Consider the following 112,171-nt stretch of genomic DNA (forward strand, 5'->3'; position numbering starts at 1 on the left):
GAATGTAACTTTCAAAAATGGGCAAATCCTTAGAGACAGAAAGAAGATTAGTAGTTGCCACAGCCTGGGGAGAGAGGGAGGAAGGAGCCGCTGCTTCATGAGGGCAGGGTTTCTTTTTGGAGTGATGAAAATGTTCTGGAGCTAGAGAGTGGTGATGATTGCCTGACATTGCCAATGTACTAAATGCCACTGAATTTTCACTGTCACACGGTTAAATCAATAAAGTTTATGTTATATCTATTTTACTGCAATAAAAAAGTAATCTTATTACAAAATGGTAATTTAAAATTATTTATACCAGCATGAGGAGATAAACATCACTGGCAATCTGGCTACCCAGATGGAACCAATGCTGCCATTTTGGGGACTATCCTCCTAATTGTGCTTCTGTGTATCTAATTATGGTCTGTCTTAGTTAAGTAACACAAAATAGAAAGCAGGTGTCTTCTGGAGACCATGGGCAGAAATGCAGTGGGGCCTCAGAAAAGGGTAAAGGCCTCTGGGAGCTGAAGGGTCATCGAGAGGTCAGGCAGAATGGGCTCTGTGGGTCATAAGAGACACAGAGAAAGGCTGAGACACAGAGGGAGAAGCGGGCTCCCCATAGGGAGCCTGATGTGGGACTGGATCTCAGGACCCCAGGATCATAACCTGAGCCGAAGACAGACGCTCAACCACTGAGCCACCCAAGCGTCCCTTACATTATCTTGCTTCACTTCCCCATCCACATGGCAGATTGCTGCCCCACAGCCCCTCAACGTACCTGTTGACATGCCAGTTCCCCACAAACTGGCTGGTTTTCTCAGACCCAATTCCAAGTTCTGCTCAGCTTTAGCCAGGGGATTCAGGTCAGGCAATATAAACAGGAATTAATTCAGATCATTTGCTTTGAAAAATTTTGAGACAGAGGTATCATTAGCGTTAGGTGTTTTCCAAGGCATGAAAAAATCATAATGATAATAACAGTTATGATTATAATAACAGATAATAACAGGAACTTTAACAACATATTGTACATATACAGTTAATAATTTTCTACATTAGTAGGTATTTCACAACCAATTGCAAAAGTAGGTGTAATTTAATTAATTGGTTAACTAATTTAAAAGTCGATGTGAAAAAAAAAGTTGATGTGCACTATATCTTCAGTGAAGTCATCAATTTGGCACTTCACATGGAATGCTCTGGAATTATTTTTTTCTTAATTTATTCTCTGATTAAAGGCCAAGCAGTGCTTAGGATGCAGGTTCTTTAGAGAATTTCTTGATAATATGAGGATTTAAGTAAGTATTCTTTTTAAAAAAAAATTATGTATTTATTGGAGAGCAAGAGAACACAAGCTGGAGGAGAGGCAGAGGCAGAGGCAGTGGGAGAAGCAGGCTCCCCACTGAGCAGGGAGCCCAATGCCAGGACTCAGTCTGGGACCCTGAGATCACGAGCTGAGCCAAAGGCAGATGTTTCACTGACTGAGCCACCCAGGTGCCCCAAGTAAGTATTCTTTTTAACTGAAAAGGGCAATTTGGGGTTTTGTTAAAAATTAAAGTATAATTTACATTCTACAAAATCCTATTGTAAATGTACAATTCAGTTTAATGAGTTTACGAAGTTGTGCATATGTCACCACAATCTCATTTTACAGCTTTCCCTTCACCCACAGAAGACCCCTCTACCTAATCGCATTCAATCTCATTTCTACCTTTAGCCCAAGGCAACCACCAATTTCTTTTCAGTCTCCATGGATTTGTAAAAAGGATAATTTTATAAAATTTTTATAGACTTTGTGGAGCTCTCAATATCATCATATACAAATAATGTCCAATTTAATGAGATAATCTCTCATTTGATCTTCATCAAAATATGTAATTCACTACCCTGTTTTTTCTACTATACATTCAAAGTTATACATATGCATAGTTGAAGTATGTAAGTATATATTTATGGGGGGTGAGCTCATTTTTTAAGTCCTCCTGAATTGTCCCGCATCAGCTGCTGCTCCCTGCCCCCATCAGCTTTTTTTTTTCTGCCAGTCACCATCTGAATTCATGGGCTCTAGAATGGGATGCTGCTTTGTCCACACAGGCCGAGGAATCATGAGAGAGGAGACAGCCAGACTTTCCTTTCTGCTTCGTCCCGTATTTTTCATATGACTATGCCCCATGCCTCTGAGGATACGCTAAGCTCATCAAACATTTGGATTATCACACACGGGTGGAAAAATTTGAAAGTATTCCTGAAGTCCTGGATATAAGTGCTGAAGGAGTTAACCCTCCACAGGGACTCCTCATTCCTGTTTGAATCTCTTGCTTCTGTCGTTAGGCCTATGAAAGTATCTCCTTCTAAATCCTGTCATACATAGATGTCCCCAACCCCTGCCACTTTCCTGGAAACTCTAGTCCCAACACATAAGGATTAGTCTTACTGGAGATCCACATTTCTCTCAGGACTCTAAGTATTCAAGTACGAGTTACTTGATCCCTGGGTGGCTCAGTGGTTTAGTGCCTGCCTTCGGCCTAGGGTGTGATCCTGGAGTCCCGGGATCGAGTCCCACATCATGCTCCTGGGGATGAGTCATGCATTGGGCTCCTCACAGGGAGCCTGCTTCTCCCACTGCCTGTATCTCTGCCCCTCTCTCTCTCTCTCTGTCTCTCATGAATAAATAAATAAAATCTTAAAAAAAGAAAAAAGTATGAGTTACTTCATCCAGGTTGGAGTTATATACTCCAGAGAAGAGGGCCTAGGAACCAAAGTTGGTGGTGGCCTCTCAAGTGTCAGAACACGTCAGAACAGGTGGGCATAGGTGTGACGGAAGACTGGTGTTCCAATCTCAGGAAACGTGTCAGAGTAGCTGTGGGTAACTTAAAATTGAGTTCTCTTGATAGCTCTCCTCCACTGGAAGTTGAACATAACTTTTATTCTCTGGCCTATCCAGGCTAACTACAGAATAAAATACACAAATATATCATCATGTTTATCATACCATCCCCCAAGGACAAATTTTAATTCTCAGAAGTCATGCAGTAAAGTCATGAGGAGGGAGAGAAGTATTTTCCTGCTGACTCATAATTTGCAATCAATAAAATCTGTCTTGTACATTATTTACTGCACAAATATAATATAAGCAGTATTGGTTCTCTTCCCTCTCCCCCTTCTCCACTCTCTGCTTTCAAATTATGACCTCTCGGGTCTTCTAGGAAAACAAAGAAATCCTATTGTTAGCTCATAAACTGTATGTTTTCTTGGCTGTTCCCTTAACTGTCTTAGACTCAGCTGAAGCTGTGAAATCAGTACTTATAAGTTCTTGATTAAATTCTTGGCCAAGGTCATACTCTGTCTAGGGAGGAGGAGAGGTCATGATTTCATTCTTCTAGTTAAAAGCACATAAAATAGTATATGTTCTTAATTTACATGATTTCTACTTACCCTATTTACTAAGCAACTCATGGATACAGTGGCATTCTGTTAGTCCTGTCCAGTGATGGTTCTCAAATATGGGCAATACAGTTTTGATAAGATAAAGCTGAGTTTACTGCTTGGATTGGTAAGAAGCACACCTCCACAGAGCTTTGGCAATGTCTCAGAGGGTAAGGTCAGGTCAGAATTTATTGAGAATTTGAAGTTTGTCTTAAGGTGAGTCTATCAATGCAGAGATTTGACTAGAATTGGGTAAGGATTAGACAAAACAGGATTGGTGGAAACAATAAGGAATGGGTTTTGAGGCTAGAGCTTCAAAGAATTGCAGGGCACAAACTGCCTGTTGATGCCTTCCATTGGAGACTTTCTTTTGGGAAGTTCTGTGATGAACTCTCAAAGCTTGATGGAAAAAGAAACTCCTAGAAAAGTAATGAAGATAGAGGAATAAAAAAAACAGGTTAGAGAAGAAGGTATGTGAAGTAGTTTCAGTTCTCAGTGTCCATGGTAGGTGGAACGTAGTTGGTTTGGGTTATTAGCCCCCCTTTTCAATCTCTCCAAGTGAATTAAGCTGTTAGAAACAGATAAATTCCAAATGTATGTTGCTCAAATATGAAAAAATTTACTCTTCATTCAGGTTAAGTCCAAAATAAGTGTTCCTAATCAATGTATGGTTTTCCTCCTTGGGGAGAGGACTCCAGCTTTTTAGAAACTGAGCTCCTTTATCTCTTAAGGCAATGACCCTCACATTTGAGCAGTCACCAGAATCACCTGGAGTTTTTGCTAAACTATAGGTTGCTGGGTCTTATCCCTAAAGTTTCTTGTCACATGACCCCACCTAGACACATAGAGAACTAGGAAATCTTATCCCTTTGACTGAAAAATAATTTTTGTAGAAAATGAACCTTAGTGGATATATATCCACTTCTTTCTAGCCTAGCATGTAACCAACATAACTCCAAGAGCACCCATTTCCCACACATAGAGCACACTCAACTCCTCCAAAGACCTATCCAATTTACTATATTCTCTTTACAATCCTCTTTACTAAACCCAAAAGTGTCTCCCCATGGTTTACACCTTATAAACCAAAAAATTGTTTGTTCTACAATACATAATGGTTAAACAGGGATAGGATAAAATGCCCATTTAGACAAGAAAAATGGAGAAACACAGCAGTCATAGCAATTTGTCCATAGCAATGACAAAATCCTATAGGACAGGCATGGATAGGAGCGGGAGAGCAGTTCACTTAGCGGATCCAAGCATGCTGTCTAGAAAGAACTCCCTTTGGCCATAATCTGTGACACTTGTGGTCATGACTTCATTGTGACCCTTAGTAGGCTTCTGATCTATTTGCAATCAGGCAGTTCAATGTGCTTATAACTGCACTTTAGGCAGAATTCTGAAGCCTAAATCTACTTTTCTATTTCTTTGTCCCCTATTGCTCTTTTTAAAAAAAGAGAAATGCTTTTCTTTAAGATTTTCTTTCTTTCTCTTTCTTCTTTCTTTTCTTTTCTTTTCTTTCTTTTCTTTTCTTTCTTCTTCATGAGAGACACACAGAGAGAGAGGCAGAGACACAGGCAGAGGGAGAAGCAGGCTCCATGCAGGGAGCCCGATGTGGGACTCGATCCCGGGACTCCAGAATCACAGCCTGGGCTGAAGGCAGGCACCAAACTGCTGAGCCACCCAGGGATTCCCCACTATTGCTCTCTCAATGGGGACTACATTGAGGCCCTTTTGAAACAGTAGGTGAAAACGTCGCATTCTTGATGGCTTGTTGGTGTAGATATGTTTTGGTATCTAAGACCTCTTTCAGGCTGGTCTCTTACTGTTGGGGTCTGCAGTCATTTTCTGCAACCCTTAGAAGTCCCAAAACTTTGGATTCTCATTACCTTCCATTTTTCTGTTTGCAAGCTGGCCAGTTCTTCCCAGATGTCCATGATTTATGATAACTTGCTAAAAGCAAAGTAAATGTTAGCATACACTAACATGCCTACTCTTACTAACCATTTCCACTCAAGCTACTGACTTGTAGACTCTGGTCTTCTTTCCAATCCATCAGTTTTGCCAAATGTCTTGTGGCTGCATGAAACAATAAATCTGTGTGTATTCAGTTTTTGACTGCTTCCCCTGATCACTAACCAAGCTTCATATACTTTAGATTTTTGTCACATCAATATCCTATTTCTGATACTAATTTCTGTATTAGTTAAGGTAAATCTGGCTGCTCTAACAAATGAACCAAAAAATGTAAGCTCAGTCATGATAGATGCTTATTTCTCACTCATGTGAAGTTTCATGAGATTCTTAATTGCTAGCAATTTCCATCTTTGTAGTGATAGAGCCTGATTGGGGCTCTGCTATCTCCTAGGGCTTCAGTGTTCTTGGCTTGATTTTCTGCATCTAGCTTACAGTCAAGAGACTGTGGGCTAGGCATATTCTCTTCTTAACATTGCTGGTCTGGAAACAACACGCATCACTTCTGCTCACATTTTATTACTGAGAACAAGTCACATGGCCCTACCCAGATGTAAGGACTAACAAAACATTAGTCTCTACCTGAGTAATCCTTTTGTAGCAAAACTCCACACCGTGGAAGGGAAGCACAAATCTTTGGTGGCCATCAGGTCATATGCCACACCAGCAAACCCTATCATTTATGCCATCCAGGCAAAATCTAACTTGGATATAGGTAAGTATTCTACCAGTTAGAATTGCTTTGGGCTGTTAGTAATATATTTCAGAAATAAGAGTGACTTAAACAAGACCAGAGTTTATTTCCCACTCACATAAAACATGTAGAAATGTATCTACAGAGAGAAAAGAATGAAGCACATCTATAATGAGAGGAACTGAGGCCATGTGTTTTCAGAAGGTTCTGCTGGCCAATTCCAGGTTCTAACCCTGACTTTGGAGTCCATTAGACACCTTTCTTTTTTCTTTCCTTTTTTTTTTTTAAGATTTTATTTATTTATTAATGAGAGACACACAGAGAAAAGCAGAGACACAGGCAGAGGGAGAAGCAGGCTCCCTTTGGGGAGTCCAATGCAGGACTCAATCCCAGGACCCTGGGTATCATGACCTGAGCCGAAGGCAGAATCTCAACCACTGAGCCACCCAGGTGCCCCTAGACACACTTGTTTTCTTTTAATAATTTTCTTTGTTCTCTGACCTGGTCTGACAGGCTTACTATTACCTGCAACCCAAATCAGATCTCCTATTTGAAACCAAAAGTTATTTCTAAGAATATCAGCAATACTATCATTGCTTATTAGGAGGTATTTGGGCACTTGTGACAGTATATAGGGCAAATTGATGCTAAAAATTATTTCCTTACTCTCTTGACTTGCTGAAACTTTCATGGGCAAGGTTCTTAAAAATTTTGGGGGGGAATGGTCTTTTGTATGAAAAATGTACCTGGTTTGTGCTTAAAAATTGCTTTGAAATATTGTGGGAAATGATTTCCTCCTTAGATTTGTCTTTGTAAGATAACTTTTTGGAACTCAAATTTGAGTCTGTTGCCAAACAAAACATTGAGAAAATTATTTTGGAGAATTTTTATGGTAAAATATCTTCCTGTTACTCTCAAAACAAGTGATCAGATATTTTTATCCTATTTCATCTACCCCTATTTGCAAAGCTATTCTATTTGCACTTTTCTTTGTGAAGACATCATTTAAAAGGATTTATGTTATGCTCAGTCTCCCACACTAACTAGATTTTGTAGCAATCAAGCAGCTTCAAATACTCTTATTGATACGTTTTCAAAGTGAGAAAATCTTGCTTTGTCTTACTCAGGTTTTGATTTATCTTGAAACTTTAAAATACATTTTAAAAAGAGTCGGGTTTGAGCTATATATTGTTAAAAAGAGACAAAAAGCTTCAGACAGAGTCACTTATTCTAAGTCCCACACCATCAAACTGAGACTTAATGCCTAACTTAATTATAGTTTCAACCTCTCCTGGGAGTAGAATTTTAAACTAGTCAATCTGGAATTACCTGGTCAGCACTAGTAAGGTAATCTTTCTGACAGACCGCTGCTGTCTTCTAAAGAAAGATAAGCTTGTCACAAACAATCCATTCTTGTCTACTTTCTTGTCCTTCCCCCACTTCCCCCACCCTGCCTATAAGTCATTTTGTACAACTCCTTGGAGCTCCCTTATTATTTGCTAGATGGATACTGCCTGATTTATGAATCATTGAATAAAGCCAATAAGGTGTCTTTAAAATTTACTCAGATGAATTTCATTTGTTTGTTTAACAATATTGGTGGCAGTGGTGGGATCTGAGAGAAACTTCTGTTGGCTTTAGGGACAATGAGAAACACAGACACTGGTACACAACAAACTCTTTAAAAAGAAAAAGAAAGGAAGAGAATTCAAATAGATTTTATCTATCTATCTATCTATCTATCTATCTATCTATCTATCTATCTATCTTATTTATCTATTTATTTTAGAAAGAGAGTGTGTGAGAGCATGAGCGGGGTGGGGGGCGGGCAGAAGAAGGAGAGAGAGAATCTCCAGCAGACTCCGCACTAAGTGTATAGCCCAACTTGGGGCTCATCTCATGACCCATGAGATCATGACCTGAGCTGAAGCCAAGAGTCAGATACTTAACCTACTGTGCCAACTAGGCACCCCTGGTGTTCTCTTTCTTGTCATTTCTGAGGGTCGTGGGTAAGTTCCTCTCCATTCTGAACTTCACTTTCTTTCTGTCAAGATCACAATCTAATTGGCTTTCCTGTTCAGGGCTCAGCATGTCAGCCTGAGCTGGCAGATAGTTCCAACTGGAACCCAAGTCTCTAGCCTTTAGTTAAGTCTGCAGTTCCCCATTTAATTGAAACCTTCAGCTCTTGGTTCAGTCCCAATCCCACATTAGGATACTGTTGCTGGTTCAGTTTGTACTCCCCATTTGTTTGGGTTTGCTGGTTCAGTACTTTCTTCAGTTGACAATTGCTAATACACTCAAGGCCTCTGTCAGCCAGTCCATAGTAACATCTCTTTCGTTACTGTGGTATGTTGATGTGCACACGTTTATCTTGTTTTGTGTAAATAAAATTAGTGGGCATGAGTCAAGACCTAAAAGCTGTTTCAGTGCTAACCACTTAACTCAAAGACTTCTGGGTTAGGATAACTTGGTCACAGATTGAGTTAGACCGATACTAGGTCACCTGCCAATCTCAAGAAAATTTCCATGCAGTGAGGTACACTGTAAAATACCACACAATCCCCAACACAGTGGCATGCTCCTCTTAGGTATTAATTTGGCTCTGTGGGACGTAAGGCTTAACTAAAGAAATGTGATCCTTAGTTCCAAAGAGTTGAGCTTGTCACTTTCTAGCACAATTGTTTATATCTAAGAACTGTGATCCTGGAAGCTGTAGATGTCTACACAAATGGCAAGGTCTTACTAAAATTTGTGTCCTGAGAACTTGGCTTGGTAACTCTCAGGTTGGGGGCCCCAATATACGGCCGGACAGTACTATGGGTTAACGTCCATTTGTAGCTAGGGTCCTGCCAAACTGTCACCCCTCAATCTAAATTTACAGTGGCCAGTATGAGAAAATGATCTAGTTAGACAAGATCATTCATTTAAAAGTGAACTTCAAATCAAGTGAACTCAAGTCAAACAAATAGAATGGGACACTTAGTTTAACTGGCATTCAGAAGTCTCCAAAAGGCTTCCAACATTCCAAAATAGCTTTATTGATAGATTCATTACAAATGGTTAATGAAAAATTAAAGATATAAAAAATACTGACATTAACTCCTATGATTCCCCTCTTTCTTCCTTTTAAAAAGTACTTATTGTAGTAATTCTATCTGAGTTGTCTTTCTACTCTGAAGACATCACAAGATCATAAACAAAAGTTCACCAAGTTGATGGCCCTACAGATGCCTCCGTGTCTACCCTTGAAGGAGTACCCCCATAGAGCTCCTCCTAGGGTTGATGGTACTCTTGAGGGATTTTCTGATACAATGATAGGATATTCTTTTAAACAGCCAGGAAGAAACTAAAATTATTATTATTTTTTTAAAAGATTTTATTTATTTATTCATGAAAGAGAGAGAGAGAGAGAGAGAGAGAGAGAGAGGCAGAGACACAGGCAGAGGGAGAAGCAGGCTCCATTCCGTGCAGGGAGCCTGACGTGGGACTCGATCCCAGGTCTCCAGGGCCACACCCTGGGCTGAAGGCGGCACTAACCGCTGAGCCACCTAGGCTGCCTGAAGAAACTAAAATTAAAATTAAATGGAAAACTGCCAAGTTTTGATAGACACCAGAGTCTGCAGATGAGATCCTCAGAAAACTTGCAGAAGCCAATCAACAGTAAAAATTCTTACCAGAAGGAGAGGGGAAAAGATCGTGGCAGTGTAGGAGGACCCTAGGCTTGCTTTGTGTCACAAAAACAACTAGATAACTATCAAATCATCCTAAATACCTTCAGAAATTGACCTGAAGCCTGGAAAAACAAACTCCACACCTAAAGTTAGAGAAGAGAACATATCAAAGAAGGTAGGAAGTGCAGAGACATGGTTCAGGGGAGAAATGGATCATGGTACCGTGGAGGGGAGGGAGCCATAATCACCAAGAAGGATGAGAGAGAGGAGCGTAGAGGGGAACACACAAGGAGGATGTTTCCCCATAGTTACTGGCTTGGAAAGCAAGAGGGGCTGAATTTTGTAAGTCCTTGCAACCAGAGAGGCTTAAAGCCTGACCTGCTTACACTAAGCCCCACACCCTGCACTCTTGTGGAACTGCCCTTCTCAGTCAAGCTTACCTCAGTCCCAGATCCCGGGGTCCTATTCACTAGAAGACTGGCACAAAACCCCGCCCCTATCATGTCTCCTGACCAGAGTTTTGCATGGCCTTGGTTCTGGAGAAGGTGGTGACAATTCTCATTTCACAAGAAGACCAGAGCACAGCTAGTTAAAACTTGTCATATTCAGACCAGAGACTAAACAATGCCCACAGAAGGCACTACACATGTCTGGTCTGAAGGACAGAACAGCCAGAGCACAACAGCAGAGTGCCTGCAGCACACACTAGAGACACTCCCTGATATGCCAGGCCCAGACTACTTCTTCGTAAGGCCATTACTTTCAAGAGCAGGAGACACAACTGGCTTTTCTAATACACAGATACAAAGACTTGGACAAAATGAGAAGACAGAGGAATATATCCCAAATCAAAGAACAATATAAGGCCACAGCCAGAAATCTAAAAACAGTATAAATAACATGCCTGGTGGAGAATGTAAAGCAATGATCATAAGGATATTCACTGGACTTGAGAAAAAATAGAAGATAATCAGTGAGACCCCTATGACAGAGATAAAAGAGTTAAAAAAAGAAAAAGTCAGAGATGAAGAGTGCAATCAATGAGCTAAGAAACACTCTTGTTACAATAAACATCAAGCTGGAAGAAGAGGAATGAATTCATGACCTAGAAGACAAAGTAATGGAAAGCAATGAACAATGAAGCTGAACAAAATAGAGAAAGAATTATGCAAAACAAGAATAGACTTAGGGAACTCAGTGACTCCATCATAGTAACATTCCTACTATTATAGGGGTCCCAGAAGAAGAGAGAGGAAAAGGGGCAGAAAACTTATTTGAAGAAATAATAGCTGAAAAATTCCCTAATCTGGGGAAAGAAAAAAATATCCAGATCCAGAAGAAAAAGAGAACCCCCAACAAAATCAACAAAAAATAGATCCACACCAAGATACATTATAATTAAACAGGCAAACATATAGCAACAAAGAAAAACATCTTGAAAGTAGCAAGACTAAAGAAGACAGTTATAAGGGAAAACCCACAAGGCTATCGGCAGATTTTTCAGCATAAACTCTCCAAAGCAGAAGGGACTGGCATGATATATTCAAAGTACTGAGTGGGAAAAATCTGCAGCCAAAAATACTCTATCCACCAAGGCTAACATTCAGATTAGAAGGAGAAATAAAGAGTTTCACAAACACTAAAGGAGTACATCACCACAAAATCAGCCCTGTAAGAAATACTAAAGGGGACTTTGTAAGTGGAAAGAAAGACCAAAAATGACAGTATTAAGGTAGTAAACACAAAAGCAGGTAAAAATGAATATTTCTATTAAAAAATCAGTGAAGGATCTCATAAAATAAATGGATATAAAATATGACAACATATAACTAAAATATGGGGAAGATAGAAGTAATGAATGGGTTCAAACATAAAAGACCATCAAGTTAATACACAGATGTTATATACAAACCTAACCACAAATCCAAAACTACTAATAAATGTACAAAGAATAAAGAGAAATAAATCCAAATATATCACTAAAGAAACCAGCAAACCATAAAAGAGAGAAAGATAAGGGTCAGAAAATATCTCCAAAAAAACCCACAAGTAATAAAACGGCAATAAGTACATATATATCAATAATTACTTTGAATGTAAATGGACTGAGTGCTCCAATAAAAAGATATAGGGTATCAGAATGGATAAAAAACCAGGACCCATCTATAGATTGCCTATAAGAAACTGACTTTAGACCTAAAGACATTTGCAGATTGAGACTGAGGGGATGGAGAAACATTTATCATGCAAATGGTTTTCAAAGAAAAGCCACGGTAGCAATACTTATATCAGACAAACTGCAGACTTTAAAACAAAGACTGTAACAAGACACAGAGAAGGACACAATATAATAACAAAAGGGATAATCCAACAAAAAGATGTAATAATTGTAAATATTTATGCACCCAACATGGGAGCACTCAAATACATAAAACAGTTAATAATAAACATAAAGAAACTAATTGGTAATAATACAATAATAGCAGGGGACTTTAACACCCTACTTGCTTCAATGGACAGATCATTTAAACAGAAAATCAACAAAGAAACAATGGCTTTAAATGACACACTGGACTGGATGGACTTAAAAAATACATTCAGAACATCCAATCCAAAATTAGCAGAATGCACATTCTTTTCAAATGTACATGAAAATTCCTCCAGAAAAGATCACATATTAGGCCACAAAAGAAGCCTCAACAAATTCAAAAATATCAAATTCATACCATGCAATTTTCATGACCATAATGCTATGAAACTAGAAGTCAACCACAAGAAAATCTACAAAGACCAGAAATACATGGGGGGTAAATTACATGCTACTAAACAATGAAAGGGTCAACCTGTAAATAAAAGAAGAAATAAAAAACACTTGGAAACAAAAAAATGAAAACATAATGGTCCAAAATCTTGGGATGCAGCAAAGGGATGTCATGTAGCAATACAGGCATACCTCAAGAAGCAAAAAAAAAAGAAAAAAAAAATTCTCAAATAATCCTAGTCACAGCAATCAGACAGCAAAAAGAAAAAAAGTCATCCAAATTAGCAAGGAAGAAGTAAAACTTCCAGTATTTGCAGAAAACATGATACTGTATATAGAAGAGCTGAAAGACTGCTAAAAATTGCTGGAACTGATAAAGAAATTCAGTAAAGTTGCAGGATACAGGGGGCATCAGGGTAGCTCAGTGGTTGAGCATCTGCTTTTGGCTCAGGTTGTGATCCTGGGGTCCTAGATCTAGTCCCATCATTGGGCTCCCTACAGGGAGCCTGCTTCTCCCTCTGCCTATGTCTCTGCCTCTCTCTCTAATGAATAAATACATACAATCTTTAAAAAGTTGCAGGATACAAAATCAATGTACAGATATCTGTTGAATTCTATACACCAATAATGAAGGAGCAAAAAGAGAAATTAAAGAATCGATCCTATTTACAATTGCACCAAAAATAATAAGATTACCTAGGAATAAACCTAACCAAATAGAAGAAAGACCTCTTTCATTGAGGAAAGAAACTGAAGATGACACACATAAAAATGGAAAGACATTTCATGGTCATGGATTAGAGGAACAATTATTGTTCTACACAAAGCAATCTACAAATTCAATGCCAATGAAATCCCAATGAAAATACCAATAGCATTTTTCACAGAGCTAGAACAAATAATACTAAAATTTGTATAGAACCACAAAAGAGCCAAATAGCCAAAGCAATCTTGAAAAAGGAAAGCAATTCTAGACTTCAAGTTATATTACAAAGCTGTAGTAATTAAAACATCTTGGTACTGGCACAAAAATAGACACATATATCAATGGAACAGAATATAAAACCCAGAAATGAACTCAAAATTGTATGGTCAACTTATCTTTGACAAAGCAGGAATTAATATCCAATGGGAAAAAGACTGTTTCTTCAACAGATGGTGTGGGGAAAACTGGACAGCCACATGCAAAGGAATGGAACTGAACCATTCTCTTTCATCATACAAAAAATAAACTTAAAATGTATTTAAAACCTATATGTGAGACCTAAAATCACAAAAATCCTAGAAGAAAGAACAGGGAGTAATTCCTCTGATATTAGCCAGAGCAACTTCTTTCTAGATATGTCTCTTGAGGCAACGGAAACAAAAAAAATTAACCTATTGGGACTTCATCAAAATAAAAACTGCACAGAGAAGGAAACAACAAAAGGCAACCTACAGAATGGGAGAAGATATTTTGTAAACAACATATCTAATAAAGGGTTAGTATCCAAAATATGTAAAGAACTTATAGAACTCAACACCTGAAAAACAAATAATTCAATTAAAAAATGAGCAAAAGACATGAATAGACATTTTTCCAAAGGAGACATAGTGATGGAAAATAGACTAGATGCTCAACATCACTCATCATTAGGGAAACAAATCAAAATCACAATTAGATACCACCTTACACCTCTCAGAATAGCTAAAATAAAAAAAACACAAGAAAGAACAGGTGTTGTTGCAGATGAGGAGAAAAGGGAACTTTCTTGCACTGGTGGTAGGAACGCAAACTGGTGCAGCCACTCTGAAAAATAGTATGGAGTTTCCTCAAAAAATTAAAAATACAACTACTTTATGATGCAGCAATCGTACTATGAGGTATTTACAAAAATAACAATCCAAAGGGATACACACACCCTGATGTTTATAGCAGCATTGTTTACAATAGCCAAATTATGGAAACAGAGCAAGTGTCCATCAATTGATGAATAAATAAAGATGTGACATATATATTATATATAATATATATTAGATCTATAATGGAATTTTACTCAGCCATAAAAAAGAATTATCTCTTACCATTTGCAAGAGAATATGATGCTAAGCAAAATAAATCATTCAGGGAAAGACAAATGCTATATGATTTCACCCCCATGTGGAATTTAAGAAACAAAAAACAAGGGGGGGGGGGGGAGAAAGAGACACAAACCAAGAAACAGACTCTTAGCTATAGAGAACAAGGTGCTGGTTACCAGAGGGGAGGTGGGTGGGAGGACAGATAAAATAGGTGCTGGGGATTAAGGAGGGCACCTGCTGTGATAAATATCAGGTGATGTATGAAAGTGCTGACTCACTATATTGTATACCTGAAATTAATATTACACTGCATATTAACTATTTGAAATTTAAATAAAAACAAAAAATTCTTACCAGAGTTAGCTCTCCTGAATCTGCTGCAGTGCCCAGCAGAGGAAAATAAATTTTTACACCGTCCCTTCCTTTACTACTTGTCCCCACTGAAAACTGACAAGATAGTTGAAAGGATTATTTTTCCAAAGTTGATTTGTGGCCTGAAATTGCCAAATTGGAAGAGCCTGATAGGACCTTTTTTGGGCCTTCACTATGCTAAAACTACACAGTGGCAAATAACACTTTACTTCTGAAGCCTTTGTGAAAGGATTTATTAAAACATCCCAAGGACACACAGCTCTCGATCTAGAACACAAAATCCATGAATTCTCATTCCTATCTAAGATAAAAATCTTCTCCCTGTTATAAAGAAGTGAGGATAATGTGGTTGGATGGGTAGATCAACCCATGATATGATGTAAATCATAACCCAATTTTAAAAAATATTTTATTTATTCATGAGAGACACACAGAGAAAGAGAGGTAGAGACACAGGTAGAGGGAGAAGCAGGCTCCATGCAAGAAGCCAGATGTGGGACTCCATCCGGGGACTCCAGGATCATACCCTGGGCTGAAGGTGGCGCTAAACTGCTGAGCCACCTGGGCTGCCCATATAACCCAATTTCTTAAGGAATTAAAAGCTAACGTCTTGGTGGGGGTGAATGGGTGAAGGGCACTGAGGGGGGTACTTGACGGGATGAGCACTGGGTGTTATTCTGTATGTTGGTAAATTGAACACCAATAAAAAAGAAATTTATTATAAAAAAAAAGGAAAAAAAAAGCTAACGTCTTTATCTTTAAAAATCTTAGTAAAGGCTGAGCCACCCAGGCTGCCCATATAACCCAATTTCTTAAGGAATTAAAAGCTAACATCTTTATCTTTAAAAATCTTAGTAAAACTAGAAAAACAGCTTCAGAAATAGTTCTACTTTTACGTATCCTTTCTACCAATCCCCAAACCTCCACAAAACCAAACGAACTTCTGATTATTGTAAAATTTCTGGCTTTAGGAGACAAAAGTCCTTCTTAGAGGAACTTGCTTTCTTTCCTAGTAGCTTTGAGACATAAATGGTCTACTTGGCCTTCTCAGGAACCCTTCTAGGTCATTTCTTTGAAATACAAACTGTAAGGAAGTAATTCTTATCAGAAATAAAACAAAGGCAGGGGGAATGTTATTTGAAACTCAGGCAAATAAAAAAATCTTAGGAGTCCTCTCCACAAATATTAGTAAAAAGCTTTAGCCACCTAAGCAGTTAACCTTAACTTATTCCATCTACCAAAAATAATTTGGATCTAACTTCTTTTGTAACCAGTAGGTTTTGTATTATTGTAAGTGATTCATGGGTTAAAGTTTAGAATGGGAGCCACTTAGAAAAGTCTCAGTTTGTGTCTGTCTGTGATTATGGGTATCTGTATATACAGATATATTCATGTGTTGTATTTTTCTACCTCCAGATGATAGAGCCACAATTAATTTGCAAAGGAATTCTATTTAATTAGCTTAAAGAAAATTAAGGATTCTCTAAACTCTCAGAAATATAGAAACTAACTCAAATGTTTTTCAACTTTATGTGATCTAGGCTTAATTATTAGTAAATAAAAGTAGTTTAAGTTTGTTGATTTTTTAAAAATATTTTTGTCCATCTTAATGTATTTTTATTTAAGATTTTATATGCCTTATTCATGAGAGAAACAGAGGGGGGGGGGCAGAGGGAGAAGCAGACTCCATGCAGGAAGCCCGACATGGGACTCGAACCCAGGTTTCTAGGATCACGCCCTGGGCTGAAGGCGGTGCTAAACCGCTGAGCCACCTGGCTGCCCCAAGTTTGTTGATTTAATTAAAACAGGCATGTGTCTTTAGAGTAATTAGCATTAAATATAGTAATTTTATTCTGCCTCGATTTAGTAAAGGCCAATTAAGTTCATGTTATCTCTTTAAAAATTTGTCAGCAAGAAAAATACTTTGGGATGATGGATGACTTCTCTTAACTTTTCACAGGTGGTCTAAACATAACTGTTAAGAACAAAGGATTTAAATAGAGTAGTTAGCTAAGTGTTTCTAGGTGAACTCTTCAGCAATAATCATGTTTTAAGGTATTTAGTTTCCAAAATTGTGTTGGTTACTTAAAACCTTAAAGATATCCTGAAATAAAGTAAATGATGGATTAAATATCCAAATCATTTGCAAATAAAATAAAATATTAAAACATAAATCACTGAACATAGTTTTATCCATATTTTGGTTTCTTTTTAGAAAAGAACTAAACATATTTGGGTGTATTAGAAAACACGTTTTGTGCCACATTGGAAATATTACTGTGAGGAAGAATATCCTTCTAGAAATTATAAAATGTACTTATAAATTTGCCAACCCACAGAATGTTAAGGTAAAGACAGTACACAACTACTTACTTCTGTTTTTACTAGGAATTAAGGATTCTAAGGGTAGAAAACTCTTTTTTAAAAAGAATTTTTAAGTTCTTTTTAAAAACAATCTCTACCCCCAACATGGGACTTGAACTTACAACCTAAGATCAAGAGTTGCAAGTTTTACCACTGAGCCAGGCAGGTAACCCAACTACAAGTTGAGAACTCTAATCAGTATATGTAATTAAACTAGTTAGGGTAAAAGGAAACAAGTTTGTATAAAAGGTAGGTAAGGAAAGTAAAATGATTCATTATTCCATAATGAGAAAGAAGAAAAACATAGGACAAAATCTGAAGGGATTTTCTTTTAAAGATTTATTTATTCATGAGAGACACACAGAGAGAGTCAGAGACACACAGGCAGAGGAAGAAGCAGTCTCTCTACAGGGAGCCCAGGGTCCTGAGCTGAAGGAAGCCACTCAACCACTGAGTCACTCAGGTGCCCCAGAGACAGAGAATCTTAGGGAGGCTCCATGCCCAGTGTGGAGCCTGACATAGGACTTTACTCACAATGCCAAGATGGTGATCTGAGTTGAAATCAAGGCTTGGATGTTTGACCTACTGAGCCACCCAAGGGCCCCTGTACTTGCCACAGTTAGACATAAATATCATTGTAAATCATAGTACATTTGCACTCCCATGTTCTTATGGTTATCCTATATCAGACCTACCCCCAATTGTGAAAGGATCTATCAGCACCCATCTTGGCAAGGAATTTAGAACAACTTTTTATTTCAGGCCAAGATATTTACTTTTCAAATGCACTAAAAACCTAACTGACTCCCTGGTTTGAATGGGTAAATGCAACAATCCCCATGAACGATTCCATTAACAATCTCAACTTAGTGGGAGCAGTTTGTTCCCTGACAGGGTTTGTACTTGTCTGTGATGGTTATTTTCCTTGAGCCTGTGAATGCTTCCATGTGGGTGCACAACTGGGAATGTGCCGTGGGCAAGGTTGTCTAACTGTTCCTCTAAATGTTCACAAACAAATTGGGACATCTCATTGGTCAATTCCCGAATTTACATTGTCAAATTAGAAAAGACATACCAGGAGGTATTCACAATTCAGGATTTGCTTATTATGGCAAGATTTCACTTACTTTCCTGGCTAGGAGTGAGTTCAAAGGAGTCCATGTTCAGGGATCTCTCCTTAACTCTTAAAAATATTTCAGAATCCACTGTTAAAGGAATAGCTGCCCGATAAAATCCCTTATACTCTCTGGCCAAGGTTTTGTTTGTTTTTTCCCAAAGTTGTTGTTAACAATAACATAGCCTTTGATTATCTTTTAACTAAATGAAGTATTTGTGCTGTGGACAACATCACTTGTGGCACTTGAATGGACACTCCAGGGAAGTTGAGATTCAGCTACATAAGATCACTGAATAGGCCTCTTGGCTTAAGAAAGTGACTTCTTCAATGGGATCTTTCTTTGACTTTTTTTTTTTTTTTTTGAGAGAGAGAGAGAAAGAGCAAGAGTGAATGGGGGCGGGCAGAGTAGGGGAGGGAGAGAGAGGGAGGACTACATGCTGAGAGGAGAGCCCTACATGGGGCTCCATCTCAGGACCCTGAGATCAAGCCCTGAGCTAAAACCAAGAGTCAGATGCTTAACCGACTGAGCTCCCCAGGTGCTCCTCTGACTTATTTGATTTTGATTGATTTGGGCCTTGGAGACCATGGCTTTGAAGTACACTCCAGATAGTACACTCCGGAATTATCATTATTATCATTATTATCATAATAATCAGAATAGTCTCCCTGTGTGCTATATTTTGTCAAAAGCTTTATTCATTTTTTAATATATTATTTATTCATGAGAGACATAGAGAGATGTGCCCAAGATTGCGAATCTGAGAAACCACCAAGGAGCCGACAACGATGCAAACACACGAGAGCTCATTTACGAGCTCGAGCTTGGGTCCAAGTATACCCGACACAGGGGAACAGGGACTTGGACCCCAAAGTGGGTTACAGCTGGGTCTATACGCTGGTCTAGGGGATTTTCAGAAGGGGTGGAGGAATTTTTCAAGTTCTGTTTACATTCTGATATGGGGCTTTCAAGGGCATTGAGCTCTGTTCTCATTCTAATATGGGACTTTTCACCACTGCCGTGGGGTCTGTTGTCTTTCTGATATGGGATTACCTGCCGAGGACATTGAGGACATTCTGCAGTTTTTCCCATAAAGTTCAGCTCCTATTCACAGGGGCTTCAGATGGCTGTACTTGTGCTAATGCTAAACTCGAGGTGGAATGGCCTTGATTTTTCTCGGCCTCCACAAGAGAGAGGCAGAGACACAGGCAGAGGGGGAAGCAGGTTCCACACAGGGAGCCCGATGTGGGACTCAATCCCAGGACCCTGGGATCATGCCCTTAGCCAAAGGCAGATGCTCAACCGCTAAGCCATCCAGGGGTCTCTCTCTCTCAAAAGCTTTAAATACATGTTCACAGCGCAAATCACCAAGCAGATAATCTCTCTGAGACTGGATCTTCAGGAAATGAATGTAATAAAGAGAATGACCAATTTAATCAATGTGAACCTGAAGTGATGATGTGTGAATACCACAATGATTCAGCAAAAAGACATCATGCCCTGTGACTATCACAGAGCACTGGCAAACACTGCCAGAACCTCAGAGTTGTCTCTGGGAGCGGTACTAATATCTTACATTTTGATTACATCTTTCCATTAGGCTGAAAGCATGATTAAAAGGGGGCTATTGTTAAGACAAAACAGGCCCCAAATGGAGTCAATTGTGCTAAGCCCAATGTCACTAAACAGATTTAATATCTAACTTAATTAGTTTCAACCTTTCCTAGGAGGGAAATCTTAAACCTGTCCATCTACAATTACCTTATCTCTAGGGAGATAACCCTCCTGATACAGACCCCTGCAGTTCCCTCAGGAGGTAACCTTGTTGCAAACAATCCACTCTTGGCTAATTACTTCCCTTTCTACCTATAAAAGTCTTTCTTTTTGTATAGCTCTTCGGAATTCCTTTCTATCTACTAGATGGGATGGGGCCCGATTCATGAATCACTGAATAAAGCCCAACAAATCTTTACAATTTACTCAGATTAATTTTAAAAAACAATATCTCTATCAGAAGATGTCTATATTTTTAACAACTGGAAAGATTACTATAATAATAAAAAGTATCCTGAAATGGGCTTTAGTATTCTTCAGAGTTAATATACACTGTGGGATGTTGATGTCTGGGCAGGACAAAGACATCAAAAATATGATCTCGCACACTTCAGCTTCCTAGTTGCATGAACAGGGAGCCAAAGAAGCAGATCTTGCATGACCTCAGCTCTGTTCCTGGAATCACCCTCTGTTCACTTCACACATTCCTGGCATGTCTTTCATTCTCTTGTGCAGAGAACAAGTAGAGTTGCCAGGTTACTGTTGATGAAGAGTAGTTTTTAGAAACAGAAAGTCAGTGTCCTGGTTCTGAATAATTTATCTTGCTCTCTGGGGCATGTTAAACAGTAACTATTGGTTGGTGCTTAATCTATTGGATCTTACTCAACCTATGATTTGAGTGTCTATGATGGATATATCACTTTTTTTTTTATCTTTCAAGTATAAATTGGATGTGCTATATTTCCCTTCCAGAAGTATATCGTGCAGTCATTTGGCATTAAATTGTTTTAAAAAGTTTACTAAATTAACTGAAATGAAAAATGAACTTTCAGCTTTCCACATCAACTATTAAAGTTTAAAGTTGGATTTAACCCCTAAAGGTTTTAAATATGAGAAAGTTCTCAGAAATGTGGGGGCCCCATTTTTCAGTGCCTTTTGTTCAGCAGACTCCATGAGGTATAAACCAGTAATTTTCAGAGGCCAGAAGCCCTGGCTTCTATATATCAGTTATGAGTTATGTGACCTTGGACAAGTTTCCTCATCTGTAAAATGGGAATGGTAATATCTCAACATCACAGAATTGTTGAGAGTAGTAGAATGTAAGTACATCACCCAACCATATTAAATGTGTATCAGTAGACATATGCTATTATAGTAGGCCTCCAAAAAATGGTAACTATATACAACTTTATTTTTTGAAAAGATACTTTCACTTGGTTCAAAGTGCAAAAAATACAAAGAGTTATAAGTATCTCTTGAAATCTTTTCACTTATTTTTCATAGTCACATATTACACTTCCCTGGTAATAACTGATGTGTCAGTTTCTTGTGTATCTTGCAAGAGATATTGTGTATATCTAAAAGCAAGAATTTAGGAGTGCCTGAGTGGCTCAGTGGAGTAAGCTTCTGACTTTGGCTCACTTTACCATCTTGGGGTTCTGGGATCTAGCACCTACTCTGCAGGGAGCCTGCTTCTCCATCTCCCTCTGCCCCTGCCCCCACTCAAGCTCACGCTCTCTCTCAAAATCTTAAAAAAAAATAAAAGCAAGAATTTATACTTCTCCCTTTTGTGTGTGACTGAAATCCTACAATTCAAGGTTTTCTTCTTATTGCTTGAAATGTACCTTAGAAGTTACTTATATAGGTTAAATGTTTCCAAACAGTCGCGGCTACATTAATTTAGCCATAGCTGTGTATTTGTACGTCTCTCACACACACATACTACTCAGCCATCTATTATATAGGCATGTTCCGATTTAATTATCAATTTTAACCCAAACTACTGGATATTTATTCATTGATTGAACAAGTACTTACTGAAGGCTTACCATGAGTCAGGCTGGGCAGGGCAACGCATCAAAGAACAGTCAGTCACTTCTTTCATAGCTAGTGAATATGAGGCTGGACATTCCATCTCGCCCCATCCTTTGCAGCTTGGGGGTTTCTGAGCCCCCAGCGGCTCCCAGGGGGGTGTCAGACAAAGCTCGCCGTCCAGCATCCCTCCCGTGCGGGGTGGGATTCCTGAGCCAGAGCCGGCAGACAGAGGAGTCCGGAATGAACGCAAAACCCCACGCAGGAGCGGGGACGCAGGCCGGCCCCGCGACGGCGTGAAAGCAGCCCCGGAAAGGGGTGGGGGTCTCGAGGGTGGGAGCAGATCCTTGCCTGCCTTCTTGTCCCCTCCGCACTGTGAGCGGCACATGGGGGCTTCGGAGACGACTTCCTACCTGTGGATGGGAGACCCCATCTGTACAGGAGAAACCCAGCCGGGGAAGGCGATCCCACCTGACCCCACCTCAGCCCGGGGGCGGGGGCAGACTGAGTTGGGGGACACGGACAGGGTCAGCGGAGCCAAGAGCTGGGCAAAGGGAGTCGGCTAGGACACTAGGCACCTTTGGGTGTCTACCAGAGGCAAGCGGCGGCGGGGGCCCAAGCCCTTTAAAGTCCCTGCGCGGGGGAACGGCTGCCCAACAGCCGCGGGCGGGTGCCCCCGGCCTGGCCCCTCGCCGACGCCTCTCCAAGCAGAGCTGGCCGCCTCCCGCCCCGGCCCCGGCCCCGGCCCGCGCCCCCGACACGACACCCCGCGCAGACCAGACCGCGGGGCGGCGCTCCCGAAGGGTGTGTCTGCCCAAGGGCAGCTGTTGCGCGCTTCCCCGGAGTTTCGAACGCGGTTGGCCCGCGAGGCAGAAAAGAGAGCCGCGCGGTGACCAATCGCGCGGCAGGACGGGCCCGCGCGCAGGCTCGGCCCCGCCCCCCGGCCGCAGACACGTCCGGGCGCGGCCATTGGCTGGCGCGGCCTGTCGCTCGGCGCTGCGGCCAGCGGGCAGGGGCCTCGCGGTGACTGGTTCCGCCCAGGCGCGAAATGTAACGCGGGAAAAGCCGGAGCGGTGACCCAGGCGGCAGGTTGTTATTTTCGGGGGCTCGGCGCAGCACGTCCTGCTGTCCCGTCACCGAGGGCTGGCCGCCCGCCGCTCCCGCCGCTGCAGCCTGCGCCGGGAGCACGAAGGACGGAGGGCGGGCCTGACCGGGGCTGGGGTTTGGGGCTGGCCGCCGGCTGCCGGCCGAGCCAGAGGGTTCCGGGAAACGTCCGCCAGCCATGAGCCGGCGGCACTGAGCGCCGGCGCCTCGGGAGCAGCGCGGGCGAGCGGAGCGAGGGGCCAGAGCGGGGCGCAGGGAGTGCGGCTGCCGAGCTGCACCGGGGCCGGGCGATGATCCGGGGCGCGGAGGCGCCCATGGCGGACAAACCGCCGCAGCCGCCGCCCGTCATCTTCTGCCACGACTCCCCGAAGCGGGTGCTGGTGTCGGTCATCAGGACCACCCCGATCAAGCCCACGTGCGGCGGCGGGGGGGAGCCGGAACCGCCGCCGCCGCTCATCCCCACCAGCCCCGGCTTCAGCGACTTCATGGTGTACCCGTGGCGCTGGGGCGAGAACGCGCACAACGTGACGCTCAGCCCCGGGGCCGTGGGGGGCGCCGCCTCGGCCGCCTTGCCCGCCGCCGCCGAGCACCCGGGACTCCGAAGCCGGGGCGCGCCCCCGCCCGCCGCCTCGGGAGGTGAAGACGAGGAGGAGGCGAGCAGCCCGGACAGCGGCCACCTCAAGGTGAGCGAGGCGGGTGGGGGGCGCGGGGCAGCCGGGGCCCGTTAACGGCGCGGCCCGGGAGCCGGCAGCGCCCGCGGACGCGGCGGGTGGGGCGGGGCCGAGTTTAAAACGCGAGGTCTCTCTGGCCGCGGCGAGGGCGGGGGCGGCTGACAGGACGCTGACGTCACTGCCGCGCGCCAAAAACGGGTCCCCGCGGGGGAGAGGCGGGGCGGCGGTCACGTGACGCCAGCGGAGGGGAGGTGGCCGACCGAGGGGACCCGGCGGCAGATGCGGTGAGCCGCGGCGCAGCCTGAGGTCGCGGATGATGACGCTCGGCCGGCCGAAGAGAGGTTGAAGGGGCTGCGGGCGGTCCGCCGCTCCTCGGTCCTCGGTGCGGGAAGGGAGGGCTTTGCGCAGGTGCGGCTCCATCAGAGCGGACACCCCGGCCTTGCTGAGGGTGCCCTGCGGAGATGGCCGAGGAGCGAGAAGGGACTCGGGCACTCCTCTGCCGCTCGTGCAGCCAGAGTTCCGCTGGGCCTGTTGCTGAGAGCGCACGGTGCGGTGGGACGCTGTTGGTAACCTCGGAGCGCTCGCACGCGCGAACTGCTTAGAGCTGGGAAAGATGTGACCACCTGGTTCTGGTTCAAGTCTACGCTTGACAGCAGGCAGCTAAGCCTGAGAGGGATTGGCGAAGGGACGTCCCCAAGGTCACAGCTAGGTGATGGGAGAACGGGGACTACAGTCGAGGTGTTGTGGCTCCTGCTCCTGAAGCATGTGTTCATGGTGACATAGTTATCTCTGTAGACTTTGAGCTCCTCGAGGGCGGGAATCGTTTTCTCTGGAAGACTGTTCAACTATAATACCTCACACTCTAAATGCTGAATAAAAGTGCTTGGTAAAAATTTCTATCATGAATGAATTGTGCCGATATAAGGTTAATATTCAGGTTCTGTTTGCTAAATAGTAGGTTAGGTAAGCAGTTGACTGAAGATAAAGCAAGTCAGTTTACTGCAGTAGCAAAGATGTTGAAACTCCGTTTTTTGAGCCCTGAGGAAGTTGATATACTTTGTTGCTAGTGGCATTGTTATCAAAGAACTACAAAGTTATAAAACTGCTTTGACGCCCTTTTGACTCTTGAAGTGTCACTTGAGTAAAAATTTGAAACAATTTGAAAGAACAAGCAGTGGAAATATTAATAACAGTGCTGAGTGACTTTGTAGAGGAAACAATCCCTGTTGCTGTCTCTAGGTAGCCCTTAGGAACATGGCTGGATAGCCTAGAGATCTTTCCTATGTTAACATATTTAGCCTTTTAGAAAACTAGGATATATAGCTGAGAACCATAAAGGCATGCATGCACAAATAATTGTGGAAGATTTTGCATTGACTATTAATGATAACTCAACTTAATTTTGCATTATCCAGGATATTAGTGTTATAATAGATAAATGAAATTTATAGGTATATTCTTTGTGGCCCAAAATAGACTTAACTTCACATATGTTGCATAAAAGTTGCTCACACATTGCATGGGTTTGAATTTTAATTCGTTTGTCTACCTCTTTTCAGGGGTAAAATACACCTGAAATTATGAAGAACATGAAAGAGTGAAAATGCTGTTTTATATTTCACTTTTTTCCCTCTTCACAGTAATATTTAAAAATTACTAGATGAATTGATTTTAACTTGTCCTTTTCGTCAATGAAGCAATCCAACTGCAGCTCCAAAAATTCACTTAGCTTTCCTATCTTGAGTGGAAGGGTCTTGAATATACCTTTATTTAAGGATATTAACCAGTTTCATTTGTGATCAGTACACTCTAAAGATAGGAAGATCCAGCCCTCTTCCTTGTTTTGTTTCTCTGTACTTGTAGTTCTTTATCTCTACATGCATCGTGGGTGAATCATGCAGACTGAATCTGTTTACTTTATGGAAAGATGGGAGACCAGTAACATGTTTCCCCCATCCCCTTCTCTCAGTTACAGATTAGAGGCAGTAACAGCTGTGAGTTTAAGAACGTTTGTGTTCTTTATTGTCTATGTGTTGCCACTGCTTCCTGGGGAGGTGTTAACATCTGAGACCCTCCTACCAAGTGTAGGCTCTTGCTTGCTCTCTTGTTTCTGCCCTACGCTCCCTCCTCCCCTGCTTGTGGGGAGAACATCCATCATCTACTAATTTATTTTGGCCCCTCATTACAGGATTGCTTAGCACCGTCAGGGTATAATTATATATTAGCACTATCTTCTTAGTTTATAGAATTCCAGGAGGGGAAGGAAGGGAACAGGTCTAATTTCTCTCTGCCACAGGTCATTTCCAAGCCTCTGCATGTTGTGGCCTCTACTCAGACTGTGTTCATGAGGTTACTTCAATGTGGGATCTGTGGTTCCGCTTCTCTGTGCATAGCCTCAGATACTATTCACTTTTCAGGACTTGCCAGCTGCCTATCCCACGTAACCCTTTCTATCACCTGCACACTACACATAGTCTTACAAATAGATTAGTACATATAATTTTGATCACCATGTTAAACATGTAACATAGTAGCCACCATTTATTGCCTGGCATAGCAAAACTGCCAGGGTCTGTGCTGAGTGTTTTGAATTCTTTATCTTGTTAACTGGATGAACAAGGAGGAATTAAAGAGTCTCCAAGATTAGGTTTAGTTAACATCATATAGTAAGTGGTAGAACTGAGTGCAATCTTCCAGAGCCATTGTTCTTAATCCCTACATGATATTACTCCTGTATATAACATGTATAAATTGACTTTAGGGATTTCTTATTTTTTTAGTATTAAGCTGATGAAAGCAGACTATTTACACCTATATGTATCTCAACTGAAATGCTTTATGAGGGTACACACAGTAGAGCAGACAAATGCAAATTAAGACTCAGAGAGTTGCACAGATAGGTCAAGGTGGGGGATAGAATGAGGAAGCAGATATGAAAGCCAAAGGAAATTTGTATCTAAACCTGAATTTGAAAAGGGAAAGATGATTAATTACTTTTTTTTTTTTTTTTTCATGTCAAGGTGCATATGCCTTCCTCTGCGACCCATTTCCTTGTAGGTTGTATTTGTGGACTTTATTTGAATTTTAGTTTGTATGAAAATGTGTTGACTTTTAGGTTTTTTGGTTCTCACATGAATACCCAGTTTGACTACAACTTTCTCTAAAATCTAGGTAAATGTGTACATTGTTCTAAATGGCTTGAGAAATAACCAATGTTTTATAAAATAACCTTTTAAAGATAGTTATTGACATTGAAAACTCAAAACATCATGTTCTATTTCGGAAATCACTTGGAAAATCACTAATCTACCTTCCAGTGGTACTGAAATTCTGTATTAGAAATTAAATGTACCGAAGTGTGCAAATATTTTTGGCAATCAAATCATTTTACTTCTTTCTAGTAGCTTATGTCACAGGTGTTGCCACATAATAGAATGTGTTGCATTTCTTGTTAGCTCTTGTGAACCAGCAGGCAGTTCTGACAAGATCTGTCTGTTAGACTACTGGTATACTTGATTGCTAATGAGTTAGTTAACACTCTGTTATTGTCAGAATGTACCTACAAACATGGTTTTATAGCTAAGGCCAAAATGAAGAGAACCTTCTTTAAGTAACAGCTTCTTTTTGTATGTATCGTTAAAAGCTACTCTTTATTCATTTACTTAGGGCATCAGATGATTATTTACCTTCTTTGATTTTTCTCAGAAGAAATGAAACACTCAGTGAAGCCTTAACCTGTATATGGCTAGGATGTTGTGTCATACTATATTTTTTAGCTCTGTTTCTCATTTGGAAAATGCAAATATGTGATTTAAGCTGGGAAACAGCCAAATTGTTAACTTTTAAAATACTCAGTCCCTTGGGAATGCCTGGTTGGCTCAGCAGTTAAGCGTCTGCCTTCTGGGCAGCCCGGGTGGCTCAGCGGTTTAGCACGGCCTTCAGCCCAGGTTGTGATCCTGGAGACCTGGGATCGAGGCCCAAGTCAGGCTCCCTGCATGGAGCCTGCTTCTCCCTCTGCCTGTGTCTCTGCCTCTCTCTATCTCTCATAAATAAATAAATAAACAAACAGACAAATAAATAATGTATTTTTTTTTAATTTTTATTTATTTATGATAGTCACAGAGAGAGAGAGAGAGGCAGAGACACAGGCAGAGGGAGAAGCAGGCTCCATGCACCGGGAACCCGATGTGGGATTCGATCCCGAGTCTCCGGGATCGCGCCCTGGGCCAAAGGCAGGCGCCAAACCGCTGCGCCACCCAGGGATCCCAATAATGTATTTTTTTAAAAAAGCGTCTGCCTTCTGCTCTGGGTGTGACCCTGGAGTTCTGGGATCGAGTCCCACATTGGGCTCCTCACAGGGAGCCTGCTTCTCCCCCTGCCTGTGTCTCTGCCTCTCTCTCTCTCTCTCTCTCTCCCTCTCTCTCTCTCTGTGTCTCTCATGAATAAATAAATAAAATCTTAAAAAAAAACAAAGCAAAAAAACCCCTCAGTCCCCCATAAAACATACTTGAAAATACATATATATATATATATATATATATATATATATATATACATATATTCTTTTTTTTTTTTTTTTTTACTAGAAAGGGAAAATAGTAATGGATAACCTAAAAATTTGGATATTAACTCATCAGTTATTTCAAAGTATAATAGAGGCAACAGTATATTTTTATGTATTTAAAGATACTGGGAGGGGCGCCTGGGTGGCTCAGTTGGTTAAACATCAGACTTTTAGTATCAGCTCAGGTCATGATCTCAGGGTCTGTGCTCAGTGTGGAGTCTGCTTAGGATTCTTTCCCTCCTCCTCTCCTCGGGCTCCCTCCCTCTCTCAAATCTTTTTTAAAAATATTGGGAAAAGAGTGTTTTATGGCACAAGAGTTGTATCATTAAGGTTTTTTAAAAATTAAAGTATAATTAACATACCATGTTATTTGTTTCAGGTGTACAATATAATGATTCAACAATTCTATACTTTACTCAGTGCTCATCAAGATAAGTGTAATCTTAATCCTCTTTATCTATTTCACCCATCCTTCTACCTACCTCCCCCTGGCAACCACCAGTTCTTTAAGAATCTGTGGTTTTTTTGTTTTTGTTTTAAAGATTTTATGTATTTGAGAGAGTGAGAGAGCACGAGAGGGAGAGGAGAAGTAGGCTGCCAAGGTGGGGCTCTATCCCAGGACCCTGGAGTCGTGACCTGAGCCAAAGACAGATGCTTAACTCACTTGAGACACCCAGATGTCCCAAGGATCTGTTTTTTTTGTCTCCTTTTTTTCTTTGTTATGTTTCATAAATTTCATATATGAGTGAAATCATATGGTATTTGTCTTTCTCTGATTTATTTCCTTTAATGTTATACTGTCTAGATCCATGTTGCATATAGCAAGATTTCATTCTTTTTAATGGTTGAGTAGTGTGTGTGTGTGTGTAAGACTTTCTCCATTCATTGATGGAGAGATACTTAGGTTGCTTCCATATCTTGGCTATTATAAATAGTGCTGCAATACACACAGGATGCATATATGTTTTTGAATTAGCATTTTTGTTTTCTTTGGGTAAATATCTAGTAGTGGAAGTTTTGGATCAGATTAATTTTTAATTTTTTGAAGAACCTCTGTACTGTTTTCCTGGTACAGGACACTGCACCAGTTTGCGTTCTGACCAATAGTGTTCCTTTTTTTCCACATTCATGCCAACACTTGTTATATCTTGTCTTTTTGATTTTAGCCATTCTGACAAGGGTAATGTGATATCTCACTGTGGTTTTAATTTGTATTTTCCTGATGAATAATGATGTTGAGCATCTTTTTGTCTGTTGGCCAGCTGTATGTTTTTGGAAAAGTGTTTGATCAAGTCCTCTGCCCATTTTTAATCACATTATTTGTTTTTTGTTTTTTTTTGTGTTTTTTTTTTTTGAGTGTTGTGTAAGGTTTTTTATTTACTAACAAAGTGCCCAAGTCAGTTTAAGTGAAAGCATGCTGTAGAATACAAACTCAGAAATCCCAATCTCAGCCTAATCATGGTTCATGTTATATCCTATGAGGGTTGACTGCAGATATGTGCCTTGTCCTATTCATCCTGGGACCCAGAAGGAACATCCTCTACCTGGGACATTTGGGTCTAAAGGCAGAAGAACCATGGTGATGGCTTTTAAGGCTTTTGCATTGAAGTCCTACATATACTTTCCATTCACATTTTATTAGCCAAAGCAAGTCATGTGGTCACGTTGGCCTCATTGGTACCCACACACAGTGAGAGAGGGGCACTGAATATTTTTACAGTGTTATTATTGCCATAGTGCCTTTCCACCATCCTTTTTTTTTTTTTCTGATGGCAAAAAGTATAACAAAATTTATCATCTTGATAATATTTGGTTAACAATATGCACATTGTTGTGTAACAGATCTCAGGAACTTATTTTTGCAAAACCAAAACTCTGTACCCATTGAACTCTCCTTTTCTCTCTCCCTGCAGTCCCTAGCAACTGCAATTCTACTTTCTGTTTCTAAGAGTTTGACTACCTTATATAAGTGGAATCATGTAGAATTAAGAATACTTAGCATAGTGTTTTGAAGGTTCATGCACATTATAATATATGGCAGGATTAATTTTTTTAAGGCTGAATAATTTTCCTTTGTATTGTATATGCTATCTTTTCTTTCTTTCTTTCTTTCTTTCTTTCTTTCTTTCTTTCTTTCTTTCTTTCTTTCTTTCTTTCTTTCTTTCTTTCTTTTTTTTTTTGATTTTATTTATTTATTCATGAGAGAGAGAGGCAGAGACACAGGCAGAGGGAGAAGCAGACTCCATGCAGGGAGCCTGACGTGGGACTTGATCCTGGGTCTCCAGGATCACACCCTGGGCTGAAGGCAGCGCTAAACTGTTGAGCCACCCGGGCTGCCCCTATGCTATCATTTCTTCATTAATCTACCAGTTGACATTTCTTTATTCATCTGTTGACTGTTATGGAAATAGATTTTAATATCTAAATTTTTTGAACATGACTTACCCTATAAAATAACCCAATCCATGTTGAGATTGGGCCTCTTTCAAAGTGAGTTAATTGAATGGATTTTTTTCCTGGAGCTTATTGTTATCAATCAAGGCTTTGACCTGATGTTTGTAAGCATATGGAATGCTTTAGGTATTTATATTGCACACAGTAAAAGCAACTTCATTTTGGATGTAGTTGTACATAATACTTTTTATTGTTTTTTTATGTAACTTGTATGTGTAAAATTTAACCTAACCTGGGAAATGAGATTATTATTATTATCATTATTATTTGCAAGTGAATGTTTGTTTTCAATTAGTTCTAGAGGGATGTAGAAAAGTGAAGGGTGTTCCCATAAATTACATACCCACCTTTCCCATTGTTAACATCTTATATTAGCATGGTATATGTGTTGCAATTAATGAACCAAATTGATATATTGTTATAAACTGACATCCCTAGTACTTTCTTTTTTTTTTTTTTTATTTTTTTTTATTTTTTTTTATTTATGATAGTCACAGAGAGAGAGAGAGAGGCAGAGACATAGGCAGAGGGAGAAGCAGGCTCCATGCACCGGGAGCCCGACGTGGGATTCGATCCCGGGTCTCCAGGATCGCGCCCTGGGCCAAAGGCAGGCGCTAAACCGCTGCGCCACCCAGGGATCCCATCCCTAGTACTTTCAAATTTCCTTAGTTTTTTTTTTTTAAGTTGAGGTGAAATTAATGTAGCATAAAATTAACCATTTTAAAGTGTGTAATTCAGTGACATTTAGTAATTCACAATGTTGTTTAATGACCACCTACATATCAAGTTTCAAAATATTTTCACTACCCTAAGGGAAAACTCTGTACTCATTAAGTACTTCGCATTCCCCAGGACATGCAGTCTCTGGAAAGGAATCTCTTCCGTTTCTATGCACTTAACTATCCTGGATATTTCATTACATGGAATTGCACAATGTGTGGCCTTTTGTGTCTGGCATTTTTTTTTTTTTTTTAAGATTTTATTTATTTATTCATGAGAGACACAGAGAGAGAGTCCAAGACACAGGCAGAGGGAGAGGAGAAGCAGGCTTCTCACAGGGAGCCTGATGTGGGACTCAATCCCAGGACTGGGATCACGCCCTGAGCCGAAGGCAGACGCTCAACCACTGAGCCACCCAGGCGCCCCTGTGTCTGGCATCTTTCACTCAGCATACTGTTTTTGAGGTTCATCTGCCCTGTAGCATGTATCATTTCTATTGTTGAATAACATTCCATTGAAATGTATATGTATATGACATTGTACCACACTCTCAAATTGTTTTTTCCATAGTGGCTGAACCAATTTACATTCTCACCAACAACTTTTGAGGGCTCCAGTTTTTCTACCTCTTTGCCAAAAACTTTTATTTCCTATTTCTTTTTTTGAGTGTAATCTAGTTGGTGTGAAGTAGTATCTAATTGTGCTTTTTTTTAAAAAAAGATGTTATTTTCTTCCTCAAGCTTTATTGAGATATAACTGACCTCATTGATTTTGATTTGCATTTCCCTAAAGATGTGGGGCATCTTTTCAGGAGCTTGCTGCGCATTTGTGTAACTACTTTGGAGAAGTTTCTATTTATGATCTTTACACTTTTTTTTTTTTAAAGATTTATTTATTTTAGTGGGTGAAGGCAGAGGGGAGAATCTGAAACAGACTTTCTGCTGAGCACAGAGCCCGACATACAGGGCTCAATCCCACAACCCCAAGATCATGACCTGAGCTGAAATCAAGAGTTGGATGCAAGTTCTTTATATATCCTGATGCTAGACCCTTATCAAATATTTAATTTGCAAATGTTAATCTCCTGTTCTGTTATGTGTCTCTTCACTCTCTTGAGAATGTCCCTTGATAAGCAAATATTTTTTAACTTTAAGGCCAGCTTATTTATTCTTTTTGATGCATATATTTTTTATGCCATTTCTAAGAATCCATTTCTACATCCAAGCTCATGAACATTTATCCCTCTTTTTTTTTTTTTTTTTTTTAGAGATTTTATTTATTTATTCACGAGAGACACAGAGAGAAGAGAGAGAGGCAGAGACACAGGCAGAGGGAGAAGCAGGCTCCGTGTAGGGATTCAACTTCATTCTTTTGTATGTAGAAATGTAATTGTCTCAGAACTGTTGGTTGAAGAGAGTTCTTTACCCATTGAATGTTCTTGGCACCCTTGTTGAAAGTAAGTTTGCTGTAGATAAGGGTTTATTTCTTGACTCTCAATTCTGCTCATTGGTTTATGTGTCTTTCCTTATGCGACTACCATAAGTTGCTGCTTTGTAGTAAGTTTTGTAATAGGGATGTGTAAGTTTGCTGTAGATAAGGGTTTATTTCTTGACTCTCAATTCTGTTCATTGGTTTATGTGTCTTTCCTTATGCGACTACCATAAGTTGCTGCTTTGTAGTAAGTTTTGTAATAGGGATGTGTGTGTCCTCTGCTTTGTTCTTTCTAAATATTGTTTTGGTTATTTGGAGCCTCATCCAGTTTTACATGAGTTGGAGGATCACTTTTTCCATTTTGGCAAAATAAAAAAGGCCTTTGGAATTTTAATAAGGATTGCACTAACTTTGTACGTCACTTTGGGTAGCATTGTTATCATGTCCTTCGATCCAAGAACTGTATCCCCCAGGTTTTGATATGTTGTGTTTTTGTTTTCATTTGTGTCAAAGTATTTGTTGATTTCCCTTGTGATTTCTTCTTTGACCCACTGGCTGTTTAAGACTGTGTTTAGGGGATCCCTGGGTGGCGCAGTGGTTTAGTGCCTGCCTTTGGCCCAGGGCGCGATCCTGGAGACCCGGGATCGAGTCCCACGTCGGGCTCCTGGTGCATGGAGCCTGCTTCTCTCTCTGCCTGTGTCTTTGCCTCTCTCTCTCTCTCTCTCTCTCTCTCTCTCTCTCTGTGACTATCATAAGTAAATAAAACTGAAAAAAAAAAAAGACTGTGTTTAATTTTCACTGTTTGTGAATTTTCCAGTTTTCTTTTGGTTTTTGATTTATAGTTTCATTCCATGTCTGTCAAAGAAGATACGGTCTTTTAACATTTATCAATACTTAGGTTTGTATCCTAACAGTCTTTTCTGGGGAATATTCCACGTGCACTTGAGAAAAATGCATATTTTGCTGTTTTTATGTGGAGTGTTCTGCATATGTCTGTTAGGTCTAGTTAGTTTAGAGTGGTGTTAAAGTCTTCTATGTCTTTGTTGACCTGTCTAGTAGTCCTGTCTTATTTAAAGTGAAAGTCTCCAGCTATTTTGAACTCCTTCCCCTTTCGATTCTGTCAATTTTTGCTTCATACTTTTTGGGAGCTCTGTTGTTAGGTGAGTGAGTCTTTATACTTGTTATTCCTTTTTCCACCCCCTCTCCCTTTTTTTTAAAGTAAGCTCTGGGCCCAAGGTGGGGCTTGAACTCACCATCCAGAGATCAAGAGTTGCATGCTCTACTGGCTGAGCCATCCAAGAGCCCCTCCATACTTTCTCCTTTAACCTATTTGTGTTTTTGGATTTATAGAAGTCTGTTATAGGCAGCATATATAGTTGGATCACTTTTTAAACACCCATTCTGCTAATCTCTGCCTTTGAATTGGCAAATTTAAGCTATTTATGTTTAAAGTGATTACTGTTAAGGAAGAACCTTTATTATTTTCTATATGTCTTATACCTGTTTTGTTTTTCAGTTCCTCTCTTACTGACTTCTTTGTGTTTATTATTTTTTTGTAGTGTATTATTTTCATTCCTTGTTTCTTTTATTGACTTTTAGATTTTTTTTTTTTTTTTTTTTAGTGATCCCTGGGAATTTCAATTCATCTCTTAGACTTAATCTATTTTGAATTCGTACCACTGTAGCTACAATGGTATACAAAAACTCTGCTCCTTTCCAGCTCTGTTGCTCCCTCTTTGTTATAGTTACAAATTACATCTTCTTATATTATGTTCCCATTAACGTGGATTTATGGATTTTAAAATACATTTGACATTTGTCTTTAAAAGTTTAATTTGTTTACTTAAGCAATCTCTACTTCCATCATGGGGCTTGAACTCATGACCCTGAGATCATGAGTTGCACACCACTGTGACCGAGCCAGCCAAGTGTGCCTGGCATTTATTTGTCTTTCACATTATATAGGTAAAAAGAGGAGTTGTAAGCAAGAAATACACTTTTGGCATTTGTATTTACTTAGGTAGTTACCTTTACTAGTGTTCTTTGTTTCTTTGTATGGCTTTGAGTTTCTATCTAGTGCCCTTTTGTTTCTGCCTGGAAAACTCTCTGTATATTTATTGCATGGCAGGTCTACCAGCCACGGACTCTAAGGTTATGTTTATCTGGGAATGTCTTAATTTATTTTTTATTTTTGAAGGATAATTTTAGTGGATGAAAGAATATTGGCTGACTTTTTTTTTTTCCTTTCATCACTTTAAACATGTCATCCTGCTTTCCATAGTTTCTCCTGAGAAATCAGCTGTGTATCTTAGAGAAGATTCCTTATACCTGATGAATTGCTTCTCCTGTTTTCAAGGTTCTCTCCGCCTTTTGTCTTTTGACAGTTTGATCTAATGTGTCTCATTCTTGAAGTTCATTGAGTTTCTTGGATGTTTAGATTTATGTTTTATCAAATTTTGGAAGTTTTCATCCATTATTTTCAAATATTCTTTTTGCCCGTCTTTCTCTTGCCTTCTGGGTCTCCAATTATGTGTATATTGGTATGCTTGATGTTACAGTCTAAGTGTTTACGTACCCCAAAATTTGTGTGGTGAGTGAGATCCTGACTCCCAAGATGATGTTGTTAGGAATTAAAGCCTTCGAGAGGTGCTTATGCTGTTAGGGTGGTGTCCTCTTGAAGGGGACTGGTTGGTGCCTTTATGGTAAAGGCTCCAGAGAGCTCTGATGTGAAGACACAGCTAGAGGGTGCCAACTATGAGCCAGGAAGAGGGCCCTCACCTGACCACACTGGTGCTGTGATCACAGGCTTTCCAGCTTCCAGAACTGTGAGAAATACATTTCTGTTGTTTCTTATCTTGTTACAGTAGCCTAAATGTACTAAGACACTTGATATCCTACAGGTGTCTTGGGCTCTGTCCATTCTTTTCTCTTTTGGTTCCTCAGACTGGATAATTCCAGTTGACCTGCTCGAAATTTGCGGGTTCTTCCTGACAGTTCAAATCTACCATTTAAATTCTTCAGTGATTTTGTTTTTCATTTATTATACTTTTTGGCTTCAGAATTTCTATTTGGTTTCTCTTTATTTTATTTTTTTTAAGATTTATGTATCTATTTTAGAAAGACAGCAAGTGAGCAGGGGCAGGGCACAGGGGAAAAAAATCTCAAGCAGACTGCCTGCTCAGTGCAGAGCCCACCTTGGGGCTTGATCTCAAGACCTTGAGATCATGACCTGAGCCAAAATTGAGTTAAATGCTCAACTAAGTCACCCAGGTGCCCCTTTATAATTTGTTTCTTTATCGGTACTTTGTTTGTTGAAAGTGTTCTCCTGTTTTTCCTTTTGTTCTTTGTCCGTGGTTTCCATGAACTCTTTCAGCATATTTTAAGACCATTTATTTAAAGTCTTTGCCTAGTAAGACCAGTGTCTATTTCCTCATGGTTTGTTTTTATTAATTTCTCCTATATATGGACCATACTTTTGTTTCTTTACATGTTTAGTTACATATTATTAAAAATGGGCTGTTTTGAATATTATAATGTGATGAGTCTGGAAATCAGATTCTTCTCTTTCCTCAGTTTGTTTTTGTTGTGTGCTGCAGGTTGTAGTTACTTGTTTTGAGAATTTTCCAAACTATTTTTTTTAAGATTTTATTTATTTATTCATTAGAGACAGAGAGTGAGAGAGAGGCAGAGACATAGGCAGAGGTGAGAAGCAGGCTCCATTCAGGGAGCCCAATGTGGGACTCGACCCGGGGACTCCAGATCACACCCCAAGCCAAAGGCAGCCAGCCGCTCAACCGCCGAGCCACCCAGGCGTCCCTCTAAACTATTTTTGTAAACTCTATTCTTTGTTGTGTTCTCTAAATTTCTGTTTCGTTCAACATTGTTAGATATTTCCTTGAATGCCTGGAGCCAAAAATTGAATGAGAAAAAAACTCTTGACTTTGCAGAAATGGCTCTGTGTTATAGTTCTTCAATTCCTGAACTGATTACGAGTCTACATTTTTATCTTTAGGATACCAGAGCACTTTTCTTTTTTTTTCTTTTTTTCTTTTCTTTTTTTTTTGTTATACCAGAGCACTTTTCAATGCCCTAATTTCCCAGAGAAACTCTCTCTCTCTAGCTTTTCCTCTCAGGCTTTTGATGTATCCTTTCGTCTCAGTTGAAATCTTTTGCCCTAGGGTGCAAGTTATTATTAGCTTTACAAGGTTTTTGAGCAATGCCTTCTGTTTAGCTGCTTTTCTGCCCTGAGAGTTCTAAGGTAAAACAAAGACATATACCTTGTGTCAGTTCTTCAGGTAGCCCCCAGACAGGTTAAGACAGACAAACACCTTTCTTTTAGAATCAGGTCTGCTTTGCTTTCTCTGTAGCCAGGGACTAAGTTCCCACATTGAGAATGAAGAAGGTTCTTCAAGACCACTATGGGTATCAGGGAGCAGCAAGGGCAAGCAGTAAAAATGCTGCAAAGCTTTCCTGCTGTTTCCAGGTGCCTCTTCCTGATTCAATGTTCACAAGTTGCTGTAAATCTCTATTTTCTGGAGTTGTGATAAAAGGTGATTTTGACAGTTTGATTTTTTTTTTCAGTGATCTGTGGTGGGATTGCCCTTTGGAACGACCATTTTCGTTGATATCACTCAAGAATATGAAAAGTGATTTATTGTGAAAGTCTATTCTAATGAGTAGATACAAGAAATTATGTTAATGTTTATACAAATTGTTAATAGGATGGAATCCGACGTGGCAGACCCAGAGCAGATACTGTCCGGGATCTAATAAATGAAGGAGAGCATTCATCCAGCAGAATCCGTTGTAACATCTGTAATAGGGTATTTCCACGAGAGAAATCGCTCCAGGCTCACAAAAGGACTCATACAGGTAAGCTGAGTAGAATACAGCTGATTTGATGTTTGGGCCCATAAGTTAATGTTTTAGTTGCCGTATATTTCATCATTGTGAAGTTTCTCAAACAGGCATTGTATAGTCCATTTCTTTTTTGGTAGGAAGGAATGGTTTTCTCAACATTGGTACCATGTGACTTGTAAAGGTATTATGGTAATTAATTTAATTGTCCTAGGAATGTTAATGCTAAATGTAGTTCTGTCATTTTACCTACCCAAATTTTACTTGATAAGCCCATTAATTGTCTGTATAATTGTTAAGACTGGTTTGTAGGCCAAATTCTAAAACATTAAGTGTCAAGTGTTTAGTAGAATTTCTAGAATCCTCAGTGTGCCATCCATATGTTTACTTAGCCATTTAATCTAAGATGAAGTAGAATTTTTCAGAATTAAATGTATTGTAGATAGCTATCCCAGGACTATCAAATATCTCTATTTGTGTAGAGAAACTATATTTACATTTTAAATACCATATAGAGAGCAAAGAAATGACACAGAGATGGCCCTTGTTCTTTCCATAGAGAAATTTAGCTCCAGAAGAAGGAGCCTTTTGGTTCTAATAATGGTATTTAATAATTTACAGATGAGGAAACTGAGGCACCAAAAAAGCAATGACCACTGCCTTACAACCTCCCACACCCTTGAGTCTAAGGTGATGCTGGCCAATATAGTAGGACATATGGCTCGTGAGCACTTGAAATCTAGCTAGTCTATATTGAGATGGGCAGCATGTATAAAATATACTTAGTATGAAAAAGAGTAAATGGTGTTCTTGATAACCTTGATATTAATTACATATTGAAATTATATTTTAGATTTATTGGGGTAAATAAATTATCAAAATTAATTTCTTCGGTTTCTTTCTGCTTTTGTAATGCGGTTACTAGAAGTGGTTCCCATTATATTTCCATTGGGGAGTACTGGTCTAGAACTTGGGCTTTAAAGCCTTAGTTCCCTTTTTTTTCCCCACTGTGTTTATGGTCATCACATGTTTTTTGTTTTTGAAAAGATACATTTTAATAAGATGCTGGAATATACATTTCTTAGCTAACTCCCTGAAAAAGGGTAAAGTTTTAATATTGAATCATTATAAACTAAGGTGGCCAAGAGGTTTTGACTTAAGGTGTACCATTCAGTAAAACCATTACTAAATGAGAAATCTGATTTTGAGAATTTTCAGATTTTTAATAATCTAATTAGTCTGAAATACCCCCAAATAACTGGTTCACAGGCCATAAAGTATGTGTTGCCAGTGTGGATAAGATTCAGGACCATGTGGCATAATGAGACCCCCGAGTCTCAGGCCTGATCTACGCCAGCCTACCACATGTCACCCAATACTTCAGGCTTTGCTGTATGCCAGAGAACTGAGCCCAAGATCTCCATGGTATGATTAAGCTCTAGTATATATATACATTGTAAGAAACTTCTGTTACTATTTTCAATAACCTCCCATATCCTGTGTTTTATTAATTTGTGTTTAATTATCACATTTATTTAGTACATTTCTAAATAATAAGAAATTTAGGGAGGAATTGTTACCGTTCTTTGAGTCATGTGGGAAGGACCAGTGCATAATTACTGATCAAAGAATGATTTTTCAAAAAATGATAAAGTTTAATTATGGTTGGTTGAACAATATTTTCCAACACCTTCTCAAGCCTCTAGCACTGTGTTGTATGTATAAATTGCAGTGGAGTACAAAGTATTGTACATTTTTGTATCAGTAGAGTACCAGGATGCATAAATAGCAGTAGATACTGAATTAGTGAAGGGATATATAGTTCAATTATTTGGAGATAGCAGGGAGTTCCACTGAGGACCTACAGGGTCGGGAAGATTTTGCATTTTCAAGGAGTAGAACGAAATGAGGAACTGCCTCCCGGAATGAATCTCAGGAGTGTGAAGTAAGATCAACCCTGCTCTCTAATGCAGTAGCTATAGTGCAGTTGTTAGGGGATCACTGAAAGTCAGCAGATCATTTCACTCATTGTTTAAGGGATGTAGTAGGGTTTGAAGTGATGTAGGTGGTAGTTTGGATGACAAAAGCAAGAGTTCAGTGTCATTCACTCCAGAAGGGCTGTGCAGGGGTAGAGAATAGAGGTCAGTTAGGCTTCCTTCTGGGTGGGAGGGGCTGCCAGTCTGACCAGGGAAAGTTGCAGGAGTGGGAGACACTTTGAAGAATCCAAGAGCTATTGGATCTAAATACTATTTTAGATTATGGGGAGAAAAATGACCTGATAAGCTGAAGATAACTTCAAGGCTTGAACCTGGGAACCTAAAAGCTCAAGGCCTAAAGACCATATTACTGTGTTTCCAAGTAGATAGCTGCTTGGTAGGCATCAAAGTGCTGTTGTTAGCATTAACACTTGCAGCTTTATAGAAGCTGTGACATGTTTTATTGTTGAGTCATGACCTACATAGAGGTTGATTCTCTTTGTCCCTTTCTCTTTTCACCTTATTGTCTCAGAAATAATAAATAATATTTGTCTACTTAGGTGAGAGACCCTATCTGTGTGATTATCCAGACTGTGGAAAAGCCTTCGTTCAAAGTGGACAGCTCAAAACACATCAGCGTCTTCACACCGGAGAGAAACCTTTTGTTTGTTCAGAAAATGGTATGGTGTTAGGAGTTAAGTTTATGTAATGAGTTTTTAGGAGGAGAGATTTTGATGTAAATTTTATAAAACATCATAAGCCCTCTTTGTAAATTGTGATCCCTGCTCATTTTCTGGGAAATGATTGATTTTTAAATAAAATATTCTTTTTAGGTGAAAATCTTAAAGGGCAATTAAAAGTAGTGTATTCAGAGGGTGCCTGACTGGCTCAATCTGTAGAGCATGTGACTCTTGATCTTGGGGTTCTAGCCCCATGATGAGCAGAGATATTACTTTAAAAAAAATAGCAGTGTGTGCGGTTAGAGGTGGTAGAAAGATCTATAAAAGTAAATATAGCCTTTATAGTAGTCTTTTATTTTGGTTTTAAGCTTCTTAAGTATTAAAGGAAACACATCATTGAACACATCATTGTCTAAATTTTTCACAGAGAGGGAGATTTTACCATTTTACTACTGCCGTTAGTAATTTCTTATCACTTTTTTTTTTTTTTTTTAAAGATTTTGTTTATTCATGAGAGACACAGAGAAAGAGAGGCAGAGACACAGGCAGAGGGAGAAGCAGGCTCCATGCAGGGAGCCTGACGAGGGATTCGATCCCGGGGCCGCAGGATCACACCCTGGGCTGAAGGCAGCGTTAAGCTGCTGAGCCACCTGGGCTGCCCTCTTATCACTTTTCTTAAGTGATTTTCTAAATCTCTTAGCACAATTTCTTGATGTTTTCCTTATGCACATTTTTACATAGTTATAGCTGAAATTCAATAGAGTTTTGTATTGTTGCTCTGTAGTTTTTTTGACTGTTGTCACTTGTTACAAATGTCTACACTTTTCTCCAGAAACCAATATTGCCCTGTAAGCTAACTCAAGTTTAAATTAAAACAAAAAACAAAACACCCAAAACAAATGTTTACACACTTTAATTTGCTTAAGCATTGCCTCAGTGTTGGATATTGAATGTTTTTAAAATGTGCTTGTTGCCTACAAAGCTGAGGGGCATGGTGTCCCCCTTAAAGCTTTGTTCGTCTTATAGGATGTTTCCTTACCCCAGAATGAAATTCTTGGTCGGTGGTTTTGAGCACTTTTGCTATGAAATCCCTTTCTGGTGGGGTTGATGCATTTATGCTGCTGTGCACAAGCAGTGAAGGAATGGCTTCCTGTTCAGGTGGTTTTTTCCCTCCTCTATGCTACAGAATGTTAAATCCCAGGGTCTTAATGTACTTTCCTTGGGTACAGGTGAAACTGAACATTTTCCATGTCTGCTGGATATCCAGATTCTGATAATTGTTTCCCTCTTATGTTTTGAAGGCTGCCTAAGCAGATTCACCCATGCAAACCGCCACTGTCCGAAGCACCCTTATGCCAGGCTCAAACGGGAGGAGCCCACAGATGCTCTCAATAAGCACCAGGCTGTGGACAACCAGGCTGCCGCTGAGTGGTTGGCAAAGTAAGGTTTCCCGATGCTCCACTGCGGGATACCACCCAGCACATGGGTGGAAGTTGGGAGCTTTGACAGTTTTCTCATTTTAAATAAGTTGCTTTTATACACAGTTTATAAAATAACTTGAAATGGTTCTTTATTTCCTTAAACCACAGAATTGTTAGCAGCACAAGGATCTTGTGTGTGGTAGAAAACAAGTATGAGATATTAATTAGTCTGAGTGCCCAGCGCAGAGTTTATTTTAAAAGCAAGATTTTCCTCATTTTCAGGATGTTTTATATGTACTGTATTCCACAGTGCAGCCTCTCCTCATTTGCTTCATATTAGATATGTTCTGATTATTACTGGGATACAAGCTAGAGGTTCTTCTAAAGTAAAGCTCTGCGGAACACCCAGTTTAATTTTCCTTTTAACAGCAATAAGGGGCCATTTGAAAAAAGTTTCTCTTAGGGTATTCTGATTTAAGGAGTCATCTGTTGTGTACAAACCAACATCAGCTGTTTGGGACACTCCCTACTTTTTCAGATTTCTCTGCATTTAGAATGAAGTCCGGAATCCCTCTGCTGTAGCTTTGCCTCCCTCTAACAACACAACTGTCTCCAGCTACCTGGGCTTCTGATTTGTTAGCACCACTCACACTGTGGCTCCCACACCTCCCTGCCCCCTCTGCCCAGAATGCTGCTTTCCTCTTCATTTAGCCACCCTCTCTTTCTTCTTTTTACCGGTCGAACATCCCTTCAGGAAGTTCTTCCCTCATCTGTTCACTAACCCCCAGAACAAACAAGGTTATACTGACTTAAGAGATGCTTTTACAACACGCTGTTTTCTCTTTCAAAACCTTCATCACACACTTATTTGTTCGATGTCTATCCTCCCTGCTGAACTGGAAGCTCCACTTGGGCAGGTGTTGTATTTGTCTTGAGTACTGCATCACTTCCTCCCTCTTTCCTTCTGGCTGGCCTCTGCTACCCCATTAGCTCTAATTTTGCCCAAGTCCGAAACTTGTTGGTCATTTGCTTTCATCCTTTCTCCCATCTACTCAGTGTAAAGTCTAAACCCTTTATTTTGGCATTCAAAGTCCTTGATTCCTGGTCCTTGCTGACCTTACTAAAAGCTTCTTTGCCCTTCTCTATTACTAGTTGTCCTTCAAGCCATGCTGAACTATTTGCATTTCTTTTTTTATATCTTTGAGCATTGCCCAGATTTTTCCTGGAATGTCTAGATTTCCTGAAATCTAGTAGTTGTATTATTTTTGTGTGTATGATTATAAAAACAGCTTTATTAAAAAAAAAAAAAGGTTTACTGAGGTATAATTGACTCACAATAGATTGTACACATTTAGAGTGTACAATTTGGGGCACCCGCATGACTCAGTTGGTTAAGTGTCTGCCTTGGAGTCAGGTCATGATCCTGGGGTCCTAAGATCAAGCCCCATCTCGACTCCCCACTCAGCGGGGAGTCGCTCCTCCCTATCCCACTATCCCTCCTCCCTGTCTGTGGTCTCTCTCTCTCAGATAAATAAATATTTAAAAAAAAGAGTGTAGAATTTTATACATTTCAACATGTGTATATCTGTGAAACCATCATCACAATCAAGATGGTGAACATATCCATCACTTGAAAAAGTTTTCTCATGCCTTTTTGTAATTCATCTATCCTTCCCTTCCCTGCTTTTTGTATCATTGGGGGTTTTTTGTTTTGTTTTGTTTTGTTTTGTTTTTTTCAGTTTATTTTTTTACTGAAAGTATAGTTGGCACATAATTTTATGTTAGTTTCAGGTGTACAACATAGTGACTAAGTCTGTACATTATGTTTGCTCACCTCAAGTATAACTACTATCTGTCACCTTACAACCCTAGGTTTATTCCTTCTTACTGTTGAGTCATAATCCATTGTATGGATACACCTCAGGTTATTTATTCACCTGTGGCCGGGCCTTTGGGCTGTTTTTGCCTATTACAAATAAAGTTGTGAGTGTTATACAGGTCTTTGTATGGGGCATTTTTATGTGGAGTGGTACTGTTTTTAAACATGACTTTTTTTTTTTTTTTAAGATTTATTTATTTATTCGTGAGAGACAGAGAAAGAGAGTGAGAGTGAGAGAGGAAGAGACACAGGCAGAGGGAGAAGCAGGCTCCATGCAGGGAGCCCGATGTGGGACTCCATCCCAGGTCTCCAGGAGCACACCCTGGGCCGAAGGTGGTGCTAAACCCCTGAGCCACCCGGGCTGTCCTAAATATGCCTTTCTTCAGTTACATAAAGGTGGAATGTTTTCTCTAGGAAATTATCAGTTGGCTATGTAACAGAAATAATGGTAGTGCCTCTTAAATTTTTGAATAAGTTCTGTGTGTTACAGATACTAATCTGTCATTTTGTGTGAGGTTTCAAATTTCTCATAGTTAACGCTGTCAGAAGTCACCATCTCTCTGTAAATAGGATAAATAGGTTTCTAATGATTTATCTTACTTTTTAAGTTTATTTCTTTTTGAGGCATAATTGACATACAGCATTTGTTCTATGACTGTATTTTACTGTAGTCCCTTTAACATATAACCTTAAAGGCAGCTGTGGTTTATTGGTGAAGACCCATGACCAGAGAATTGAATAAAAGACTCAGAACTGCCAGTGTTTGATTTTTTGGAAATCTGAGCAAGTCCCTCAATTTCTTGATCTTGAACTTTTCCCTCTATAATGGAAAATATATGTAATATATATGAAATCACTTTATAGCTTTATAAGCTAAAACACAGAAAGTAATACTGTGGTCAAGAACCTGGTTTCAAAAGAAAAAAATTGAAAAGGTCATGTTTATATATAGCTAATGCGCATGCATTTCGTATAGGTATTGGGAAACCAGAGAGCAGCGTGCCCCCACCTTGAAAGGAAAACTCGTTCAGAAGGCTGATCAGGAGCAGCAGGACCCTCTGGAATTCCTTCAATCCGATGAGGAGGATGACGAGAAGCGCGGTGCCCAGCGCCGGCTGCAGGAGCAGCGGGAGCGGCTGCACGGAGCCCTTGCTCTCATAGAGCTCGCCAACCTGACCGGAGCGCCGCTCCGCCAGTAGCCTGAACTCTGACTCTTCCACTGTACAAAAGTACTGCCCAGCGTACTTACAAAGTAGATCCTTGGGCATAAGCTAAGCACCTTATTTGCTTATCATAGGCTGCTATTCTGTAGAAATTTATGAAGAATGTCATTGCCCCATAATATGGGGTGAGAGAGAATTGCACTTTTTTTATATGGTAATGGATTTGTTGTAAAGTTTAAAATATTTTGTAAATACGGGACTTCTAGTACAGGGTAGAAAAGGACATATTGTGGGAAGCTAGATTTTGCAAGTTTAATGCATTCATTGGAAGCAGTTCTCACAGGAAGCACTTTCTGAATAAGACACTTGTATGAAAAAAACAATGGTACATGTAGCCAAAGAACGTTGAAATAGATTATTTATAAGATCATTAACAATGTATATTAGTATGTTTAACAATACTGTAAACACTGAAGCAAGCCAGAAAGTATAAGATATGTGTATAAGATACGTATTTTTAAATTGCAAAATAGTGTGCCTAATGAGAAGTGGAAAACTGACTATTTTGGAAAATGTTCTAGGTTGTGGACTTTGGAAGAAAAGAGATACTTGAGGATCTTGGTAAGATGCACAGTAGTTGAGAATTTTCAGAATTGGAGTAATATCAGTCTTATTCTATTTTCCTGAGGCTTTACAACTCACTATGATGTTTAGGTTTGAAAAGCACTTGGCATCCCTATTATGTTAACTTGGGAACTTTTGCACATTGCATATTTCTCATTTGCTGAAATTGAGTGGTTAATCTTGCAAAGTCTAGGTAACTTGGTGATTGGGTTTTTTTTTGTTTTTTGTTTTGTTTTTTAATTATGGGCCCTGTAATGAGATTTGGCACTTGGATTTTTATTGATAAAAGGGACATCTACAGGGTTGTTTAGTAGTGAACTGTTTTAGATCTTTTGTTAGCAAACACTAAATTTTAATTGTACTGCTTGTTTAGAATTATTAGCAAATGGAAGCCTCCTATTTATATTTTCAGTGCATAAAGCCACCTTCTTGCTTTTACTTCAGAGTAACATGCCAGGCTATTTTGTGTTCACTAAATTTAGTTATCAGTTAAACACTGCAGAAAATATTAGCTACTCAGATAAGCAGTTTTCTGGAATAGGTTCGACTGCAAGTGTGTTAACTTGTGTGGTGGTTTTAAGCCATTTTTCCAAATGAAGTTTTTAAATACCACTTTATGTACTGAAGCATGAACAGAAAAAACCTGAGCAGTTCACCTCCTTTATGTAGGCATAAACCTCCATCATTTAAGCTTTTGTTTTAGGCAAAAACTAAACAACATGCATAGCATGATAATTTGATAGATTGCTTAATTGGAGTAAACCTCAGTAATGAGAAGGAAATATGGGCTCTTCAGCGCCTTTTTTTCCCCCTTTTTTGAAGTAGTAGCCTACAGATGTAGTTTAAACATTATCTAAAATGTAGGCTTCTTTATCCAAAAATCCCAGTGTGTTGCAGTACACACATAGTTTAAAATACGTAGCCATGGGGAAGGGGTGGTTTGTAAATGTCTTGGAAAGAAGCAAAAGTATGAAAGATGATAGTAACAAATAATGTGTATGAATGAGGACATACTTTAAAAATGTAATTCCTCTGTACAGTAAATCACAAATCTTGAGGGATTTTTTTTGTAATAAGAATTTATATTTGTAATGGTCTAAGAATTTTGTTTGTAATCTGGTATATAGAATTTTAACTTGGAGCACTTATAAGCACAGTAAGAGATACTGTAGCATCAGAATCTTTATGGGTTAGGCTTCAGCATTTTCTCTAGAAATTTTCCTCGAATATAACTTAAATGAAATATTAAAAAGCAATACTCATCAGTCTTGGGAAATTTAAAATTTGATGAACTTACCTAAAGGAAGGAAGGACAGTAAAATTGTATTAAAAAATACAAGTACTTGCCATTTCATGGTTAATAAAATTTAAGGCCTTCAAAAATAAGGGTTTTTATTTGTTTGTTTTTCTGGTCAGCTTTCGTCAACTCTAATAGTTATATTCACAAACATTTTTTATTTGTATAATTGGAAGTTTAAGAAATTATTACAACTAACTATAGAAATATTTAAAATGTTCTTTCTTGATATAAGCTATATACTTGGACAAAATACATTAGCATCTAAAATTTGAGGTGTGTTAAGACTGCTTTTTGTTTTAAAAATGTGGTTTACATTCAAATTTTTGAAGTGTTTTATGCTTCATATGGCTAAATTGTAGGTTGGCAGAGATGACAGCATAAGAATAAACATGCTGTAATTTTAAAAGATGCTTTGAATAAAATTTTATTTTAATTTACAGTTTAAAGTACATGTCCATTTTTGAACCCTTTATACTTTTCCTCTCAAAAATATAACTATAAAATAAAAAATTGAAAAGGTAAAAATGTTGCCTCCCCTCATTGTCATTTTGGAGCGTTTTATGTTTCATTTCCAGTCTCCTCAGGCATCTGTTTAGCATTAGTAGAAAGCATAGTGTGAATTGCTTTTTCTTACTTTAAAATTATGGCCTTTTAGATTGTACAGATTAATTTAACTTCCTCATCTCATTCATCATTACAGTGTTAAAAATACACTGGCTTAGATAAGTATTACGGTTTGTATTCCAGGCCATATGGTAATGGTGATCAGGAACTGGGATTTTATTTCACTTATAATCTGGATGTATTGCATGTGGTCCCCTCCCTGAGAAGCCACTTAGGGCCTGTTAATATTTTAGTCCAGCAAGTTGGTCTAATTTTTTTCATTAGTTACTAATCTTTAAAGTATACTTGCAATAGGCAAGGTTCAGTCTATCTAGGCTTTGAGCAAAAGAATTTCATAGGGAACTCTTCGGTATGAGTTGCGATTTAAACAGAGTTGGGATGAGATTTTGACAGCCAATAAGGTCTTGAGAGTATGCATGTAGAAGCAAATTAAGTGCAAATATGATTAAGGCTGTTATTAAAAGGGAGTTTACTGTTAACTTGTAAAAGTGGGCTCCATGGGATCCCTGGGTGGCGCAGTGGTTTAGCGCCTGCCTTTGGCCCAGGGCGCGATCCTGGAGATCCGGGATCAAATCCCACGTCGGGCTCCCTATATAGAGCCTGCTTCTCCCTCTGCCTATGTCTCTGCCTCTCTCTCTCTCTGTGTGTGACTATCATGAAAAAATAAATAAAAATTAAAAAAAAAAAAAAGTGGGCTCCATGCTGGGCAGAGCTTGAACTCAAGACTCTTTAGATCAAGACATGAGCTGAGATCACCAAGTGACACAGGCACCCCATTTTCAATTTTAAAATGGTCTTAATGTGTGTCTGCTTTTTTATTTTTATTATTTTTTAAAGATTTTTATTTATTCATTCATGAGACACACAGTCAGCCAGAGGGAGAAGCAGGCTCCGTGCAAGGAGTCGATCCCAGGACCCCAGGATCATGACCTGTGCCAAAGGCAGATGCTCAACTACTGAGCCACCCAGGTGCCCCTGCTTTTTTTAAATTTTATTTTGAGTAACATGGACTCTGGTTGTTCAAAGTTCTGGTTTAATTCTTACCAGTGCTGAAAATGTTCCTGGTTGTTCAGTGCCTACAACAGAAATACAATTGAATGGCATCAATACAGTTGGCCCAAACATTTTCATTTGAAATCTTGAGCTTTTTTTCTAAAAAGCTAAAATTTCAGATTCTTAAAGTTAATAGTTGAGAATGAAAATATGGGACACTTACTTGAAAAAATGCTCCATCAGATTGGTCAGAGTAGGCAGCTCTGGGAGACTCTCCTTGGATTTGGGTGAATACAAACACTGAAGCTAGCTGCTGTTGGCTGAGGAAAGAAAGGGGCCCTGATGTTGAGAAGCAGCCACCCAGCACCCAGAGGCAAGAAGACTTGAGACGCTGCACCACCTTCACCCTTTCTACTCCTGTGTATTTACCGGAGAGAAAGGAACATGTGTTCCTACAGGAACCTGGGCATTAAGGTTCATGGAAGCGCTCTGTGTCACAACCCCACGGGGGAACAGCCACTGTGACCCCATCAGCTGGGGAGTCAACTGTGTCTCAGCAGTTTAAAGAAACAACAAGGTGGGTGGTAAAGGCCTCGAAGGGACCGTACCTCTATGAAATTCCAGAAAAGGAAACTCCAGGCCGATAACCGAAGTCAGTCGGAGACGGGCGGGACTTGAGCTGGGCACGGAGGCGCTGACGGCGGCGAGGGAACCGGGGATGTGGGTAGTGCCGGGCGCACGCGTCTCGGAACCAGCGGTGCGCTCCTAAAACCACTGCATGGCCGTCCTCACACGTCAGACACTACTGGAGAAAGGCAAACCGGGCGCTCAGACTGAAGGGGGAGCAGGAAGCCAGGTTTCTGCGGCGGGTCCGGGAGCGGGGGCGCTGAGCCCCGGGGGCTCTGCGGGCGGCTCTGCGGGCGGGGGCCCTGCGGGTCGCGCCCTCGGGGCGGCCGCAGCCCTTCCTGTCTCGGACGCCCTCCCTCGGGCCGGCGGCGGGCGGGGACGGAACTGGGGCGGGGCGGGGCGGCGGGGGCGGCCTGGGCGCGGCGGCGGCGGCGGCGGCGGGCTGCGACCGCAGGACATGACGACCGGCCGCCGGGCTGAGGGCGCGGACCCGGGCCCGGGCCCCGACCCCGACCCCGACCCCGACCCCGACCCGGCCTCCGCGCGGCTGCCCTCCCGGGTGGCCAGGCTGCTGTCGGCGCTCTTCTACGGGGCCTGCTCCTTCCTCATCGTGCTGGTCAACAAGGCGCTGCTGACCGCCTACGGGTGAGCGGGGCGCAGGGGGCCGCGCGGGGTCCCGGGTGGGGGGGCGGGGGGCCCGGGACTGCGGAGCTGGCGTGCTGGCCGTGTGCTCCGTGCGCTGAGCACGTTTCCGCCGAGGCTGGAGCCCCGACCTGCCCCCGCTGCTGAAAACCGGACCACAACCTGACAGAGTCATTTTACGACCAGCAAATGTGGACACGCCTCTGCACCGCTTACCACCGCGTAGCTGGTAGCCCTGCACCCTGAGGCTTTCAGATGCACGGGGAGCTCAAACAAGTCATCTTGATGCGAACTCTAAAGGCGAATAGTTCTTTGCACAGACCTAGACTTTCAACAATCTGATGAGTCCTAAGCGGATAAATTTATGTGCATTGTTTGATCGTTTATTTTCAAATTACCAGTGTGTTCGTGGAAAACTGGGGAAAAAAACAATTAGAAGTGCACATGATGTACTTGTTTGGATTAGCGTACAGTAAGCCAGATTTGTGGTTCTTTGAGCTTATTTAGAAGGACTAGAAATTCCTGTTTAATTCTGCTATCCATGTAGCAGCACTGAAAGCATAGTGGATTTAGATCCGGCTGTACTACCTAATAGCTGTGCGTCTTGGGCTACACCTATAGTCAGCAGTTTCCTCAGATACAAAAGCTGGATAATTACAACCCTGTTCATTACCTCCCAGAGCTTTGCAGGAGCTGACATAAGTGAGGACTCTTTGTAAACTATACTAGTGCTACAAGAATGTGAAATCATAATTGTATAAAGAGCCTAAAGAGACCTCAGAGAATATCTTTAGCTTTCTTATTTTATACTTGAGAAAGTTGAGACCCACATGAGCGTGGCTGGTTACACCTCCAACAGGTGCTTACTGAGTGCCTACTATGAGCCAAGCCCATGACAGGCACCAGGGAAGCAGCTGTGATCAACACAGAGCCCCTGCTCTGGAGATTCCATACAGAAAAGAAGTGGGTTCATAAAGAAGCAGGGTGATTTCAGGTATGTTATGACAGTGACTGGGGTGGAGTGGTTGGCACAGGAGCATTCCAAACTGAAGGGAAGGTGACAAAATGGACAGGAGTTTGGTCTGCTGGAGGAACTGAATGAGCAAATGAAGAAGAAGGTAGGAGAGATGATGAGGAGGGAGGCAGGGAAGGCAGGATCAGGTCTTTCATTCATTCAATATTTTTTAAGCACCTGTTAAGTGCCGGGCATTGTTCTAGGCACTTGGGATATAGGAGTGAATAAAGCAGATCAAAATCCCAAATGTTATGGAGCAAGCATCCATCCTCCTAGAGCTTACATGGAACTTTCTAGTGAATCAGTAAATAAGCTGATAGGATTTATATTATGTCAGATGTAGTTGTGTGGTCAGGAGTAAAAAAAATAAGGCAGGAAGGGGAGTTTAGCAGAGTCTGCCATCTCAGTGTGATCAGGGAAGCCTCACTGAGGAGGTGGCATTTGAGCCAAGAGATGAGTGAGGTGAGGGAAACAGGAAAAAACATTGCAGACATGAAAGATAAGAGTGTTTGGGTGGGAATGTTATTAGGTGAGGTCCCAGGGTAATGGATTGCTAGATCCTACAGAGCCTATGAAGCCCCGTGGGAGCTTTGAGGGAGATGGGAGCCACTAGAAGGTGTTGAGCAGAGTAACATGAACTAAATCACTCTGGCTGCTGTGCTGAAGGCAGATGTTGGGGGCCAGGGTGGAAGCAGGGAAACCATGATAAATAGTTTTAATTTTAGTCTAAATGCATTTGGCAGTCCCTTGGAAGGTTTCAGTATGATGAGTGACATGACAACTTACGTGATTAAAAAGATTTCATTGGCTGGCAGGTGGTTGGAGTACTGATGGCATTGGAATCCGGGAGAGGAGGTAGGAAGTGATTGCTGTATTCTAGATAATTCTAAGAGATGGCCTGGACTGGGGTGAAGGGTAGCAGCACATAGGCAGGAAAAGAGAGAGTTAGGATATTTTTTGGCAATCCCATAGACCTACAAGATCTCTACCAGTGCGTCGCAAGCATGTTTGCTGGTGTCCAAGGAAAACACAAACACTGTCTGAAAGAAATTAGAATGAATGTATACCTAAGCCTGTATCATTTAACACTTACTATGCAAGCTAATGAAAGAAAAAGAAAATATAAAACATCTATGATAAAAAAAAAAAAAAACAAGAGAATGGTATCAAGAGGCTTGTTTGGAAGTGATTGGCAGTTATGTTGGATGAAGTTTGAAGGTCAGTCTCTCTTTTCTGCACTTGAGTGGGCTGTGTGCTCTCTGGCCATGTCAGTCACTGCCTCCCAAAACATGTGTCATCTTGTTGGAAGCAGGGACCAGTAAGCACTGGTTAAGTGCTTCGAAGATGAAGGGCAGCAACCAACTGGGAAGAATTATTATTATATGAAACATCTCATGTTCTAGTCTTTCCACCTTTAAAATTTTGAGTTCTGTGATTGAATGAAGAAATGGCATTTTTGTCTCTGCAAGACAAAACTCTTTTATCCTTAGAAGTAAACATTTCACATTTCTGTAATATAACAAGCAATTAGAGAACGCTGTTCAAATAACACTGTTCATTCTCTCCTATCAATGTGTGCCTTAGGAACACATTTTTGAGGGGAAGGTTGGGCTGATTTGGTTACAACAATAAACCATAGAAATCTGATCCAAGCATTAGCTGTTTGAAGATAGAATAGAAGGAAGAACATTTCAGTAATTACCTAATCCACAGGGTCATAGGAATGTACCTCAAGGGATGTTTTTTCTCTTCCATTTTGAACAGATTGTTTCTTTCTGGGGACAAGACTGATGGGTGGTCTTCATTATTTGTTACGCTAGACTTGTGTGGTTCATTTGGAATCAGGCTCATGAGGGTTGTGAGTGGCCTGGTTGCCACTGTGATATACTGTTCTCTGTGACACGCAAGAATTTACTGATGGTGCTTAATAAAAATATGGAGCTTAGTTGTATTCAGTTTAGCAAGTATTTGCTCTCTACTTCTTTCTGCATCCCAGGACTTTGGGGATCACTTACCACATGGTTGGAAACCATCCAACCCTGCCTGGGAGTGTGAATTACTCGGGGAGGTTTTATAAAAGCTGTTGAATCGTCTCCAATGGTGGAAGCTGGAAATCCATATTAAAGACAGAGACAGCTTGTAGTTTTCTCCTACTCTGATAGAAACCTGCCCCCTCCGGAAGGCACCCCTCCCAGCCCCTGGATGCGGCTAGGCCTTGTCACCCGGGGCTGCCCAGGATGGGGTTGGGTCCTCGTGCCTCCCCACGGCTCACACTCACCTCTTCTGTGGTGTCTCCTGAGCTCCCGACACTCAGGTGACGATGGGCCCTGGTCTTCCTCTCCACCTGGACTGGCGGTGACCTTGGAGACTTCGGATCCACCGAGGGACCCTAGCAGTCGCTGCGGCCTCGCTGCCCACAGCCACCCCGGGTCATTCGGCCTGAGCCGCCCCGGTCTGCGCAGCCAGCCTTGCGGGTCCCACCCAGGCCCACCGCGGGGCTCCGGGCCGCTGCGGCCTCCCCACCACTTGCTCCGTCCTCCAGCCTGCACAGCACAGGCTGGAGGGGACCACGGGCACCTGGGGCTGCCCGGCTTCAGCTTAAGATGACATCCTGGAGCTCTGCTGGCTTCCGTGCTCCCCACTGATTTCGGCCGGGCCGGAGGCTTGCTGTGTTCAGCTCCACAGTGACTCCTTGACGCTTTCTCCTCCCAGAACCTTCCCTCACCCCCAACCTCCACTCCCCTCCCAGGTACTGTTGGCAAAGTGGAAGCCAGTGGGTGAGGCTGCTGTGAACACATAGGGAGCTTCTGTCCCCGGGGAAGGCCGGCCCTCTCCTCCTGCAGGTCTGTCCCCCAGCTCCTTCTGTCTTCTCTTCTCTCCACTTTAGTAGCCTCTGGCCCTTGAAGACATATTCAGATTTCTCAAGCTGAAATAACCCCTGCTTGAACCCATATGGACCCTCATTTGTTTCTTTAGAGACTGACTTCAAAAGTTATCTTCATTTCTTCACGTTCACTCCTACAAGAATTCTTTAAAAAATTGGAGATTATGTAAATACAGAAATGTATAAGGAAGGCAAAAATAATTATTTATATTCCCACTACCTAGAATAGATGTCTTGAAATATCTACTTAAAAAAAATTGGGGATGCCTGGGTGGCTCAGTGGTCGAGTGCCTCCCTTCCACCCAGGGCTTGATCCTGGAATCCGGGGATTGAGTCCCACACTGGGCTCCCTGCATGGAGCCTGCTTCTCCCTCTGCCTTTGTCTCTGCCTCTCTGTCTCTGTGGCTCTCATGAATAAATGAATAAAATCTTTTAAAAAATTAAAAATAAAAATGAAAAAATAAAAATTGTTTTAAACTAAGCTCTCTTCCCAATGTGGGGCTTGAACTCATGACCCCAAGATCAAGATTCATATCATCTCCTGACAGAGCCAGCCAGGCGCCTCTCTATTTTTTTTTTTTTTTCAAGAAAAGTCATTCTGGCATGATCATTACAAAGAATTCAAACAAAATATTAAGGTAAAATTAAAAAAAAAATACTATGGTGATGCCTGGGTGGCTCAGTGGTTGAGCATCTGCCTTTGGCTCAGGTCGTTATCCCGGGGTCCTGGGGATCGAGTCCCGCCGGCATCAGGCTCCCTGCAGGCTCCCTGAATAAAATCTTTTAAAAATAAAATAAAATATTATGAAGATGTATAGATTACTTTTTAAAAAAGATTTATTTATTTATTTTAGAGAGACAGAATGAGCAGGGGGAGGGGCAGAGGGAGAGAATCTCAAGCATAACTCCCCCCTGTGGGTGGAGGCTGAAGTGGGGCTCGATGTCACAGACCTGAGATCATGACCTGAGATGAAATCAAGAGTCAGATGCTTAACCAACTGAGCTACCAGGTGTCCCTAAATTACTTTTTTAAAGAGAGTCCATATTATAGATACCAGTTATTTACTCTTTTATTTATAAATTGTTTTCTTTAATCCAGTAAGTATTTGGAAAGAGGGGACACTTTTAAAAATTAGTTTTAGAGAGAGCATTTAGTAATTTATCAGTTGCATATAAAACCTAGTGCTGATTACATCAGGTGCCCTCCTTAATGCCCATCACCCAGTTACCCCATCTCCCTCCCCTCCTCCAGCAATCGCAGTTTGTTTCCTAGAGTTCAGCATTTCTTATGGTTTGCCTCTCTCTCAATTTTCATCTTATTTTATTTTTTTTCCTTCCCCTATGTTCATCTGTTTTGTTTCTTAAATTCGACATATGAGTGGGATCATATGTGTATTTGTCTTTCTCTGACTGACTTATTTAGTTCCAGCCATTGTATTGCAAATGGCAAGGTTTCATCCTTTTTGGTGGCTAAGAAATATTCATATATGTATCTCCCACATCTTCTTTATCTATTCATCTGTCAGTGGACATCTGAGCTCTTTCCATATTTTGGCTATTGTGGACATTGGAAAGAGGGGCTTTGGGACACCTGCACCCCGATGTTTATAGCAGCAATGGCCACGATAGCCAAACTGTGGAAGGAGCCTCGGTGTCCAACGAAAGATGAATGGATAAAGAAGATGTGGTTTATGTATACAATGGAATATTACTCAGCTATTAGAAATGACAAATACCCACCATTTGCTTCAACGTGGATGGAACTGGAGGGTATTATGCTGAGTGAAGTAAGTCAGTCGGAGAAGGACAAACATTATATGTTCTCATTCATTTGGGGAATATAAATAATAGTGAAAGGGAATATAAGGGAAGGGAGAAGAAATGTGTGGGAAATATCAGAAAGGGAGACAGAACGTAAAGACTGCTAACTCTGGGAAATGAACTAGGGGTGGTGGAAGGGGAGAAGGATGGGGGGTGGGAGTGAATGGGTGACGGGCACTGGGGGTTATTCTGTATGTTAGTAAATTGAACACCAATAAAAAATAAATTAAAAAACAAAAAAAAATAAAGCTAAATATAGATCACCAAAAAAAAAAAAAAAAAAAAAAAGGAAAGAGGGGCTTTTATTTAATTATTTTTTAAGGATCATCTATATGCCCCTCCAGGACTTTTTATTATGAAAAGTTTCAAGCATACAGAAAAATGGAAAGCAGAGTACAATGAACAACCATATACATATCACTGAGATGAAATAATGAACATTTTGTTATATTTGCTTCCCCCTCCAACTGCTGAAAGTAAGTTACAAACATCATGATATTGCACTCTAAGATTCTTTAGCATGTCTCTCCTGAAATATAGATAGTCTCCTGCATCGTATCATTTTTGCTTTTAACAAACTTTAATGATTTCCTAAAATAATATAATACCAAATATGTAATCTTCCCATTTGTCCCAAGATATTTTTATGGTTGTTTTATTTATTTATTTTTAAAGATTTTATTTATTTATTCATGAGAGACAGAGAGAGAGAGAGAGAGAGAGAGAGAGGCAGGGACACAGGCAGAGGGAGAAGCAGGCTCCATGCAGGATGTCCCATGTGGGACTTGATCCCAGGACCCCAGGATCACTCCCTGAGGCGAAGGCAGATTCTTAACTGCTGAGCCACCCAGGCATCCCTTATGGTTGTTTTAAATATTTAAATCAAGATCCAGTCAGGCTTCATGAAATGCACAGAGTTATGTCTTTATACTTTATTTTAATCTAGAAAAGCGCCTCATCCCAGTTCTTTCCCATGATACTGACTTTTTGAAAAGCCTGGACCAGGTATTTTATAAAATGTCCCATATTATGGATTGTCTGAGTTATGTTTTTGAAGTCTTGCTTACCTTATTTCCCAACTGAAATTTAGATCTAAGAGCTTGATTACATCCAGATTAAACTTTTTTGGCAGGGTTGCTTTATAGCTGACCCTGTGAATTCATATTCTATCATATCTGGGGCTGTCCCACTATTTGTCATGCTGGCTACATTTGAAGGCTTATTTTAGGTGGGGATTGCAAGGTAAAACTGATTTTCAAATACAGATTTCTTTACTACAAATGTTTGTATTTCTTAAAAGACCCCTCTAAAATGAAGAGGTCATGAAAAACATTAAGAAGTTGATCTCTTGGGGCACCTGGGTGGCTCAGTGGGTTAAGTGTCGGTCCTGGAATGGAGCCCCACGTCAGGCTCCCCGCTCACCAGGGCTTCTGCTTGTCCCTTCCCCTCTGCCCCCCCCCCCCACCTTGGGCTCTCTCTCTCTTAAATAAATAAATAAATAAAATTTTTTTTTGAAGAAGAAATTGATCTTGTCATGTTTATTTTGTAAACACATTTCAATTATAAACACGTGTCAATGGAAGACCTCTCTGCTCTGAAGGATGAAGATGTTTGCGAGTTTCTTCCTAACCCTCCCTACCTCCATATCCTGTTTTATAATGTAATGTCCTATTGTGTAATTATAATCCTACAGCTGTTTGCATCTGTTCTGTATTTAAATGGATACAGTCATCAGCAACAGCCATTTTACCACAATGTCTCCATTCCCAAATTCATTATTTTGATTTGACTCCTGATTGGTGGAACCATTGTCTGTAGTTTTCTTATGGATTTCATGGCTGCTGCTTTACTTACAGCGAACATTACTTACATTGAACATTCTTTAACAATGTGGTTTTAGATCAGAAGATTCAGTCTGTTTTCCTTGTGTCAACAAATTTGCTTTTTATCTTTGAATCATTTTCTCTGTTTATTGAGTTCCTTCTCTCCCTGTATTGTATTTTCCTCTGACTCAATCTCTTTGTCTTCTGTAAGCCTTTTGTTGTTGTTGTTTTACTGTTTGTTTATGTTGCTGTCTCGTGGCCTCCTTTGATGTGGAAGGTTATATTCTCTGGGAAGCAGACTGTGAGATGCGGGGGAAGGGTATGGGGGAGAGCTCTTAGGATCACTCCTGTGGTGGAGTGAGGGCAGCAGGACTTGGCTGTTCTGCAAGCACAACAAAGCCTGATCCCAGGGGCTCTGGAGCTGGGATGGCTCAACAGACTTCTCCTGAACTGGGGTGGGGGCCCTGGCCTTTTACACCTTTGCTTAGAGCAGAGATTGGATGCAGGATGCTCACAGGGAGGATGTTTGTGATTGGCAAGGCAGCTTTCTTCAGTTGAGGATGTTCTTGGACAACTGGAGAAGGACTGCTCAGTCCAGAGGGCTGTCTGGGTGGCACAACTGGCACACATCCCTTGCAGTTAATTTAATTCTCCTGGTGGTGCTGTCCAGACATTCATTCTGTTTTCTTTGATAAGGTAAGTCAGTTCTTTATTCTCATCTTGCCCTATCTGAAAAGGTAATATACAGATTGAGGGCTGAGTGTGTGTGTGTGTGTGTGTGTGTGTGTGTGTGTGTGTGTGTGTGTGTGTTATTTCCCTCTATTGTAGTAGCCTGAGAGAATGACTGGCAGCCAGTGGAGGTTTGGACAGTGAACAGGGTGTGTGTGCTGCCTTGTTAAAAGTATCTAAACTACCTGATGCCATTTGTGGAAAGGTCATTTTTCCCTCACAGCTCTGCACTGTCATCTTTGTCATATCTGTGTGTATCTGTCCTCATCTCTGTCTCATCCATTATGTCGATGCAAAATGAACAATCTTCAGAATCTCTAAGAGTAAGAGAGTTTTATTCGAGCCCAAGTTAGGACAGCTGCCTGGGAAACATGCTCTTCACAGGGAAGAAAGAGCTCCAGAGAATGAACAGTTTTTATAGGGTTACATATTGTTTTTACATCTTGTAAAAGCTCAAAAGATTATATATTAACATATATGCAAGAACCGCAAGTTTTAACGTCAAGGAATGCAGGGAGTAGCATTGATTGCTATCTTAAGGACAACATGGTTTTCCTTTAGGCCACTCATTTGTAAAACAGGTGTACAATATATGCTTGATGGACCATAAATCGGGCTTTTGGTATAAACAAAGTTTATGTATAGCTATGCTGACTTGGGAATCTAAAATAGCTTCTCTAAAACATAAAAAAATAAAATAAAATAAATAAAATAGCTTCTCTTCTATCTCAGGCCTTGAAAGATTTTTTTCTCTCAGCAAATATAATAAATGCATTTATTGTGATCTTTAGTCTTTTATTAGATTTGTTCCAGAGTATACTATTACTTTTTAAAGTTTTTATTTATTTGAGAGAGAGAGAATGAGCCTGAGTAGGAGAAGGTGCAGAGGGAGAGAAAGAGGGACAGGGACAAGCAGACTCCCCACTGAGCAAGGATCCCGATGCCTGACTCGATCCCAGGGTCCTGGGGTCATGATCTGTGCGGAAGTCAGACACTTAACCAACTGAGTTAACTCAAGCGCCCCAACTAGGTATATGATTTTTTAAAAAATGTTTTTATTTATTTATTCATGAGAGACACAGAGAGAGAGAGGCAGAGACACAGGTAGAGGGAGAAGCAGGCCCCATACAGGGAGCCTGATGTGGGACTCAATCCTGGGACTCCAGGATCATACCCTGAGCCAAAGGCAGGCACTTAACTGCTGAGCCACCCAGGCATCCTGGTATATGATTTTTAAAAAATAGTATAGGCATACCTCTGAGGTCTTATGGACTTGGTTCTAAACCACCACAAAAAAGTAAGTATTGCAATAAAGTGAGTCAACTGAGTTTTTTGGTTTCCCAGTTCATATAAAAGTTAGGTTTACACTATACTATAGTCTATTAAGTGTGGAATTGCATTATGTCTTAAAAATAATGTATATATTAATTAAAAAATACTTTACTGCTGAAATAATGCTAATCATCATCTGAGTTTTCAGCGGGTCATACTCACTGGTCACAGATCATCACAAGTATAATAATAATAATGAAAAAGTCTGAAATATTAGGAGCATTATCAAAATGTGACACAGATATGAAGTGAGCAAATGCCATTGGAAAAATGGTGGCAATAGACTTGCTCAAGTAGGGTTACCACCAACCTTCACTTTGTATGGTGAAGTGTGGTATCTGCAAAGCATGATAAAGTGAAGCACAATGAAATGAGATATGTCTGTATAATGATGAATTATCATAGAGCCCTCACCCAGTTTCAACAACCTTACTGCATTTGTATTCCCCCCTCCATTCAGTCCTACCATTTCCCCCCAGATGATTTTGAAGCAGATTAAAAATATATCATCACATGCATTTCAGTATGTATTTCTTTTTTCAAAAGATTTTATTTATTTATTTATTTATTTATTTATTTATTTATTTATTTATTTTAGAGAGAGACAGCTTGTGTGAGCAAGGGGAGGGGAAGGGCGTGGGAGGGGAAAGAATCTCAAGCAGACTCCGCTCTGAGCATGGAGCCTGACATGGGGCTCGATCTCACCACCCTGAGATCATGATCTGAGTCGAAATCAAGAGTTGGATGCTTAATTGACTGAGCCATCCAGGTGTCCCTCAGTATGTATTTCTAAGAGATAAGAAGGGCTCTTTTGTTTTAAAAAAATACCACCCTAATATTTTTCATACCCAAAAAAGCAAAAATAATTCCTTAATATCATAAAATGAACAGTTAAGATTATTTGATGTGTTTTTAATGCTATTATAAAATGATCTTTTTAAAATTTTCACTTGTTTCTTATTGGCATATAGATATATAAATGATTTTTTCATATTTTCATCTTGTAGCCCATGACTTTGCTAAAGTTATTTATTAATTCTAATAATTTATCCCCAGATTATTTTGGCTTTCTACATACATAGTCATGTTGTCTGTTGACAACAGGCAAGGGACATGACAGGCAAGGGACAATAGAAAATCACCAAGTTTAGCAACAATCAGTTTTAAAAAAAAGAACAAATGAAAAGTCAATGAATTTTATGTTAAGTTTTAATTGTCTAAGAATGAAAAAAAAAGTAATATCTTTTTAAATAACTCCTGCCATTATGTATTAAAGACTGCAAATTTTTATCAGTTGCTAAAGTTATTTGTTATTCTGTGTTTTTTTGTAGATTCCCATCACCAATTTTTCTTGGAATTGGACAGGTAAGTGAAAAAGAAAGATTAACTGCTTAGTTGTCATTATACATGATGAAATTTTAAGTGCTTTTGTTTAAGACTGTGGTTTACAAATTTATTCAGCTGGCAGAGGGCCAGAGGATCAGGATACTTGTGGTTAAATAGCATGAAATAATGATATACATTTTATGTCTTTCTATAATTTAGGAACAGTTGTATTTGGAGGGAAAAAAATGAACTACTTGTTTCAACTTCCTTAATTGAATTTAATTGCTGTAAAGCAAGGAGCCAGGAGAAGGAGAAGCCAGCCACCTACAAGACCTGGTGGATGACAAATGAATGGGTTGGAGACTGGGGTGGGACGGGCCACTGTACCCAGAGAGAAAGGGCTGGGGAGATGCAATCCCATTCACTATGTCCTTATTATCAAAACTCTGGAGGTGTTTCAGGAGAAGCAAGGCTTTTGAATTTTTACATCAAATTTGTAAATGCTGGCCACACATTCCAATTTTTACAAAACTCTCTATGGGCCAAACGAAACATATTTGCATTCTGCTTCTTGCGGTTTGTGATTTTTTTGTTCTCGAGTATAAAGACAAGGTTGGATAAGCTTTCAGACTATCCCCATTTGGCTACTTCTGAAGTTTCCCATTAATATTAATTTGTGACTTGTTTACTCTCTTGATCATATGCTGGTGATTTCTAATAGGCAAGTGGTAACAGGCACCCAAGGTATTTTTTTTTTTTTTTTGGTTTGGATTTGCTTTAATTTATAGGGAGAAAAATGTAAAATTATTAAAATTGTATCTGTTAGCTAAATTTTTAATTGCGAATCTTGGAAAGGATGTCATTTATATGATTAAGCATTATTCTGGTTAAATGTTTTTGATAAGGTATTCTTTGTGACAATGTTTTAGGGAGAAAAAATATTAAGAAATGAAAATAGTTCCTTGAGGTCAAAAATATATTATCTTACTCTTTCAATGTGAAACATATAGAAAAAAGTACTTTAAAAGATCAGTGAATATGTAATAATGTACCCCTAGTAATCCCCAAGGCAAATAAATTCACTGGCTTGTACTCAAGGTAAAGCCTTTCTGATATGCAATTTGTGGGGAAGAGAGCAGTAGACCTAATTTAAAAAGCCTGAGTTATAGAATATTTTAAGTAAGTGTTAATATATTTCTGTAAGAATTATAAAGTAAGTCATAAATATAAACTGTAATTATAATTCAAGATGGGCTCATGTTATATTTATCATAAGTATTACATTTGTAAGCTCATTAGGCTCAAGGTTTAGGATGATGATCATGTTGAAGGAATTCTTAAATTCTTGATCATAAAATGGAGAAAATTGAGTAAGTTCTAAAATTTGCATAGGAAGATATTAAAATTTTTTCTTTCATAATAATAATCTGGAGTATTTCTAATATACTTGATGGACTCCAGATTAATAGGGTTTGAATGAGACATTTTCATAGTACTGGCTAGATTGAAGAGAACAATAAATCTCTTTTAAAATAGTTTTTTCTCCTAATTTGTCTTCTGTATTATAGGAATATTGGACTTAACAGAAAGTGTGTTTATGTGTGGAGATTTCCCCCTTTGCCCTACCCACAGATTCACTTTATGTGGGAAGGTGACCATATGCTTGGGACACAGGAATTATGGTCCAGCATCAAGGAGTGGCCTCATGACCGTGGTCACTCTGACCAGTTTTGGGGACACCATTTCTTTATTCCTCTCTGTCACTGTTCCTTGAGCCCCTTGATATCATATGTATGTGTGTAAGTCTATTTGATCTTGTACTTTTTGCCTATAGTTCTGATGGAATTCATACATTGGCAAGAAAAACAATTTTAATATTCTAAGAAATAGTTATTATTTGGAACCTAGAGTATGGATTTTTCTGAATAATATTTTCTTTTTGATGAATGTGTTTTCTTCTGATGATGTCTTTGTACCTAAAATAGTCCTTTCAGATATTTTACTGAAGTTTCTACCTTCTACCTTTTTTTTTTTAGATGGCAGCTACCATAATGATACTATATGTGTCCAAACTCAATAAAATAATTCACTTCCCTGATTTTGACAAGAAAATTCCAGTGAAGGTATGTGATGAAGAGTAAATACAGCTTTGTTGGAAGGTGTGAAAATACTATAGAGTTATAAATTGATCTGAGAATACACGTCATGTTCCACACACACTGTGCTTCCTGCTTACACTGAGTAGAAACTTAATAAAGATATTCTGTTATTCATTCAGTTGTCCATTAATGTAATGTAGTTATAGTAATAGTGTGTGCTTAGCAAATGACATTAAATAAATACTTTATATCTTCTGAAATGGAAATTGGTAAGCTTTTTTGGTTAAAAAAAAAAACACACCAGGTAATATATATTTAGGCTTGTAGGACAGACCATTTCTGTTGGAACTATTCACTGTATCCTGATACATAAATGAATTGCTGTGATTGTGTGCTAATAAAACTTTATTTACATGGACAAAAAAATGGGTGAGATTTGGCTGGTAAGCCCTACTTTTCTGATCTTGTTAGAAGTTTTCATTTGTAGCTTGGATTGATAAGAGCTGTGAGTGGAATGAAGAATACAATTTGATATACCTAGAAATATACGAATTTTTCTGTGGAGGAACTAGAAACATAAAACCTGCCTTTCCTTCCTGGGAATGTGGAATAGAACTACCTTTTTAAAATAGTTGGTGGTTCAATAAATAGTTGCTTTAAGCCAGACATTTATTCTTAGATCGATCCTATAAACAGGTGGTATTGATTGGATTATGACTACATTTTTAGATTTAGGGAATTAAATCAGACTGTCACTTCCTTGAGGATGAGGACCTTGCATGGCTTCTTCACTACTGTGTCTCTAAGATCTGAAAGATGCTGGCATCTAAATTATTTATCACTAAATTGTTCATCAGTCTGACTAAGCACATGCATGCAGCATCAGTAATCAGGGACATCTACATAAAGAGAAAAACAAAATATTGAAGTATAATGAAAGCTATTAATCCAGCCGTAATAGGAAAAATAAGAATATTGTTGGGCTTGCTTACACTTAGTTTATGATACACTATAGTTTTTAAACATTTTAAAATTGTGAAATCCGAATCTAAATGCAGGGAAAAAAGGCATCAACATGAATGTATATTGAATGAATAATAACCTGTGCAGTCCTTGCCTAGATCATGAGATGGGATCACAAAATCTTCCTTACTCATTATTCTCTTATAATATACTTTTCTTGCTTTCTTTGTAATTATTCTAATACGCATTCCTGAATTATGTTTTGCTATTTTTGCATGTTCTGGAAAGAGAATACTGTTCTGCACATACTTAGGGTTGGATCTCAGAGCACATATATCAGTCAGCTAGGGCTCCCATAACAAAAACAACAGACTTAGGGGCTTAAACAACAAGAATGAGTTTTCTCACAGTTCTGGAAGTAAAAAGTCCAAGATCAAGGTGTCGGCAGGGTTGGTTTGAGGTATAAATTCTTTCTTTGGTGTTTTGATAGCTGCCTTCTTGCTATGCCTGACATGACCTTTTATGTTTTGTGCGTGCACTCCTGGTGTCTCCTCCTCTTCTTCTTCTTCTTTTTTTTTAAAGATTTATTTATTCATAGAGAGAGAGAGGCAGAGACACAGGCAGAGGGAGGAGCAGACTCCATGCGGGGAGCCCGACATGGGACTTGATCCCAGGTCTCCAGGATCACACCCTGGGTTGCAGGCGGCGCTAAACCACTGCACCACTAGGGCTGCCCTGGTGTCTCCTCTTCTTAGGAGGACATCGGTCCTATTGAGTTGGGCCCCATCCTTATGACCTCATTTAACCGTAACTACCTCTTAAAAACCCTATCTCCAGATAATAGTCACATGGGCATTAGGGCTTCAAATATGAATTTTAAGGGGACACAACTCGGTCTAAAATGGCACTTGTGGCATGAGTTTCTCTGGGAGGTCTATTAAGAAGTGGAATGGGGGACCCCTGGGTGGATCAGTGGTTGAGCATCTGCCTTTGGCTCAGGGCGTGATCCCAGATTCCCAGGATCGAGTCACACATCCGGCTGCCTGCATAGAGCCTTCTTCTCCCTCTGCCTGTGTCTCTGTTTCTCTCTGTGTCTCATGAATAAGTAAATAAAATCTTAAAAAAAAAAAAAAAAAAAAGAAGTGGAATGGTTGCAGTAGTTGAGTAGATAACATCAATGTGTTCTCCAAAGTGGTGGTACTAGTTCACACTCCTGACAAAAGTGCGTTTAAGTCCCTGCTGCTCTGCCTTCTTGCCAATCCTTGATAGGTCAGTCATTTTATTTATTTTTTACTTTTTTGCTATTTTAATTACTATGTGTTGATATGTCAGTCATTTTAAATTGTGCTAATCTGGTGGGATATAATGCCCTCGGCTTTAATTTGCATTTTCTTGACTATTAATGAGGTTTTTTTAATGCCCATTTTGGATATCCTTTTTTGTGAAGTATTGGTTCAAGACTTGCCCATTTTTCTGTTGGGTTGATGTCTTTTTTTCACTGATCTGTTTAGGAGTTAAAAGAAAATTTATTAATGATAATCCTCTTGTTAATTACATACAGTATTGCAAATAGATTTTCTCCCTCTGGGGTGTATCTTTTTATTTTGTTTACATGTATTTATCATGTATTTCCTATCATAAGCAGTAATCCTAATTTAAAATTAGTTAAATTTTATCAGTCTTTTCCTTTATGATTAATCACTATTCTTAAGAAATCCTTCCTCAGTTTGAGGTTATGAATATATTTTTCTAGATAAAAGATATGTAGTTTTTTAGAATTAGGTTTTTAATCTGTTTGCAGTTAATTTGTGTGGATGGTGTGGGGTAATGGTTCAATTTCATTTTTTTTCCCAAATAATGGGCATTGGTATTCACATATTTTATTTCTGTGCTCTCCATGTCTTTTCATTTGTCTGTTTGGTTTTTTGCAACATTACCACACAGTCTTCATTCCTATAGCTTTGTGAAAAGTTTTGCTATCTACTAGAGCAAATCTTTCCTTTGTTCTTGATCCTTCAAATTTCTTTCTTTTTTTTTTTAAAGATTTTATTTATTTATTCATGAGAATACTCTGAGAGGAGAGAGAGAGAGGCAGAGACACAGACAGAGGGAGAAGCAGGCTCCATGCAGGGAGCCTGATGTGGGACTCGATCCCAGGTCTCCAGGATCAGGCCCTGGGCTGAAGGCGGCGCCAAACCGCTGAGCCACCCAGGCTGCCCAATCCTTCAAATTTCTATATGGATATTGGAAGCAGCTTGTCAAGTTTCAGAAAAATAACCTTTTGGGATTTTAATTGGGATTTCATTGATGTTATAAGTCAATTTGGGACAAATTGATATTTTAAAAATATGGAATATTTCAGTCTGTCAACATAGTATACGTATACCTTCTTTAATTGCCCTCAGTAAAACTTTATAATTTTCTCTGTAGAGGTCTAACATTTCTGTTAATTTATTCCAAGGTACTTCTTCCTTTTTTTCCTTTTTTGCTCTTACATATATCTTTAAAAAATATATTATTTGGAAAATTAGAGGGATATATTTTATAGTGTATTTATATATTATTTTATATCCACAAAATTATAGAACTAATTATTGAATTAATATATCATAATTTACTTCTGGTTTCCTTTAGATTTTTTCTTTTTTCTTTTTTAATTTTTATTTATTTATGATAGTCACACAGAGAGAGAGAGAGAGAGAGAGGCAGAGACATAGGCAGAGGGAGAAGCAGGCTCCATGCACCGGGAGCCCGACGTGGGATTTGATCCCGGGTCTCGAGGATCGCGCCCTGGGCCAAAGGCAGGCGCTAAACCACTGCGCCACCCAGGGATTCCCCTTTAGATTTTTTTCTACATTCACATTTCATCTGCAAAAAATGACAGTTTTGCTTCATTTTTTCCAACATTCTAACTTTTATTTCTTTTACATGCCTTAATGTATAGTGTAGGACCCTAGGTGCAATTTTGATTGAAATGGTTATACCGACATGTTTGATTTCAAAGAGAAAGTTTTTAACATTTCACATTAAGTGTGTTGTTTGCTGTAGGGTTTTTGTAGATACTTTATATGCCTGTTCCAGTTATCTTTTTTAGAAAGATTTTTTTATTTGGGAGGGTGGGGTGCCAAGGGAGAGGGAGAGAGAACCTCAAGCAGACTCCATGCCCAGCAGAGCCTGATGTGTATCTTGATCTCACAACTCTGAGGTCACGACCTGAGCCAAAACCAAGAGTTGGATACTTAACTGACTGTAACCATCCAGGTGCCCTGTTCCAATTATCTTATGCTGCATAACTTAGTGACTCAAAACAATAATCACTGTATTATTTCTCACATGTACTGTGGTTAAGGAATTAGGGACAGTTTTCAACTGGGTAGTTCTGGCTTAGGGCATCTGTATAGTTTCAGACAGACAATAGCAGAGTGGAAACAACAATGGGGGTTCTGGTTTGTGCAGCTGGAACCTGGTCCCAAATCTTTCTCTTCTTATTATCTCAGGCCTCTCTATATGTCACTCATGTAGGCTAGTTTGGGCTTCCTCACAAAATGGCAGGTTTCACGTGGTCAAAATTCTTACATAGTACTGAATTCTACAAGGGCGAGTGTTCCAGCAAGTAGGGAAAAACTACCTTGCTTTTTGTGATCTGGCCTCAAAGATCACATAGTATCATTTCATCTGTACATTATTAGTTGAAACAGTCCCATGCAATTTTAAATGGAAGGGACCTAGATCCTACCTCTGGATGGAAGGAAGTGTCAAAGTCATGTTTTAAGAGCATATGAAATGGGGAGTCCTGTTGCAGCCTTCATCTCTGATTATGGATTTGTCTATTTCTCTTGTTTTTTTATTTGTTTTGTTTTTTCTTTTTCTTGTTTTTAAAGACTTTATTTATTTGACAGAGAATGAGCACAAGCAGGGGGAGTGGCAGGCAGTGGGAGAGGGAGAAGCAGGCTCCCCACTGAGCAGGGAGCCAGATGCTGGGCTTGATCCCAGGACCCTGGGATTATGACCTGAAACTCATGAAGGCAGATGTTTAACAGACTGAGCCACCCAGGTGCTGCTCCGAGGATTTTTTTTTTTTATAAGTATAGTACGGTATTGTAGATGTGTCTTCTTTTTCTTATAATTTTCTTAACATTTTCTGTAGCTTACTTTATTGTAAGAGTATAGCATATAATACATATAACATAGAAAATACACGTTAATTGACTCTGTTATTGCTAAGGCTGCTGGTCAAATGTAGGCTGTTAATACTTAAGTTTTTGGGAAGTAATATTGTACATGGATTTTCAACTGTGCAGGGGGTTGTCATCCCTAAGCCCTGCATTGTTCAAGGGTCAACTGTATATGAGGTGTACCCTTTCTGTTTGAGTTCTTTTACATTTCCCTGGAAATTACAGCAAGCATACCTAACTTACCAAAATCTAAAGTTGATTAATAAATGTGTCTTCCTTGTCAACATTTACCTCTCCTCCCAATTTATTTTGCTCTTGTCAGCAGGTACTTTAATCCTCTAGCTTTATGTAAATCTCACAGTATGTTTTTCTTTTCTTTTTTCTTTAAACCATCAATATTTGTTTATATTTATCCATGTATATTTACCCATGTATTTATTGCTTTCTTTGCTTTTTTTTTCTTTTTTGCATCTCACACTTTCCACTTTCCTCCTGATTAAAGTATACCTCCTTTAGGATGTACTTTATTAATGGTCTGATTAAATTCCCTTAGTTTTTGTTTGTTTGTTTGAAAAAGACTACGGTTTTCTTTGCTTTTGAAAGATATTGTCATTGGGGGGTAGCATTCTAACTTGACTTTCGAGGAGGCAGTTTTGCGGTCTTCTGGCTTCCATTGTTTCTCTCTGGGTTTCTGTTTTCACTTTAGTTTTGGCCTAGGGACTCACTATTTTCCCACATACTTTTGGAAGTTTCCCTTCATACTTTTATGAAGGCTTTGAATTATTTTATGTAACATTGTTAATTGTTTTTAGTGGGGAGATTAATACAAATAATCTAGCCCATTGTTACTAAAAACTAGAAGTCAATATCGTTTTTATTTTGAATCATATAAGGAAAGGGGGCCAACTGATTCTTTTCAATGCCTAATAACTTCTAAAGTTATAATATTCCAGGATCAGTTGTAGGCTGCTAGCCAGATTGTTGTGAATGAAGGGGAAGGTCCTGGATCTGAGGTCCTCTATGTCTTCTTTCTTGAACAAATCTCCTAATAATAACATTTTATAAATTTGGGGGGGTAGATGACACTATTTCAAAATCCTTCAAAGAGTATCTTATCTGAGTTGCATGCTTAATGTCTTTTTAGTGGAAAAAGAAGTGCTAGGCTCACCTTAATAGCTATGGATTATTGTATCAGTCAAAAACTTTTCAGTTATTGTGTGACCTAATGAAAGGATATATATATATTTTTTTCGTTTTATGGAAGACTAGGTCTTACATGTCGTGTGTTTCTTCAGTATGTTTTGAACAATATTTCTCTTGATAATCAGAAGATAATTCAGGAGCTAAGAGCTCAGTTAAACCTAACTCAAATACTATTGTTAACATTGTTTAACCTTGGTAAATAGGTAATCATTATGCACCTTGAAAACAAATAAAGTAACTCCAAAGTAATGTGGCTGGTAGACACAACTTTTTGAAAGGGTCACCAAGCTTGTTAATTCCAGTGAGATCTGAACCTTTGTTGTTATCCAGAAAAGTGCATAATGCATAGGTAGCAAGTTTGTCCACCTTCTCAGGGGACCTTCTGAATCTTATGCATATACTATAAATACCCATTATTAGCTGAAACAGTCCCGTGCAATTTTGTTATCTGAAACCCAGGGGTTTCCACTTGAGAGAGATGCTTATTCAGAGCCTTCCTGTAGAGAAATAGTCTGCTAACGTTGTCAGGGTCAACATTTCTCTTTCAATGCAGCTCTACCCCACCCTGCCATGGTTATAGCTATCACTGCTCACCTAACTAATTTGGGCACATGGAGAAACTCATGATGTGTTTTAGGTTGTGAAAAATTCACAGCTGCTACAGGGAAATGGACTAGAATGATTTGCTTACTGACAGGGAGTGTCACCATTCATACATGTGAAGGAAAATCATTTTTGGAGTCCTAATCAAATATTCTCTCTTTTTTTTCATGGAAGCTGTTTCCTTTGCCTCTTCTCTACATTGGAAATCACATAAGTGGATTATCAAGCACAAGTAAATTAAGGTAGAGTGCAGGAGAATGGTTGATGGGAGGTTCTTGACTCATTTGTTTCCAATGGTACAAAGACCGAGTTTGACCTTGAAGGTACTGCATGGGCTACATACAGAAGACAATAATATTTAATAATTTAAGGAAATTAAATGGAGTTTTGAGTTTGATTTGCTAATATTTTTAGGAAAGTTAAAAAGTTGATTTTTTTTTTTTTTTATGATCAAGTCTGAACATAGAACATGAGATCTGTGGGCATCAAGACAGAGGTCTGATTTATCCAGGAGGATTTATTTATATTATATATCCAATATCCAATTCATTTCTCTGAATGGTTCTGTGCAACTGATTTCATCATGGTTTTGTAAAAGCAGGAACATTCTGTCAGATTTGGTATAGGTCAGGTTTGGTACAGAGGAAGAAAAGTGATAGATGTTATTTTTAAGTGCATTGTATACTTCTGAAATTTGCATTTGCATGTATTGCAGGGTCCTTTGATTAACTACTTTTGTTAAAAGTCACTGTAAAAAATGGAAATGAAAGTATAGAAAGACCAAGCCAACCATCAGAATACATGGTGCAAGATGTGTAGCCTAATTAACACAAATGAATAATGAGAAAATGAAGTTTGTGCAAAGAGTGACAGAGATGGAGGAAAACCCTGTGAGTTTGGTGAGAGTAAAAGGGGGCAGGTATGAGGTTGAGTAGAAGGAGAAGATCGTATAAAACTGAGAACTAAAATTAGACCTGTTGTCTTTCCTCTTATTTGGAAAGAACAGGTTGTGGTTGTAGAAAACAAAATGTGAAATATTGGTTTTAGTTATACATTTTAGTTGATTTTTGATAGTTTGCAGTTTATATTTAAGATCCTCTTATATAGTAAGAGGATCTATTTTGAGTTTCTTTATGAAAGATGTAGGCTCTATCTAGATTCTGTTTTTTGCATGTAGCTGTCCAATTGTTTGAGCATCATTTGTTGAAAAGATCATCCTTTCTCCATTGAATTATGTTTGCTCCTTTGTCAAAGATCAGTTGACTATATTTGTGTATATTTATTTCTGGGTTCTCTAATCTGTTTTGTTGCTCTATTTCATTTATTTGATGTTTCAATTCATCATATAAAGAATTCTTTTGATACTCACATTATCCCATCTCAGGCCAATGGAAGCCCCTTTGAGTTGTCTCTTATCTTCTAGAGCCCCAGTAGTTTCATTATTTCCTTGCTGTATACCACATGATGTCCCAGGCTTATTTTGGACTTTTCCTGCCATTTCTCCAAGGATCCCCTGGTTATTTTTAATGTTAGAGATTATGTGGAGGCCACAATCTGGGTACTGGATATTTTGTGAAGGACCAGCCAACACAATTTCTTGATGATTAACATGTGAGGTGAAACAAAGAAAGGAGACAAAGATGACTTCATGGTTTTGGAAGAATGGGATTGCCATTGATTGGATCTATGCCTGGGAGTAGGATTGTTGGTCATATGACAGTTCTCTATTTAAAATTTTGAAGAATTGTTGAACTGTTTCCCAAAGTGGCTACACTAATTTACACCAGCAATGTAAGAGGGCTACAACTTCTCTACATTCTTGCCAAATTTGTTGTTGTCTATCTTTTGGATTATGGCTGTTCTAGTAGTTGTGAAGTAGTACCTCATTATGATTTTGATTACATTTCTCCATTGTATTGTGGAGAAATTTGGCATGCTCTTGAAAAGAGCTCTTGAATTGATTATAATTGTATGGATTTATTTCTTGATTCTAAATCCTATTCCTTTGATTATATGTCCATAATCAATAACTAGATAATACTGCTCCTTCTAGACTCTGAAGGACTTGTTAAATTGATACGTTAGTGTTGAGAGCAAATATTATGGTCGTCTTACTGATCTTAGGGGGGAAACATTCAGCTTTTCATCATTAAATATACCTTTGCTTGCTTTTATTTTTTTTAATTTTTTTAAAAAGATTTTGTTTATTCATAGTGACAGAGAGAGAGAGAGAGAGAGAGGCAGAGACACAGGCAGAGGGAGAAGCAGGCATCATACAGAGAGCCCGACGTGGGACTTGATCCAGGGTCTCCAGGATCACACCCTGGGCTGCAGGCGGCGCTAAACCGCTGCACCACCAGGGCTGCTCCTTACTTGCTTTTAACAGACATCATCTAAAAATACTTTTTGGAATTAATTGACTTTTGGCTTGCTTTGAAAAAGGCACTTCTAACCATTCTCATAAGACATCTTTAAGTTGTGGATATAAAGTTCCTGAAAATTCATTCCTACCTGCTCTCTGGATGTGGTGTCATCGATGACATGAAACCCCTCCTCAAGTCTGGTTATGAGGAGCTGGCCACTACCCTCCTGGGTCTGGTTCTCACTTTCTTTCTTCAGGTCACCATCTACTCAGGGTCATACCTGGAAGCAGATGGAAGTGGGCTGTTCCAGCCCAGGCAGTTCGTTGACTGTGCATTGAACTATGTCTTGGAGTCTCTGGCTTTTGAGAGCCACTGAAAGGTTTTTAAGGATTTTTAAAAGACAGTGAATATAGCTTTATTACATAAAATTTTGGGGAAAAATAATCCATAATTTTATCCTTTAACATACTATTTTAAATGTTGATTTCAGTCTTTTCCCATATGTAAACTGTCTTGTTTCAGTTGTAGACTACATGGTTCTGTGTCCTCCTTGTTTTATTTAATATTCATTTTTTAAAGATTTTGTTTATTTATTCATGAGAAACAGAGAGAGAGAGAGGCAGAGACACAGGCAGAGGGAGAAGCAGGCTCCATGCAGGGAGCTCAACATGGGACTCAATCCAGATCCCGGGATCACACCCTGAGCCAAAGGCAGATGCTCAACCACTGAGCCACCCAGGTGTCCCAGTATAAAGTTTTATATTATATAGGTAACATACCATGTTCCCTCAAGTAGATGTGTCATATTTATTTTATCATTATTTTATGTGACTTTTAAGTTATTTTTGATGTTTTCCCCAAGACACAATTGCAGTGAACATATTTGTGCACATGATTTTTTTCTTTTGTATTATTACCTTTGGTTAAGTTTCCCAAAAGAAATAATTAGGTCCAAGTTTAGCACCACTGAATGACTGTTCATACATAGTTTCAACTTGATTTGACAAAGGGTGTGTTTGTTGGTTTACATTGCATACACTCTTTTAGAATGGGCTTTGTAATTTTAGCACAATCTTTGCAGTAGTTGAATAGCATGGTTTTTAAAAATTATTAATAAGTGAAAAAAATTGCTAATAAGTGAAAGTGGCCTGAAACTATTTTTTTTAAAGATTTTATTTATTTATTCATGAGAGACACAGAGAGAAAGAGAGGCAGAGACACAGGCAGAGGGAGAAGCAGGCTCCATGCAGGGAGCCTGACATGGGACTCTATCCTGAGTTTCCAGGATCATGCTCTGGGCTGAAGGCGGCACTAAATCGCTGAGCCACCCAGGCTGCCCGGCATGAAACTATTAAATCTCCATTTCTTTTTATTATTTAATGTGATTTGCTAATAGCATATGTGAGAATTAAGGTTAATTTCTTATATTTAATTTGGAAAGTTAGTGGGCTTAGTTAAAAATGTAAAATATGTTTAAAAAAATACTTGGTGTCTGATGTTATTATACATGAATCTTTTCCCAACAGCTTGCCGATGTTCACCGTGCTCAGGAAATTTACCATTCCACTCACTTTACTCCTGGAAACCATCATACTTGGGTGATTTTTGTTTTTCCTCTATTCCTCTAGTGTCTTTCCCTTCACCCCACATTATTTTTGCATAGCAAATTCTCAACATCTATTTTTCCAAATAGTTAACTTGAACTGCTAGTTGCAGTAACTTAGGGCCCCTTGGTTTACTCACTTAAAAGTATCTCCTGTTTCCATGATTTCTTAAGAACATAATGAGTGACTTTTTTTACTTTTTTTGCTTGTAACTTTATATTTAAATGTTTATAATAGAAAATTATTTTAAAAACGCAACAATGCACCAACAAATGTAAATATGTTTCCTAGATGGAATATACACTGATTTTGGAATACAGAGGAAAAATTGTCCATGTATACATACCAGATCGGAATGCAGGAAATCACAGAAATCCATTCTGCTGCAGTGATTATGATGTAACATAGGAATAAATTAATAAAATTTAATTTAATTTTTATAAAAATCTTTCATAAAGATACTCAAGCTGATTTCAAAAAGATGATTCTTAATTTTGCTGTGAAGATTATTTAGCGATGAAATTTGGATGATGGCTCAGTGTTCAAAGTCCTGCTTTTGAATTTTACCTTAATCTTTGGGTGCTTGATATAAGACTGAGTAGAACTGCTAGCAGGGCCTCTTCTCCATTTTGTCATACATCTGTCCAATGAGAACGGAAATACATTTATATTAGATGAGACAGCTGATTAAGAAATAGATTTGGTGTGATTTATTAACCCACTTATAGATACTTACAGTGCTTTCTTTATGTAAATTGATATCTGTTTGATGTTAGCTATAAAACTGTGAACAATGTCTATATTCAGTTGAAGAATTATAATCCATGTGTTTTTCCTCTCCTCCTCCTTTCTTTTTCTGTCCATCCATCCATCTATTTATTTATTACAGGAAACAGTATTCCTTGAACATCATTGCCAGTGTTTTTACCATCATACTTGGTGCTTTCATAGCAGCTGGGTAAGACTTTGGACTGTTTCTGGTCAATAAGCTCTTTGTGCCTCTGACAATAGGCCCCACCCCGCCCTCATTTTCCATTTTCCATCTGGCTGCAGTTCAATTGAGCAGCCAAGAGACAAGTCTGTTGATGTTAGTGGATTCCCCATGTGTTCCTGTGAAAGTCAGATGGGGTTCCAACTTGGCCAGAACATTTCTGAGAACGTATAATGGGAACGTTAGAAGCTATGAATATAGCTTTTCTTCATAAAAAGGAATAAGCTATATGCTTTTATTACTGAGTGATTGTCTTCAATACAAAAAATTTACTTGAAAAGTTCTTGGGCATTTGGTCAAGAACAACAGCTTTATAAAGCCCTTGTATGCTGATTTGTTTTATCACCTGGGATGTCTTAGCAGTCTGTTTCCAAGGGTGGGATACTCTCATTAAATGTATTTGTATATTTGGGACATGAGCCAGTGCATGACCAAATTGACCCTTGAGCAACACAGGGATGAAGGGCTCAACAACCCTCCCCCACAACTCTCCGCACCCACATAGTGGAAAATCCAAGTGTAACTTTCGACTCCTTAAAAATTTCACTACTAATAGCCTATTGTTGACAGGAAGCTTAACTGATAACATAAATAATTGATTAACATGTATTTTGTATGCTATGTGTACTATATAGTGTATTCCTAAAATAAAGCAAGCTAGGAAAAGTGTTAAGAAAAACCTAAGGAAGAGATAATACATTATGCTACTGTACTGAATTTATTGAAAAAAAATCTATGGATAAATGGACCAGCACAGTTCAAACCTGGGTTGTTTGGGGTCAACTATGGTATCTTATTCGGTAATATGCAAGAGCAGGAATGAGGACTCCCAGGTTTGCATTTGAAAGCAGACCCTCAGACTCCTGGCTTTTATATCCTAGTGGTTAATAAAGTATGTTTGGGTCCAAGACTTAGCCTGGCCCCTTGCCAGCTCAACCTCTCTGTGCCTCAGTTATACTCATCTGTAAAGTAAAGAATGCAATGGAAAAGAAAAACCTACCTGAATGAAGGGAAGAATGCCAAGATTGGATGAATTTCAGTTAACTAGTTTCCTTAACTGATTTAGAAATCAGAGTTCTGGGGGTGCCTGGGTGGGCTCAATTGGTTAAGCGTCCAGTTCTTCATTTCAGCTCAGGTCATGATCTCGGGGGTCCCTAGGTTGGGCCCTGCGTCTGGCTCCATGCTTAGTGCAGAGCCTGCTTCTCCCTGCCCCTCTCTCTGCTCCCTCTCTCTTTTAAATAAATAAAATCTTTTTTTTTTTTTTTTTTTAATAAGGGTTCTGGATCACCAGTTGCAAAATAAATAAGGATATGGGTATTATCCTAGTCTCCTGGCTTACTAGCTATATAATCAGGACAGGCTATTTAACCTCCTTGCACCCCAGTTAGTTCAACTAGAAAATGAAGATTAGAATAGACCCACCTAGTAGGGTCTTTGTGTGAATTAGACGAGATAACAATAAACTGAGGTTTACACGAGTGCGTGGCCAAATTCAACAGAAACATGTGGAGTGTTAAGTCGTGGGCTGCCTGGCGCCCTTCCAGGTGCTGGGGAACCCAGCAGGAAACAGAATGGACACGGAGCTTCCTTTTTACTTGGCGGAGACAATGATCAAAACAGAAGATATAGCAGGCCAGATGGTGACATACTAGCAATCTATTTTTTACTATAAATGTGTTTAGCCCTTTGTCTGGACCAAGGTTTGTTATTTCTGGTTTCGTGTGTGATGTCCTCGGCCACGGCCGACTTGAGCTCCTGCAAGCACTGGTGGAGCCCACAGGCCCAGCAACATTGATAGCCTGTGTCTTCATGAAGATTCTGTTTCAAAGAAGTCAGAGGAGCAAAGTGGCTGAAAGAGGGAGGCCCTGTGTGAAGAGTACACCCATCCCACAGGGCCTTGGGGTGTCCGCTGGGCAGCCTCTCTTTTCTAAGCTTCTTAGAGCTCAGTTTGGAAACTCCTGACAGAGCCAGTCATGCACTTTTACAAGGTAACGGGTCTGTGGAGCCCTGGTGAGGAGTGGCACTTCAGACGCTGTGTCTTTCCAGGCCTGGTGAATAGAAATTCAGCTCATCGTTACCACATGTGACATTCTCATGAGCCGAAGGGGTAAATAGGGTTTTGAGAGCATCTAACTTGCCCCCAAGAGCTGGCTTGGAAGAGCACTTCTGGACTCTTCCCTTCCTCAGCACCCAGAGAATGGGCACTGTGCGTGGGGGACAAGCAGCCTTCGTAGCTGCAGGCCTGCCATGACCCCACTGTGCTGTCCTCCTGTGGATCTCCTCATCCAAATGCAACTGTAGAACTGGTTCAGTCAGAGGGGCCGGGTTGCACTGCTGCAACCAACAGCTCCCATGTCCACACCCCAAATGTGTTCTGATCCTGCCGCCCACTCAGACCAGCCGAGCTGGGCTTAAGGCCACGGTGGGGCCATGGCGGCCACGTCGGGGCTCATCGTAGCTACTCAGGGGTGAGGCTGATGGAAGCCCTGCCTTAGAAGGGACGTCCTTACTTATCCAGGAGAGAAGAGGGCCTGTGGGCAAGCCTGCTTTGGCTTTTCAACCTTTTGCCTGGAAATGCCATGTGTTGTCTTCTCTTACATTTTATTTGCCAATGCAAGTCACGTGGCCAGAAAAAGTTGAGATACTATGTCTGTAAACAGCCCTAAATGGCAACTACAAGAGTTAAGTAACCGTGAATTGGCTTTCATTTATTGAAGCAAGTAAATTCTTTTCAAGCTTCTGTGCTTTTACCAGTGGCCTAAACAACTGGTGCTGGGGACAGTGGCCCCTGGAGCAGGAGGCCTGAACTCTGGGAATTGCCCTCAGGCTCTCTGAGGGAGTGAGTGACTCCCTTCCCCTCCCCTAGAACCCTGGCTTTTTTATCCATTCAGCTTTGCCATTTTATGGAACAGCAGACTCTTGTTAACATGGAGCCAAATGTGTGTAGACATGAGATTTGGGAGATTCTATTTCTTGTGATTGAGCCCAGAGATTTTGATTTATGATGATCTAAAGTGAATTTGCATTCTTACAAATATATCATACCAGCAGGAGCCTCAGGCAAATTGGCCTAATTTGCATTCAGATTTTGATTAATTTTTTGCCTCTTTATTTCCTTCTCCTCAGTTAGAAATAGCCTTTAAAAAATTCATTTGTTAAATATTGCAGGGGATCAGGATATGCCACTCCAAAATTTGCCGCTTTGGCATAAACATTATTTTGAACTGGTGGCATTAATTGAGAATCAACAGATGTAGGAAGAGTTCTATCTTCCCCTTTCCTGCCTAAAAGCAGACCATAAATATCCCTTTGTAGAGGTGGTCTCACCTGCACCCCCCACCCCCCCTTCTCCAGTAATAGGAAAGCAGTTCTTATCACTGGTGATAGAGAATCGGTAGCAAGATGAGTCTGCATAAATACAGCTCCTACAATAACCCTTATCTTCAAGTAGTTTCATCCATGAATTTCCTAGCCCTTTTCCCATAATTTATTTGTTCCTTGGAATCCAAACTTCTTCTTTTTTAAAATGGTATATAAGCCTTAGAGTCTAATTACTTATTTGAAATTTTTTGTGAACTCCCGTATATGTAAAATATTTACTTAAAGTCATATTCCTTTTCTCTTGTTAACCTGTCAGTCAAACTTGAAGGCTCCAGTCACTGAACCTAAGAGGGTAGAGGAAACCTTGATGCTGGGTATTTATGAATTATGACATGGGTCTGGTACTGTCTGTAAGATCAAGTGTAGTAGGTGAGTCATATCATGGCTCAGCCGCTCTCTCCTTCCTGTGCCATATCCCCCTGAACATTTTTATACTAGTATTATTTGTGTAAAGTGGAAATTGAAGAGAAGAGGTTTCAAAAGAATGGGGCGAAAGGAACCTTAGAGAAGTTGCAGAGAAGGAACGGATCTCTGCCTTGCCATTCTGCTGGACAGGGGTGGAGGGTGCTGGTGGATGATGGGACCGGCTGGGCACCAGATGGGGGGTGTCAGTTCCTCATTGGACCCTCTTTGCCCCAGTAACTGCTCAGCTGTCCCCAAAGGACTGTACCCTGGAGATGGCCCTGTTGATTACAATAAGCAAAGCCACTGGGTGGGTTGGACAAACCATTCCCCTTAAAAAAAGCAGGGCTCACCAATTATTATGCCGGCGGATCTTTAGCCAAAGAAAGGGCTTTGCAGTAAAGGAAGATGGCTAATGTCCCTCTGGTTTTAAGCCATTCATGATTAAATTGAAGCCACCTGATGGCCTGGTTTTGTTTTGTCTGAAGGCAAAGCAGAGGAATTAACCACAGAAGGGGAAAAATCTGCCAGAGGAAGAAAAGGTAGTTACCAGCATCACAAGTGGATTTGATTAGGGAAAGATAAAACAGGCAGGCAGGCTTTGAAGGCCAAGTTGTGTTGTGAGTTTCTGAATAATCGTCCTCCTTTTTGTGTTCTCCCTCCCAGTTCTGACCTTGCCTTTAACTTGGAAGGCTATATTTTTGTATTCCTGAATGATATCTTCACAGCAGCAAATGGAGTTTATACCAAACAGAAAATGGACCCAAAGGTACCAGATCTTCACTCCTAGGGTTTTTGGGCTTTTGTCATCTGGACCCTGAAATTGCATGTGAAAAAAAAAAAAAAAAAAAAAAGATTGTAAAGTTGTCATATAATTTAATTTACATGGTACGCTTTATAAATCACTAATTTCTTTTCAGTTATCTTTTTCAGTCTGTATGGAGTCTTGTGACCCCTGAACTTGCAAAGTTTTGGGGTGAAAATCAGGGAGGGAAAAGGTACCACTATTTTGGATGCAAAATCAGAATATAGAAAGAGATTATTTTGAAAGGCCAACTAGAAGAAGTTTTTTCGCCATCCTCCTCAGTGACCAGGGCAAAGTCAGGGGTATTCTAAAGCAACTGAGTTTGAGTCTGAAGGTGTGGGTTACAGAGAGGAGTTGTGCTGCTGACGGGTCACTGTGACTCGGACCGACTTCTCCAAGGGTCAGATTCCTCTGTGGAGTGGCCCAGGTTGCAGGGCCGACCCAGCAGGAAGTTCCCTTCCTGGCAGTGACTGAGCAGGCCCCCCATGGCGACCAGATGAGTGCGTCTCGATGGGGCTCCCCCCGAGTCCAAGTCCAGGCCCCTGCCCACCCTCCCCACTCCCCCAGCTGTTTCAGAAGCTTGGGAGGATGAGCCAGGCATATGTTGCTTTGTTCCAAGTTCTTTGTGTTGAGTGAGGGAGTTTGCTCTGATGGACAGATTTATTTCTATGAGCTGTTTTTTTTCTGTGCGGACTCCTTTGTTTTTTACTGGTGGCAGTTTTACAAAAACAGGTTTGTTGCCCTTTGAGGGTCACAATATGTCACCATTCATGAAAAATGGTGAAGTGCTGTAGTCACATTAATGCAAGATTAGAAAGCAAGAAACCTGATGTTTTAACCCTGCTGCTCCTTAACAGAAAGAGCAGATGTTTTTAAGGAGTTCTGTTTATATTAACATTTTAAATGTTCTTTATTTTGTTCCAGATTTCCTATTTTGAATACAATACTTTAAAAAAATACCCAATTAGAATGTTAGAGATGGGTGGGACCTCAGAGGTCCTCCATGTTCATTTGTTTTATTTCCCATTTTTGTGTAAAACAAATGTTTATTTTGCTATCATGATGTACTTGAAGGGAAGCCTTTTACATGAGGAATTTGATTAAAAAAAAGGAATTTGCTGAATATATTCCAATATAAAGTTGGTCAGAATAATTTTTTTCAGAATAATTTTTAACTCAATAAATACATAGTTGTATAATTGGCCCTTGGAAATCTGATGCTTTATATTTCAAAAATTCAATGTTTTCTTTGTTTTTATAGGAGTTAGGGAAATATGGAGTGCTTTTCTACAATGCCTGCTTCATGATTATACCAACTCTTATCATCAGTGTCTCTACTGGAGACCTTCGACAGGTGAGATGGTGACAGTCATGACATTCCTGCTGAGCAGTCTTTTAAAGCCTTAATAGGTAACTTCTGGTGGTAACTGCAGTAACCAGGAGTACCAGGAGGGCCCAGGAAAGTAAGGTCTGTGATATCCAGAGTAACACCTTTTGGCACAATCCTTTCTGTGCTGTTTATTTTTAGACATGTGGGAAGCAGCAAGAAGTAGTCAAAAGAACTCTGGACTTGAAGCTTTTTTTGAAAACAATCACAGCAAAAATCTGAGTTTGAGTTTTAATATCCCTATTTGCTGATGTTGGATCCTGGGAAAACTAACTTAGAAGGGGATTTTAACAGTTTTAAAATGGGTTTATCTGCTACCTTTATAATGGACATTTTGAATCCTATGCAAAGCAGAATCATTTAATGGATCTCACATACCCACCACCCAGTGTCAACACTTTTTGGCATTTTGCCATTCTTATTTCATCTATTCATTTTTCATTTATTCATCTGCTTTCATTTTTTTTCCTCCTGGAATATTTTAAAGCAAATTCCAGACATCATGGCATTTTGCACCAAAATATTCCAGGACATATATTTGAATTTTGAGAATGTGTTGTGCATTTGGCATTTGCCCTGCTCATGTGTCTGCTGCACACAGATGAGAGACAAGTAAAATGGGCAATTAGTAGAAATAGAGGCGGCCCAGTTGGAGGGAGTGAAGGCCAGTCTCTCAGTCTACAGGGTTAATATTCACGCCGTAGCACCCACAGTGATGGTCTTGAAGTGTGTCAGCCCCTGCCAAACTCTACTTTCTCATAAAGTTGCTAGCCACACCACTTCTAAGAATTTTGCCTGTATCTCAAGGGAGATGTTTAAGTTCATGTGAGAAAATTTGCTAGGCAAAAATGATGGTTCGGCCTGGCCTCTGCCCACAGAACTAGCCCTCAGACATTAACTCTCCTGTTGCTCCATCTGGTGTGCGGTTCAGAGGGGCCCTGTGCAAATAGCATGCCCCCTCCATGTGCCAGTGTTTATGAGTTTACTAATCATCATGCTTCTGTGGTGCACACAGGTTGAGTAGATCCCATTTGTTGGAATACTTTGAGAAGGCTGCAGGCTCCTGTGGGTTCCTTGGGTGGATGTCAGGGCTCTTGTTCTCTCTCAAAGCTATACTTTCTCATTTGTACAATTTCTTTCCAAAAGAGGGGACAGCAGAAGGCTTAGCAGCAGGGTTATGAATGGCATGGTGAGCAGAAACTGAATTTTAGGTTACCTTATGAATTAAATCCGCTAGATGTATCATCTTAATAATTTATAACATTGTTTCAGTAGGAATGTATGTTCCCACATCTAAACCATTGCTTTATCAACTTGTGGCATGTGCTCTCAGAAGTTTCACCTGCTTGTGGGATGCCCAGGTGGGGCACCTGTGTGGCTTGTGGGGCGCCTGGGTAGCTCAGTTGGTTGAGTGTCTGACTCTTGGTTTCAGCTCAGGTCATGATCTCAGGGTCATGGGAAGGCCCCCCCCCCCCCCCCATAGGCCCTGCGCTCAGCAGGGAGTCTGCTTCAGAGTTCTCCCCCTCTGCCCGTCCTCCCTCTTGTGCATGCGCACATACTCTCTCTCTCTAATAAATCTTAAAAAAAAAAGAAAAAAGTTTCACCTGCTTGTAATACTTAGGATTGCAGAATTATTATACTTTCTCAATTAATACTAAAGATAATATCTAATATTTACTGAGAACTTATTCTGTCATTGTTGAAAGCATTATACGTTAACTGTTTTACTGCTTTCCACAACAGTGCTCTGAGGAGAGGGTACTGCTAATTAGCTTTTAGACAAGGAATCTAGAGCACAGTGTTTAAATAGCTTCCAGGTACAGGTGGTACATCCAGGCAGCCTGGCTCTGGAGCACTTCCTCCACTGTAATCCTAGTTACTTTATTGTATCTGAAAAGTGTTTGTTTCTTTCCTTCATGCATGAAAAACCATAACCCATCACTTATGTCTTAGAAAGTACAAGTGGCCAAACATATACTTTAACTTATTAAATAGTGGTGTTCTAGGAGAATATTATGCTCCTATTCTGGATTTGTACTGAACTATCTCAGTATTTACCCTGTGTAGCCTCTTCTGTTTGACCAGGTTCCTAGGATTTCAAACAGAAGATCCTCTAGGTATCTTAGAGCCCCCCGGTTGTGGTTACTATTCACTGTAATTCCAGATGGATCAGAGCTAAATATATAGATTTATTTAAAAATCTGTAAGAAAATTATAATTTAGATAAAAATAGAATGTGTTTATAACTGGAAGAAAGGCCTTCTATAAAAATGACAAAATACAAAGTCATAAAATTAAAACTTTGACTCTTTTAGAGATAGGAGATGCCAAAAGATATGGGATACTTATTGTAATCATTTTTAAAACCCTGTAGAAAAAATAATGACACTTTTTACTAGTAAGATCGTTCTGCTGTGTTCCATTGAACCATGACAAGCTTCTTCCAATTGGTTACTTTTAATCATGTTTGAATCCATTTTAGTTGTGAACCAAATGATACAATAAAGAAGAGAACTTACGTAATTAGGTATGTTAGTCTCTAAAATTGCATTTTAGGGATCCCTGGGTGGCGCAGCGGTTTGGCGCCTGTCTTTGGCACAGGGCACGATCCTGGAGACCTGGGATCGAATCCCACATCGGGCTCCCGGTGCATGGAGCCTGCTTCTCCCTCTGCTTGTGTCTCTGCCTCTCTTTCTCTCTCTCTGTGTGACTATCATAAATAAATAATAAAATAAAATAAAATAAAATAAAATAAAATTGCATTTTATTTGCCCAGTTTGGTGTGATTGTACAAAAATGGATGAATTAGGGTGAAATGTTAACTTGTTAATAGAAGAAGTACTTTGATGAGTCATTTTTTCCTGTTGACTGGAGAGTATCAGAGGTTGTGGTAAGACTGGTGCATCTGACTCACTGCCCTAGAGTTCATACCTGGACCTTGGACTTATGTGGTCAACAAATCTGGTAACAGCACCTTGATTCTCTCTGATTAGCATAGTCAGCGATACCAGCAACTCTTGTCAACAGATTAGGCCCCTGGAAAATACTGATTGAGTGACCTTTCTTTAGTCAGTCGAATTGCTGCAGTCGGTTCAGAGTACATTGTTTATTACAGCTGATGAATAGGGATAAATAGGACTTATTTTTCTGATTAAAAAACCACATATATGCAAAACAGATTCACACTCTACCATAATTTTATAACAATAGCAAGTCATAAGGAAGCAGTACGTTATTGTTATTCATCTTTTTTTTGCTTTGTTTTTTTTTTTTTCAAAGATTTTATTTATTTACTTGAGAGAGAGCATGAGCAGAGGGCAGAGGGAGAGGGAGAAGCAGATTCCCCGCTGGGCAGGAAGCCTGACACTGGGCTCAATCCCAGGAATCCAAAATCATGACCTGAGCCAAAGGCAGATGCTTAACCAACTGAGCCACCCAGAGGCCGCTGTGTTTTAAAATAAATGTCATACTATATTATTTTTTACAATGCCACCTGTATAGCCTCATCATTATTAAAGGAACAAAATCAAATCAAAATCTGTTAAAATTTAGGTTGGCAAAGAATCCAAATATTTTTATGAAAAGTACTGTGTATCCCTTAGTGGTTTATATAGTATCAGGAATACATAGTTTTTTACTGTTTGCAGAAATACTTCCAGCTTGTTGAATCAGTGTTTTCCTACTCTTGGTTTGAAGTTTAGAGCATATGGTTTTCGCTTATTGCCAGTATTATTTTAATTTTAGATATAGAGTGTTTTCTATAGTTTTTGTTTGGTTTTGATCTTTGCCTTGGATTTTTTTTCTGCTCCTTTGATTGGCTTGTGCTTGCCAGTAAGACAGATTTATATTTATTATTACTTTTCTTTCACCAGTAAGCTTTAAAGAAAATAATTTGATGATGGAAACCTTCAAACCTATACAGAAGGAGAACAAGTAGTATAACAACTAGGTTCAACAATTATTAACATTTAATGTGTCTCTTTTTGTTGAGAGAGATGAGTGAAGTCTTACCAATGAAACAATGACAAGTATGGCAAGGATGTATTAATTAGAGGAAGAGAATTCCATTCTAATTGGCTTAAAATTTTTGAATTATAAACTTAACAAAGATTTAAATAGTAGTTTTCAATCTATAAAGTTACTAAGACATGGCTAACAAGTTTTATCTAGTAGAAAGTAAATAGAACTTATACTGAATTATGTTGTTCAGCACATACTTAATGTATAATCTTGAGTCACTTTATAATCATTTTTGGATGCAAAGGACAAATTATGAATAACATGCTCCTTTTTATTGTGACCTATCATTTAAAGAAGGTTAATTTCATTTTCTCAGCTAAGGACTAGTTCTTGGAGAGCTGAAACTGTCTCATAAGCTTCTTTGTCCCAGCTCTTCCACCCTGATTACTTGCTTGCTTTGTAAATAGCAAATAATAGTTTATTTGTTTATAATACTTACTAAACATTTAGAAATTCTTCTTTTTTAAAGACTTTATTTAATTAATTTATGTATTTATGTATTTATTTATTTATTTTAGAGAGCATGAGTAAACAGGGAGAAGCAGAAGGCAAGGGTGAGGGCGAGAATTTCAAGCCAACTCTCTGCTGCATATAGAGCCCAACATGGGGCTCAGTCCCTTGACTCTGAGATCATAACCTGAGCCAAAACCAAGGGTTGATGCTTAACAGACTAAGCTACCCATGCGCCCCAAGCATTTGTAAATTCTTGAAAACAGTTCATGGACTTAAAATTTTCTTAACCTGCTAACATCACTAATTTTATAATAAGATTTCTTCTAAGATTATTTATAAAAAGTAAACCCAACCATAATTTTGTGAGTATGGATTAGTAAGGAGACAGTCACAACAGCATAGCTATGTTGTATACATGACACCTGCTGAGTTCTAAACAATTTCATTAAATCCTCACCTTGACCTTTTGAGGAAGTTTTAAAAAAAGATCCCTGTTTTGTCTCTGAGATTCAGGGAGTAAAAGCAATCTGCCCAACATCAAACAATTGGTGTTGTCTGGGATTTTTTAAGCTGTATTTCTTGTTTGGGAAAGTGGTTCCTGTATTAAAACACACAATTTGGTAAAAGCCATAGATTTGAACTGCAATATTATTAGTCTAATCATTGGTTTTCTTTCTTTCTTATAATAGGCTACTGAATTCAATGAATGGAAGAATGTTTTATTTATCATACAGTTTCTTCTTTCCTGTTTTTTGGGGTAAGAAACCATGCATAATTAGAAGCTTGATCTATGATATCTATTGACAAATCGAATCAAAATATACATTCCATCTGCTCTGTCAGAATCCCTCTGTCTGTGCTTCTCCAGATTTCTCTGGAAAGGACCCTTGCAGCAGAGGAATAGGACTCAGGGTCCCTGGGAACATCACCTAAAAGACTAGTAGCAAGCAGGAATCAGTTTTATTTTTGACAGTCATGCTAATGTCACATTCTACTCCAAAATATGATGTTGCCTATTGATTTCTGAAAGTTAGTCTGAATGACATCGGTTGATGTATCAAATTTAGTACTGTTCGTCATCTTGGGCATGATGTCCCAAGTTTTTCAAGATTTTCTACCTCACCTAAATATGTAGAAATGATGACCATTTACTCTAGTGCTGTACCTGCTATATTCAGGGAAATTTCTGAGGTGAGATGTCCAGGCCATTATATTGTCCAATAATTTTAGGCTTTTGTTCTTAAAATTTTCCTTATTTCTGTCTTCCTTTTGAAAAGCCATGTAGCTTGTTTTTGTTTTTTTTTTTCCAAAAGCTTGAAAATTCCTTTTCATGAACAGATAATACACACACCTAGTAAATAATCCAAGAATTGCAACAGAATGCCCGGGCAACATAAGCCCCCCTTCTTCCCTGCCCTCTAGCACTGTGGTTCGCCTCTCCAGAGGTCACCACTGCTCAGTCTTTGGAGTATCGTCCCTGAGCTGGGCTTCCTGCATATACAATACCTGTGTCTTATCCCATATGGAAAGGTGCTTTGAATGACTGTCTCAGGAAATTACTCATCAAAATATTTTTCCTGTGAAGAAAGATGAGTTTCCCCCCTTTTTTTTTTACTTCCAATACTATAATTTTCATTACATTTATTTATTTGTTTGTTTATTTATTTATTTTTAAGATTTTATTTATTTACTCGTGAGAGACACACAGAGAGAGAGGCAGAGACAAAGGCAGAGTGGGAAACAGGCTCCATGCAGGGGGCCTGACATGGGACTTGATCCCGGGTCTCCAGGATCACGCCCTGGGCTGAAGGCAGTGCTAAACCAGGCAGTGCTAAACCGTTGAGCCACCCACGCTGCCCTTTTCATTACATTTAAATGAACTAAGAGCAACTCACAATCTCTTTGATCAACGCTTAAAAATTCTCAAACTTAATTTTAATTGCAGTGATTAGTCACATAAAATAAAAACATTTATGTATATCTTCCATTTCACTAATTCTTTCCTTAGCTGTGTCTGATTTAATGTTTAGCCTGGTGATGGAGTCTTTAAAAAAATTTTTTTTTAAAGATTTTATTTATTTATTTATTAATGAGAGACACACAGAGAGAGAAGCAGAGACAAAGGCAGAGGGAGAAGCAGGCTTTATGCAGCAAGCCCGAGGTGGGACTCAATCCCAGGACTCCAGAATCCTGCCCTGAGCCAAAGGCAGATGCTAAACCACTGAACCACCCAGGCATCCCTGATTTTTTTTTTTTTTTAAAGAGAGAGTACATGAGTGGTGGGTGGGGGGGTGGGCACAGAAGCAGAGGGAGAGAGAGAATCTTAAGCTCAGCATGGAGCCTGATGTGGGACTTGATCTCACTAACACGAGATCATGACCTGAACCAAAATCAAGAGTCAGTCAACTGACTGACCCACTCAGGACTTTTTGATTTCAATAAGTTTATATTTTGTTTGTGAAAGTTTCACAGTTGTTGTTTTTTTTTTCCTCCAAACTTACTGTTCATTCCTAGTATTCTCTCATTGGTGATCTTTGTGATTGTTTTAACTTTCATTTATTTAAATGTTATACACATAGCTATTCTGTATCTAATGATTTCAATATATGCAGTGTTTAAGAGTCTAAATATATATGTAGAATGTGACTGCCAAACTGTGTGTGGTTGGTGACTTGTGATTGTGAGCATATTGCTTCAGTCTTAATATTGTGGGCTGATTACCAATTTTCAAATTGAAAATTTGAGAAACTTTCCTGTAGAGAAAAATTGCTTTTGCTCCAGCTGGTATCCAGGTATTGCCCCTGACCTGCACCACTCCAGGCATTTTCGAGGGTCTGGGCTCAGTGGGCTAAAGTGTAACTCCCAACTTGGAATTTGGCTCAAGGTTCCCTCCCTCCCTCCCTCCCTCCCTCCCTCCCTCCCTCCCTCCCTCCCTCCCTTCCTTCCTTCCTTCCTTCCTTCCTTCCTTCTTTCTTTTCTTTCTTTTCTTTCTTTCTTCTTCAGTGCTGCTCTGCTAAGGTCTCTGCCCTGAGGCCCCACTCTTGTTCCATTCTAACTGCTGCTCTGACTCCTGCCTGGTCCTAATTCTTTATCACTGCATCCAGTTACTCCTTTTTTAAAGAAGGAGAGTTTGGGTGCCCTCTTGTGACCTCTTCCTTCTATTACATACATAGTTCACCCTTGAACAACACATGTTTGAACTGTGTGGGTCCATTTATGTACAGAGTTTTTTCAAAAAATATATATAGTACTGTAAGTGCATTTCCTCTTCCTTATGATTTTCTTAATAACATTTTCTTTCCTCTAGCTTTCTATAGTATAAGAATGCAGTGTATAACACACATAATATACAAAATATGTGTTAATTGACCATGTTATCAATCAGGCTTCTGGTCTACAGCAGGCTATTAGCAGGTAAGTTTTGGGGAAGTCAAAAGTAATACCTTGGATTTTTTTACTGTGCAGGGGGCCGGCACCCAAACTCCTGCAGTGGGTCAACTGTACTTTACCTTCAGTGGTCAAATTTTAATTCTGAAACGGCTCTGGAAGGAAGCTTCAATTTTGGCATGTTGGATTTTTCAGAATCCTTTATCAAAGTTTCTCATTCAAAGGATTGAGTCATTTATTTCTTCACTGTAAAAGAAGCCATTCTAAGCTGCTGAGCACATTTTCGGTTTTCAGAACAACTGGTACTAGGCTCATCTGTCTCTTTTCTTAGTCCCTGCTCAAGGAATGACTCGAGGCTCATATATATGCATCCCACCCCTTGATTTCAGAGGGCTCTGATGCTCAGCTTCTCACTTTTTTCACTCTTTCAAGTTTGCATTTCAAACTTGCTTTTTCTAACCACTAAACCTCTATCCCATGTTGAAAACATAATTATAAAATTTTAATGCTTTAAAAATGCATGTTAAAAAATTAAAAAAATAAAAATGCATGTTAAGTGAATGGAATGGTGAAAAAAAGCAGACTTTTAATTTTCTTTTGAGTTATGATGGAAAGACTGTTTTCAGAAATGCTATTTGTAATCAGGAGTTTGTAAAGCATATGATGGAGTTTAATTATGTCAGGAAGGTAAACTGGATTGTGGGTACTAAGATAGTTTAATGCAGGCAGAAATAAAATATAGACAAACCTGAATTGACTAACTCGATTTTATAAAGCTAGCTCTGGGGTACCTGGGTGGCTCAGTCAGGTAAGTGTCTGCCTCTTGATTTTGGCTCAGGTCAGGGTCTCAAGGTTGGGAGATCTATACCCACAGGCACAGTGCTCAGTGAGGAGTCTGCTTGAAGATTCTCTCCCTCTCCCTCTCCCTTTGCCCCTCCCTCTGCTTGCACACACATACTCTCTCTAAAATAAATAAATCTTTTAATAAAATAAAATAAAAATCTAGCTCTGCAAGTCTTTTCAATCTTGCTGAAAAATTACAGGTTCTGGTTCATTCATACCAGCTGCTGGCAGTAGCCCTCAGGCCTTGGTGGTGATTAGTCCAATCTGTTTCTGCTCCAGTAGCAGACCTTTTGTTCTCAGTGATGAAGCAGTAATATATTCCTTAATAAAAACACAAAAGTACCAAATATTTTCTAATCCCAGGATAAAAAATATTCTCTTCCTTAAAACTTCCCTGATATAGGATTCTGTGGATAGCACAGGGCAACAGAACTTCAGAGAGTGCAGATATTCCCACATTCCCAATAAACCAATCTTCATGTAAAATCAGTGCCCTGGGAAGATGGACCACATATATCCCATGACTTTGACATCCCTGGCACACCACAGAGGCCTTGGGTAGGAGTGTGTTCTTACTAGAGATGAGTGAGATGAGATTACTTGAAATTCTTTGAAATCTGGAATTGGAGTCATGTGCTCGGGTATCACTGTGGTTGAGAGAAGGGAGATAAATGTGGCCTTTTATTATCTGAACATTTGTGTTAATTTATATAAATGCTCCTTCATGGAATGATAACTGTTGCAAGTTGTAAATGAGGTCATTTGAATTCTATTTGTGACTGCCATGAGTGTGCCATACAGCCTTGGGTAGATAAGTTATTTTTCGTGTCATTTTCAGAAATAGTAAGAACCTTGGAGCAGGAATTCTGCTCCAGGGGTTTCTATGTGAGCACATCCATCTCTTGGGGACCTGTAAACCCAAACATACGGCTGGTATATGTTGTCTGAATGTATATCACATACATGTGCTATTATTTTTCAAGTGTACATAGAAGATATATGATTTAAAAGTTCAGAATGGCAAGGAGCTACTGATAATTCAGCAATACTTTTAAATATCTTTGCATTTTTTTAATCCATAGATGCTAAAACCAAAACTACTGTCATGTGGAGGTGGATATTTTTAGTGTTAAAAGTGGTATGTTTTCCTTTGTACTGAATTAGCAGAGGTTCTTTTAATTTAGAAACTTAGTGTTCTTAGCCAAAGGATTATATAGGAACATACTCTCATGTAGAAATTTTTTCTTAGAAAATTGTAATACAGATTGTCCTACACTGACTACTTTGCGCCTTGTGGTTTTCCCCTTATCTTCTCTGGGGACACCTAGTGGACACGCTGATAAGTGCAGCCTCTTTGTCTGCAGGCCCCTTAGGGACAGTGGCTCTTTCAGGCACCCCCAGGCCTCAGAGAGGGGTTCCTCCTGTGCCCAGCCCAGCTGGTGAGTTTGTGTCCTAGCTGTCCACACTCATGGTGGATAGATACTGGAATCTTATATTCAAGGTATCAGCCAATTCTGATGCAGGTGGAGGTGATTTCACTAAAAGGTAGGATGGAGAAAACATTGCATATTTGGAACCCTGGAGTTGGAATTTTTAAACAAAAATAAAAATAACATCCATGATTGCCTTGGGTTGAAGTCTGCAGGACTTCATTTAGGAGGCCTGCAGGAAACTTTTCTGTTTTCCCTAAGTTGGGGTAGACCCCCTCCCTGTGCTCTTATCTCTAGTATTTTATTAGACTTACCTCCTCCAGGGTGGTTGCTGTGTTATGTACTCTCACTATCTGGGCAAACACAGTAGGTACTCAGTAACATTACATTGAGGTTTTTTGTTTGTTTGTTTGTTTGTTTTGAGATTTTAAAAAATTTATTCATGAGAGACACAGGGAGAGAGGCAGAGACGCAGGCAGACGGAGAAGCAGGCTCCATGCAGGGAGCCGGACGTGGGACTTGACCTCAGGTCTCCAGGATCATGCCCTGGGCTGAAGGCAGACGCTCAACCGCTGGGCCACCTGGGCGCCCCACATTGAGTTTTTTTTTTTAGTCTTTTAATTTTATGCATGAATAGGATTATTTATGGTTCCTGGGGCTCTGAATTAATGTTGAATTTATTAAAATTATAAACATTTAAAAAACTTAGATTTTGGGGCACCTGGGTGGCTCAGCAGTTGAGTGTCTGCCTTCGGCTTAGGGCATGATCCTGGGGTCCTGGGATCAAGTCCCACATCAGGTTCCCCAGAGGGAGCCTGCTTCTCCCTCTGTCTGTGTCTCTGCCTCTCTCTCCGTGTCTCTCATGAATAAATGAAATCTTAAAAAAAAAAAAAAAACAACTTAAATTTTTTTAAGTTCAATTTATAAATACTGTTGCTCTATAAAGCTAGTAATTTTTGTATTACCATAGAACATTTACTTTCATTATTTGATTAATGGCTTCTTAACTCAAGTTTAGTTGATTAAAATCTCCTGAACAATTTACTATAAGTTGGTCTTGTTTACTACTCAGTGAATTAAAAAAAAATTAAACATTTTAAACACCACTTACAAATACGATTCACCTGATATTTCTCCAGCTAGTCCAAGCCCTAATGTGGCCCTGCAAAGTTTATGAGCCAGGTTGCTTTACATACCTAAGCAACTCTTTGAAATCTAGTAAACCAAACTTAGAAATGTGATGTCACCTTCTTTTTAAACATCAACTACTGTGTTCGGACTGACTCAGATTATTTTACTTCTTGCAACTGAAAATTGCAAATCTAATCCCAATTGCACATTTCAGTTTCAAACCACAGAGGTCAAGACGTTGGGTCCTCGAACTTGTCAAATTGCTGTAATTACCTTAATAACAGAGACACATGTTATTCTGAAGATTACAGAATTTCAGTTTGTAATTGAGTTTATTCCCTAACATACAAGCTTGGTGTACTTTATCTCTAAGATTTTTTTCTTTACCATCCCTGGTAAGAAACATACTCAGGCCAAAAGCGTTTATTGATTTGTGATCCAGATTCTGTTACTAGTAGGGATTCTGACCTGGACCAGGGGCACTAGGTTTCTGCAGGAAGAGGCTACCTAACACACAGGGGCTGAGCCCATTCCTTAGAGTCTGATTCCCTCTGTTCTGCCAATGGGGGATCCAGCCTTATGCTTCCTAACGGGAATGTAGCTTTAAAATCCAACACACCTAGGATCTCTCTGTATCCTTTGGGCAGATGGAATTTTGTACCCCACTTAGGTTATTTTCTTCAGTTCTTGATTGGAATGAACATATTTCTTCTGATTAGATTCTGTGTTCTTCCCTGTACATATGTATTCTTTGGCTGGTGCTTGGTCCCAATTCTATAGTCATTTTCTTGACATAAGCATCAATATAGTGCTCAGTGTTGAATGCCTGGTGAACTAACTTTGGTCCAAGGGCACAGGAGTATTATTGGCATGTGGAATCCATTAGTTTATTTCTTTCCTTTCCTTTCCTTTTGTGTACTCTTTAACAACCCTGTTTCACCCATTCCCACCCACCTTCCTTCTGATACCCATCAGTTTTTTTCTCTATTGTTAAGAGGCTGTTTCTTGGTTTGTTTCTCCTTTTTTTTCCCCTTTGCTCACCTTTTTAAAAAATTTCACAGATGAGTGAAATCATATGGTGTTTGTCTTTCTCTGACTGACTTACTTCACTTAGCATGATACACTCTAGTTCCATCCATGTTGTTGCAAATAGATTTCATTATTTTTGATGACTTTGTAATATTCCATTGTGTGTAAAGACCACTACTTCTTTATCCATTTATCAGTGGATGAACACTTCGGCTGCTTCCATAATTTGGCTGTTGTAGATAATGCTGCTATAAACATCAGGGTGCATGTATCCCTCTGAATTAGTGTTTTTTTGTATTTGGTGGGTAAATACCCAGTAGTGTGATTACTGGATCATAGAGGTGGTCCTGTGTTTAACTTTGAGTGACCTCCACACTGTTTTCCACAGTGGCTGCACTAGTTTGCATTGCCACCAACAGTGCACAAGTATTTCTTTTTCTCCACACCCTTGCCAACACTTGTATCTTATGTTTTGAATTTTAGCCACTTTGACATCTCACTGTAGTTTTGATTTGCATTTCCCTGATGATCAGTAATGTTGAACATCTTTTCATGTGTCTCTTGGCCATCTGTGTGTCTTCTTCAGAGAAATGTCTGTTCATGTCTTCTGCTCATTTGTTAAATGGCTTAATTGTGTTTTGGGTGTTGAGTTTTGTAAGTTCTTTATGTATTTTGGATACCAGCCCTTTGTCAGATATATCACTTGCATATGCCTTCTCCCATTCTGTATGTTGCCTTTTAGTTTTGTTGATTGTTTCCTTTGCTCTGAAGAAGCTTTTTATTTTGATGTAGGCCCCATAGTTTACTTTTGCTTTTATTTCCTTTGTCTCAGGAGAGCTATCTAGAAAGATGTTGCTATGACCAATGTCAAAGAAATTACTGCCTGTGTTCTCTTAGGATTTTTATGGTTTCAGGTTTCACATTTAGGTCCTTAATCCATCTTGAGTTTATTTTTGTATATGGTATAAGAAAGTGGTCCAGTTTCATTCTTTTGCACATTGTTGTCTAGTTTTCCCAGCACCATTTGTTGAAGAGCCTGTCTTTCCCATTGTATATTCTTGCCTCCTTTGTCTACAATTGACCATAAAATTGTGGGTTTGTTTCTAGGTTTTCTATTCTGTTTTATTGATCTATGTGTCTGTTTTTGTGCCAGTACCATACTGTTTTGATCACTACATTAATGTAACTCGAAGTCTGGAATTGTGATACCTTTGGCTTTATAGGATTGCTTTGGCTCTTCTGGGTCTTCTGTGGTTCTATACAAACTTTAAGGTTGGTTGTTCTAGTTCTGTGAAAAATGCTGTGAAAAATGAAATTGTTACAGAGATTGCATTAAATGTATAGATCACTTTGTTTGGACATTTTAACAATATTCTTCCAATCCATGAGCATGAAGATGTTTTTCCATTTCTTTGTGTCATCTTCAATTTCTTTAATCAATGTTTTATAGTTTTCCGAGTAGAGGTCTTTTACTTCTTTGGTTAAGTTTATTCCTAGGTATCTTATTATTTTCAGTGCAATTGTAAATGGGATTGTTGTTGTAATTTCTCTTTCTGCTGCTTCATTTTTAGTGTATAGGAGTGCAACAGATTTCCGTACATTGATTTTGTATTCTGTAGCTTTCCTGAATTCATTTATCAGTTCTAGCAGTTTTTTTTTTTTTGTGGAATCTTGCTATATACAGTATAGAATAAGTAGTATAAACCTGCAAATAGTGAACGTTTGACTTCTTCCTTATCAATTTGGATGACCTTTCTTTTTGTTGTCTGATTGCTAGGGAATCCTTTAACTCTCTTCCATCCAAAGCAATGCTTTGCTGATTTTCCCTTCTAAACACCAGTGGTTCTCAGCTGGTAGCATGTGAGAATGACCTGTAGAGCTTTGCTACTGCACGCAGCCAAGGACCCCACCTCAAACCCACTGAGGGAAAACTGTCACACATCATTGTGTGTTAAAAGTGTGCCGGGTGATTCTAATATACACAGAGGATTAAAGACCACCGTTGTGACATAGCTGTTAAAAGATTTCAGACAATTAAAAAAAAAATCTCCGTGTTCTTACCCTCTTTACATGGAAACATAATGGGAAATGCACAGACAGAATGAAAAGGATACCGAAGGTAGAAACTTTCACTAATGCCCAGCTGGACCACTTTACTGTACAAAGATGGAATTATAAAGGAGATGTTTTAAGGTGTAGGTTATAAAATCTTTTCTTTTTTACTTGTTTAAAGTACTTGTGGGTGGCTCACGTGCAGATTCTTCTTCATCTGTTATACCTGGCACAGTAAGGCATGCATCTGGCGCTTCCTTCCTTGATCCAGGTTTCTGCTGATGTATTCCACGGTTCTGTGCAGCTATTACAATTCAGCCCTCACTACAGCAGTGGTTGGAGCCATCAAGGTAAGTGGGTGAAGACTTGGGTGTTGGGGAACTAGCTGTGAATCCAGTTATCACGAAAGAAGCGGAGTTCGATTTTATTGTGGTAACGGAGATAATGCAAGCATGGAGGCTGGTGACATTTTCAGCTGTAGCTGGGTGATCTCTTCTTAGATCTTCTTATCCCCTAATCCATAAACAGAGGGCTCACTAATTTAAAAAGGAGAGACAAATTTTAATGTTTACTTTGGGGTTGATAGGAGGGGATGGTCTAGGCAAATGTAGTAAAAAAAGCAAAGCAGAAAAAGTCCCAAATTTCTGCACTCACCGACATATCTTATTCTATACCTTGCTTGTACAACTTGGTTTTCTGGGAGAACCTGTTGACTAAGAAAGGGAAGCCTTGTGAAGAACTGCTTTTAATCTAGATATATGCTCATTTGTAAGGTACTAAACTCATGGATTGCATGTAGGTATGTTTTGTGTCTGTGCACCTGATACACAGGAATGAAGAGGGGGGTGTCCTGTGTTCTATGCTACAGTTGCTTTGTTTTCCTATTCACGTGGATAGAGTGAGAAAGACCACCTGCTTTAACAGTAGACTCCTCCGTTGGCCACCTAGGTCCTTCTGGAATGCTCAATGCAGGGCACTGCTTGGAATTCGCTGGATGTCTAATCTGTGCAAGTTTAGGGTCCGTATGATTAAAATTCACCACCCAGTGATGGTAAAGAGATGGGATCTGGAAAGCTGATGACAACTCAACTCATATCTCTTTTCCTATGTATTAATTGTAAGGGGCATGAATGATGCAGGGTTCTGTAATTATCATGCCATGGTTCACATTCTTTATAAAGCCATATGTAATGGTTTTTTATTCATTTATTCAACATTCTGTGAACAGCTCTGTGTACAAGTCTCTGGGCAAAGTAAAATATTTAGTTTCAGATTTTACCATATGTATTTTATGTATGGTAAAAATATATATTTACTATATGTATTTTCCCCCTAAACCCTTCACTTTGAAAATGACTAATCCTCTCTCTTTTTCTGCAGAATGTATCCATTGCCTACATTGGGATGTTAGTTGGTGGAGACTACATTTTCTCTGTGTTAAACTTTGTAGGGTTAAATATTTGGTAAGTGGGATTTCTAAATGAACATCATTTTAGTAAAATCTGAATTTTAAAAAGTCTGATTCATCTATTATAAGTGAAAGAATGGGAGGTGTTTTGACATTTCTGTTTTTGAGATAATTTTACTTAAATCCCTCAATTCATCTGTTTTTATGACATGTTCCTTCATATGGATTGTGGGGACATGTATGATGAAAATTCAAGGGGCTGAGATCTGAATTTAATCCGTGTGTCTTTCTCACAAAAAAGTCTCCTAAGTTATCTGTCTTCCTTTTGTGAAGTGGGCCTTACTTATGTCCTGCTCTGTCAAAGCACCATACACTGATATTGGGAGGGGTGGCTGAGATACCTTTGAAAGGCATTTTGGGATCCTAGATGTGGGATACTGTCTTGGATAATAGTATAGTTTATTCAGCAATAAACAAATGTTTATTTTCTCTTCAAAGTTTTTTTTTAAAGATTTTATTTATTTACTCATGAGAGACAGAGAGAGAGAAGCAGAGACACAGGCAGAGGGAGAAGCAGGCTCCATGCAAGGAGCCCGACGCGGGACTCGATCCCGGGACTCCAGGATTACACCCTGGGCTGAAGGTGGCGCTAAACTGCTGAGCCACCCAGGGATCCCCTCTCCAAAGTTTTGTATTAGATATGATCTATTCTTTTTCTGCCTCTACAGATTTCTAAATAAGAGGGGGTAATTCTCATCAAGTAATCTACAAACTAGGAGAAAAACAGAGATCTCAATAAGCTGGCTATATCTATAAAGATGTATATTTTATGAAGATCTGGTGGTACTACCTGTGAGATTTATTTATTTTCACTTCCCCCCCTCCTTTCAGCATGGCAGGGGGCTTGAGATATTCCTTCTTAACTCTGAGTGGTCACTTAAAACCTAAACAACCTGTGGATGAAGAAAACATTCCTCTGGATTTGAAGAGTTAATGTGAGGCAGAATTGCAGACTGGCTTACAGACTGGGGACATGGGGAGGCATTCCCCCCATGTAGGAATGTGAATCCAGATGTTCTGGTCATGGACAGCACTCACCTCCCCACCCCCACCCCCGGTTAAAGAACAACAGGAACATCTGCAAAATGTGAAGAGAATCTACCTCACATGCCACTGCACAGTGAGCCATCATCGGCCCTGAGAAACTCATCCTGGCAAAGCCTTACCATCTGAAAGCAGATCTTTCAGAGTAAACCGTTGATTAAAGGGATTGTAACCCAGGGTCTTGTTTGGGCAGAGCACTGACTGTTTGCTCACTCATGCACAGCTCTGAGCTGCTGTTTGCCAGTACCACATGTGCTTCAGAGGACGAACAAGGCCGATGGTGTGAGAGTGATTATTATCAGCACGTTGGCCTTAACTTCAAGGATCCCAGCCAAAGCAAAGTGCCAGTGAGAACATTTTTCTTCTCAGTTTAAACAGACATGTCTTTATTTTAATAAAATTAGCCAAATTAACTGCAAGTTATTTGTTAGCTCTGATTTGATCATATATACTGGTATCTTTTCCCAATCATCAAAGCAAAATAAAAAATAATTTATATGCAGCCTCATACTGTGATATTACCGTAGATAGACAGGAAGACTCTGCCTGGAGGAAGATATTCCTTTTAAGGCTCATGCTGGAAAATATTACAAAATAACTCAGTGGGGGAGAAAAACCCTCTATGTGTCCTGTTCACATTTCAGTAGCTTATATTTCTTTCCCCACCTTCCCAGGTTTGTTCAGTGGGCTTTGAAATTCAGATCACTTGGATTTTAACCAAATGTATATTCCTTCATGGACTCGTCTGGCCTCCCAGTGGTGTATGGGCAGGAGCCCTGAATGGAGGAGCGTTATTATTTTTATTAACATCAAAAAATGAGCTGGGGTGCCTGGCTGGCTCAGTCGGAGGAGCATGCAACTCTCAATCTAGGGTCATGAGTTCAAGCCCTGCGTTGGGCATGGAGCCTGCTTAAAAGAAACAAAGCAATGGGCTGTCCCTGTTGGGGTTCAGGTGTCAGGTAAGGCCCCAGTCTGGGAGCCTCGAGCCCTTCTAATCCCACCTCTACCACTAACCATCCAACATCCTCACAGCTTACCTCGCCATTGGGGTCTGCATTGCTTTATTCTGTAAAAATTGAGCAGGATCTCCAAATCCCTTCTAGGTCTCACTTTCTCAGTTTCTAGAAGCTGAGTCAAATGTGTGGCAGAGAGCAAGTGAAGGAATGATTATATTGATGTGTTGTTTCAAAGTACCTTTTAAGGAAATTTAGTTTTAATTGTAAAACACATGGAACATAACATTTACTATCAGAGCCATTTCTAAGTGTGTTCAGTAGTGTTAAGTACATTCTGATTGTTGTGCACGCAATCTCTACAACATTTTCATCTTGCAAAACTGAAACTCTGCACCCTTGAAATGGTAGCTCACCACAGCCCCTGGCAACTGCCATTCTACTTTCTGTCTCTGTAAACATGACTGTTCTAGATATATAAGGGGAATTGCGTAGTGTTTGTCTTTTTGTGCCTGGCTTACATTGCTTAGGGTAATGCCTTCAGGGTTCATCCTTCTTATAGCAGCTGTCAGAATTTTCTTCCTTTTGAAAAGGCTGAATAATATTCCATCATATGGATGGATATACCACATTTTGCTTATCCATTCATCGCAATGGACACTTGGCTATTTATGAATAATTCTGCTATGAGCAAGAGTGTGCAGATGTGTCTTTGAGACCCTGTTTTCAATTCCTTTGGATATTAAAATTAATTTCCTCTCTGTATAGACACTTCTGACATCAAATGTGTGGAGTTTTTACTCCTATCAAGGAATTCTCCTGTTCTCTGGACACCAACTAGGTGTCCTGCAAATTCTGTTCAATTCTAACTGCCTGGCATGAGTGCAGATCCCACAGGTGAAGGGCCCAGTCCCACAAGGATGCCCCCACTTCTGATGCCAATCCCAAGTTCCAGGTTGTGACCTGTTCTGCTGACCAACTGGCCATGAATCAGGGGTTTGCACATACCCTCCCTTGGGTTGGATAATTTGCTGGAATGACTCACAGAACTCAAAGAGAAGTGCTTGAATTCTATTACTGGTTTCTTATAAAGAATACAGCTTGGGAACAGAAAGAAGAGATGCATAGGAAGAGGTGTGTGGAAAGGATTGTGGAGCTTCTGTGCCCTCTCTGGGTGCACCCCAACCTCCCACACACTGATGTATTCCCCAGCCCAGAGCTCTCCTAACCCGGGGGTGTAGGTATCCTTACTGTTTCCTATAGCAGCTGCACCATTTTACATTTGCACAAGGGATTCAATTTCTCCATATCTTGTCTGACTTGTTATTTTCTGCATTGTGTTTTGTTTTTATAGTAGCCATTCTGACGGGTGTGAGGTGATTTATCATTGGTGTTTTGGTTTGTATTTCCCTAATTTTTAGTGGGGTTGGACATTGGACATTATTTATGTGCTTCTTGGCCACTCGTATGTCTTTGGAGACATGGCTATCTAATTCCTTTGCCCAGCTTTGAATTGGGTAGTGTGTTTTGTTGTTGAGTTCAAGAGTTCTTCATTGGGGAATCCCTGGATGGCTCAGCGGTTTAGTGCCTGCCTTCGGCCCAGGGTGTGGTCCTGGAGACCTGGGATGGAGTCCCATATCGGGCTCCCTGCTTGGAGCCTGCTTCTCTCTGCCTATGTCTCTGCTTCTCTCTCTCTGTGTCTCTTCTGAATAAATAAATAAAATCTTAAAAAAAAAAAAAAGTTCTTTATTATTTTACCTTACTTTGAAGAGGCTTTGGAGCTGCTGTAACCACCTTCTCCTGCATCATGAACATCAGTCCTGAAACCCAGAGACCAAAAGTGCTAAGATTTAAAAGATGTGAACATCCATTCCTCATTTTTTTAGTGACAAAACAAAATGGTAGCACATTTTTGCTTTCTTCCAACAATTTTTTTTCTGGTTTTCATTCTCTGAATTCTTAAAGGAAGATGATTTTGTACTTTTCTACTCTTAGTATGGTCAATCCTTTGTTTCATAGTCAACACGCCTCTTTGGGGGTTCCTATTTAAGTTTTTTCTTCTGCAATCACCCTGAATGCTTTTTGGCCTTTTCTCACATGACCCTTTCTTTTTACCTGTGGAGACTTGTCCTGCTTCCATGTGTGGCCAGCAGAGGGCAGCGAAGAGCAGCCCAGCGGCATCTGCAGTTTCTTTTTGTGTATTTTTTTTTTATTGGAGTTCGATTTGCCAACATGTAGCATAACACCCAGTGCTCATCCCGTCAAGTGCCCCCCTCAGTGCCCATCTCCCAGTCACCCCATCCCACCGCCCACCTCCTCTTCCACTACCCCTTGTTCATTTCCCAGAGTTAGGAGTCTCTCATGTTCTGTCACCCACAGTTTCTAGAATCTCTAGAGACCCAGTTCCCGCGGTGTCGCTGGTGGCATTGTGGTGGGAGCTCCAATCTGATTTTTGAATTAATATTGGTTGAAGCTAGGAGTCCAGAGTTGGTACGAAAGGGATTTGTGAGCCTCAAGGAGGCTAAAGGGTAAATGTAGCCTCATGCTTCAGGTCTCCAGATTTCTTTTTTCCTTACTAAAAGGAGTTGTAAAAGCCAGTCTGGATGGGACAATGAAAATTAAAATCCTCAATATTTTGCTTACTTCTGGCTATTGCACTGCAATAACGGTGACACCACCTGTTAACTTGGACTTTTTCCTGCTGTTTTAATATTTTTCCTGCATATTAAATGTATCTCAAGTATGGGGACACTGGAGGTTTGGACAGCTGAGTTTGCTTAAAGAATAGAACCTAGGTTAGAGAAAAGTTATAATATTATGTATATGTACCTATACACACATTTATATTTATATTTGTATATATTATCTGTGCCTTTGGGAAAATGATGAAGTTGCCTATGTCAATAATTTCAGAGTTTTAGTCACTTTTTTTTTGCACAATCATTTGAACTTAGTTTTCTCCTTTCTTTTCAACTTCATTGTCTTTAGCTACAAAATCAGCTTAAAACCACAGGTTTGGGGGTACCTGCTGTGAGAGTACATGTTTGCCTCCGCCCCCTCCCCCCAGTTGGTTCTGGGATAACCTCCTATCATAAACCACACTCTGATGCTGGAGACCCAGGACAGCATACTGTTTGTCAGGGATCAAGGGTGGGGGCAGCACCCGGCACAGAGCTTGCTTACAGCCATCCTGCGGATAGGGAGGAGCAAGGAGGAGGATCACATCACCGGGAGGAAGAACTCCAGCTCCAAGCATGCTTCTTCCTGGCTCTCTTCATCCCCCTCCATAGCTGCATTCCCTCTCCAGCTAATCGGTGAATGCCATCAATCTTGGCTTCTTGCTGTAAAAGCTCTGTGACTATCTGTGAATCTGGAAATTCCAACCACTTTTCCTTTGATTTGCCCTGCTTCCTCCAACAGGCCATTCACTCAACCACTTAGGCTCTCATTGTTCCAACATTTGTGTTTTTTTCTGAGGATGGTCTGTCTTCCCCTTTGCCGTCTCCCCAGATGCCCAGGTCAGGTTGTGCTCTGCATGGAGTCTTGTTTGGATATTCCTTATTGATGGGTTTTTCATCAGAATCTTTTGAGGGTTTCTGTGAAATTTTCTCAGAAGACATGAATTCTCTTGTGTTTGTATTTGGATCTGGTTCCAACTTACATCATCTTTTCTCACCACTACTTGTTGGACTCCGGTGGCTCTTTGTTCTGAGTCAAGTTTGTATACTCTTCAAATAAGCTGCCCTAAAATCCGAAACAGCACTCCTGTGCTCCTTGAGGGCTTGTGTTCTTAGCTGCTGGATGGCTTCTGAGCAGATCCTCAAGACTGTCTGAATGTCCTGGTCTATCTGATCTTCTGTGCCTATCATCCTTCCACACTCGGGCATGATATGGTGGTAACCATTCATATAATCTGTCCTGTGTTCCAGAAGATAACTTCTCAATTTGTCAGCATGCAAAATCTTGTGCAGGACAGAAGCACAAGGATGGTGAGCCCTGGGGGTGTGCAGTAAGTGCTAGGACAGAGCAGGTATGCAAGGCACAGAGATAGAGGCCACAGGCATTTTTCTCCCCCAGCCTACAACCATCCAATCCATCAAATGGAGACAGCACCTTCCTCTAAGTGTTATAAGAATTACATGAGATAACACATGGAGAGTGTTTTGCCACTGCTTGCCCCTAGCGACTGATAAAAGTTAATTACTGTTGTTAATAATAATATTATTATTGTTATCATTCTTGTTTCTAATTACAGTGGGGAGGAACTGCAAAGAGAGCTTCGCTCTACAGAGAAGGTGTATTTGGAAGAATGACTAGGAATTTATCACTTGGGGATGAGGGCAGAAGACCACTTCAACTCTAAAGTCTTGGTTACTTGGCCTTATTAATCATTGCTGTTTTCTGTGAATGGATGTGTGTACTTGGGCTTACGTTTTGGGTGCTGGGACTTGGCAAGGGTCAGCACCCTAGTTGACCAGCAGGTGCTGCTCTGTGGCAGCTTTCAGGAAACCGAGGGTCCCAGCAGCTCAGAATCTCTGTTTCCTCTCTGTCATCAGACACTGAAACGTGGAAAAAGAAAACATGCCCCTAGGATGAAGTCAGAAAATCCCAATCCTATTCCTGGGGATGCTCAGGGTCAGGAAACACTTTCTGTGTGCCTTCAACTCTTACCTCCACACCTACCATGATGAGCTCAGGGCCTTTTCTCCATGCTGTGTGTCCGCAGCCTGGACCAGAACACCAGCATGTTAGGGGATGTGTTAGAAAGAGACCCCCTGCAGGATGTTGGGGTGCACACGAACAGAAGCTGCATTTTTACCCAGGTGATTTGAGAAGCACCACTGCAGATGATTGGTCCAGACCACACTTTGAGTACCAGTTCTTAGCCAGGGGTTCACAGGATTTAGGGGGCTGGTGACTGGGGATAGGGAAAGAATACATCTTAATTTTCCCTGACCAAAATTTAGCATTTTTCATTTGAAAATGTAGACAAAACTGTGTAGTAGTAGCTTTATTTCTGATTTTGTTATCAGGAGAGGTTGAGATATTTTCATATCATGTACAGTTTCTGCAGAAAAATCATTTATGTCCTGCTGGGGACTCTGAGTTACTAGACCTTCCACCAGTTCTTGATGTTAGCATTAGTTCACAAAGAAGCTTATGTGTCATACGTCATATTTAGAAAATACTGTGATAGCTTTTTTGGGGGGAATCTGTTTATCTTTTTATGTATTTTATTTTAGGGATTTAAAACCATTATTTCAGGAAGGAGGCAGTAGCTGCCCCTGAACGACTGCTGTGGTCCATGGCACTGAAAAAAAGGGAACGATCCCTGTCTTAGAGGGAAAGAGAAATTTCCAGATTAATATGTTTTCTCTGGAAATTGTTCCATTGCTGGCCTTTCTACCAGTGGAGATCTGTGGCCTGAATGGGTGTGGATGTGCCCAGGAGCATTTTTTTTTGCGTCTGCCGCCTGGTGGGAGGGGGTCATCCTTCAGCCCAGGGCCGGCTGTCTGCAGCTGCACAGCCAGAAAGAGTGGAGCAAGAGAGGGACAGACAAGGGCAGCCAGGCTCCCTGCTGCAGCCACCGCTTTTGAAGATCAGAACAGACACAGGGATCCTCAGTCGTGTCACAGTACAGAACCTTATTCTTCCAATTCTGTGACCGCTTGCCTGGGGTGTAATGTTAAAGGTCTATCGATGAGAGGGTGGGACGGCAGCGTGAGGAGCTTTGCGGAAACTCTCTCCGGTGAAACACGCAAAACTGGAGAAAACGATCAAAAACAACCATTTAAGTAAGATCTCTAGAAGTTATCCTAGGGGCAGGTAGCAAAGGAAGAAACATGGATTTGAGAAAACGTAATAAACTTGGTAATGAGAGTGTGGCACTGGAGCCTTGACCCACCTCCTTATCAATGCCCTGAGCTCAGCCTGGGGAAGCTGCATCCCAGGAGGCTGAGGCCAGACCCAGGGGCTCCTGCTCCTGGCACCCAGTGGGGTTTGTGCCTGACCAGGGGGACAGGTTGCCCAGGTTTCCCATCTTCTCCCCATTGGAGAGGCCTGGCTCCCACAGAGTGTGGCAGATGGACAGGGCCTCCCTGTCTAACCCCCACCCATTGGATGGAGGCTTTCCCCAGGTGTGCTAAACCAAGAATCCTGAGTTCCCCATCACCCTCACCCCAACTTGGTTGTAGGGCGGAGCTTTGATCCCTGAAGCTGACAAGACCAGAGACTACTGCCTGGCTGGCATTCATAGCTGAGACTCAGAGAGCGTGCCCGAAAGAGCCAATCTGTGCAGGAAAGAATTTGGCCTTACAAAAACAGATGTCTGGCCTTTGCCCTTGGCTTCTAGATAGTTCTACGCCCTTGGAATATTATGCCTGATAGAAACGTTATTATTTGCCTGGTGTCTTCAGGTCATACTGGATAGTCTTGACAGTGTGATTTAGGATGATTTAGGATGGGAAAGCCAATAATGTGGCTTAGGATGGGGACTCTGTGAGGTCCAAGGAGGCTGGAGACTGAGATCAGCTATCTGGGCCATCAATCATGTTATGTAATAGAGCCCCAATAAGACTCTGAACCCTGAGGCTTGGTTTGGCAATACTCCATGCATATTATCACACACCGATACTGGGAAAGTTAGTGTCCTGACTCCACAGAGAGAGAACAATGGAAATCCCACATTTGGTAAATTCCACTCTATGCTCTCTCTTAGAGCTTGTGGCTTTGGGATGGAATGCTATTGTGTAATTTGGGTTTTTAGGGATACTGAAAATTACTTAAGGGTGGCAATATCTTTTTTCAGAAACTACAGGGGATTGGGGACTTCTGTTTTGGGCAACTCTTCTAGACTGAGTTTTTCAAGCATTCCAGTCTCAAACTTGTGGTATTGGCTTGAGGAGCAGGGGGCGGATAGTGTTACCATGTGCACGGTTTTGAACCGAATGGTCATGCATATTTTATCTTGGAAACCAAATGAGGAAATTGCTGACATCTAGATGACTTGCATTTTCCAACTGTGATATTATTCTCCTGTTGGTGATTGTACAGGAAGGCAACAGTTGTGTGAGGGCAGCTTCCAGCATCAGATGGCATGGGTTTACATCCTAGCTCTGTCAATTAAAAAAAAAATTACCGGGACACCCCGGAGGCTGAGTCGGTTAAGCATCTGCCTTTGGCTCAGGTCATGATCCTGGGGTCCTGGGATGTCCTGGGATTGAGCCCTGGTCATGCCCCCTGCTCAGTGGGGAGTCTACTTTTCCTTCTCCCTCTGCCTCTCCCTTCTGCTCATGCTCTCACTCTCACTTTCTCTCTCTTAAATAAATAAATAAAATCTTTTCGAAAAACAGATTTATTGAGATATTATTTAAGTGCCACAAAATTCACCAATTGCAAGTATATAATTTAATATTTTTGGTAAATGTATAGAGTTGTGCAACCATCACCAAATTCAGTTTGAGAATGTATCCATCACCTCAAAAAGAGCCTTCATCCCATTTCTAGACAATTTCCAATCCACCCCCAGCCCTAGGGAACCAGTAGACTGTTTTGTTCATAATGCATGTCAAGAAAATTTTCCAGTTATTTGAGGGTAGTACTAGAGCATGAAGGACGAATATGAGGTTTACTGCACCCTCATGAGTGCTGAGTAACAGCCTCAAATTCTGCTTGCTAATTTAATTTACATGTATGTAGCATTTTATTCACTTAATTTGCTTTTCTAATGATACAGGGAGTTAAATATTATTCCACACATCTGCATATTCATTATATTTCTGTATTTAATTCTTTGTTTATGTCTTTTACCTCAAAATTTTCTTTGACCGTTGGCCTCAACATTATGTCCTGAATCTGGAGACCCCCCTTGGGCCCATAATCTGGCCCAGGCCTTAAGCATTTGCATATTTGATCCCAGTTCCTTCCAGAGGCCAGTTCTTAAACTATTTGTCTCCATACTATGTAGAGTTGCTAGATATGTATGGCGGGGAAATTTTTTCGTTACTATTTATTGAGCTTTAATAATATTGTATTTATAGAGAACAGATTGGTGGTTGCCAGAGGGGTGGAGGGAATGGGTGAAATGGGCAAAGGGGGTCGAAAGGTACAAACTTACAGCTATAAAATAAATAAGTCCTGGGATGTAACATACAGCAAGGTGTCTATAGTTAGCAATAATGTATTGCGTATTTGAAAGTTGCTGAGGGTGTAGGTCTTAAAACTCCTCATCATAAGAAAAAAAGTTGTTACTATGTATGGTGATGAATTAACTAAATTAATTGTAGCGATCATTTTGGGATGTATACAAATATCAAATCATGCTGTATACCTACAACTACATAATGTTATATGTCAATTATATCTCAATAAAAAATAAAATAAACATTTTAAAATTTTGCTGATTTAAGTACACTTATGATAGCTTTCCAGATTATACAGTTTTTAAAAAGATTTATTTATTTATTTATTTATTTATTTATTTATTTATTTATTTGAGAGACAGACTGGGAGAGAGACAGCATGGTGGGGAGGAACGGAGGGAGAGGGTGAATGAGAATCCCAAGCAGACTCTCCATTGAGGGCAGAGCCCAACATGGCATTTGATCGATCTCATGACCCATGAAATCATGACCTGAGCCAAAATCATGAGTTGCAACCTTAACCAACTGAGCCACCCAGGCGCCCCCATACAGTTGTTTTTAAAATAAAAAGTATATGATAAATTTTTTTAAAAGACTAAAAAATGTATTTAAAAGTTTTTTTTTAAAGATTTTATTTATTTATTCATGAGAGAGAGAGAGAGGGAGGGAGAGAGGGAGAGAGGGGCAGGACACAAGCAGAAGGAGAAGCAGGGAGCTGGACATAGGACTCGATCCCAGGTCCCCAGGATCACACCGTGGCCTGCAGGTGGCGCTAAACCGCTGCGCCAGCGGGGCTGCCCATATTTAAAAGTTTTATGCTATTTTTAATGTTGCTATAATAGTATCACTCATTTAGTTGTATTTCTTTTTTTTAAAAGATTTTATTTACTCATGAGACACACACACACACAGAGGGAGGCAGAGATACAGGCAGAGGGAGAAACAGGCTCCATGCAGGGAGCCTAACATGGGACTTGACCCCGGGTCCCCAGGATCACGCCCTGGACTGAAGGTGGCACTAAACCGCTAAGCCACCCGGGGTGCCCCATTTAGTCGTATTTTTTGAGTAGGGGAGATAACAGCTGATATAGACTAGAAAAAACATTTCTGCTTTGAAAACCTTGATTTTCAAATGCACGGAGTTACTCTTGTAAGTAGTAAAAGACAAATTTATTTAAACGTTTTTCTAAATCCATAGTCAGACATTGGCATGTAGTTTCTTAACTTATTAAAGGTGTTGAATATATAAATACGTATGTATATTAAAATTTTATTTATTTATTAGAAAGAGAAAGCACAATCAAGGACAGGGAGGGGCAAAAGGCAAGGGAGAGAGAGAAGGAATTTTTTTTTTTAAAGATTTTATTTATTTATTTATTCATGAGAGACACACAGAGAGAGGCAGAGACACAGGCAGAGGGAGAAGCAAGCTCCGCCACAAGGAGCCGGATGGGGAACTTGATCTGGGGTACCAGGATCAGGACCTGAGCTGAAGGCAGATGCTCAACCGCTGAGACACCCAGGTGTCCAAAAAGAAGGAATTCTATTTATTTATTTATTTATTTATTTATTTATTTATTTATTTATTTATTTCCAGAGAAAGGAATTCTTAAGTAGACTCCCCACAGAGCACAGAGCCCAGTGCAGGCTCCATCCCAGAACCCTGAGATCATGACAACCAAAATCAAGAGCTGGCCGCTTAACCTGCTGAGCCACCCAGGTGACTCTGAATGTATTTTCCATATTGAGAAGTAAAAGTGGGAACTTTGATCTAAAATCAAGCATACAGGGATCCCTGGGTGGCTCAGCGGTTTAGCACCTGCCTTCGGCCCAGGGCGTGATCCTGGAATCCCGAGATCGAGTCCCACATCGGGCTCCCTGCATGGAGCCTGCTTCTCTCTCTGCCTGTGTCTCTGCCTCTCTTTCTCTCTCTCTGTGTGTCTCTCATGAATAAATAAATAACATCTTTAAAAAAATAAATAAAATCAAGCATACAAGTGATCTGCCATTTCCATTTCTGGTAATTATGTAAGGCTTAGTTATCTACACCATTAATTGTAGGATAAAACTTGTTTGAAATTGAAGTATAATAATTTATATTCAGTAAATCACAGACTTCAAGTGTGTAGTACAAGCAGTTCTAAAAAATGGCATACTCCCAAGAAACACACACATTTATAAAAATATAGAACATCTTCATCAGCGTAGAAAAGTTCATTATGACCCTAACCAATCCTGTACTTCTACCAAGAAACCAATATTCTTATTTATTTTACTAAAGAATAGATTTGCCTGTTCTTGAACTTCTTGAACTTTGCCTGTGAAAGATCTTGAACAAGAGACACCCAGCCGATCCATGCTTGCATTCCTAGCCTTCAGGAGTCATGAGATAATAAGAAGTGTTGTAAATGGGATGCCTATGTGGCTCAGTGGTTGAGCCTCTGCCTTTGGCTGAGGGCATGGCCCAGAGTCCCGGGATCCAGCCCCACATCAGGCCCTGCTTCTGCTTCTGCTGAAAACCTGCTTCTCTCTCTGCCTGTGTGTCTCTCATGAATAAATAAATAAAATCTTCAAAAAAAAAAAAATGAAAGAAAGCTCTCATCCCACACGGGGAAGAAGGAGGACTCTTAAAAAAAAAAAAGTGTAAGGCCTGAAGTTTTGGCTTAATTTTCCTACCAAATAGAAAAATAATGCAGTACTTTTCTATGTCTTCTTTTGCTCAACAAAATGTCTGATTTTCACTCATGTGTTTTGTAGGTAGAGGAAGATGTATTCTTAAAAATCTTTTAAAAGCATGAAAAGCTATCAAGACAGCAAGATATTGCAGTGTAGGAGTAAACTCCAGTCTAGAGCATTAAAACCACATTAGCCCTACATTTGCTAAATGGGGTGACTTTGAGCATCAGTTTTATGAGGACAAAAGTGGACTTAGGAAGAGTCTAGTATAATAACATCTTCCATGAAGCTGGGATCCCAAATGGCTTTTACATACTCAGGATATACGTGATATGGAAGAGTAAAGAACATAGTTAATAATATTATAATAACTTTGTGTGGCAACAGATGGTAACTACACTTATCGTGGTAAGAACTGAGAAATGTGTAGAGTTCTTGAATCACTATATTGTATATCCGAAACTAATATGACATTATGTGTAAACTATACTTCAATTTAAAAAAGAGGATGGGGCACCTGGGTGGTTCAGTTGTTTAAGAATCCAACTCTTGCTTTTGACTCAGGGTCTTGAGATAGTGCTCTGTGTCAGTCTCCTTGCTCAGTGTGGAGTCTGCTTGATATTCACTTGCTCTCTCCCCCTTTGCCCCTCCCCTAACTCTCTCTTTCTCAAATAAATAAAGGATAGACTCAAGACTTTCCTGAATGAATTTTCTATTGTAAATTTGACTTTGAAGTCAAATTTATACATTTATAAAACAAGTTTATACATTTATAAAACAAAGTTAAACCACAGAGAATTTTTAAAAATGCAATCTCTGAAAAAAAATGAAAGCAAAAGGAGTAAATATATTTACACCCCAGAGGACAAAGCCAATGTGTTAAAAATGAAGATTTTCAGTGTCAGAGAAAAATAATCCACACATAAAAGATACTAAGTAAAACTCTCATATTTCTAACTTTGACTCATGAAGTACATTGACTTAAAAGAGTTTCCCAGTATTGCCCTATAAAGGGTTAGAACTAATGACAAATTTGGCAACAAAGAGTACTCTCGGTGTCCAGTTTATAGTCTCTAGATGTCATTTTCCACTAAAAGGACTCAGGCTCCTCTGAGAAAAGGCACATTCCATGTCTGAACACAAACTAGACAAAATGTCATTCTGGAAAAACAGACACTAGCAAAGACTGCTGGGGTCTCGTCAATCTTGTCCGAAGAATCCAGGAGTGAACTGGAAGAGGTCCCACTGACTGAAGGTGAGATGCTCTGAGCACTGGTAAGAATAATAACTGCAGGGCAGCCCGGGTGGGTCAGTGGTTTAGCGCCACCTTCGGTCCAGGGCATGATCCTGGAGACCCGGGATCGAGTCCCACATCAGCCTCCCTGCATGGAGCCTGCTTCTCCCTCTGCCTATGTCTCTGCCTCTCTCTCTCTCTCTCTCTCTGTCTCTCTGTCTCTCATGAATAAATAAATACAAATCTTAAAAAAAAAGAATAATAACTGCAAAGGATTGAAACAAATAAAAAAATGTTAATATCTATGTTTCATAATGATTCTCTCACCAAAAACCCTGCAAAAACAAAAACCAGACAAACCACAGAAAACAACCAATCAGGTCTTTGGTCCACCTTTTAGGACACGAGGAAACCAACTCATTACTTTGAAATTGGTAAATAAAAGAGAAAGAGTCAAGCACTTGCTTTACCTTTTCTGTATTAACTATACTTCAGTGTTCTGTGCAATCCTGTAGTTCAGGTGTTTTGTTGTTGTTGTTGTGGTTGTGGTTGTTTAGAATACTGCAAGAAAAATGATAGAATTAGAAAGTCACCATTTTGCAACTCATAATTAAAGACTGGATCTAGGCACTGATCATGAGTCATGCTACTTTCAGAAAAAGAGACAACCAGACATCAGTTACCTCCTCTAGAAACACACAGCACAGCCTGTGAAGACGGCTTGCTAGGAAATTGTACCTCGAATCTAACCAAGTGTTTAGGGCAGGAGTTGGCAAACTATGGCTGGTAGTCTAAATCTGGCCCATTGACTTTCTGTAAATTAAGTTTTATCAGAACACAGCCATTCACATAGTTATAGTTTTTTGTTTTTTTTTTGGTTTTTTTTGCTTGTTTCTGGTATTCAGAAAAAGAAAACTGCACTTATCAAGTACTTCTATAGCCCAGGATTTGAAATATACATACATATTTATTTCAATATATGTAGAGAATATTATATATAGAAAAATATATAATATATGATGCATAAAATATATATTTATAACACATTATATATATAATACTGTATATATATTTTTCATTTAAAGGTTTAGTCCTCATTCTATTTTATTAAGATTTTACTTATTTATTTAGAGAGCTTGAATGGGGGGAGGAGCAGAGGGATAGGGAGAAAGAATCTCAAGCAGACTCTGCCCTGAGCATGGAGCCTGAGGTGTGGGGCTCCACTTCACGACCTCGAGCTCAAGACCCAAACTGAACTCAAGAGTCTGATGCCCAGCTGAGTGAGCCACCCAGGCGCACGAGTCCTCACTTTATAGGCAAGCAATTTAGGTCTCAGAGTGATTCCATAACTTGCTCAGAGAAGGATCTCTGGCAATGGAAAGAGCTGAGAAGTTTTAACAAAAGTTTTAACAAAAGTTTTAACAAAAGAAGTTTTATCAGGGATCCCTGGGTGGCGCAGCGGTTTGGCGCCTGCCTTTGGCTCAGGGCGCGATCCTGGAGACCCGGGATTGAATCCCACGACGGGCTCCCGGTGCATGGAGCCTGCTTCTCTCTCTGCCTGTGTCTTTGCCCCTCTCTCTCTCTCTCTCTCTCTCTCTGTGACTATCGTAAATAAATAAATAAATAAATAAATAAATAAAAAAAAGAAGTTTTATCAACTCAGCTG

The 112,171-nt window shown here is 39.9% G+C and overlaps 2 protein-coding genes, 1 long non-coding RNA gene and 1 pseudogene across 4 annotated transcripts; 2 read left to right on the forward strand and 2 right to left on the reverse strand.

The window, feature by feature from the left end:
* Nucleotides 1–23,387: 23,387 nt before the first annotated feature.
* On the forward strand, nucleotides 23,388–47,291 carry ZNF367 (zinc finger protein 367). Its single transcript, XM_038526841.1, has 5 exons — nucleotides 23,388–23,795; nucleotides 37,674–37,824; nucleotides 40,346–40,465; nucleotides 41,767–41,905; nucleotides 44,742–47,291. The coding sequence occupies exons 1-5, from the start codon at nucleotides 23,403–23,405 to the stop codon at nucleotides 44,962–44,964; spliced, it is 1,026 nt and encodes a 341-aa protein (XP_038382769.1). The 5' UTR covers nucleotides 23,388–23,402; the 3' UTR covers nucleotides 44,965–47,291.
* LOC119870808 lies at nucleotides 47,285–49,413 on the reverse strand. 2 transcript variants are annotated; one of them, XR_005353944.1, is made up of 4 exons: nucleotides 49,078–49,413; nucleotides 48,693–48,789; nucleotides 48,521–48,552; nucleotides 47,285–47,440 (listed from the first exon to the last, which is right to left on the reverse strand). It is a non-coding gene; the product is annotated as an uncharacterized LOC119870808 (long non-coding RNA). The 2 variants fall into 2 exon arrangements; XR_005353943.1 differs by having other exon boundaries at nucleotides 47,285–48,126.
* A 140-nt stretch (nucleotides 49,414–49,553) lies between these two features.
* On the forward strand, nucleotides 49,554–98,003 carry SLC35D2 (solute carrier family 35 member D2). Its single transcript, XM_038525503.1, has 12 exons — nucleotides 49,554–49,741; nucleotides 60,674–60,707; nucleotides 62,705–62,791; nucleotides 69,886–69,953; nucleotides 73,601–73,672; nucleotides 74,568–74,636; nucleotides 79,119–79,221; nucleotides 80,519–80,611; nucleotides 85,807–85,874; nucleotides 95,261–95,339; nucleotides 96,370–96,452; nucleotides 97,289–98,003. The coding sequence occupies exons 1-12, from the start codon at nucleotides 49,554–49,556 to the stop codon at nucleotides 97,389–97,391; spliced, it is 1,047 nt and encodes a 348-aa protein (XP_038381431.1). The 3' UTR covers nucleotides 97,392–98,003.
* A 3,896-nt stretch (nucleotides 98,004–101,899) lies between these two features.
* LOC100856244 lies at nucleotides 101,900–103,140 on the reverse strand (annotated as a pseudogene).
* Between the last annotated feature and the right edge of the window lie 9,031 nt (nucleotides 103,141–112,171).

Source organism: Canis lupus, chromosome 1 (genome assembly GCF_011100685.1).
Source record: "Canis lupus familiaris isolate Mischka breed German Shepherd chromosome 1, alternate assembly UU_Cfam_GSD_1.0, whole genome shotgun sequence".
In the NCBI taxonomy this organism is placed as follows: domain Eukaryota; kingdom Metazoa; phylum Chordata; class Mammalia; order Carnivora; family Canidae; genus Canis; species Canis lupus.

Bases quoted from the DNA above. Each gene is read 5' to 3' on its own strand.
- ZNF367 (XM_038526841.1), top strand. From the start codon at position 23,403: ATGATCCGGGGCGCGGAGGCGCCCATGGCGGACAAACCGCCGCAGCCG. The intron at 23,796-37,673 runs GTGAGCGAGGCG...AATTGTTAATAG, and splicing joins CGGACAGCGGCCACCTCAAG to GATGGAATCCGACGTGGCAG. The intron at 37,825-40,345 runs GTAAGCTGAGTA...TTGTCTACTTAG, and splicing joins TCACAAAAGGACTCATACAG to GTGAGAGACCCTATCTGTGT.
- SLC35D2 (XM_038525503.1), top strand. From the start codon at position 49,554: ATGACGACCGGCCGCCGGGCTGAGGGCGCGGACCCGGGCCCGGGCCCC. The intron at 85,875-95,260 runs GTAAGAAACCAT...TCCTTGATCCAG, and splicing joins CTTCTTTCCTGTTTTTTGGG to GTTTCTGCTGATGTATTCCA. The intron at 96,453-97,288 runs GTAAGTGGGATT...CCCTCCTTTCAG, and splicing joins TTTGTAGGGTTAAATATTTG to CATGGCAGGGGGCTTGAGAT.